This window comes from Choloepus didactylus, chromosome 21 (assembly GCF_015220235.1).
Source record: "Choloepus didactylus isolate mChoDid1 chromosome 21, mChoDid1.pri, whole genome shotgun sequence".
Taxonomy (NCBI): Eukaryota; Metazoa; Chordata; class Mammalia; order Pilosa; family Megalonychidae; genus Choloepus; species Choloepus didactylus.
In genome coordinates this window covers 20,816,836-20,956,461 of record NC_051327.1, presented here as the reverse complement: position 1 = coordinate 20,956,461, position 139,626 = coordinate 20,816,836, and the positions used below count along the sequence as shown (strand labels likewise).

At 44.6% G+C, this 139,626-nt stretch overlaps 3 protein-coding genes, 1 long non-coding RNA gene and 1 pseudogene across 8 annotated transcripts; 3 read left to right on the top strand and 2 right to left on the bottom strand.

Moving 5' to 3' along the window:
* The first annotated feature begins 4,347 nt into the window (after positions 1-4,347).
* LOC119517179 lies at positions 4,348-5,101 on the top strand (annotated as a pseudogene).
* An 8,548-nt stretch (positions 5,102-13,649) lies between these two features.
* ZNF316 (zinc finger protein 316) lies at positions 13,650-30,623 on the top strand. 3 transcript variants are annotated; one of them, XM_037814811.1, is made up of 6 exons: positions 13,650-13,954; positions 17,704-18,092; positions 18,298-18,410; positions 19,052-19,178; positions 19,701-19,814; positions 26,538-30,623. In XM_037814811.1, exons 2-6 carry the CDS (start codon positions 17,732-17,734, stop codon positions 28,811-28,813), a joined length of 2,991 nt encoding a protein of 996 aa, XP_037670739.1. In that variant the 5' UTR covers positions 13,650-13,954; positions 17,704-17,731; the 3' UTR covers positions 28,814-30,623. The 3 variants fall into 3 exon arrangements, with proteins under 3 accessions (XP_037670739.1, XP_037670738.1, XP_037670740.1); XM_037814810.1 differs by lacking the exon at positions 13,650-13,954 and adding an exon at positions 15,813-17,514; XM_037814812.1 differs by lacking the exons at positions 13,650-13,954; positions 17,704-18,092 and having other exon boundaries at positions 18,307-18,410; positions 18,585-19,178.
* Positions 30,624-51,837: 21,214 nt separating this feature from the next.
* Positions 51,838-109,304, top strand: LOC119517855. Of its 2 annotated transcripts, XR_005213641.1 has the most exons (4): positions 51,838-52,253; positions 82,290-82,733; positions 106,526-106,650; positions 108,455-109,304. It is a non-coding gene; the product is annotated as an uncharacterized LOC119517855 (long non-coding RNA). The 2 variants fall into 2 exon arrangements; XR_005213640.1 differs by lacking the exon at positions 82,290-82,733 and having other exon boundaries at positions 51,842-52,253.
* LOC119517847 (protein lin-7 homolog C) lies at positions 92,869-93,707 on the bottom strand. The gene has a single exon (XM_037814910.1). The coding sequence runs from the start codon at positions 93,705-93,707 to the stop codon at positions 93,114-93,116; it is 594 nt and encodes a 197-aa protein (XP_037670838.1). The 3' UTR covers positions 92,869-93,113.
* On the bottom strand, positions 98,380-125,191 carry ZNF12 (zinc finger protein 12). 2 transcript variants are annotated; one of them, XM_037814836.1, is made up of 5 exons: positions 124,800-125,191; positions 123,658-123,721; positions 106,463-106,589; positions 106,102-106,197; positions 98,380-102,135 (listed from the first exon to the last, which is right to left on the bottom strand). In XM_037814836.1, exons 2-5 carry the CDS (start codon positions 123,670-123,672, stop codon positions 100,286-100,288), a joined length of 2,088 nt encoding a protein of 695 aa, XP_037670764.1. In that variant the 5' UTR covers positions 123,673-123,721; positions 124,800-125,191; the 3' UTR covers positions 98,380-100,285. The 2 variants fall into 2 exon arrangements, with proteins under 2 accessions (XP_037670764.1, XP_037670763.1); XM_037814835.1 differs by lacking the exons at positions 123,658-123,721; positions 124,800-125,191 and having other exon boundaries at positions 106,463-107,353.
* Positions 125,192-139,626: the final 14,435 nt, after the last annotated feature.

Sequence of the window (139,626 nt, the reverse complement as noted above, 5' to 3'; positions counted from 1 at the left end):
ACTTGACTGCTCTCCAGCAGTGTTCTATAGGAGGCTCAGTGAGCTGCCTTCTGCACCCAGAGCAAGTTCTGGGACAGTGAGTCCCTCAGGCACCACCAGACATATTGGGCCATACTTACATGCTCCTAAGACGTGCATGAGGGTTACTCTGCTCCCTCTGGAATCAGGACCAGGAATCTGCACTGGGGGTGCAGGGAGGCTCTGCCCCGAGCAATTGAGGGGGTGGAGGAGGGGCCAGCCAGGGCACCATGAGATCCTACCACTTTTAAGTGGCCTTTGACTTGATTTTGCTCTCACCCTGTTACTGCAGTCCTTTTACCATTCTTGGAAGCCAGTTCTTGCTAGTTGTTCAAAGCTTCTGTAGGACATGAAGCCTGAAGCATCTCTCTTCACCATCTTGATTGGGGCAGATTGGATTTAACTTTTCCAGGGACCCCATATTGCTTTCTGCAGTGGCTGCACCATTTTACATTCTCACCAACAATGCCCTAGCATTCCAATTTCTCCACATTCTCTCCAATGTTTATTTCTTTCCATTTTTAAAATAATGGTCACTCTTGTGGGTGTGAAGTGGTAGAAGTGATATCTCATTGAGATTTTAATTTGCATTTCCCTAATGGCTAATGATGTTGAGCAACTTTTCCTGTGCTTATTCATCATTCATATACTTTTTTTTTTTTTTTTTTTTTTTGAGAACTGTCCAGTCAAATTCTTTGCCCAATTTTTGCTGGGTTGTTTGTCTTTTTGTTGTTGACAAAAATTCACATGATGATTACTCATTTCTTTGTATATTCTGGATATTAAACCCTTATTAGATATATGGTTTGAAATTATTTTCTGCCATTCTGTAGGTTATCTTTTCAGTTTCTTGATCATTTCCTTTGAAACATAAAAGTTTTTAATTTTCTAATGAAATCAAATTTGTCTATTGTTTCTTTTGTTGCTCATGCTTTTGGTGTCATATCTAAGAACCTATTGCCAAATCCCAGGTCATGAAGATTTGCTCCTGTGTTATCTTCTAAGAGTTTTATAGTTTTAGCTCTGATATTTAGGTGCTTGATCCATTTTGTGTTGATTTTTGTATTTGGTGTGAGGTAGGGGTCTGACTTCATTCTTCTGCAAGTGACTATCCAGTTATCCTGTGCCAGTTTGAATGTATTATGTCCCCCCAAATACCATTATCTTTGATGCAATCTTGTGTGGGCAGACCTATCAGTGTTAATTAGATTGAAATTCTTTGAGTGTTTCCATGGAGATGTGCCCCACCCAACTGTGTGTGATGACTCTGATTGGATAATTTCCATGGAGCTGTTGGCCTGCCCATTGGATGGGTCTGAATTAAATTACTGGTGCACTATATAAGATCAGATAGAAGGAGCAAGCTTGCTACAGCCAAGAGGGACACTTTGAAGAAAGCACAGGAGCTGCAGATGAGAGACAGTTTGAAGACGGCTGTTGAAAGCAGACTCTTGCTCTGGAGAAGCTGAGAGAGGACAAATATCCCAAGTGCAACTAAGAGTGACATTTTTGAGGAACTGCAGCCTAGAAAGGAACATCCTGGGAGAAAGCCATTTTGAAACCAGAACTTTGGAGCAGACGCCAGCCGCGTGACTTCCCAGCTAACAGATGTTTTCCGGACACCATTGGCCATCCTCCAGTGAAGGTACCAGATTGCTGATGTTTTACCTTGGACACTTTATGGCCTTAAGACTGTAACTGTGTAACCAAATAAACCCCTTTTATAAAAGCCAATCCATTTCTGGTGTTTTGCATTCTGGCAGCAGTAGCAAACTAGAACGTATCCCAACACAATTCGTTGAAGAGACTCTTCTTTCCCCACTACATGTACTTAGCATCCTTGCCAAATATCAATTGGCCATAGATGTGTGAGTCTATTACTGTACTTTAAATTTTGTTCCACTGATCTATTTGTTTATCTTTGTGTTAGCCCCACATTATTTTGATTACTGTTGCTTTGTAATACAATTTGAAATTGGAACATGTGAGTCCTGCAACCCTGGTCTTCTTTTTCAAGATTATTTTGGCTATTCAGGGCCTTTTGCATTTCCATAAATTTGAGGATCAGTTTTTCTATTTCTGCAAAAAAAGGCTGCTGGAATTTTAATAGGGGTTGCATTGAATTTGTATATTGCTTTGGGTAATATTGACATAATAACGATGTTAACTCTTCCAATCCATGAACATGGGATGTCTTGCCATTTATTTAGGTCTTCTTTAATTTCTTTCAACAGTGTTTTGTAGTTTTCAGCATAGAAGTATTTTGTATCCTTAGTTAAATTTATTCCTATATATTTTATTCTTTTAAATACTATTGTAAATGGAACTGTTTTCTTAATTTCCTTTCCAGATTGTTCATTGCTAGTGTATGAGAACACACTTGTGTTTGTGTATTGATCTTGTATCTGCCACTTTGATGAATTCATTTATGAGCTGTAATAGTTTTCTTGTGGATTCCTTTGGGTTTTCTGTATATAAGATCATATTGCCTGCAAATAGAAGTAGTTTTACTTCTTCCTTTCCAATTTGGATAACTTTTATTTTTTTTTCTTGCATAATTGCTCTGTAATTTCTAGTAAAATATTGAATAGCCATGGTGAAAACCAGCATCCTTGTCTCATTCTTGACCTTAGGAGGAAAGCTTTAATTCTTTCAGCACCGAGTATGATGTTAGCAGTGGGTTTTCCATAAATGAACTTGATCGTGTTGAGATAAAGTCTGAGCACTGCCTTTGCTGAATCTCATAAGTTTTGGTATGTTGTGTCTTTGTTCCCTTTCCTTGCTACTTTTCTGATGTTTTCATCAAGGAAGGGCACTAGATTTTGTCTAATGCCTTTTCTGCATCTATTGAGATAATCACCTGAGTTTTTTCCTTGATTCTGTATTACATTCATTGATTTTCATATGTTGAACCACCCTTGCATTCCTGGGATGAATCTCACTTGGTCATAGTATATAATCCTTTTAATATGACACTGTATTTTGTTTACTAATATTTTGCTAAGGATTTTTGCATCTATGTTCATAAGTGCAATTGATCAGTAAATTTATTTTCTTGTGATGTATTTACCAGGCTTTGGTATCAGAGTAATGTTGGCCTCATGGAATGAATGAGGGAATGTTCCCTCCTCTTGAATTCATTGGAAAGTTTGAGAAGGTTTGGTATTAATTCTTCTTAAATGTTTGGTAGAATTCACATTCACCACTGAAACCATCTGGTCCTATACTTTTCTTTGGTAGAAGGTTTGGATTACTGAATCAATCTCTGTATTTGCTGTAGTGTTGTTGTTGTTTTCTGTTTCTTCTTGAACCAGTTTGGGTAATTGATGTATTTCTAGGAATTTTCCATGATTTCTAGACTATCCAGCTTGTTGGTATACAATTGTTTGTAACATCCTTTTTATAAATCTTTTTATTTCTGTAAGGTCAGTAGTGATATCACCATTTTCCTTTCTGATTTTAGTTATTTGCATCAGAAAATAATGTCAGTCTAGCTAGAGGTTTGTCAGTTTTATTGATATTTTTTCAAAGAGGCAACTTTTTGTTTTGTTTATTCTCTCAATTGTTTTTCTGTTCTCTATTTCATTTACCTCTGCTCTAATCTTTATTTCCTTTCTTGTGCTAACTTTGGATTTCCTTTGCTCTTGTTTTTGTAGTTCCTCAAGATGTGAAGTCAGATTATTGATTTGTGATCTCTCTCCTTTTAAAATACAGACATTTATAGCTATACATTTTCATCCAAGCACTACCTTTTGCTGAATCTCATAAGTTTTGATATGCTGTGTCTTTGTTTTTACCTTTTCCTAACATTTTCTAATTTCCCTTTTAATTTCTTCTTTAATCCATCGGTTGTATAAGAGTGTGCTTTTTATAAAGAAATCCTACAACTCAACAACTATAGTACAAACAGCTGAATTATAAAATGGGCAAAGACATGAAAAGGTATTTTTCTGAACAGGAAATACAAATGGCTAAAAACCCCATGAAAAAAATGTTCATTTCACTAGCTATTAGGGAAATGCAAATCAAAACCACAAGATACCATCTCACACCAAAGAATGGCTACCATTAAACAACAGGAAACAATAAATGCTGGAGAGGATGTGGAGAAATTGGAACTCCCATTCATTGTTGGTGGGACTGGCTTCTGGAGATAGCTGGTCAGTTCTAGAACTGCCAACAGTCAAATGATACAGATTTGTGTGCCCACGTCCATGAAAGACCAGAGATACTTCATGTTCTCCAGGATACAGTGGGTCTGACAAGATTCTATTCATCTTTGAAGCAAAAATTGGAGCTCATGTGTGTGGTCAGCACCATCTAATCAAGATGATGGACACAGAAAGCCTGATTTACCCCCGTCCCCAAGCAAGACTGATCTAGAAATCCCACTATCTGAAGAAATCCTACAAGAAATGGGAAATCCTCAGGAGATTTCTCAATCTGTTGGTGATGCTAGCTCTGGAAGCTTTAGTTATGCAGAATATCAGTATTTAGGAAGCAGTCAGGGATCAGATGGATCTGTTATTGCAGATACCCTTTCTCCACCTTCAAGTCCTTCCCCGGTCACTTACTGATGTCGCCGATGAATCTTGCAGTGCAGCATTAAACACTTAGTGTGGGATCTGTGGGGACAAAGCCTCAGGCTACCATTATGGAGTCCACGTGTATGAGGGCTGCAAGGTATTTCCCTGGCAAACTATCCAACTACAGCCGGTATATGACAAATGTGATCGTAGCTGCAAGATTCAGAAGGAAAAAAAAGCAAAATATGTGCCAATATTTTGGTTTCCATAAGTGCCTTTCAGTTGGGATGTCACATAATACAATTTGTTTTGAACAGATGCCAAGATCTCAAAAAGTAAAACTGAAAGCAGAAATTCTCACATATGAACATGATCTAGAAGATTCCAAAACTGCAGATCTCAAATCCCATGCCAAGAGCATTCATGAGGCATACCTGAAGAACTTCAACATGAACAAGGTCAAAGCCAGAGTCGTCCTTGTAGCAAAAGCCTGCAACAATCCAGGAAGTGAATCGCTGCTGTTTAGTAGTGTCCACAGTGTTCAGATTGCGATATGACAACCAGAGTAGTGGAGAATTATTGAAGAAACACATATTAGCTGCTGAGAAAATCCTATTTATTCCAAAGGTAAATGAAAGAGGGTGAAAGTGGAAACCTTTCATTTTGAGACTCTGGGTTCAAAACTTAACCGCTTCTCCTATCTTCTTGGGTTGATCCATTTCAAAGCAGCCTAATTATTATAATTACTATGCTATTAACGCCCCGCCCCCATAATCTAGTTAATAACCTACTAATGTAAAAGAGTTGTTTCTTCAGTGCGTTTTTAAAAAAATCCCTATTTTAAGGCCAGAAAATGAAACCACTCATTTCCTACTCAAAATGTGGGGAGTGTGAAAGGAAATGAAATAAGCTTCAGTGGCAGAGAGATTCCAAAAGGAGCCGAGAGGTCACTCTGGTGGGCACTCTTACACACAATTTAGACAACCCTTTTTAGGTTCTAAAGAATTGGGGTAGCTGGTGGTGGATACCTGAAACTATCAAACTACAACCCAGAACCCATGAATCTCGAAGACAATTGTATAAAAATGTAGCTTATGAGGGGTGACAATGGGATTGGGAAAGCCATAAGGACCACACTCCACTTTGTCTAGTTTATGGATGGATGAGTAGAAAAATAGGTGAAGGAAACAAACAGACAAAGGTACCCAGTGTTCTTTTTTACTTTAATTGCTCTTTTTCACTTTAATTATTATTCTTGTTATTTTTGTGTGTGTGCTAATGAAGGTGTCAGGGATTGATTTAGGTGATGAATGTACAACTATGTAATGGTACTGTGAACAATCGAATGTATGATTTGTTTTGTATGAACGTGTGGTATGTGAATATATCTCAATAAAATGAAGATTTAAAAAAATAAATGCAAAAAAAAAAATGTGGGGAGAACAACCTTTCTCCTAAACCCTCTCTCCCCCAACCCCTCCTTCTCCTTTCTCTTCAGTGGGGGGCAATGATAGCTCCTGGCTTACCAAGGATCATTTGTTTACAGAAACTTTATTGTCTTTGTTGATAGTTCTGGACCTTTCCAGAGCACCTTCTACTACTTTGTCACCTGCCTGACTTAACATCATCCTGCCCGACCCCCAAGGTTAAATAAATCTGTCTCCTTTATAGAACTAGACTCAGAGCTACCTTCAAAGGGAGGGATGGCCCAAGGTTGGTAAATAAAGATATTTAGCACTTTTCCCCTGGGGAAAAAAAAACCCAAACCCACCAAGACACCCAGCCACGAACAATCTCAGGGCCCACTTCTTTTCCGTCTCCCTGCCGGCTTCTCCTCCGCTCAGCTGCTGAATCTGGATGAGCCCAGGGCCCAGTCCTGCGTCCATTCCTTCCCTGTCCAGTTCCTTACCCCAGATGGCCCTGTCCAGCCTTAAATACCATCCATTTGCCCAAATTCCTGTCTCCAGCCCTGAGCCCTCTCTGGGACATCACACTGGTTTCTCCCAGCCCCTACCTGACTGCTCCACTCCACCAGGCATCTCAGGCTAAAGACCCATCCTCCCCATCTTCACCAGGTCATCGGGTGACACCATCAGCACCCACCCAAAGGTTCAAAGCAAAAGCCCTGGGGCTGGCCACCCTGGGACTGCCACCGTCATCGCTGGCTGGCTCTATTGCAGTCACCTCCTCACCAGGCTCCCCGCTCCCACTGTCACCCCACTCTCCTGTTCATTTCCCAGCAGCAGCCCCCATGCTCTTTTAACAATAGAAGTCGGGTTTTGTCAGTCCTGTGCCTGAAACTTCTCGCGGCCTGTGGGAGCATGGGAGCTGGGCAGCTGTGCCCTCTGATGGCAGCTGGCAGGGGGCTGGACCTGGCTTCCTCCCCATCTCCCCTGCGAGGACCCCTTCACTCCTGCAGCCGTCTGAGACCACCCAGGGAGGCACTCGTTCTTTCCAGGGTTCTCGGTGGAGACTCAGTTAAGCTCCTCTTTAAAATGGGCGTGTTACAGAGTTTGCAGGGCTGCTTTGCCTTGTGGGCCAGCTGTCAATGATGGCTTCTGCCAATTCGCCCTTGACAGCTGCTGTGCGATTATAAAGGGAGTTCCGTCACCCGGTTCTCCTTTCCAGGGAGCGCGACGCTCAGCGCTGCCGGCAGAGGGCACAGGAGGGACAGGGAGGAAGGGGCTTCTGGGGTTCCGGCTGCCCTCCCAACACCGGCACTGCGCACTTCACGTGCCCTGACCCCCTCTGCTTGCCTCCTCCACCCAGATTAGTGTCCCGGGGCCCTCCTGAGGCTGTGGACGCTCTGACATGTTCGAGGTGCACGTTCCAGCTTCCACCTGCCCCAGCAACTTCACACCTTCTACGCACATCTGTGCCCGGCTTAACAGCATCGCCTCAACAGCCCCGTGAGGCTGGAAACTTCTATTCTACCCATCTCACCCATGGAGCAACTGAGGCTCAGAGAGGTTACGTCACCCACCCAAGGTCACACAGCCCGAGAGAGGCTGCTTGCCCGCCCCGTCACTGGGACTCTCCACCAGCCAAACTCTGTCTTGACTAGGCCCGCTTCACCTCTGCTAGCCAAAGCGCACACCCTCAAGGCCAGATGAGAAGGAGGGTCTGCTGTTGGCTCCAGCCCACCCTGAACTGGGCAGAGGTCGGGGCACAGTGCCGCTGTCCCCTCGAAGTCTCCTGAGTCCCAAAGCCCAGCCTGCTTTGGGTCCCTGGATGTCCCTGTCATGAGACAGGTAGTGCCTCGGGGCCCTCCTCACTCCGACACTCCCCCACTCTTGCCTTTGCCACCCAGCCCCACCCAGCCCAGTCCCCAGCCCTCCCAGCCTCCATCTGCAACCTGGGCATGGGGGAAAGGAGCCATGTCCCGAGCAACCTCACCCCGACACCCTTGCCTAGGGAAAATCCTTGTGGGGCCCAGTCCAGTGGCCAGGCCGCCCCATCTCCCTCAGCCAGGGTCCCCCGGGCCTCTGCCTGCTGCCCCCACCCCGACTTCCCTGCATCCTAAGACCCCGTTATGTGGCCTGAAAGCCACAGCCACCCTCAGCTCACCCCCCCAACAGCTCCGTGTCAGGAGTGGGGGCTCCAGGTGTGCCCCAACCTAATCGGGAGGGATTACGGGCTTTATAAAGAGGAGGCAGCGAGTGGGAAGTGCCAGAAGCCGGAAGTCCACAGAAACCAGAAGAGCAGACGCAAGATGTGCTGGGAGGCAGGGAGGCAGGCCAAGGCCCCCCAGGACTGCACCGGCCGACACTGGAACGCAGCAGACCAGACTCTGGGGAGAAGCACAGGCTTGCTGGCGCCTCAATTTGGGACTCCCAGCCTATGAAACCGTGAGCCAGTAAGTTCTTGTTGCCGAAGCCAACCTTTTGTGTGGTCTTTGTCATGGCAGCCTGGGAAACTAAGACGTCGGTTCTGTTATGTTTAATCAGAATTTCCTGCTTCACTTCCTGGCCTTTTGTGACCCATCCTCCACAGCAAGGGCAGGTTCTTGCTCGTAGGGTGCAAATCCGAGGCCGCGCCTTTCCCAAACCAGCACTTTGTGACTTCAGTTGTTTTTGCTGTTTGGACCTACCATTTGTACTATGGTTCACGTAACAATGTTCTTTCAACCCACTCACTTTTGAATTGACGTCAGTTGATTTTAAAAGACAAATTAAATACTGCAAATGGGAAACAGTGTTGCTTGACACAAATGGAAGGTAACTGTAAAAATAAATACGATGGAAGCAACACAGTGTTGTTAAATAATGGGGAGACCCTGTTGCCTGCTGAAAGCTGAGTCCAAAGCCTGTCCTCTCTTGATTCAAAAGGGAGATGACAGGTGTTGGGGTGCTGTCGAAGGCAGGTGAGCTCCCAGGACACTTTGCCTTGGAAGAAGGCAGAAGAAGTGATGAAAAAATAAATGGAACAGCTGCTTCAGAATGGATTCAATGTGATCAAAAGTCCCTTCCCTGCACCTTAAAACCATCTCTGTCCCACGCTTTGAGGCATGTTGACCTTCAAAAGAAAATCTAAATTCTTTATTTCAGTATAAAAGGCTTTTCAGACTCGTGCTGGCTGCTTTCCACTTCTTTCCTGCCGCGTTCTAGCAGGTGCTCTGAACTCTGGCCATGAATCAATTTACTCTCTTAGGAATAAGTAATACAATTGGGGCAATATATGAATATACAGACGTGAACCAATTTTTGATTGACATGATTTAAACTGCCCACCCACTTTCCTTACACAGACTTCACAGTTCTTTCACAATTTCCTGAAATGTCGAAATTTACCAGCCTCTTCCTCCAGCTCTTCCCTGGATGCTACAAGTGTTCCTCTGGACCCCAGAGTCCAAAATAGTTGAGTCAGACAGTTCCCACCAGTTCAGTGTTCGTTTCAGTGGAGGGACTGATTCCTGGAGCTTTCTACTCCTCCGTCTTCCCACAATTCCCCTGGTGATGTGGCTTGACCTCCATCGGACCGCCCCGACCACAGCCCCTCAAGGTCATGGGGTGTCCTCTGTCTACTCTCTGCTCCGCCCTCCACAATGGATGCTGGCAGCAAGGAGGTGTCCTGGGTGTCACCCTTCCTGAAGCTCACTCGTGGGGACCTGAGGGGCATGAGAAGAGACGAGATAACTTGGTGGCCGAGGACACCTCCACTTGAGCACAGCAGCCAGTTCTGCGTCTGCTTGGCCCCACCTGTGGGCGAGTGAGCCCTTCAGGCACCGGCACACTTACCTCCTGGGGCTTGAGTAGGGTGTCCTCCTCCAGGAAGCCCTCCTGGGTTCCTCCCGTGTTCTCCTGCCCCAGGTGGACAGAAGGCAGCCGTGCCACCCACTTTTGCCTCCTCCCCTCCCCAGCAGTCTGGCTTGTTCCTTTCAGCTTCGTTGCAGGGAGCTGGGCTTGATCCCCTGCTCCTGTTTGATGGACCCTTTGTCATCTCTTGCAACCAGTGTGGGAGGGAGCATCTGTGCTCTGGCAACCAGCTCCCCCTCCCTGCTCCCCAGCTGGCTCCTCCCAGCATGCCCTGCAGCTGACGGGAGGGGTGTGTGTGTGTGTGTGTGTGTGTGTGTGTGTGTGTGTGTGTGTGATGGGCAGGGGGCCTGGGAGGAGCTGGGGCCCAGAGGGGCACCCACTGGAAGGGGCACGGGCAGTCCTTCACAGCAGGGTCAACGGCCAGGTCAGATTGCTCCCTGTCCTCAAAGAGATCAGGTCCCTCTGAAACCCCTCTCCCTGTCTCCCCAGCTCCCCTCTGGCCCTCTTGCCTTCCACCTCACTTACCTCTCTGACGTCCAAGGCCCCCATCCACCTTGGTACAACAGGACCTACCCCTGCCTGACGCCCTCCATGGCTCCCTATGGGGTCCCTATGGGGATGAGAGGCTCCAGCCACGGGATACCCCACTCCCCCCCAAACCCCACCTCTAGGTTCTTGCTCGGGCTGGGCCTCGCCTCCCCACTTCTGCCCAGGCTCTGGCCACCCTTGGGGCGTGGCTGGACTGCTGCCTATTCCCCAGGGGAGCCGGGACCTGCCCACCTCTTAGCCCAGTGCCCCAGGCCACCGGCCCCATCAGGACCTCGGGGCTTGCCATACTCCGGGCCCAGGCGTCTGAGGGTGGAAACCTGTCTCCATCACCGCCCTGTACCCAGAGACCAGCCGGGCCAGCCGGTCCTTGCGGCTGGGAGGGCTCCTGCCCCAGCCCACCTCCAACTGACCCAGGGTTGGTCTCTGCCTGGGCTTGGGTCTGTGTTTTCCTTGTTCTTGCTGCCCCCTGCTTTCTCGGGGCTCACAGGCCCACAGGCCCTGCCCCAGGGTGGCTGCCAGCACCTCTCTCCTCCTGTCTTCCAGCTACGGAGCTGCGGGTGGGAGGCAGCCGGCCCTCCGACAGCTACTCAGCTACTGGCCCTGCCTCTCCACCTCCCCCAGCCACTTCATGTTGGCAGAAGGCCCGGAGCCCCGTGTGGTGCGTGCTGTGGGGCCCTGAGCGCTTTTGCAGCTCTTGATGGGGTGGGACTGGGCTCCTGCCCCCGTTCCTCCTGTTTCCAGCCCGCTGGGTCCCCAGTGAGAGGCGGGCGATGGGCAGCCTATTATGTCAAAAAACAGCACCAAATCCCATCCTGATGCCCACTTCCCCATAACAACACCTTGTTTATGTTTATAATTGTTATTGAGGGGCCCTATTGCTCTCAGAAATTCAGACAGCCCCAAACTGCAACTCTGTTGGGGGGGAGCAGCCCCCCGCTGAGCCTGCGTCACATGAGGGTGCCCCAGGCTGCCTTGTGGGTCCCTCCCTGCCGACCTCCCACCTACCCACAGAGCCCTGGGGACACCCACCACCCATGCCCCCAACATCACCCTCTCCCTGCAGCCCTTTTGCCCCACAGCTGTTTGCACACCGTCTGCACATGACTCTTGGAACCTGCCGAGCCACAGCGGCTTCTGTTTGAAGGTTCTGTGCCCCCAGCTCTACCCCCCACAATCTGACAGCCAGGCCTGGGCTGTTTCAAGAACCCCTGGAATGAGCACAGGGAGGGGAGCAGGGCAGGTGTGCGATGCACAGGAGCTGAGTGTAAGCATGTCGTCATGGAGTGCAATCACAAGTCCCTGCTAACAATGAGGGAAAAGCAGTGTGTGTGTGTATGTGTGTGTGTCAGGGGTGTGGAAAGCTGGGAGTCCAGGGACAAGGCTGCTGGCCTTGGAGGGTGTGAGGGGGGCCCCTGAGGACCCCGAGAATCCAAAGGAAGGGGTGGTCAGGGAGGACCAGTGTCCAGGACTTGACTGGGACTGTGAGACTCACAAAACTCAACCTGCAGGATGCTCGGTGCCTTCCAGTACATCACTTCACCAGAACCTCATGGAGAGGTGGTGGAGTCAAGGGCAGGGGGAAGGCAGGACTGGGACCTGGGTCCCCTGGCTCCATCGCACACCATGGAGAGAGGCCAGCCCGGTGGGGGCTCTGCTGTGGTCATGCCCAGGGCTGTGCTCATAGCCAGCCCTGAGCATCCGGGAGGCTCCAGGAGGTGCCTGCAGCCCGAGAGCACTGAGAAGGGACACCTTCGTTGGTGGCCTGGGGGAGTGTTATCTGCCGAGGATCACTCAGCCCCAGGTCATCGGCAAGGCCCACCTGCACGCCCAGCCTCGGCACAGAGGAGAGCAGGCCTGGGTGGAAACGGGTCCCGTGGGGTTGGAGGGTGGGGAGCTTGGATTGATTTGATGGTAAAATAAACGCTGATACTCAAGTCTCAGAGCACGTGGCTCTGGTTGACTTCTCACAGACAGGTGAGTGGTCCACCTGAGCAGGTGAGGGTGTGGGCGAGGGGAGGCACACAGCAAGGTGGGGTGGCAAGCCTGATTTTGGCCTGAGACGTGTAGCCATGGCGGACCAAGGTGGCTTCACAGGGCTGCCTCCCTCGCTCCCTCACTCAGTGCTCAGCCGGCTGGGGGGCTGGAGGAGGGAGAACTTCTGGGAGGCCCTGGGGAGGGGACCCGTGGGGGTGGGGTGAGAGAGGGCGGCAGGACCAGACAGGCCTGAGGTGGCCTGGGGGAGGGTGGCCGGGTGTTGGCCAAGCAGATCCCGAGAGCTCAGTCTCATCCAATGGGGCGATCCCGACTCAGGCCCCACCGAGTGGGGTGAACCGATTTTCCAATGTTCACATGAGCAGGACTCTTGGTTTTTACAGTGTTGGTTATTAATTTGAAAACATCAAGTGCTGAACAATCATTCTGACGGGTCGGCTTTGGCTGGAGGGTGGGCAGCATGGTGCTCTGGGGTGGGGAAGGCAAGGCTGTCAGTGCTGGATGGAGGTGGGCGACTCACCGGGCCTGCGGTTCCCGACGGCAGGGGCCGTTATTCCAGCAGCTGGGAACCTCCCAGCCACGGCTATAAGGTTCAAGGCTTGGGGAGGGGGGGTGTACTACAGAAGAGCAGTAAGGACAATGGTACAAGAGGATGGGATCCGGGACGCAGCCAAGGCCGCACCTTCCCGACGGGGTCTACAGCCAGACCAGAGAGGGGCCCTGGCCCTCGCAGGTGTCAGGACTCGCTTTCACACCCTGGCTGGGTCCCCTAGGGGTGGATGCAGACAGGATGGGGAGGCTACGAGTGGGCCCTGAGACACCCCTCTCGCCGCGATCACACGGCCTCCTATGGCTTCTGCCTCTGCCTGGACGGCCCTGCACCTCCACCCGACGGTCCTGGTCGCGTGTGCCTCCCCCCGCCACAGGCGCTTCATGCCTTCGGCTGCCGTGGCCCGCCGGACCCCCTCCGTCCCCGGCCACAGCCGCCCACGCCCCCGCTCCACCGGCCATTCACCCTGCCTTGACCTTAAAAGCAGAGCCGGGTGGGCTGGCCGAGCGGCGGGCACCGCGATCCCGGCTCCATCGCCCGTCGGGGAGGGCCCCGGGGCCCTGGCCGCCTCCGGGAGGCTTCCCCCAGCCACCGGGGACGGCAGAGCGCACGCGCGCAGACAGGTGTCCCCGCGAGGCCTCCGTCAGGGTCGCCGCCTCGCGCGTCGTGGGCCCGGGGAGGGTCCCCAGGGCGCGCCTGGGGCAGGGCCTGGCACCCGGCGGGCGCTCGCGGCAGCTGGGTCGGACGCCGGAGGCTCGGCCCGCGGCGGGGGCGCCCCCTTTCCCTCCGCGCCCAGCCCTCTCCGCGCGCCGAGAGCCGGGCGGCCACGCTCCCGGACGAAGAGCCCGGGCGACCCCGCGTGACCGGAAATGCCCCCCCGTGGGGCGCGGGCGGGGCGGGGCCGAGCCGGCGGCACTTCCGGTGCCCACGCGCCGCCGCCGCCGCGCCGCTCGCGGGCCGTCACTTTGTGTAACGCGGGGCCCGCAGCGCGCGCCAGGCCCCGGCCCCGGCCCAGGCCCCGGCCCCCGGCGTGCGCACGCGGCTCGGCCGGCCTGGGACGCGCGGTGAGTGGGGCGCGCGGCGAGGGGGCGCGCGGGCGGGCGCGGCAGGTGCGGGCGGCGGGGCCGGCGTGCGGGTCCGCGGCTTGGGCCGCCCCTCGACGCCCGGCGCGAGAAGGCCGCGGGGTCCGGGCGGTGCTCGGCGGCGCCGGCGGGAGCCGCCCACAGGCCGGGCCTTCGGCGTCGGCGCCCACGCCCGGCGCGGCCCGCGGACCCCCAGCCTGGGCCTGTTCGCGGGGTCAGCGCGGGCTCTGGTCGCCCCCAGCCCCGGCCCGGCAGGCCGCGCGGAGAAGGCGGGCGGTGGAGCACACGCGCGACACCTCCGCCGGCGGAGGGGCGGGGGCCGGGCGGCGGCCGCCCCCGCGGACACACCCATCCCGGAGGGGCTGTCACCACCAGGGCCTCGGCGGGAGGTGGCTCGTGGGGAGGCCTGATAAGCCCCCGGGAGGGATGGGGGTGGGTCCCGCCCACCCGCCCGGCTCTCCCATGAGCTTGCATGGTGACCTTGGGGGCCTTGTCTGAGTCGGGTCTGCAAATGGAGGCCCTGGGGGCTGCTTTTTGCTGTCTTTCTCTGTCGGCCTGGGGGGTTGGGGGGCAGGTAGGACCCTATCCCTGGGGTTGGATGGGGTCTGGGCCGCCTCAGGTGGCAGCAGAGGAGAACCGATGGGCATGGTCAAGGGGAGCTGTGCAGGTACCAGGAACATTAGACCCCCAGCAGTGCCTGTATGGAGAGATCTTGACCTTTGGTTTGGTTCAACAAGTTTTGGCAGCTGCTGGCCGGTGTGGTGAGGGGCTGCCCTGGGAGAGCTGGATGGCCCCCCTAGATGGACTTGTGCCAGGCGCTAACCCTGGAGCTGTGGACAGTGAAGACGGGGTGGTCAGGGAAGGACTGCTTAGAGGAGATCATCTGAGGGGCCCAGTGGGACCACCCCAGAGAGAAAGGGGACTAGATACGTGTGCACCCCACACCCCCACACCTCTCTCCTTCTTGTCTGTGAGGGTTTCCCTGGATTTGGGACTTTCGTGGAGAGTTTCCAACAGTTTTCAGACATTGCCTCCTCTCCCTGCGCTTGCCCCCCACCCCCCCACCCCGCCGTGTCCCATTACTGCCAGTTCAAAATGTCTGCAGTGCTATATCCCAGGGTGCAGACCCCAGCAGAAATGAGGGTCCGGGATGACCCAGGGGTTTACACCAGTGAGGCTGACCCGGAATCCGATGCCGAGGGAGAAGTGAGTGAAGTGAGCTTTCAGTGGACTGACGGACTAGAAGGAGGAGGGAGAGTGTCTGGGGAACATGCCTGGGGAGGCAGAAAGAACCTGGTGCTGGAGTCATGTGAACATAAACTCTGACTTCAAAACCACTGTGTTCTAGGACAACACGGGTGTCTGGCTGTGCTAAGCCCCAGTACTGGCTGCTGACCTCCCTGGCGCTAGCCCCTGGTGGATGGACTTCTTGGAAAAAGGGACTTTACTTGGTAGCCCTCTTTGGGGGCAGAGCCGCTCTTTGGGCTCAGAGGACTCCCCACAGCAGCCAGGCCATTCTGGAGCGTGGCTGTGGGGCCAAAGTACCAAGTTTTAAAAAGCTCACGTTGGTCACATCTGCTGCAGGCTTTAACAGCAGTTCTTCAGCAAACACTTGAGGGCTTAATATGCCTCTGACATGGGGGGATCCGCCTCCTGGAGTTGACGCTGTGCTGGGGCGACAGACCACCAGCAGGCAGTTCCATGAGTATATGGTAGAAACCACATGGTGAGCGCTGTGGGGAGGCCTGAGTGGAAGCGGACGCAGGGGACCTGCCCTTAGAGGGTCCGCAAGAAGACGGGAGAGTTCCAGGGAGTGGATGGCACGAACAGAGCCCCCGGGTGGGATGAGCATGGGGCCACTGTATTCCAAAGCCGTGGAGTTTCTTCCTTCGCTGGGTCCCTAGGTGGGGCGGCCTGGCCCCGGGGCGCCTGGGGTTGCCGCCTTGGGTGGTGACCAGGAGGGAGACGGTTTGGCTTGGCAGGCAGCTGGGCTCAGCCTGAATTTGCAGCCTGGGGCCTGGGTGAGAAGACCGTTTTCTGGGCATGAGGAGGTGGGTGGCGGTTGGGAAACCTGTGCCGGGCATTCTTGGTGCCCTGGGTGCTGGGCAGGGCTGTGTCCTCCTGGAGGTGGCCAGGGTGACGAGTGGCACATTTCTACCCTTCCAGCACCGTCACACACCAAAGCGCCGTGGAGCCTGGTGCGTGAGTCTCCTGGAGAGGCTGGGGGGGTGTCGCCCTCCGAGGCACGGTGCTGTGACCTGAGAATCTGGGACGGGGCATGAGGGTCGGACGGAGGTGGCTTCCCGGTGGCCATGTGTCCCAGCCCCTGGCCCTGGGCCCTGGTCTGTGTGGGGGCCTGCACGAATGCTGGGTAATTCCCAGCTGCCGCAGTGTGGGTCTTAAAGCTGAGCCCCAAGAGCAGTTCAGAAGACGGGACCAGCCGTCTTACACCTAGAAGAGTGGGTGTCACGTGTGAGTTAGCGCAACAACCAGTGGCCTCACTTGTTCTTGTGACTCTAGGGTGTCCTTATGTGGGGAGTCTCAGTCCTGTTCTGGGGTTCTGTGCCAGACGGGGTGGGCCCCGTTGCCCCCATGTGGCCTGACATTTCAGGGTCCTGCCAGGCCTTTGCCCTCACCCCCAGGACTGCAGTGTATTTTTGGTGGGAGCTCACTTTTAGCACAGAGAACTCCTGTGGAAATGGCCCAGATCGAGTCTGCGATGCTTGTGGCTTGCTTGGGGACCGACCTGTTGTCAGACTGATACCAGAAAGCAGCCCTAGAAACCAGCTCATCCAAACCAAGACTCTGTCCTGTCCTGGGGAGCTCGCACGGGGCTGGGCCAGGGAGGGCAGGGGAGCAGCAGGCCTCAGCCCTGGGCTCGGGGCTCCAGACAGTGCTGCAGTGAGGCTGTGCTCCCCCCAAAATACTGTGATGACTGCATGAGAGCAGCAGCCTGAGAGCCGGGACTCTGACACCCCCCTGACCCTCTAAAGTTTTCGACTTGAAGTGTCTTAGGGAGTTCTTCTGCGTGAAGCAGACCTCTGGGATCCGCTGAGCTTTTTCCAGGTGCCTCACGCTCCCGGCCTTCTCCCCACCTGTCCTGTAGGAAGGAGCCGGGCTCACTGCCTTCCTGGAACAGGCCCTGCTGGGCAGTGGGAACGAGGCACCGTCTTGTTTTTCGACAAGAACCCCGGGGAGCCGTACTGGCCCTCTTTCCCCGCCCTGTCATGCTGTGCAGGTGCTCTCCTCTCGCCCTGCTTGGAGCTACCTTCCCACACTCCCCGCAGCATCTTCCATGTGGGCTGCTGATGGGGCAGACGGCTGTCCCTTGCAGGTTCCATTCCCCCCTTTCTGCTACACATGGGCCCCCCAGCTTTGCTGCCTGGACTTGATGGTCTTCACGGTGCTTGAGGAGAACTCGGGGACATGCCTGACCTGCTCCATGTCTTTCCACACCAGGCTTGGGGTTGCCAGCAAGAGGAAGCCGAGAATGCCCTAACTGGGGGTCATGGAGAGAGGCGCCCTTTGGGCAGGCCTTCTAGGTACAGCATATCTTGGTTATGCAATAGAATATCTCAGAAAGGGCCCCAGTTCTCCTGTAGCTTCTGTGTCTTGTCTGTATAATGGGGGGAACACCACCCACCTCCCACAGAGGCCGGGGCGAGGCCCCTGGGGCACCTGTGTCCATGGGGTGTCACAGGCTCATCATGTGCGCCTCATCTGTGTTTCAGGCTGAGCTGAGGATTGCCTCCCGAGGAGATGGCAGCCCTCCACACGGCTCCTGACGCCCCTGCCACCCAGCTGGAGAGGGCGGAGGACAGGGTAGAATGTGCTCCCCACCAGGAAGAGGAGGAGGAGGAGGAAGAAAAGGAGGATGCAGTGGAGGAGGTGGAGGAGGAGGAGGAGGAGATAGTGGTGGAAGAGGACGAGGACCTGGCGGAGGTGGTGGAGGAGGCAGAGGCGGAGGAGCAGGTGCAGGAGGTGGCGGAGGTGGAGGCAGAGTTGGAAGAGGAGGAGGACGTGGAAGAGGTGGTGGCAGAGGAGCCGAGGCCCGTGTCGGGGACCCAGGAGCGGCTTGGCTGTGGTGGTGGTGCCGAGCCCCTGGTTCTTCAGGAGGAGGGTAAGAAGGAGGAGCCACTCGGGGAGCAAAGGGCTTGGGGGCTGGGTCCTCTCTGGCCTAGTGGGAAGTGGCTAGAGCCGGAGCACCTGGGCCCAGGTTTTGAATCAGAGAGTTGCTCGGCGCTCCCAGGCCTGTTTGCTGGGTGAGAGGTCGGCCAAAGTCAGATGCTGAGGGGAGGTGGTTGCTAAGAGATCTTTCCCCTCAGCCCTGCAGACCTCCTGGGTTCCAGCCAGGGATGAGGACCTTGAGGAGGAGGAAGAAGAGGAGGAGGAGGAGGAGGAGGAGGCTGAGGATGATTTCGTAGCAGCAGGGTCTCAGGTGAGCTGCCCTCCCTGGGTTGGAGCTTAGTTGGCGGCTGCTTTGGTACGGTCACCTTCAGACTCAGGACCACAGCTGGGGCTGCAGGAGGATGTGGGGGGCTCCAGCTCCAAGCTGATGGGATATGCCGGTTCCCCTTTCCTGATGGCCACCCCCTCACCTGTACCCCCACAGTCACTTCAGAGGCTGGCTGTCCCCAGGGCCTGGTTTCCTGCTCAGCCCACATTCAGTCCAGTTGGTGCCACTTGCCCACCGCGGATGGGCCTTCAGGCTGCTGATATGACTATACTGCTTGCTCGAGCCAGGCTGCGTGAAGTGGGAGGAGGTGGCCACGGGGCCTCGGACCTCAGGGTGAATCCTGGCCATGCCCAGCGGGGTGTGTGGCCCTGGCCATCTGAACTTGAGTTCTGATCTCTGAAATGGGAGCTGAGTCCCTGCCTCCCAGGACTGCGGCAAGGCCTGAAAAAGCCGTTGGGGGCATGCTGGGCTTTTGTTCATGCCCTGCGAGAGTGGGGTGTGGGAGTGCCCCCGGAGGGCCGTGTGCTAGGGCTGACCCCCTCTTCCATCGCTCTCTTTGTAGAGGCCCCTCACCTCTTGCCCGGGGCAGTGTCGGGCAGTGTCCAGGGCTCTCTGTTTTCCAGGGGCTGGTGACCTTTGAAGATGTGGCCGTGTACTTCTCCTTGGAGGAGTGGGAAAGGCTGGATGCTGGCCAGCGGGATCTCTACCAGGATGTCATGCAGGAGAACTATGGGATCCTGGTGTCCCTGGGTAAGGAGGTGGCCTTTTGTCCCCAGGAAGCATTCCATCCCATGGCTGCCAGGGCCTTAGCTGCCTGAGAGGGAGGCTTCCTGAGCTTGGAGAAGAGGGCACTGCAGCCAGCCCACCTCCCTGGATAGTCCTAGGGACTCATTGGTTTTTGGGATATTCTGGGGCCCCGCCGTGGTCTAGGAGTGCCCTGAGCCAGGAGGGCCGTCTGTGGAGCTGCCAGTCCAGCTCTTGTCCCTGCTGTGCGTCTCCAGAAGCCACGAGGGCAGAGGAGTCAGGTGGAGAAGGTGGGAGGTGGGCCCCGCAGGTGGAGGTGTGTGTGGAGGGGCTGCAGGACGGAAGCTGAGGGCCACCCGGGCAAGGCTTGGAGAGAGAAAGGGGTGTGGGAGCCCAGAGCAGGTCCTGGAGGGGATGGGGAAGGCAGTGAGGACACCGAGGAGCAGATGGCGGCAGCGGTCCGCGGGGCGAGGGCTGGGGCGCCGGTGGGAGCAGCCCTCAGCTGCCCTCTGTCTCTTCCCTGGGCAGGATACCCGATCCCCAAGCCCGATCTGATCTTCCGGCTGGAACAAGGGGAAGAGCCGTGGGTCCCAGATAGCCCCCGTCCCGAGGAGGGGGACATTGTCACTGGCGTCTACACAGGTGAGCGTGCAAGGGAACCTCATGGGGTTGCTGCTCGCCCGGCCCTGGCTCTCAGGCCTCGGTGCCGTGGCTCCCCGGCTGGGCTCTGGAGACAGGTGGGCGCAGTGCCCCCCGTGGTTCCTGCCCCCTGGACCCCGAGGGCTGGGAGGGCCTTGGAGGCCTTTAGTCCGGTGCCCTTGGGACCCTTTAAAAATGACTCTGCGGCCCCACCTTGATCCCATGGGTTGAGATTTTTTCTGTTAGCGAGGGATGCATTGTTGAATTTTGGCCTGGAGCTGAGGCTGGTCCAGGAGGTTGCCTGGGTGCATCGGGGTGTTGGGTGCTTGGGCTACACCCCCATCAGATTCGGAGGCTCTCACCAGTCTTCTGGCCTCCCTGAGCGTCTCCTCAGGCTCGCCCTCCGTAGAAGGCCAAGGCAGGCCCGTGCCGGAGGTTGTGGCTCTGGCCCTGAGCGGGCACTCAGCCTCCCAGAGAGCAGATTTTGGAGAAATGTGTGTGAAAGCCTTCGTGTTGGTGGAGCCTTCGTTTGGGTGGTGGCCTTGGGTCTGGCTCTGGCCTGGTGCCTTCTGCTCTCCCAGCCTCACTTGAGTCGCCTGGAGAGTGAAGAATGCAAACCATTCGCCTCTGGGCTGAAGCTGGGGGACTCTGGGCTCTATCGAGGTGCTTTGTGAGGGGCTGTGGGTATTCTCAATGTTCCAGAGAGTTCTGTGGAGGGCCCCTCCCCTGCAGTGTTTTTGGGTTTGAGCTGGAATGACACCAACCTGACAAGGGTTCCATGGAGGTCAGGAGATTGCATGCTGATCGCACGCCTGTGTGGACTCAGAGCAGTCATTGGGGGGAGGGTTAAGGTGAAAACACGGGCCACGCACAACCAGTAACTTGCCTCCACATGTGCTCTTTAGAGTACCCCCGCACCCCTGTGCTGCAGCAGGGCCCTGTCACCTCCCCTGGCGGGTGAGGAAATGGACGCTAAAGTAGCTGTGGGACCTGCCCGAGGCGGGGTCGGGTGCGGGTCTCTGCTTTCCTCACTTTCGCTGTAATGCGGGGTGGGGGCTTCCCAGAGTCGGAGTTGGGAGGGCCCTGGCTGGTGAGAAATTGCGCTGTAGCCGCCAGGCCAAGGCTGGGCTGTTGGGGACACTTCCTCAGAGGTTCTCAATGTGCCCTGTTTACAGAGGGGAAAGGGACACGGGTCGCCACCGACCAGCCTCAGGGCACGTGGTCTGACTGTGCCCCCGTCTCCGGGCTTCTCAGAGGGAGCTGGGGTAGAGTTGTTGGCAGGCTCGGGCCTGATTGCACCCCCTTTTGTCTGGGTGCCACGTGGTCCGAGTTTGGCTGGGGGTTGAGAGCTCCCTGAAAGGCTGCCTGCTGGACCCTGCCCTCGGCTTGCCCTGGGGCCCGTCAGGCCGGGAGTCTCTGGGCCCAGGACGCCCCCTGCCCTGACCGTGGGTCCAGGCGTAGCCTCTGATGTGGCCCGGGCGGCTCGGGCTGGCTGCACTAGCCCAGGTGTGGGTCAGCTTGGGCAGAGAGCACCGTCGAGGGCTCCCTTCCTGACTGGGGCTGGACTTGCTTGCCAAATGCCTCCCTCCCGCTCTCCCTGCATCCGTGTCTGTTCAGCTGAGCCAGGCGAGAGCTGGGAATTGCCGATCTGGACAGGATAGGTGCCAACTGTCCTGAGCCTGACAGTCCGAGTTTCTGTCTTGGAAGACACGAGCGTGTTCTGAAGGCTCTTGTGTTTCTTGACAAGTTGAGCCACCCGTAAAGTGTGGACCCTGGCCACGTTCTCCCTCTCGTGTGGCCGCCACCTCCCCGGTGCTGCTGTGCAGCCTCCCACTCGGCCCTTCACGCCCTTGCCCCAGTGCCCCCTGGTAGCACACGGGCAGCCTGCAGCACAGGCCCGCGCAGGGAGGCCTTGGCACTCCTCACCACTTCCACCTTCTCCCTCCTCACCGGGCTGAGATTGCGGGTCCCTCATGGCAGTCACCTGGCAAAACCCTGCCCCGGGGTGAACCCCACTTCCTGTCTGCTCCAGATCTGCATTGGACAGAGGGTGCAGCAGGAGAACAGCATGCAGGGGGGCAGCCCTCAGACCCACGAGGCCGCTGTCTCTGCCTTGGCTGGGGTCTCTGACCTCGTGTCCTTGTGGGGTTGGCTTCTCTGCTCCCTGAGCTGAGTTCCACAGCCCCAGGACACCACATACCCTGGTTTCCCAGGCTGTCCCACCAGCCTTCTCCACCTGCCTTCTTGCCGGCCCAGGGTCCACTCCTAGGTCCTCTCCTTTCCTGCCGTGGGTGTGTATGCTGGCCAATCCCAGACTGCCCCCTCCTGACATCTCTGTGTGGGCATCTAGTGGGCGGCTCACACTAGAACTGCCCCCCCCCACCTCAGTCCCCCTCCTGCAGCCGCCCTGGCACCTGGGGGGCCCAGCCTCAGGACCCTGCTCCTTGTGCCGCTGCCTTCCTCAGCCCACCCCTGCCTGCCTTATTTTTGAGCCTGCAGCCACAAGTCCCACCCTCCAGGCCCATGCTGCACATCTGTAATTCCTTGGGGTTCCAGCCCTTGCCCACCTCAGGGCCTTGTCCCTGCTGTCCCTTCTGCCTGGAATGCTCTCCGGGGCTGCTCGGGACTCTGTCCCACTCGAGTCACTGCTTGCTGAGCTGCGCTCAGAGGCCCCCATGTTCTCTGGAGCACCCTGCTCAGAGGTCTGCTGCCTGGTTTCCCGTCTGCTGCCCCCGGTGGACTCAGGATCCACGCTGGCCATTCTGGGCTGTCCCCAGCGCCCAGTGCAGGCCTGGCATGCTGGGGGCTTAGGGTGCTGGGTGGGTAAGGAGCAGCCCTGGGAGGTGCCAGCGGGGGGCTGTGAGGTCAGCTCCTGATGGCTGTCCCTCCTCAGAAAGTGAAAAGTGGAAGGGAAAGAAAGCCCAGGACCGAATCAACTTAGAAATCGCACAGGACAAGATGAAGGTAAAATAAAGCCCAAGCTAAAAACAGAAGCAGGATGAGGTGGACACACACCCTAGGTGAAGGGAGACGATGGTCAGCAGGTGCAGCCAGTGGTCCCGGGGAGAAGCTTGAGGAGCAGCTGTGCAGGGCAGCCACCCTCTGTGTCCCCGCCCAGCCAGATGCTCCTGAGCGTGTGTGCGTGTGTGTGTTCTGGGTAGCCCTGTGACTCTTGTTCATGAGGGTCCACCTCCCCCCTGACCTTCCCCTCCTGTTGGGGACACGGCCTCAGAGGGATGGACCGGCTGGCTCCGGACACAGAGCTGGTTGGTGATCTCCTGGGGTTAGAGACGGGTTCAGCCTCAGAGAGAAGGGAAGGTGGGCCTTGGTGGGGTCTGTGATCGTGGTGCACCTGACAGCAGGCAGGGGGCTGAGCTGCAGACTTGAGGGGCAGCTGGAGTGACTGTAAACAAGGACAGCAAAGGACAGTCTGTAGGGACCCTGGGGAGTCTGCAGTGAAACATGGCCATGGGGTGCCTAAGGTAATGCACTAATGCTTCTGTAGCACTGTTGCAAGTGTTTTACAGCTGTTAATCCTGACAACAATCCCACGAGGTAGGTGCCATCATAAACCCATTTTACAGATGGAGAAACTGAAGTTAAATGACTTGCCCAAGGCCCATGGCCACAAAGTGGTAGAACTAGGATGCAGAACCAGCAGAGTCCACACACTTAAGGTAAAGCTGAGGGAAGGCGAGATGGCAGTTGGGTTCTGGTCTTGTCAAATGAAGCAGATTCAGGGCTCAGGAGTAAGGAAAACCTGGCAGCTACAGCTTGTGGCAGAAGTTTACCTCCTAGGGAGCACAGAGGAATAGTGGGCCCAGATGTAAAAACTCACCTTTAGATTGAAGGGGACCAATAAAGGCCGTCAGCACCAGCACACATGCTCGCTCCAGGAAGGCCGCGGTGGTCAGATGATGGCACCTGGTGAGGAAACGTGGAAGAAGCTGCTAATGGTGGCAGCCGGGGTCCTGGGTTTTTAATCTGTCCCTTGTCACCGGCCTGGTGAGGCCATCTTCCTTGTTTGAGTCCCCCTCTGCCATCTCCCATCATCTGCTCCATCATGGAAGGCCAGAAACCAACACTGAAAGGGTCTTACCCTGTCCCCAGTTCAGGACACGAGCTGTGATGGTGTCCCCGTGGCCCTGTCTGGGTCTCCCCAGAAACAGCCGACTCTGAGCCCCTGATGGAGAGCACCTGTCTGGCCTGGGCACCCAGTTCTCCTAAACCCCTCATGGTCGCTCAGCATTTTTCCAAGGCCGGAATCCCAAGGAGCAAATGACCTGAGGGAGGTGCCATGCTAGCTCCCCACCCCACCAGGGGCCATTCCTCTTCCCCTCTCCCCTTGGAGGCAGGTCCCCCCATGGGGTGTGGTCCTCTGGGCCATGTCTTGTCCCCCACCTGCACCCCACACTGCTCCTTGTCAGACTGTCTGTCCACCCCTGGCTGGGGGTTTTCTAGTGATACTCACGGGGACCCAGAGCAGGGCTTTGGCTGGAGATCCAGGAGCCCTGCCCTTCCCCACTGCACCCCCGGGCAGCACCTCTAGATCCTGGGCTGCTTTGGGCAGAAGAAAAGGGAATGAAGGCCATTGTCAAGCACAGCTGGCCCTCCTCTGGGTTCCTGTCGGGTCCCCTCCACATGGCCCAGTGGCCCGGCTACTGCCCAAGAGCCCCGACTCGGGGCCCAGCCATGTCAGACTTCCCAGGGACTCCCCTGTCCCTTGGCATTCAGTGCGGGCGTCCATACCTTACCAGCTGTTTTGGCACTGCCCCTGCTTGTCCCTGTTCTTGGATGAGCAGTGGTGCCAGCTCTGGAGCTTGCCAAATGCCCAAGTCTCCTCAGGATTGGCTCTGTCCTCACCCCCCAAGCCAGACGGCTTTCTGAGTGCCTCAGACGCCAGGGAAAAGGCTTGTGGACTGGCTCTCTGGGACCTGCTCCCCCAGGCCCTGTTCTTGGTAACTGAGATGCCTGCTGGAGGGCACCCACCTGGCCTGGGCACCCAGTTTTCAGAGGCTTATTTATCCAGGAGATGGTTATTGTTTCTGGCAAGGTCCTGAGGTGTCAGGCACACCGCACTGGGACATCCTACTTGTTCCCCAGCTTGAATTTCCTGCCTTCGGGGTTTCTCGTTAACCACTCAAGGAACCCTCATCAGAGGCTGAAGGTAAAATCATTTTGGAGACTCAAACCCCAACTGATCTATGCCTCCACCCAAACTGCCCCATCTGCCTCTCCCTCCACCAACTCCTCCCTGCCCCTTAGAGGTGCGCCAGCCTTCACAGATTTGGGGTGAATTACTACTCAAGAGGGCCCGGCCACTTCATGCCATTCATGGGGAAAGTTGGAGGGAACTCAGCTTAATAAGAAAATGTTTAATTTAAAGCTTATTTTTACGCATACTGTTACTAATTAGAGAAAACTTGAAATTGCAAAGCATGAAAAAATAAACCCGTTTTCTTGTCCTTTTCTCTGAGACATGTCTTCCCGGCTGAGGAGCCTGTGGCTCTGTGAGGTGTCTCACTCATCCCTGGGTGGGTGGATGGGGGGTCCCCACGGGACACAGGACAAGGGCTGTGCTGGGGCTGGGCGGCCTGGCTGGGATCAGCCTTGAGGGAGGGACTCGGGGTCGAGGCTCACCCAGCTGGTGGCCGATGCCAGCCAGAGCCTTGATGGCAGGGGAGGGGACCCATCCAGGAGCTCAGCCTCCATGGACACAGCGCAGAGTCCACCTGGGATCAGGTGTGCAGGTGCCTGGAAACACCTGGAGCTGCCCTGGGCCAGGCATCTCCCCCCCAGGTTCCCTGGGTGACTTGGTTGGTTCCCTGCCAGGTGTGTCAGGATGGCAGGCAGGTCAGCACCCCTGTTGTCATGTGAGGAAACACTGGACCTGACTCCATATCTGCTCTGTGCTGCCTGCACAGTCCCCCTGGGGGTAGGCCTGGGGTGAAGCCTGGTGGAGGCACAGAATGGGGGAAACCTGAGGTGATCCTTGGCCTGCCATGGAGGGCGCTCATGGTTCACCTGCGGCCTTAGCAGATGTGGGACTGGTTCCCCAAGGCAGCCAAGCCAACAGCACTGCTTAGCCCAGGAGCCTGGGTTCTAGTAGGGAAAGGGATTCAAAGTCTGTACAGGCTGCCCCTGGGGCCTCTGAGGGTGACACAGAGCCGTCTGCCATCGCCTCCGGGTCTCCTGCCTCGGCCCTCGGCAGCCTCTCCTGGGCCTGCAGTGAGAGCAGGAGGGAGACCCCTGGCCACTGGCAGCCTGAGGCTGGTGGGGAAAACCCCGGGGGAGAGGGAGGGGTGCTTGGGAAGGGCCTCTGCCCTTGGGCCAGGCAGGCCAGCCCTGTGAGGTTCTCCAGGGGACAAGGAGCTTTTGGGGAGAATGGTCCCTGGCTCTCATTCTGCTTCTGGGCACAGGGACTTGCAAACAAGCTCCCCTGCTTTGTAGTGTCCCCATAAAGGCAACTTAGAGGAAGCTGTTGTAGGGCAGCCTCAAAGGAAAGGAACCCCAGCCTTTGTGGGGCACCCACCCGCATATGCCTACAAATTCCCAACTCCAGGGCGAGGGGAGGGTGCCAGGTTGGGGCTTTACTGTCCCAGCGGCCGTTCAGGGCTGGTGGTGCGGCATGGACAACCTCCGAAGCGTGGGTTCTCGGGGCAGCGGCCGGCAGAGGACTCCTGTCCCGCCTTCCCCTCACTTCTCTCCTGGCCTCCTTCCCCTCAGGGGCCTGGTTCTGGGCCGACGACATGGAGGACCACGAGGAGGAGGACGACGAGGACTTTTTGGCGGAGGTGGCCGAGGAGGAGAACGAGCCCCCCGGACTGTGGTCGGCGGCCTACGGCGTGGGGGATGTGCCTGGCACGTGGGGCCCCGACGACTCGGACTCGGCGCAGACCTCGGAGGGGTGGGGGCCCGACCCGGGTGGCCTGGAGGTCCTGGCCGACGGCTCCGACACGAAGCCTTTCCTGGCCAGCCGAGAGCCGGGGGCGAACCTGCTGGCCCCTTGGGCGTTCCCGGCCGCTGTGGCCGCCCCGGCCGGCCGGCCCGAGACCACCTGTGACGTGTGCGGCAAAGTGTTCCCGCACCGGTCACGGCTGGCCAAGCACCAGCGCTACCACGCCGCGGTCAAGCCCTTCGGGTGCGACGAGTGCGGCAAGGGCTTCGTGTACCGCTCGCACCTGGCCATCCACCAGCGCACGCACACCGGCGAGAAGCCCTTCCCGTGCCCCGACTGCGGCAAGCGCTTCGTCTACAAGTCGCACCTGGTGACGCACCGGCGCATCCACACCGGCGAGCGGCCTTACCGCTGCGCCTTCTGCGGCGCGGGCTTCGGCCGCCGCTCCTACCTCGTGACGCACCAGCGCACGCACACGGGTGAGCGGCCCTACCCGTGCCCGCACTGCGGCCGCAGCTTCAGCCAGAGCTCGGCGCTCGCGCGGCACCAGGCCGTGCACACCGCCGACCGGCCGCACTGCTGCCCCGACTGCGGCCAGGCCTTCCGCCTGCGCGCCGACTTCCAGCGCCACCGGCGCGGCGGTGGTTGCGCGGAGCCTGGTGGCAACGGCCCGCGGCAGGAGCCCGGCGACACGGCCGGGCCCGAGGAGACCGAGGCGGAACCCGAGGGGCCTGAGGCGGGCGAGGCCGACGTGGAAGGCGAGGCAGGCGAGGCAGGCGAGGCGGCGGCGGCCGAGGAGCAGCCCAGCCCCGCGCACAAGGAGCCCGAGCCGGCCCGGCGGCCCCCAGAGCTGGGGAACGGCCTGAGCGAGGGCCCGGGCCCGTCCTCCCACCCGCTCGGCTTCCATTTCCCCATGCACCCCAAGGCTTGGCTGCACCCGGACACTTTCCCGCTGCTGGGCCTGCCGGACTTTGGGGAGCGCTTGCCGCCCGACGGGCGCCCCCTGCCGGGAGCCCTGGGGGGCCCGCTCTCCCTGGTGGAGGGCGCGGGGCTGGCCTGCGACCCTTTCAGCGGCGGCGGCGGCCTGCGGCCTTCGTTCGGGCCCGCCGTCGGGGGGCTGCTGGCCGAGCCGGTGCCCGCCGCGCTGGCCGAGGAGGAGAGCCCGTGGATCTGCTCCGACTGCGGCAAGACGTTCGGGCGCCGCGCGGCGCTGGCCAAGCACCAGCGCTACCACGCGGGCGAGCGGCCGCACCGCTGCGCCGACTGCGGCAAGAGCTTCGTCTACGGCTCGCACTTGGCGCGCCACCGGCGCACGCACACGGGCGAGCGTCCCTTCCCGTGCCCCGAGTGCGGCGCGCGCTTTGCCCGCGGCTCGCACCTGGCAGCGCACGTGCGCGGCCACACCGGCGAGAAGCCCTTCGTGTGCGGCGTGTGCGGCGCGGGCTTCAGCCGGCGCGCGCACCTGACGGCGCATGGGCGCGCGCACACGGGCGAGCGGCCCTACGCGTGCGGCGAGTGCGGCCGCCGCTTCGGGCAGAGCGCGGCGCTGACGCGGCACCAGTGGGCGCACGCCGAGGAGAAGCCGCACCGCTGCCCCGACTGCGGCAAGGGCTTCGGCCACAGCTCGGACTTCAAGCGGCATCGGCGCACGCACACCGGCGAGAAGCCCTTCCGCTGTGCCGACTGCGGCCGCGGCTTCGCGCAGCGCTCCAACCTGGCCAAGCACCGGCGCGGCCACACCGGCGAGCGGCCCTTCCCGTGCCCCGAGTGCGGCAAGCGCTTCTCGCAGCGCTCGGTGCTGGTGACGCACCAGCGCACGCACACGGGCGAGCGGCCCTACGCCTGCGCCAACTGCGGCCGCCGTTTCTCGCAGAGCTCGCATCTGCTCACCCACATGAAGACGCATCGCGGGGCGGCGGCGGCCCCCGCGCCCAAGGCCGAGGCGCACGCCAAGGGGCCGGGGCCGGCGGGCCCGAGCGCGGGCGCCGGGGCGGGGGACCGCGGCAGCACCCTGCTGGAGTTCGCGGGCGGCACGAGCTTCGGCTCCGAGCGGTCGGCCGCCTTCCCGGGGCCCTCGGGCGCCTTCGAGGAACCCATTATGTAAGGGAGGTGCAGCCCGCGGGCCGACCGGCCTCTCCCCTGGGTGGCCTGGGCGCAGGCCGCTGGGTGAGGGCCCCTGCTCCCTTGGCCTCGGGGGTCTGAAGCGCTCGGTCCTGGGTGCGGTGCCTTCCCTTCGGTCTCCCGGCCCCCGTTCTCGGCCTTACCCCTGTTCCGGGCGTAGAGAGGGGGCCGGCGTGCCCGGGGCCGGACGGCGAGTGGGGCCGGCTTGGGAGCCCAGGTTGAGGAAAGCGGAAGCGGGTCGGGCCGGGCGGTGGTCCCCCGACGACCTGCACCGCCCGTCCCGGTTCGGCGCTGCGAGGCGGAGGCGGCAGGTAGCGTTATTTATTTGACTCCATTCAGATTTGGGTGACCAGGGGCAAAGGTGGCTTGTGAGTTTGTACCCGGGTTTTACGGTGATGGAGGGAAGCCCCCGCGTCCAGGGGAGGGTGGGGCAATCAGGGGAAGATCCCCGGCTCCTCCCCTGCTCAGCACAGGTGCCGGCCTCTGGGGATCAACTTCTTGCCCTTGCGGGGTGGGGTCCCCGGGGGCCGCTGGGGAGGTTGTTTCTCTAAGCCAGGGCGATGGCAATGACCCTGGGGAACCTTTTATTGTGACGATCGGCTGTGGTATTTATTTCCCTCTCTGTATGGCCTGAAGGACCGGGAGGAGGAGGGGGGAAAAGCCAGAAACCAAATCCGTGGCCCGGGCGGGTGGGTCGCAGGAGTTCGCGGGGTTCCGAGGAGTGTGACGCCTTATCCTCGGGAGTCGTTGGCTCCCCGCCCCTACCTGAACCCCGAGGCCCGCGAGCGCTAGTTGGGTACGCCGGATCCGCCCCAGGCTCGGCCTCCTCCTCCCGTTCTCTGGCAATTTTACCTCTGGGGGCTGGAGGTCGCACACTCGGAGATCCAGGCTCCCGGGACCTGCATCCCAGCTTTCTGTTCCCTGGGTTGCCTGCTCCCCTGCAGCAGGTGGGCGCGCCTAGCCCCGTCCTCCTTAGATTTAGTAACTAAGCTTAACGTGGCTGGGATTGGTCGCTGGGTCTTTCCCCACATCCCGTAATTAGGGCCCCGCGACCTCTACCGGTCCCTTTTTAACCCTGCTTCTGTGACTCCTACACCAGAAGCGAGTCGCGATTCAGTTTGGACCATTTCACCGGGAGCGGGACATTTGCGCAGAGTCAGGGTCCACCTGGGGGACTGTGGGCCTGAGCCCTTGGCCCAGCAACAGACAAACCGAGCACCCACCTATGCAAGGCCCCACCTGGCCGGTCCCCTTCCCCTGGGCTGGGCCGTTGGGGGCCGGGCAGGCAGCTGAGGCATGGCTCCGGCTAGACTCCTGCCCTGGTGCTTTTGGGGCCAGCACGAGTGGGGCCAGAAATCTGAGATTTTGAAGCACCTGCATTCCTTTTTAGACCTAGTTCCTTCCATTTTAGTGTAGACATGGCCTTGGAGGCTGAGTGCCAGCAGCCTTGGGGCTGGGGCTGGGGGCGGGTTCGAGGCGTGTTGTCGGTGGGTGGGAAGTGGGTCTGGGTGGTGGTGAGAATTGGCCTGGCTAGGTGCACAGGAGGGCAGGGGGCCGGGGAGGCACTGGGAACGTGGAGATTCCTGATCAGTCCCTGGTGCCGCCAGCTCTGGTTCTGATGCCAGTTTCTCTCTTTGAGGGGTGGGAGCCTCAGAAAGGGCCAAGGGGAAGGTGGGCAGGAGGCCGCGGAGTTCGCCCCTCCAGTGCTTGCCTTCGTGCCCCTCCTGGCCCCCTGCTCCTGCCCTGCCGCTGTGGGCAGGAGAAGCTAGCTTTAATAAAGAGTGGAGAAACGAGCCTTCGACTGCCGTCCGTGTTGTTGCTGCCCGGGCATCAGGGAGGCGCTGTCTCAGGCCCTGGTCTCTCTTTTGTGCAAACGTTTTGTGGGAGCTGCTCTTGGAGGAAACCATGGTTGGTCCCAGGACTGATCCCTACTGCCTGCACCCCCCAAGTCTTACTGGAGGTCCCCCAAGGCCCCCCCCCCCCACACACACACTGCTATATGCTCACTGTGATTCGTGCAGCTGCCTTGGAATATGATTGTGTTTAGGATTGTTTGGGCCCCAGATCTCACCCAGAGGCCCCACCCCACGTGGCTTTATCCAGAGGCAGGCGAAGCTGCACCCCCAGGGCCTCAAAACACCTCCCTGTAAGAGGATTTATTGGCTTTTTATTCTCACCACATAGTAGCCCTCGTGATCAAGTCTGACCCTCCCATCTTTTCCCATGGGTTTGAAAAATATGAACTGTGAAGTAAATTTATTTTCAAATGTGATTTGGCATCATAACAGAACAACCCAATATTTCAATTAAAAAAGGGGAAGGGACTTTAAAGTCTATTGAAAAGCTAAATTATTCCCTGATAGAGCTTAACAGTTGTCCAGCCAAATACTTTATTATTACTATTTTAGGATAAGTAAAACAAAACCTGACAGTTGTAGAATAAAAGTAGATGTCCTTGGTAGTTTTGAGGGGGCTCTGGGATTCCCGGAGCCCTGTCTGATTCTGCAGGTGCCAGGGAGACACAAAGGGCCCTGTGACCCCGAAAGTGGGACCTGGAGAGTCTCGTGGCTTTCAGTCTGGTTCTCACCTCTGCTTTCTGGTCATTTTCCTGTTTCTTGTCCCATTTCCCCAGACTTCTGCCTTTTCTGACTCCTTTTTCTCAACCTTACCATGCTCTCTTTTCGAACATTTCTTTTCTGTCTGTTTCTTTCTCGAATTGGCTATATATGGAATGAAATACTTTGAAATTTTTGGTTGTATTTATTAAAGTTTTATGTTCCTTGTCAATTTTTTTCCTGGTTATAAAAACATGCTAGCTGTAAAAATTCCAACAGTACCAAAACGTGCCAAGTAAGAGTCACACCACACCCAACCATTGGGCACCCCCTTGGTACAGAAAGTGTGGGGGCACAGTTTTTTCAATGTGTGTTTAAAAGTAGGAACCTCCTTTACACAGTACTGTGCAACTTGTTTTTTTTTTCATTTAACAATAGCTCATGGATGTTACCTATCTGACGGAGGGCTTCCTTGTTTTAACTGCTACTGCACAGCTTTCCCTTCCATAGCTAAATTGTAATTCATGGAGCCATTCCTTAGGGGTATTTGGTCATTTCCAACTTTTCACTACTACAGATAATGCTGTAACAAAGATTCCTGTACACTTATCTTTGTGCAGTCGTTATCTGTTCATAGGAGATAAAGTGCCGTTGGGTGAGGCTATTTTGCGACCGAGAAAGGTGAACTCAGAATGTGCTCCCGGAGCAGAGAGAGCTGGCACCCCCGGCCTCGCCAGCGCCGGGCAACCGCCATTTTAATCTTTCCTTGGTTCTTCAGATTAATCACTGCAATCTTCGCAAGGACTACAGAGCAGCTGATGGCCTCTGTTTCTCTCTCTTTAACACATAAATAGGTGTTTTTAAAAGCTCGTGGTCTTTCCTTAGGTATTTCTGTGGCTGCAGATGCAAAATATCCCCACCAGGTTCAAGTTCGCTCCTCTCGGGTTTTGGTCTCTGGCTGCTCTCTGTGCTTCTCACCACAGCCAAAGGGAGGGCCTAATCAGACAGAGTGCCAACAGGAGGGCTGTTCATTTATTCGTTCATTGATTCACTCAACAAAACCCATGGACGCTTCCTGGGGGCCCTGTGGGGGACCCCCTCTGGCCGGGCTAGAACATGTTTAGAGCCCAGCCGCAATACAACTGTCTGACTCTCTTAGTGACTTGGCAGACTTTTGGTTGGTGATCCAGAGAGAAACCCATTTCACTTTAATCGTGAGCTGGTATGTGTGTGTGCATGTATGGCACGCACACACACTTCATGAACCGATATTCTTGCCACGTTTTTTATTCTACTTAATCTATTTCACTAATTTAAAAAATGCTAAATTTAAAAATAAAAATGAAAAGAAAAGTGCTGATCCCAGTCCACAATGAGTCACCACCTGCAGGTTGAAAACCAGTTTGAATTGCTCCAAGTGCTAGCTCGCCAAACTCCCTTCTGAGTGGGACCCACTCCACTCTGGGGAAGGGGCTCTCCCAGGGCTCAGCAAGGCAAACCCAGACGCTGGGCTGGGACCCCGCAGCAGGAAAGTCTTCTGTCCCAGTGCAGCTGTGTCCGAGCTGCCCGTGTGGAAGCAGGCGGGGCAGGCCTCGGTCACCAGAGCCCCTCTTTCTCCAGGGCCTGGGCGTGGGTTGGCAGCTGCCTTTGGGAACCCAGAACTCCAGGCGGGCCCTTCACCTTTTATGCTTTGCCTACTCCGTGCCCTCTCCGAGAGGGAAGAGATGCTGGGGACAGGTAACATCTGTACGTGTGTTCTAGCGCTGTCCAGGGGCTTTGTGTGAATTAGCTCATTTAATCCTCACAACAAGTTGTTCTTATTATTCCCATTTTGCAGGTGAGGAAAGAGACACAGAGAGGTTCAGTCACCTGCCCAAGCTTTTGCCTCAATTCAAGCTCAGGCAGACTGGCTCTCGAGTGTGTGCTTAACTCCTTCAGCGGTTGGAGTTGATGGACAGAAGAGAGGACTCCGTCTATAGCAGAATACCTTACTCTTGGGGGGAACCTATTCCACTCCATGTGGGTGGGGCTGACCCAGCCTTGCCCACAGAAAATGGTGTGCACATGGCCACACCTGGCCAAGGCACCCCAGTGATTGGCCAAGGTATGAGCCCATGAGCTAAGAAGAGTAATTAAGGTAATTCCTGACATTTTTATTCAGGGTTATAGAGGAAGATATCTTTCTGGTGGGGTGGGGTTTGCTAAGTTAGTAGAACGTCCTTTCACGGCCAGTAGGTGGTGTGTTGGCCATGTGGAGAAAGCCTGTCTGAGCTATGCAGAGAGAAGAGAAATCTTGATGACATCACTTAAGTGCCTTGATGCAGCTGTGCCTGAAGCACCTCACAAAGAACACTTTGTTCTTAGGTCAGCTGGAACTGGGTTTCTGTTTCCTTACAGCCCAGGCGTATCTGGGATCTTTCATGATGAAAGTCAAGGTTAAGCAGAGCTTAAATGCCCACGTTCCTGCCATTCCAGGTTTGGAGGATCAAGTTTCCAGGTAAGTGTGGGGCCCTGAGGAGAACGCCCAGCCTGCCTGAACGGCACGGTGCGTGGTCCCAGTGTGCCTGGGTGCACTGCTGAAGGTGCAGTGCCCAGGAGGCAGCTGCGCAAAGACCAGCCCATTGCGCACACACGGGGTTGTGCAGTAAGACTGCTGCAGAGTGAGTGGCTGTGGGAGGGGATGGAGTGGGGTGGACAAAGGAGGTTAGAAGCCATCTCTTGTCCATCGTTGCAAGCTACCCCCAAACTTCATGGTTTAAAACAACAGCTTATTTTATAAGCCCCTAGATTCTGTGGGTCAGGGATTCAGGCAGGGCACAGTGGGGACGACTTTGGGATGACGGCTGGGAGGGAGCTCAGCTGAGAAGACGTGATGGCTGGAATCACACACTGGAACTTGGGCTGGAATAACTGGACAACCAGCACTGTCACCTGGCACGCCCACAGGTGGGCCTCTCCAGGTGACCTCGGAGGGGTTGGTCTTCTTACGTGGAGGTTCCGGGATTCAAGCATCTTCCACAAACAAGGCAGAAACGGCACGGTCCTGTGTGACCTCCACTTAGAAGTCCTCCAGTGCCACTTCCACTGTGCTCTGTTGGTGGAAGCAGATTCAAGGGGAGGGGACCTAGACCCCAACTCTCAATGGGAGCAATATGAAGGACTTTTGCAGTAATTTTCCTTTTTGACAAGTAGGTGTTAGCTCCTGCACTGCGTTGAGTAGCGTCTCCCTATCCACGTCCACCCGGAATCTCAGAACGTGAACTTATTTGGAAATAAAGTCTTTGCAAGTGAAATTAGTTATGTTCAGATGAGGATATACTGGATTGGGGTGAGCCCTAAATCCAGTGACTGGTGTCCTTATCAGAGGAATGAGGACGTTAGACACAGAGGAAGATGGCTGAGTGACAACAGCGGCAGAGATTGGAGTGATGTGTCTATACACCAAGGAGCGCCAAGGATGGCGGGCCCACCCAAACCAGGAGCAAAGCCTGGGGCAGATCTTCCCTTGGAGCCTCCAGAAGGAAGCAACCCTGCTGTGCCGGTTTGTATATATTATGCCCCCCCCCCAAAAGCCATATTCTTTGATGCCATCTTATGGGGACAGACGTATTAGTGTTGATTAGATTGTAATTCTTGGATTGAGTGTTTCCATGGAGATGGGACCCACCCAACTGTAGGTGATAACTCTGATTAGATAATTTCCATACAAGTGTGGCCCCACCCACTCAGTGTGGGCCCTGATTAGTTTACTAGAGCCCAATATAAGCTCAGACAGAAGGAGCAAGCTTGCTACAGCCAAGAGGGACACTTTGAAGAACGCACAGGAGCTGAGAGAGGAGCTGCAACTTAGAGGCATTTTGAAGATGGCCATTGAAAGCAGAGTTTTGTTGACACTTGAGGTACTAGCCCAGAGTTTGCCCTGAGAAGTTGCAGCCTAGAGAGGAACGTCTTGGGGGAAAGCCATTTTGAAACCAGAACTCCGGAGCAGGTGCAAGCCATGTGCCTTCCCAACTAACAGGTTTTCTGGATGCCATTGGCCATCCTCCAGTGAAGGTACCTGATTGTTAATGCCTTACCTTGGACACTTTATGGCCAGAAGACTGTAACTGTGTAACCAAATAAACCCCCTTTATAAAAGCCAATCCATCTCTGGTATTTTGCTTAATGGCAGCATTAGTAAACTGGAATACTTGCCAAAGCCTCATTTTTGGACTTCTACCTTCCAGGACCATGAGATGATACTTTCTGTTGTTTTAATGCACCAAGGTTTTGGTAAGTTATGGCAACTCTAGGACACCAGTAGAGCTCCCTAGTGAGTAAAGTCCTCCCCATTTAGGCTTTTAGGGGACCCTCGACAGAATGACTACCTCCCTGTCTGCCATCTGCCACGCATATACACATTTCCAGGCAACTTTTCTGTTGCTCAACCAAGGACAGTCAACCGTGGACCAGCAAACATTTAAAGGAAGCCTGAGGTATAAAACCAAACCATCCAAAACAAAAAATAATAAAAATAAAAAAATCAAACTGCCCAAAATGAGAAAATGAGGCGAGAGGAAACAGGTAATTCAGGAAACAGAACTTTAGAGATTTAAAAATTAGTATCTCCAGAGATCCATGAAGACATTATATGTATAAAATAGAACTGGATGTTAGGAAAAAGGAAATTCTGAGAACAAGAAAAAATCTTGGAAAGTAAACATAATGGCCCAAAAGGAAAACACGTTGGAAGAAAGATTAGAAGATAAAAAAAGGTGGAAATAATGAGAGATGCAAAGGGTTGATTGAAGAGTCTCAGTACTCAGCCAATTCCAGTAGGAAAGGAGACAAAAATGGAGGGAGAAGAAGTTGACAGAAGTACCAGAAGATGATTGCCCGGCGGTGACGGACAAAAGAGTCCAGCGCATCCTGGCAGGATAAGTGAAGATCCACACCGGACACATTCTCTTCAAAATCGAAAACAACAAAAAGACATTTTAAGAGCTTCAAGAGAGGATGAAATTAGCCACCTGTGGGGGCACAAAGATGAGCTGGTGTCAGACTTCTCGTTAGCAGAACTAGAGTGAGGCCTCCAACTTTCTTTGGGAAATTCATTTTCCTTTTATTTTGAGTTCTTATTATGAAAAATTTCAAGTATGCACAGAATATGAAGGAGCAGCATTCTGAATCCGTTACATCTATCACCTGTCTATACAAATTATCAACTCATGGCTAAATTTGTTTCACCTGTACCCCTACCAATTCCCTCTGTCCCAGTGCCAGGACTATTTTGAGGCAAATTCCAGACATTGTAACATTTCATCTGTTAGCTATATGAGTTTATATCTCTAGGAGGTAGGGATTCTTAAAGAAACATAAACCACAATATCATTTTCACATCCAAAATTATGATAATTGTTTAATATAACCAAATAATTTTCAGGTTCTCTTGTCTCAAAAATTTGTGTGTGTGTGTTCAGTAGACTAAATCATGATCCAAATAAGGTCTACCCATTGCAATTCATTGATATGTCTCTTAAGTGTCTTTCGTCTATAGGTTCCACTGATTTTTTTTTCCTTAATGTTTATTTGTTGGAGAGACTGGGTTCTTTGTCCTTAGTTTCCCACAGTTTGCATTTTGCTGAGTGTAGTCTTGTGTTGTCATTAACGTAGTCATTTGTTCCCATGTTTTCTGAAGATCGATAGAGTTGATCAAATACAAGTTCCCTTTTTTTTTTTTTTTTTTTGCCAAAGCTGATTCCTGGCCCCTTGTACACTTGCATCAAGGGGGGTGGGGGGTGGGGCTGGATGTCTCTCTTGCTGTGACACGGGCGTCATTGATGACTATTGCACAGATCCAGTAATTCACTGGGGATTGGTAAATGCTGATATCCTGTCACTCCTTTCTCATTTATTAGCTGGATTACTTCCGAAAATAGAAACCTCTTCTCATCATCTATTTGGTTCCTTGAGCTTGTACGTGAAAGACAGGGATAACGTGTGCTGCTTTTTCTTTACATAACAGTTTTCAAAATAATGAGTTGGTTTTCTAGCGTCCTCCAAAGGCATTCAAAAAGTTTATTTTTTGAGGATTGTTTAAATCTATTGTAGTTGCTATTTCCATTAATGCACAACTTGTCCCATCTTTGGCTAATGGGAGCCTCTTTGAATTGGCCCCCAGGCTCTTTTGCTGAATGCTAATAAGCTTTCATAGCTTCGTTACTTTCTGGTACAAGATGGTCCAGGCTTCCCTTGCAAATCCCCCCCTCCCCACCCCCCACCAAACCTGTAATAATCCAGTTCTCCAAGGAGCCCTCATTCCTTTCGTAGGAAATGATACTAAAGGACCACAGTTTGGGCACTAAGTGCTCATTGCTACCGGGCTGACTATTTTTTCCTAAGGAGAAAATATTTTCAATTTAGAATTTATATCCAGCCAAGCTATTACTCAAGTTATAGGGACAACTAGTGATTTTTAAACGTGAAAATTCATAAATTTTACCTCATTAATCACTGGGGGAAGGCACGTCAGAAAATGAAGGAATTAACCAAGAAAGAGGGACATTTAGGGTGTGGGAAATAGTGGAGCCAGTCCAGGAGAAAGAGCGGTCCAAGATGATGGCTGTGCAGAGGCCTGGGGGAAGGCGGTCAGATCCGAGCAGGGGGATGGGGAGCTCCGGGAAGTGGGTCTCTGTAGCTCAGGGAGGTGGTGGAGGTGAACCTGCAGGGTGGGACTATGGTGAAAAGCAGGTGTGAAGGCACAAAGGCTTAAAACAGCAGACGGTGATTGTCTTACAGTTCCCGAGGCCAGAAGTCTGGACTCAGGGTGTTGGCAGGGCTCCCTGGAAAGGCTCTGGGGAAGAGCCCTTCCTGGTCTCTTCCCAGCTTCTGGCGTTGCCGGCCACCGGCCATCCTTGTCCTTAGCTTCTAGGTGCATCGCTCCGTCTCTGCCTCTGTTGCCACATGGCCATCTTCCCTCTGCTTCTCTCCTTCAGGGACACCAGCCATTGGATTTAGGGTCCACCCTAATCCCCAGCACCTCATCTTAATTTGGGTGCATCAGCAAAGACCCTATTTCCAAATAAGGCCAGTCACAGGGACCAGGGGTTAGCACTTCAACACATCTTCTTGGGGGACCCAGTTCACCCCTCTGCAGCTGGGAGCAGCTGTCCCCTCTGCCCTCCGCAACGGGGGGTCTCGCAGGGCCGACAGGCGAGCTCCTCCTAGGGTCAGGGAGCAACCAGGGTCTTGGCCCCACCTTGAGACGCCCCCCATCTCACCCCATCCCACTTCATCCCCCACCCCACTTCATCCCCACTCCCACCTCCATCCTCACCCCTCACCCCCCCACTCTGGCACCGTGAAGCGCTTGGCAGTTTTTGCTTTGTAATTTCCCTGTGTTTGAACTTTGAAGTTATACCTTCATTTATATCTCTGAACATCCTAAACATACTCTTCTTAAAGTTCCTGCCATAGTGTTCCATAAAATTAATTTCTTTCTACAGTGAATTCCTGCGTTGATTAATAATTCCTTTGATTGCTTTTCTTAGCAATAGATTGTTTCAGGCATTGGAGATTTACTTTGCAGGCTCATTGTGAGTAGGAGGTGTTTGGGGTCAGTGTTTGGGTTTCATTCTCTCTCCTGCTGTCCAGCCGTCTTTGGTTAAATGATTTTGTAACTAAGAAGTTAGGAATTAACAAATGATTATGGTTACTGAATCATGATACAGCTATTTCTTTTTTACTTTCTAGTATACTAGAATAGCCAGAGGGAAATACCTGAAATTACTGAACCGATCTCTGATAATGATCTTAGAACTATATAATCTTTAGCTTGTGATTGTAAAAATCTCATGACTGGCCTCACTTGTGCCCCCTTATCCAGTTTTTCAGCTTTAGAGTCTTATGCACAAAAGACAGCCCCTAATGTTAATGAAGGAACTTGAGTCAGCCCAGAACTAACTCACCCCAATTCCTAAACTACTTTGCTAGATGAAGCTGGATCTAACAAACATTGGCTCATGTGACAGACATAGTAGCTTAGACTTTAACCTACAAGTGATCTATACCTAATTATAATACTAAAAATCATGCCCATCATCATATGAAGGCCACCATTTTCTTACATACGTTCTGTGCCTAAGCATGTCATTAGTCTGCACATCCTCGATAATTAGATCATCTAATCTGTTCATCTAGAGCCATTGTGCTCATTATCCTAAAACCTGCTCATCTTTTGATACTATAAACTATCAGAATTTCTGCAGTTTGGGGAGACAGATTTTAGGCTGATAGACCATCTGCTCTCCCAGTTAGCAATAAACCCTTCCTGTCTTTGAAACCCTGGTGTCTCAGGAATTGGTCATTTGAGCACATCAGGCAGAGAACCCACTACCTTGATCGATACCAATTCGATATCGGGCTCTGAGCCTGCTGCTCTCTGAGGACACTGGGGGTTTTGCTGACCTGAGCAAGGAGAACCACCATGTGTCTGAGCTTGATCCCTGCTCAGCTGGCTGATGCTCAGTCACCTGTGGCCCCCAGACCCACAGCTCCCTGTAAAGCATAGGCCAAGCAGCCTGGCTGGGTCCTCATCTCACCAGGAGCCCTTTCCCCCCCAGAACTGAGCCCTAGAGTCCAGGGGGCTTTGACTTTACCCACTCCCATTGTTTTCGTCCATTTCTGGTCCATGGAGATGCCTTGCTTTTTTGAGCCTGGCTCTGCCTTTTTATTGATCTATTTAACAATTTTAATCTTTCACTGCTATATGATTGGGGCAGAGGGGATTTGTTGAGTGCAAACTTACTATGCCATGTTGCCCAGACCCAAGTCATTTAAATTATTTTCCCTCTATCCTTTTTCCCTCCCTAGTTGCCCACTTGATATCCATTCTCCCTTTCTTTTTCTCTAACGTAGTCCCTGGGGGTGCTGATGTGCCCCAATGGCCTTTCTCAGCCTCCCTGGCAGAAATGGCCAATGAGATGTAAGCAAAAATCATGTCATGGGGCTCCCAGGAAAGTTCTTTGAAAGCAGCTGATTTAGCTGGGAGCTTTGCCCACTTGCCCCTTGACTCTTTTTTTTTATGCCTGGAACACAGATGTGATGACTAGAGGTCAGCTGCCATTTTCATATAATGAGGTAAGTTAAAATATGGAGGCCACATGCTGAGAATGGGTGAGCAGAAAAATGGAGCTGTGGTATAAACCACAGACTGATTAGCTCCACTCCTCTTCCTTAATTCATCGAGCTGCTGGGGTCATATCGCTTACTAGCACACAAAGCCAATTCCTAACTGATACACACCCCCAAACACCTCAAACAGAGCCTCGAGACCCTGAGATCATGACTTAGGATTGGGTGATCTTCCACAAACTGAAGCACACCTTTGGGTTTGAGCAGAACTTTCCTATATGGATCATGGTCACCTTTCTAGAACACACCAAATGTTACCCTGGGCTGCTGAGAAGATGCGTATAGAGGCAGCAGTGACACAGTGACAGGGGAGTGGGGGTTTATGTTCCTTTAGGCAGTCATTTGCCTGAATCAGTCTTGAGTTTTGAATGCAAACAAGAAAACCAAATGTGGGCTAACGAATAGAAAAGGAATTGGAAGGATATGGGGTTGCTTGCAGAATCAATTTGAAGTACAGAAAAACTCCTTTTGATTGGGGAGTGGGGACCTAACCAAGATCCTGCCACAGGAACTGCCCACTATGAAGACAACTGGGTGCCTGGCACCACTTCTGCCGCCGGATTCCAGCTGCTGCTGCCAGGAGTAACTTGCAACTGCTGCTCTGGATCTGCATCATTCCCTTGACATTCAGAGTCCCAGGTAGAAGCATCTGATTGGCAGAGCTTGGGTCACAGGCACATTTCTCAGCTGCTCGGCGGTGGGGGGATGCCTGGCCCTTTTGACATCTGTGGTGGGACATGATCCTGCCACCCACTAAGCCTCATGACAAGGGACTCCCCCCCCAGAGAGTCAAAAGCCAGGGAAATACCCATTTACTCCTGCAGTTCCTGGACATACTCTTGGTCTGGAATCCCTCCCCTGGCCAGGTGAGCCGAGGCTCACACTTGGGGATGGGCTCTGGTCTTGGGAGCATCCCTGTCTTTCCAGGCGTTTCTTATTCCCTGTCATCCAGATTTGCTCTCTCGTGCAAATCCTGGGTGGCCTCTGTCTTTGATCCCGGCTATCTGGCATCATGGGCTTCCTCTTCTTCTGCCCTCAGCATCTCTTCCCAGTCCCCACATCCTGCATCCAGCCTTTTCCAACATCAGATGCATATGGGCTTCCAGGAATTCCACTCCGATGATCTGCCTCTTCTTGGAGGATCTGGGCCAGGTGCCCCTCCATGTGGGCAGGTGAGAATCATCTTTGGGGACCAGCCGTGCCTCCCTGACCCACTGTGCCAGGGTGCAGATTCTCGGGCCCTGTCACCTCTAAGTTTCCTCCCAGGCTGAGATGGCAACATGCAGGGGAGGTGCCAAAATGTGGAATCAGGAGTCCTTGATTTATTCACACTCCCAAGTCCATCTGTGGAGCTGGTGACCAGACACTGGACAGTGTGCTCACGGGCAGCAAAGCTCCAGCAGCAGGAGGATGTGCTCTTCTTTCCTCCAAACACCAAATATTACATATGTGCATCAAGACCGAATCTGAATCCAGAACCCTTAGCTGCAAGGGCATCTGGGGGATTCTGTGTTCAGCTTTCTAGCCTCAGCAGACTAGGAGGAAGTGGGAACGAGTACGTGGCACACTCACCACGTCCTTCCCCCCAAAATGAGGTTCCCCCATAAGAAGCCCGCTTATGGCCACCGGGATCTGTGAGCTGTGCGGCCAGGTACAGAACATCCCTGCAGCCGCCTGCCGGTGAGCAGCCAGCACTGCGATTTCCACACACAGGAGGCCGTTCTGGGTCTGCTCGCGTCCATCGTCTCAAACAGACTTGAGGCGCCCCGTCCATCAGGCCATCGCTGTCTGCCAGGGGCCGCTGGAAGCACTTCCCGGCAGGAATCCCCTCGGTGACGTGTTCATCCCCCTTTACAGGTGGGGAAACTGAGGCACGGAGCCACCAAGGAGCCACCCAAGGCCTCACAGCCTGTGTGTTCGTTCCCTAGGGCTGCTGTAACAAGTCACCGCAAGCTGGGTGGCTTAAAACCACAGGAACGTACTGTCCCGCAGCTCCGGAGTCTAGAAGTCCGAAATAGAGGCGTCGGCGGGGCCCGCTCCCTCCTAGGGACCCGGGGAGGCGCCTTCTGCCCCTTCCGGCCCCTTGGCGTTCCTTGGCTCCTGGACACATCACTTCAGTCTCCTCGTCCGTTTCTGCCTTCTTCTCTGGGTCTCCGTGGGTCCTTTTCTGTCTCATAAGGCCACTGTCAGTGGATAGACATTTAATTGCCTGGGGGCTGTGATTCCCCGTAGTTCGGTTAGCAGTTCGCAGCTCTATCCCCAAATCTCTCCTCGCTTGGCGGCTGCGCGGACCCCGAGTTTCTCACCAGAGCCGGCGGGGTTAGGGTGGGGAGGGGTGGGGTCCCGGCCAGGCCCCGCCCCCAGGCGTGTGCGCGTGCGCGTCTGTTCCGGGTTGGGGGTCGCCCGCCGCCTCCTGGGCTGTGTTCCCGGCGGGCTCCGACGGCGCGGCCTGGGGCCGGGGGCTCTCGGGCTCCGCGCGGCCCGCGGTGTTCGGCCTCGTGGGGAAGGAGCGGATCGCCGAGGGCCCCGTGGGGGTGACCGTGATCCCGGGCGGAGACGGCAGTGTTCCCCGGGGAACCCCTCCGTCCTGGGGCTGAGCCCGCCGCCGGCTGCGTAGGAGCGCGCCGGGCCGGGTCCTCGGCGGGCCTGGTTTGCGCTCGTCGAGGCGGCAGCGCCAGGTTTCCCAGACCAGGGAGGCAGATTTGCGGCCCCTGAGTTAGCCTCCAGCTGAAGGCGCTGCTGAGGCGAAGAGGGGCCTCAGGACCCGGCATCACCCGGGACCACCCCGGGCTCCCCGCCCCGTCAGCCCGGAGACCTGTCGGAGCTTCAGAGAAGCAGCAGAGGGGACCCAGAAAAGGAGCCCGCTGTCCAGAGGGACCAAGGCTTGGGCGATGTCGCCACATCCCGAAGCCGTGGAGATGGTGAGGCACTCTGCAGAAGAGGGGAGGGGACGGTCTGGGTGACAAATGTCACTTAATTGGCGGGATTCTGAGGGGTGCCTGCAGCTGGGAAACTGTTATCTCCACCCCACCCTAAACGGCAACCCTAGTCCTCCCTTCACTCGCCACGAATTCTTTCCACCCGCTGCGCGGCGTTCTAACCACCTCCATCACCACGACTGGCCTCGGGAGACGTCCTGAGGTGGCTTTTCCTGATCTTACACGGGAGTAGCGGTACAGAAAACTTTGCCAGGGTTATCTTCTTTTTTTAATTTTTAACTTTTAAATAAATTTATTGTGCTTATATATATATATATATATATATATATATAATAAAAGTTGCATTTTAACCATTTTTTAAGCCTACAATACAGTGGCATTAATTAAATTCACAAGGTTGTGCTACCATCACCACCATCCATTACTAAGCCTTCCTCATCGCTCCTGGAAACAGACCCTCTGTCCCCCTTAAGCTCTGACTCCCCATTTCCTCCTCCCCCAGCCCCTGGGAACTTCTAACTACTTTCTGTCTCTCTGAATTTACCTATTCTAGATATTTCAAATAAGTGTAATCATACACAATGTTTGTCCTGTTGTGTCTGGCTTATTTCACTTAGCGTAAGGTTTCAGAATTCACTCATGTTGTAACACAGGTCAGAACTGCATTCCTTTTCAGGGCTGATTAATAATGCCATAGTAAGTGTAGACCACATTTTGTTTATCTGTTTATCTGTTGTTGAACACCTGGGTTTTCACCTTTTGGCTATTGTGAAGGATGCTGCTAGGAATGCTGGAGTACAAGGATCTGTCTGAGACCCTGCTTTCAATTCTTTGGGGGGAATTGCCAGGTCATTTGGTAATTCTGTGTTTAACCTTCCCAGGAGCCACCAAACGTTTTTCACAGCAGCTGCACCATTTTACAATTCTGCCAACAATGCATGAGATGTCCAATTTTCTCCTCATCTTCACCAACCCTTGTTATTTTGGGCTTTTTTTTTTTATATTGACTATTTAATGTTTATTTACTAATAACTTGGATAAAATCATGGGAGTTCAGTACATTCAGTTAGGCTAAAAGGGATACTTCCTCTAACAGAGGATAGAGGCATAATTCAAAATGATTTTAACAAGATGGGCTGAAACTAGTAAGGTGAAATTTTTTTTTATTAAATTCAGTTTTATTGAAATACATTCACACACCATACAATCATCCATGATATACAATCCACTGTCCACAGTATGATCACATAGTTATGCGTTCATCACCACAATCTATCTCTGAACATTTTCCTTACATCAGAAAGAACCAGAACAAGAATAAAGAATAAAAGTGAAAAAAGAACACCCAAATCATCCCCCCCATCCCACCCCATTTGTCCTTTAGTTTTTATCCCCATTCCTCCACTCATCCATACACTAGATAAAGGGGGTGTGATCCACAAGGTCTTCACAATCACACTGTCACCCCTTGTAATCTACATTATTATATAATTGTCTTCAGGAGTCCAGACGGCTGGGTTGGAGTTTGGTAGTTTCAGGTATTTACTTCTAGCTATTCCAATACATTAAAGCCTAAGAGGTGTTATCTATATAGTGCATAAGAATGTCCACCAGAGTGACCTCTCGACTCCATTTGGAATCTCCCAGCCACTGAAACTATTTCGTCTCATTTTGCATCCCCCTTTTGGTCAAGAAGATACTCTCAGTCCCACGATGCCGGGTCCACATTCATCCCCGGGAGTCATACTCTGCGTTGCCAGGGAGATTTACACCCCTGGGAGTCCGGTCCCACATAGGGGGGAGGGCAGCGAGTTCACCTGTCGAGATGGCTCAGTTAGAGAGAGAGAGAGGGCCACATCTGAGCAACAAAGAGGTACTCAGGGGGAGACTCTTAGGCACCATTACATGTAAGTTTAAACTCTCCTTTGTGGTAATGAGCTTCATAAGGGCAAGTCCCATGCTCGAGGGCTCAGCACATCAAACTGCCAGTTTGAGCTTTTTTTTTTTTTTTTTTTTTGGTAATAGCCACCCTAGTGGGTAGGAAGTGGTATTTCAATGTGGATTTTAGTTTGAATTTCTCTAATGGCTAATGATATTGAACATCTTTTCATGTGCTTATTGGACATTTGCATATCTTCTTTGGAAAAAAGGTCTATTTAAGTCTTTGCCCTTTTTAAAAATTGGGTTGTTTGTCTTTTTGCTGTTGAGTTGTAGGAATTTTTTATATATTCTGGATTTTAAAAACTTATATATGATTTGCAACTATTTTCTCACATTCTATAGGTTGTCTTTTCACTTTCTTGATTAATGTTTTTTGATGCACAAATGTTTTAAATTTTGATGAAGTCCAATTCTTTTTCTTTTGTTCCTCTGCCAATTACAAGGTCCTAAAGATTTTCCCCTATGTTCCCATCTATGAGTTTTTTAGTTTTAGCTCTTATATTTAGGTCTTTGATCCAGGTTAAGTTATTTTTTATATTTTGTGTGAGAGAGGGGTCCAATTTGATTCCTCTGCATGTGGATATCCAGTTTTCCCAGCACCATTTGTTGAGGAGAATATTCCTTTCCCAGTGAGTGGACTTGGCACCCTTATTGAAAATCAGCTGGCCTGTGAGGGTTTCAAATGATTCATAGCATTATATAATATATAGTGTCAAGACATTACAGCAATGGTCTTCCATTACTCCCTGCTCTTCTTTATGCAATTGTTATAGATTTAACCTTTCTGTATACTGTAAGACCTACAACATATTGCTATTTTGTAAAATTTGAACAACCATTATCTTCTGAAGAAATTTAAGAGACAAAAATATCCTTTATATTTACCCACATATTTACCATTTCCAGCATTTTTCATTTCTTTCTTTGGATCCAAGTTTCCTTCTAGTATAACTTTCCCTTCAGGTGCACAACTTTCTTGAACATTTCTTAAATGAAATTCTCCTGGGGTTGGGTCTTCTTAGTTTTTGTTGGCCTGAAAGTGTCTTTTTCACCTTTATTTTTGAAACATTTGATTCAGGTTTAGAACTCTAAGTTGATAATTTTTATCTTTCACTTCTTTAATGTTGTCACTCCATTGTCTCCTGGTTTCCATAGTCTCTTATAAGATGTCTTATTCTTACCTTCACTTCTGTGTATTTAACATATTTTCCCCTCTCTGGCTGTTTAAAATTCTTTTCTTTATCATAGGTTTTCAGAAGTTTGATTAAGATGTGTCCTGGTATGATTTTCTTTGTTTATCCTCATTGAGCTTTTTGCATTGGTGGTTTTATTGTTTTCGTCAGATTTGTAATCTTTTCAGTCATTATTTCTTCAAGTATTTTTTGTTTGTTTGTTTTTGTTTTTATTCTCCTTCCCCTTCCTGGGACCTATTCACCATCTTATATACTTGATTTTGTCTTACAAGTCACTTTTTTCCCTGTTTTGTTTTTACTCTGTGCTTCATTTTGGATAGTTTCTATTGCTATTCGGTAGGTTCTCTGAACTTTTATTCTGTAATGTCTAATCTGCTATTGATTTCATCCAGTGGATTTTTTTATTTCTGATTCTGATTTGATCCAACCTCATGAGTAAGATTTGGAGTTACTATAGAACAACTGATGAAATGAAGCAAAGGTAGCACAACCAACATAGAGGAGTGAATCTCATTCTTCTGAAGAAGAGCTTACTGTCTCATTAATTTTGTGCTTCCTCTTGGACATCTATGTTCCTGTGAATCATAGTCAGAAAAGGATTTAGAACTCAGGCTATAGGACTGTCTGCATGTGAGGAAACTGGTGCTTTCAGAAATGTAATTTTGATGTTGATATGTAGAATGGAAAAAAAGGGGAATGAGAGTTGAGGCATGTAGACTTCTTAGTATCTTACCTTGGAAGTCTGGGTAGGAGAAAGTAATCTGTTTTATCCCACATATAAGCTTCCCTGTGATATTTCTCCTGAATCTCCATGTCTGCTGATATTCTTTATAACTCTACTTCCTGCTTATGATTTTTATTGGGCTCATCCCATTATTTGTGAATTTCTGTATCACTGGATGAAACACTTCCAAGATGCTTTGTCCCCAGTTCACTTATCCTTGTATTTAGCTTCATCTTCTCTTTTCATTTTTAAAGGTCATTTTTAAAATAGCAAATATATGTATGCTGATTGCTAGTTTTTCTCTCTCTTCTCCCACTACAGCAGGTGTTTTTTATTTCTATTTTTTCTAAACCAAGGGGAAATATATGCTTGGGATAACTTTCATCCCAGGAGCCTAGTCCTGAAAATAGAGAATCAGTGATACAATAATTTATCTGTATAGGAAACGTGCTAACATTTGTAAGGTATGTGTGCCGGTTTGGATATATTATGTCCCCCACGAAGTCATGATCTTTTATCCCAGTCTTGTTGGGTGGAGCATTATGATTGAGTGTTTCCATGGAGATGACACACCCAACTGTGGGTGAGACTTCTGATTAAATTATTTCCATGGGGATGTGACCCTGTCCATTCAGGGTGGGTCTAGATTAGTTCGCTGGAGCCTTATAAGAGAGCTCACAGACAGAAGGAGCTCAGAGAAGCTGAGAGGGACTTTTGGAGAGATGCTTGGGAGCTGACAGAGATGCTCAGAGATGCTTGAAGTTGCAGACAGAAAGACATTTGGAGATGCTAAGCTATGGATGCACAGGAGCTGAGAGGGGAACTGAAACACAACCCGGGACTAGCAGATGCCAGCCATGTGCCTTCCCAGGTAACAGACGTGTTCTGGATGCCATCGGCCATTCTTCAGTGAAGGTATCCTATTGCTGATGCCTTAGTCTGGACACTTTTATGGCTGTAGAACTGTAAATTTGTAGCCAAATAAACCCCCTTTATACAAGGCAATCCGTTTCTGGTATTTTGCATAATGGCAGCATTTACAAACTGGAACAGTGTGCTTAAATTTCTCATTTCTAGAAGTCTGGAAATCTGATGACCTGATAAAGAAGCCAGGAAAACTAAGATAAATGTTTGTGGAATTTTTTTTCATCAACAAAACAGTGACTAAGAAGAGACATAATGTTTTAAGAGAAATATTTTATCTGGACACAAATCCTATCTCTTAAAAAATGTTCCTTGTAATCATGCCTTGTAATTGTGGAACAAAATGTAAATATGTTTCAGAATCAATTATTAATGATAAGAATTATTCAGGTAAGAAGCCTGATTAAATTAATGTGTGTGGGAAGTTGTTTCTTAATAATAAGCAAGAAAACATTCATTTTGGGAAGAAATCTGATGAATATTATCAAAATGGGAAATCAAATAATAATGAAGACCTTACCGAGCAACAGAAGAGTCAAACTTGAGCTAATTTGAGAACAAAAAGAATGACTGTAACTGACTAAATAAAAATCTGTGCATTCACGATGATACACACACAAAAGAGAGAGGGGGTAAAACTCATTTGCCACTATTGGAGATGAATTTTACACCAGTTCTTTACTTCGTGATCAGGGATAGAATTAGGTTTTCACCCTGTCCTTTTAGTGGGAACTATTGTTCATCTCCAGTTGTGGAAAAGCTCTTTGTTGTAGTGTAATATTGGCTAACAAGTGTAGAAGGAATGAGGGAATTTGAAAAATTTCTAATTCATACCTCTTAGTATATCTAGGTAAAGGTAATCAATGGATGCTAAAATCATTAATGAGAAGGAAATTGGATATTTGCATAGTGCCAGAGTATCATCCAAAGATAACTTGCTCATTGAAAATGTGAAAATGTACTTTTACAATGGAATCATTGACAACCCCACTTTAACCAAATGATCAAATATAGCATTATTAGCAGTAGTGATATTATGTGTCTCTTGATGAGATGCAATTTGAAGTCCTTATTGCACTGTGAAGTATTATTGTCAGAATATTTATTGTGCATCTCATCAAGTGTTTAGACTAAGCTTTTAGTTTACAGGAAATATGGGAGATAGGGGAACAAGTTCATTGACACTATGAGGAAACAATCAGATAAATGCAAATTGTGGGGCATTCCATGAGATAACTGGCCTGGTCTCTTCAAAAAGTCAAGGTTAATAAAAAAAAAAAAAAGGACAGAAAAAGCAGGGGAACTGTTCTAGATTAAAAGAGACTAAAAGACAATCAAATATGGTACATGAATCTTTATTGGATCTTGGTTCAAAAACAGGTCTATTTTGGAGGCAGTTTGAGGATTCAAATGTGGAATGGGTATTAGATGATACTAGGATTAGATTAATAAGAATTAACTTTCTAAGGTCCATTTGTGGTTGCAAATGTTAATATCTATTTCTAGGACATGCATGCTGAACCTTTAGGTATGAACTCTGATGTTGGCTGTAACTTTGAAGTGGCTCAGGAAGAATGCAAACCTATATAGATGAAGCAAAGAGCCAAATTCCAGCAAGTGTTGAACTTAGCGGTAGATACATGGGCATTTATTGTATTTTTCTTAGAAGAGTTCTGTTTGATAATTTTTTATAATAAAAAGTTTTTTTTTTTTTTAAGTATCACACCACTTATCTTTTTCTTACTATTTTTCTGGCGTATATGAGAAGGTATGACCATTGTTATTGATCTTTTCAATAAAGAAGCCAAATTATGCCTTTAATTTTAAAAGGTTCAACTGCCTTGGATTTAGCCAGTTTAATAAAAACATGTTCATGGATAAATAAAATGTGGTATATCTGTACAATGGAAAGGAATGAAGTGCTGATACCCTCTAAAATGAAGATGAACCTTGAAAAAATTACACTAAGTGAAGCCAGGCACAAAAGGATGATTATCGTATGAGTTGATTTATGTGAAATATCTAGAATAAGCAAACTCATAGAGACAGAAAGTAGATTAGAGGTTACCGAGGTTACACAACTCTGTCGTGTTTATATACCACATTTTGTTTATCCATTCAGCTAACTGTGAACACTTGGGTTGTTTCACCTGTTCCTTTGCTTTTAAATTTGGTTTACCCACGCTGAAACACTGAAGTTTAAAAAACATGAGTAAAATTTGTCACTCATTTCCTTTATGATTTCTCTTTTCCCATCCAAAGACTATATTAAAAGAAAAACATACATTGTTTAGAATTTCTCTATATGCTTGGAATTTACTTTTTAAATGTTAAATGTTGAATTCATATGAAATTTATTTTTTGTAATGTGTGAGTTATGGATATATTTTATATTTTTCAGATGTTTTATTAGTTGTTTTGTTTTATTGAATACTTAATTCTTTTCTCAGTGCTTCGCCACCTTTGTCATAACTGTATCTTTTATTTTGTTTTCTTGGAACTGTACCTTTTCCATATTTTGAATATTATAGCAACACCGTACATACAAATAATTGGGAGACATTTCTCTGCTTCTTTAATAATTTTGTGGCTGTTTTCCAAGCTTTTTTTTCTTTCAGGTGATATTAATAAGTGTCTCTTTAAGTAAACAAAACAAAGCAATGAACAAAGAAAATCCATGCACAGAACTTTTTTCTGAGAATATTGAGCCTTACCATCTAAGGAACTGTTTTATCTCTGTTTATTCAAGTCTTTTAAAAATGTCCTTCAGTAAAGTTTTGTAATTTTCTACATACACTTTTCTTCCCATTTCTTGTTATCTTTTATCAGGAATATTATTCATATACACACATACCCATAAATATTTTAGCTGTTGTGAAAAGGAACTTACTTCTCTATCATTTATAAATATATTTATATATAAATTATATAAATTAATTGAACAAGAATAAATTTTGTGTATTGTTTCATAAACCTAAAACCATAATCAGGAAATCTATAATCCTAATTTTTGAAAGACATCAGAAGGGAGTACACCTATCCCTAAGCATCATTCTCTGTAAGGGCTAAAATTACGGTTATTTGTTGATTTCTTTCCGTTGTATATTTCAAACCTTTCTACAGTTTATAGAAATAGCATAATTTAGAGCCACTCTATTTTTTATTTTATTTCTTCCTAACTGGGAGAAGTTAGCCTGCATTTCTTGCATCATTAGGCTTTACTTCTAATATTTCAGGTAGCTGAGGATGATACGCCCCTTTCCTTTCCATGGTTGAAGGAGACTCTTGGTCCTAACCCAAGTTTAAAGCCGAGGAAGGGCGAGGGCGCCGCGCGAGGCCGGGGCCTTCCGACGGTCCTTTCGGGCTGGCGTCGGGATCCCGGACTCCTCGCCCGCGACGTGGAGATCTACGGGACTTCGAGCCCGGAATCCCGGCGAACCCGAAAGCCCAGAGTCGGCTCGAGTCGCCGGGTGGGGCGGAGACTTTTCAGAAGGTCCCTAAAGGGCTGGCGCGGAGGCTCACGGGAGTGCGGTCCCGCCTGGGCGGCTCAGCGCGGAGGCTTCTGGGAGGCCCACGTGACCCGCCGCCGCCTCCCGTCGCACCTGTGGCTCCCGGGCTGGAGCCCTCGCTCTGGAGTCGGGCCTCTGGGGTCGACGCCCCCGGACCCTGGCGCTCAGTGGGCGACTCCCCTCACTCCGGGGCCTGCTGAGTGGACGTGAGCGCCCGGCCGGGCCGCAGGTTGCATCCAGGGGGCGGGACCCGGCGCTTGCCGGGCGCCAGGTGGACTCTGAGCCTGAGAAGGCGTTTTCTGGGCTTCCTGCCGCACGTAGCTCCAGCCTCAGCGGGCTCGATGGAAACCAGAATGTCCGCGTCCTCAGCGAGTCTGCTTTGAGACCCTCCTTCCACGTGAGATTGAGGGCATTGAATGAAGTTTAAAGCTTTCAGAGAAAAAAGTACACGGGACAACGTCGAACAGGTGAGGATTCAGGGGTGTTACAACAGGGGACTCAGACTGGAAAAGCGCTGGGATATCTTTTTTTTTTTTTGGCTTTTATAAAGGGGGTTTATTTGGTTACATAGTTACAGTCTTAAGGCCATAAAGTGTCCAAGATAACACATCAACAATTGTACCTTCACTGCAAGATGGCAAATGGCATCCAGAAAACCTCTGTTAGCTGGTAAGGCATGTGGCTGGTATCTGTTCCAGAGTTCTGGTTTCAAAATGCCTTTCTCCCAGGACATTCCTCCTTAGGCTTCAGCTCCCCAAAATGTCACTGTTAGTTGCTCTTGGGGTGTTTGTCCTCTTTTAGCTTCTCCAGAGCAAAAGTCTGCTTTCAAAGGCCATCTCCAAAATGTCTCTGTTGCGCTGGGATATCTTAAGGGAGGATGATCCCTGGGATGGGTGCGTGATTTACTAAGATTATCATTAGGACCACTTGGCTCAGAATGTTTGTTTTCCTTTGCGGTGATGAGACCACCTGGAGTGTGTAAGGGCTGGGAGAGCCTGGGAGGGAGGTAAGAACTGCCTAACTAGGAGCCTAAGGGCTGGTGTGAGAGGGAAAAGGAAGGGGGTGGGAGGGGAAGAGACTGGAGTTGAGTCTGAAGTTGTCTTTTTCCCCGGTCCGAGTTGTTTTTCTCCGCAGGCCCACAGTGAAGATTGGTTTCAAGGTGGTGGGGATGGGGAGGGGGTGGGGAGGGGCTGGTGGAGGAGTGAGACTGGCAGCTTGGTCAAGAGCAAGAACGGTCTTGGTCACAGCTGAAGTAGATTCCTCAGGAAGTTCTTATGATTAAAATGTTTCCAGAGTTATTTCAAGTAGATAATGGTTAGTATGAAGTTAGATATAAAGAATTTGTCATGTATTCTTTTCCTGAGTATCTTACATGTGTTACTCCAGTGTCTTCTGTCATAAAAAAAGAAGTCGTCTGATGACAAGCTGAGATTTTTTTTTTTTTTTGGTCTTTTTTTGTTTGTCCAGAAAAATTTTTAATAGTTAATAATTCTACTAAAATATGTCACAGAGTTGAATGGGGAAGGTCAGTTTTCTTACATATGTAATAGGTGCTTTCAAGCCTTCTTTTATTTAATGAAGATTTTCTTGAATTTTAGTTTTAATAATTGTTCTGTTCTCTGGCTTTCCCAGTCCCCCCCCCCCTTTTTTTTTGCATACTCCTGTTATATGTATATTGGGTCTTTGCATATTCTATATATTTATTATTTTCTCTTGCAGTTTCTTTATATCTCCATTTCTTCCTTTCTTTTGATAAATTTCTGGACTTGCTGCTCTTTTGCATTCATCTATTTGCCTGTCGTTTTGCCAGTACTGCCCTAATTTGATTACTCACTTTTTAGTACAGTTTGAAATTGTAAAGTGCAATCTTCCACCTCTCTCATTTTTAAAGATTGTTTTGGCAATTTGGCGCCTCTTGAGTTCCGTATGAATTTGAGGATCGGTTTTTCCATTTTTGCCAAAAAAGAAGCTGCTTAAATTTTGATAGGAATTGCATTGGATTTGTGTATTGCTTTGGGTAATATTGACATCTTAGCAGAATTAACTCTTCTAATCCGAGAACATGGAATGTCTTGCCATTTATTTAGGTCTTTAATATCTTTCAGCAGTGTTGTGTAGTTTGCAGTATAAAAGTCTTTTGTATCCTTGGTTGAATTTATTCCTTGATATTTTCCTTTTTAAAGATGCTATCATAAGTGGAATGGTTTTCTTAATTTCCTTTTAAGATTGTTCATGACTAGTGTATAGAATCACCACTGATTTTTTGTGTTGATCTTTTACTTTGGCACTTTGCTGAATTTGTTTATTTGCTTTAATAGTTTTCTTGTGATTCATTTGTATTTTCTGTATACTTACACAGTAATGTCATCTGCAAATATAGTTTTCTTCTTCCTTATTTGGATATTGTTATTTATTTTCCTTCTCTAATTGCTCTGGCAAGAACTTCTAGTAAAATATTGAACAGCAATGGTGAAAGCAGGTATCTGCCTCATTCCTGATCTTAGCAGAAAGATTTAAGTCACCATTGAATATGATGTTAGCTGTGGGTGTTTCATAAATGGCCTTTATCATGTTGAGAAAGTTCCTTTTTCTTCCTACATTTATGAGTATTTTTATCAAGAAAGGGTGCTGGATTCTGTTGGATGACATTTCTGCATCTATTAAGATAATGTGGTTTATTTCCTTCCTTCTATATATGTACCATATTATATTGACATTTGTTTTATGATCCATCCTTGCATTCCTAGGATAGATTCCACTTGATCATGGTGTTTAGTCTTTTTAATATGCTGTTGGATATGGTGTGCTAATATTTTGTTAAGGATTTTTGTGTATATATTCATAAGGGAAATTGCCTATAATTTTGTTTTCTTGTATTGTCTTTCCAGACTTTGGTTTAAAAGTAATGGTGGCCTCATAGATTGAATTAGGAACTATTCCTTCCACCTGAAATCTTTGGAATAGTTTGAGAAAGATTGGTGTTAATTCTTCTTTAAATCTTTGGTAGAATTCACCAGTGAAGCCATCTCATCCCAGACTAGGTTTTTGATTATTGAGTCTACCTCTGTACTTATAATAGGTTTGTTGAGTTGTTCTATTGCTTCTTCAGTCAGTTTGGATAATTGGTATGTTTCTAGGGGCTTTTCCATTTCTTCTAGATTGTTTAATTTGTTCGTGTAAAATTGTTAATAATATTCTTTTATAATCACTAGATTACAAGATTATAGTTTATAAGGTCATTAGTGATATCACCATTTTCTTTTCTGCTTTATTTTTCCTTTGTCAGTCTAGCTAAAGGTTGTGAGGTTTATTGATATTTCCCCAAAGAACCAACTCTTTGTTTTGCTTTTTTCACTCAGTGTTTTTCCATTCTGTGTCATCAATTTCTACTCTTACTTTAATTACTTCCTTTCTTCTCACTTTCTGTTTTCTTTTCTTTTCTAGTCTCTCAAGATGCAAACTTCAGATCTTTCTTTTTCAGTGTAGATATTCATAGCTATAAATTTCCCTCTGAGCACTGCCTTCACTGCATCCCATAAATTTTGGTTTGTTGTGTCTTTTCATTCATGTCTATGTATTTTTAAATTTTCCTTGTCATTTATTCCTTAATCCATTGGTTGTTTAAGAGTGTGCTATTTAATTTACACATATTTGTAAATTTTATGGTTTGCCCTCTTAATGATATCTAGCTTCATTCCAGTGTATTCAGAGAAGTTACCCTGTAGAGTTTCAATATTTAAAAATTTTTTGAGACTTCTCTTGTGCCTCAACTTATGGTCTATCCTAGAGAATGATCTGTGTGTAATTGAAAAGAACGTGTAGTATGCTACTGTTGGTGAAGTTATCTTTATGTGTGTTAGAGGTAGTTGGCTTGTAGTCCTATTCAGGTCCTACATTCCTTTATTGATCTTCTGTATAGATACTCTTTCCAGTATTGAAACTGGTATATTGAAATTTCCAACTCTTATTGTCCATCTCTTCAAGTCTTTCAATATTTGCTTCAAATATTTTGGTGCTCTATTGTTGGGTGCCTATATGTTTGTAGTGCTAAATTTTGTGAATTGATCTTTCAATATATAATGTCTTTTTTTGCCCCTCATAATTGTTTTTGACTTAAAGTCTATATTTTATCTGATATTAGAATAACCACCTCAGCTGTCTTTTGGTTACTTCTTGTGTGATACTTATTTTTCCATCCTTTCACTTTCTACCTGTTTGTATCTGTGGATCAAAGGTGGGATCATGTTTCTTTATCCATTCTAATCTGTGGCTTTTGATTGGAGAGTTTGATCCATACACATTTAGGGTAATTACTGATAAGGCAAGATTTACTTCTGCCATTTTGCTAATTCTTTTTGTAAGCAATATACCTTTTTATTTGTTTCCTCCATTAATGCCTTTCTTCTGGTTTAGATCACCTTCTATAGTGAGTCATTTTGAATGACTTATCCTTTCCTTTTGTGTATACTTTTTAGACATTTCCTTTGTAGGTACCATGGGGATTAAATTTAGCATCATAAATCTGTTACAGTTTAGTTTGTGTTGATTACATCTTGAGTTAGCCTACACATACATTAAACCTATATCTCTCTATCCCTACCTTTTATGTTGTTCTCATCACAAATTACGTATTCATACATTGTGCTTCTAGTAATAAAGATTTACACTTCTATTTTATGCTTTTGAATCTTAAGCCAAATAGGAAATAAAAGATAGTATTACAAATAAAAAGTGTGTTCTGGTTTGCTAATGCTGCCGTTTGCAAAACACTAGAGATGGATTGGCTTTTATAAAGGGGGTTTATTTGGTTACAGAATTACAGTCTTAAGGCCATAAAGTGTCCAAGGTAAGGCATCAGTAATAGGGTACCTTCACTGGAGAAAGGCCATTGGCATCCAGAAAACTTATGTTAGCTGAGAAGGCACGTGCCTGGTGTCTGCTTGCTCCCAGGTTTCGTTTCAAAATGATGTTCTCCAAAATGTTGCTCTTGGGGCATTTTGTCCTCTCTTAGCTGCAGCTCCTCTTTAAAGTGTCACTCTCAGTTGCTCTCTGGTCCTTCTGTCTGTGAACTCCTTTATACGACTCCAGTGATTCAGTTAACACCCCTGAATGGGCAGGATAACACCTCCATGGAAATTATCTGATCAAACATTTCACTCACAGTTGAGTCACATCTCCATGGAAACACTCAATCAAAGGATTCCAATCTAATCAACACATCTGCCCCCACAAGACTGTATCAAAGATAATGGGGTTTTGGGGGACATGATACATCCAAACTGGCACACACTGTGTCTTTATTTCTTCATGCAACCGTAAGTTACAATTTAGTGTTCTTTCCTTTCAACATGAAGGTCTCCTTTTAGCAGTTCCTGTAAGTCAGCACCAGTAGTAATGAACTTCAGTTTATCTCCAAAAATGTCTTAATTTTGCCCCATATTTGAAGGGTTGCTTTGCCAGGTATATTCTTGGGTAACAATTTTTTTCTTTCAGTATTTTCAATATGTTGTCCTACTTCCTCCTGGCCTACATGGTTTCTATCGAGAAATTGGATGTTAATCTTATCAAGGATTCCTTATATGTGATGTGTTGTTTCTTTCTTGCTGTTTTTAAGATTCTATCTATATTTGGCATTTGACAGTTTGATTATAATGTGTCTTGATGTAGATCTGTTTGGGTTCATCCTGCTTTGTGTTTCTTGAGCATCTTGGATTTGTTATTTTTATCTTTAATTAGATTTGGGAAATTTTCAGCCACTATTTCTTCATGTATATATTTTTTTTCTGTTTTCTTCTGCTTCTGGAACTCCTATGATAGTATATTGGTTCCTCAGGTTCTGTTCTTTTTTTTTTTTTTTCATTCTTTTATCTTTCTGCTCCTTTCTGCTCCAAGAAGATACTTTGTATAATTTCAGAATTTTAGAATTCATTATGATTTGATTTGTGCCCTAACATATGATCTATCCCAGAGAATGTTCCATGTGCACTTGAGAAGAATGTGTATTTTGCTGTTTTGGGGTGGAGTGTTCTATATAAATCCATTAAGTTTAATTGCTTAATAGTATTGCTAAAGTTCTCTATTTCCTTATCAAACTTCTGCTTAGATGTTCTATCAATGATTTAAAGTGGTGTACAGAAGTCTCCAACTATTATTGTAGAACTATCTATTTCTCCCTTCATTTTTCTCAACTTGTGCTTCATATATTTTGGGGCTCTGTTATGAGGTGCATAGGTTTATAACTGTCATAGCTTCTTGCTGGAATGAACTGTTTATCATATATAATATCCTTTATCTCTTTAATTGTTTTGACTTTTGTCTGTTTTGTCTGAGAGTAATATTGTCACTTTAGCTCACTTTTAATTCTTTTTTTATTGTGGAATATAACATAGATACATACATAAAAGTGGTAACTTTCAAAGTACAATTTTTTTAAAAAATTCAGTTTTATTGAAATATATTCACATACCACATAATCATCCATGGTATACAATCAACTGTTCACAGTACAATCATATAGTTATGCATTCATCACCACAATCTATTTCTGAACATTTTCCTTATATCAGAAAGAATCAGCATAAGAATAAAAAATAAAAGTAAAAAAAGAACACCCAAACCATCCCCCCCCCACCCTATTTGTCATTTAGTTTTTGTCCCCACTTTTCTACCCATCCATCCACACACTCGACAAAGGGAGTGTAATCCATAAGGCCTTCACAATCACACTGTCACCCCTTGTAATCTATGTTATTATACAGTCGTCTTCAGAAGTCCAGCCTACTGGGTTGGAGTTTGGTAGTTTCAGGTATTTACTTCTAGCTATTCCAATACATTAAAACCTAAGAGGTGTTATCTATATAGTGCATAAGAATGTCCACCAGAGTGACCTCTCGACTCCACTTGAAATCTCTCAGCCACTGAAAGTATTTTGTCTCATTTTGCATCCCCCTTTTGGTCAAGAAGATATTCTCAATCCCATGATGCCGGGTCCAGATTCATCCCTGGGAGTCATATCCTGCGTTGCCAGGGAGATTTACACCCCTGGGAGTCAGTCCCACATAGGGGGGAGGGCAGTGAGTTCACCTGCTGCAGTGGGTCAGAGAGAGAGAGAGAGAGAGAGAGAGAGAGGGCTACATCTGAGCAACAAAGAGGTACTCGGGGAGACTCTTAGGCACAATTATATGCAAGTTTAGCCTCTCCTTTGCAGTAACGAGCCCCACAAGGGCAAGTCCCATGATAGAGGGCTCGGCACATCAAACCGCCAATCCCAGTGTTTGTGACAACATCAGCATCAGTCCAGGTGAGGCAGTCCAACACTTCTGCACCTTCCCGCAGCTCCTCAGGTTGGGGGGGGGGAGGCTGTAAATATATTTTTTAGTCTCTGCCCAAATTACTTTAGGGTGTGTCACTATTTCACTCTAACCTATACCAACCCACCATATCTCACTTCCTATTCAAAGCTCTGTGCAATCGTGGTGTTTGAACAAACTGACTATAGAGTTATACTGTTTAGAGAATATAGATCCTGCACCACATAGACGTCTCTTCCCTTGGTCTCACATGGAAGTTGAAGTTTTAAAACACAGTCAGTTTCAACCTTTAGCCTTTGGCCCAGTTTGCCCTAGTCTTAACCAGATCTGCTTCATTCATATCACTAATTGAAATCTGGGCTCTTTTTCAGCTTTTTTTTAACAGTTGCAGTATGCACTAATACTGACATTCATATCTGCCGAGCTCTAGCTCCGAGTTTCTCAAAGTACAATTTAACAAGTAGGTAGAGAGCAAATTTCAAAGAATGTTATGGGTTACTGTTCCAGAGTTTCAGTTATTTCCTTATTGTGAAATATAACATATATACAGAAAGGTGATAACTTTCAACGTACAATTTAATGAGTAGCTATAGAGCAATTTTCAAAGAATATTGTTCCAGTTTGTTAATGCTGCCATTATGCAAAGTATCAGAAATGAATTGGCTTTTATAAAGGGGGTTTATTTGGTTACAAATTTAGTCCCAAGGCCATGAAAGTGTCCAAATTAAGGTATCAGCAAGAGGATACCTTCACTGAAGAATGGTCGATGATGTCCTGAATGCCTCTGTTAGCTGGGAGGACACGTAGCTGGCATCTGCTGGTCCTTTGCTCCCAGGTTGTGTTGCTTTTAGCTTCTGATTCCAGTGGCTTTCTTGCTAAGCATCTGGGAGTCCTCTCTTAGCTTCTCCAGGGCAAACTCTGAGCTTCATCTCTTAGGTTAGCGTCTCCAAACGTCCTTCTGTCTGCATCTCCAAACATCTTTAAGTGTCAGCAAGCAACTGCGACTGTGTCGGCTCTTAGCTTCTCTCTTAAATACTCCAGTGAACTAATCAAGAGCCACCCTGAATGGGTGGGGCCACATCTTTATAGAAATAATCTAATTAGAAGTACCACCCACAGTTGGGGGAGTCACATCTCCATGGAAAAACTCAATCAAAGGTTCTACCCTAATCAAAAGACTAATAAATCTGCCCCCACAAGATTGCATTAAAGAACATGGCTTTTTGGGGGACATAATATATCCAAACAGGCACAAAATCGATTATAGTTTCACAATTTCAGTTATTTCCTTATTGTGAAATATAACATATATGCAGAAAGATGATAACTTTCAAAGTACAATTTAACAAGTAGTTATGTAGGAAATAAAAAAAAATGTTATGGGTTACAGTTCCACCATTTCAGTTCTTTCCTTCTAGCTATTCTAGTGTTTTAGAAACTAATATATACATACATACATACATACATACATATATATATATATATATATATATATATATATATTTAAGATTCAGTATTCATAATCCTTTGTTAAATCCAACCTTGTCTGTTGCTACCCCTCTTTCTTATTTGATCACTTTCCCATTGTTCAGGGATGTTTAGGCAGTGACCAACCTAACTTGTTCATGTTGAACAGGGGTGTCAACATTATGGGAAAGGGGGACACTTTTGGTTGTTGTTCTTGAAGAGGCTATTGTCTCTGGGTTTTGGGACTTATCTGGCATTGGAACACTTGGGAGGATTTAAGTTTCTGAAAAATAAACTTAGCGAGTGAAACTTTTATAGTCTCAGATAGGGACCAAGGTATTCTTTACGGTTTTTAGGACTACTGTTTATTAGAGCTTGTCATACCGTGGCCATTTGGCATCTCTAGCTGAAGGTTGCATAGGAGTAACCTCCAGGACAGTCTCTTGACTATTTGAAATCTCTTAGCCACTGAAACCTTATTTTGTTGCCTTTCTTTTCCCCCTTTTGGTCAAGAAGTCATTCTCAGTCCCTCGATGCCGGGGGTCAGACTCATTCCTATGATCCCTGTCCCATGTTGCCAGGGAGACTCACTTACCTGGGAATCCTGTCCCACATTGGGGAAAGGGTGATGAATTTGCATAGTTGGTCTGATAGAGAGAAAGGCACATCTGATCAACAAAAATGTTCTCTGGTGGTGATGCTTAGGCATAATTATAGGTGGGCTTAGCCACACCTTTACAACCATACATTTCACTAGAGCAGGCTTCAAGATCGAAGTCTTGACTTATTACGTAGGGGACTCCTGATTTCACACGGCATATATTCTGTCCAAGGTAAACAATCAGTGTCTCACATTGTTTTCATTTAGTTGTATAGTCATCATCATTCTCAATTTTAAACAATTATCATAATCCAAAACACCCCAAAGCTCTTATCAGCCCCAAATTATTCATCCCTAGTATTAGTGTGGTACTGGTAAGGTATTCCTATTAAATGTAGTCTATAATATGCAATAGGTAGTTTTTCCCCATATACTACTCTGTTGTTAACTCTTTGTACCAATGTCATACCTTAGAAGTAGATCATGCAAGCACATGTTTATATTTGTGGTGCTATTCTGTGGGATACATGCCTTTAAACAACCCCTTCAGTCACATTCGCCTTTTGTGCAGCACTGATACTTATAATCCCAGTAACGAACTATCATCACCCCTGTCCATTCCCATAACTTTAAGTTCACCCTCATTAACATGTCTCTACCTATTAAGTAATCATTCCCCCTTCACTATCTTCTATCTCTAGGTAGACACTACATTATAAGACACTGATTTACATAGCTCAGGGAGTTCATATTAGTGATAACATACAATCTCTCCTCTGGCTTATTTCACTCAGCATTATGTCTTCAAGGTTCATCCATGTTGTCATGTTTCACGACCTCATTCCTTCTTATTGCTGCATAGTATTCTATCATGTATGTACCACATTTTGTTTATCCACTTGTCTGTTGAAGGACACTTGGGTTGTTTCTGTCTCTTGGCAGTTGTGAACAATGCCACTATGAGTATCGGTATACAACTATCTGCTCGTGTCACTGCTTTCAGATCTTCTGGGTATATATACTGAGAAGTGGAATTGCTGGATCATAAGGTAATTTGATACATAGTTTTCTGAGGAACCGCCAAACTCTTCCATGGAGACTGTATCATTATACATTCCCACCAGCAATGAATATGAGTTCAAATTTCTCCACTTCCTCTCCAACATTTGTTGTTTCATGTTTGTTTAATGGCAGCCATTCTTATTGGGGTGAGATGGTATCTTATTGTGGTTTTGATTTGCATTTCCCTAATAGCTTGTGAAGACGAACATATTTTCATGTGTTTTTTGGCCATTTGTATTTCTTCTTCAGAAAAATGTCTTCATATCTTTTGCCCATTTTATAATTGGGCTTTTTGTATTATTGTCATTGAGTTGTAGCATTTCTTTATATATATGTCTCTTATCAGATATATGGTTTCCAAATATTTTCTCCCATTGCGTTGGCTGCCTTTTCACCTTTTTGACAAAATCCTTTGAGGCACAGAAGCCTTTGGTTTTGAGGAGTTTCCATTTATCTATTTTTTCTTTCATTGCTTGTGCTTTGGGTGTAAAGTCTAAGAAGCTATCTCCTAATACTAGGTCTTGAAGATGTTTTCCCATAGTATCTTCTAGGAATTTCATGGTATTGTCTCATATTGAGGTCTTTGATCCACTTTAAGTTAATTTTTGTATAGGATGTGAAGTAGGGGTCCTCTTTCATTCCTTTGGATATGGATATCTAGTTCTCCCAGCCCCATTTCTTGGAGAGGCTAGTCTGTCCCGGTTCAGTGGATTTGGGGGCCTTATCAAAAATCATTTGATCATAGATCTGAGGGTCTGTTTTTGAACTCTTGTTTCAATTCCATTGATCAATATGTCTATTTTGTGCAGTACCATGCTGTTTTTTTTTTTTTTTTTTTTTTTTGTTGTTGGAATTTTGATTGGGATTGCATTGAATCTGTAGATGAGTTTGGGTAGAATTGACATCTTAATGACATTTAGCCTTCCTATCCATGAACATGGAATATTTTTCCATCTTTTAAGGTCCCCTTCTATTTCTTTTAGTAGAGTTATGTAGTTTTCTTTGTATAGGTCTTTTACATCTTTGGTTAAGTTGATTCCTAGGTACTTGATTTTTTTAGTTGCTATTGAAAACGGTATCTTTTTCTTGAGTGTCTCTTCAGTTTGTTCATTTCTAGCATATAGAAACATTACTGACTTATGTGCATTAATCTTGTATCCCGCTACTTTGCTAAATTTGTTTATTAGCTCTAGTAGGTGTATCGTTGATTTCTCAGGGTTTTCTAGATATAAGATCATATCATCTGCAAACAATGACAGTTTTACTTCTTCTTTTCCAATTTGGATGCCTTTTATTTCTTTGTCTTGCCGGATTGCCCTGGCTAGCACTTCCAGCACAATGTTGAATAACAGTGGTGACAGCGGGCATCCTTGTCTTGTTCCTGATCTTAGAGGGAAGGCTTTCAGTCTCTCACCATTGAGTACTATGCTGGCTGTGGGTTTTTCATATATGCTCTTTATCATGTTGAGGAAGTTTCCTTCAATTCCTACCTTTTGAAGTGTTTTTATCAAAAAGGGATGTTGGATTTTGTCAAATGCTTTTTCAGCATCTATTGAGATGATCAATTGATTTTTCCCTTTCGAGTTTTTAATGTGTTGTAATACATTGATTGTTTTTCTGATGTTGAACCATCCTTGCATGCCTGGAATGAACCCCACTTGGTCATGGTGTATGATTTTTTTAATGTGTCTTTGGATTCGATTTGCAAGTATTTTGTTGAGGATTTTTGCATCTATATTCATTAGGGAGATTGGCCGGTAGTTTTCCTTTTTTGTAGCATCTTTGCCTGGTTTTGGTATTAGATTGATGTTAGCTTCATAAAATGAGTTAGGTAGTGTTCCATTTTTTTCAATGTTTTGAAAGAGTTTGAGTAAGATTGGTGTCAGTTCTTTCTGGAAAGTTTGGTAGAATTCCCCTGTGAAGCCATCTGGCCCTGGGCATTTATTTGTGGGAAGATTTTTGATGACTGATTGGATCTCTTTGCTTGTGATGGGTTGGTTGAGGTCTTCTATTTCTTCTCTGGTCAGTCTAGGTTGTTCATATGTTTCCAGGAAATTGTCCATTTCTTCTACATTATCCAGTTTGTTGCCATACAGTTGTTCATAATATCCTCTTATAATTTTTTTAATTTCTTCAGGATCTGCAGTTATGTCACCTTTTTCATTCATTATTTTGTTTATATGGGTCTTCTCTCTTTCTGATTTTGTCAGTCTAGCTAGGGGCTTGTCAATCTTGTTGATCTTCTCAAAGAACCAACTTTTGGTGATATTTATCCTTTCTATTGTTTTTTTGTTCTCTATGTCATTTATTTCTGCTTTAATCCTTGTTATTTCTTTTCTTCTACTTGGTTTAGGATTGGTTTGCTGTTCATTTTCTAGCTTCTTCAGTTGATCCATTAGTTCTTTGATTTTGGCTCTTTCTTCCTTTTTAATATATGCGTTTAGTGCTATAAATTTCCCCCTTAGCACTGCTTTTGCTGCATCCCATAGGTTTTGGTATGTTGTGTTCTCATTTTCATTCGTCTCTATATATTTAGCAATTTCTCTTGCTATTTCTTCTTTAACCCACTGATTGTTTAGGAGTGTGTTGTTTAACCTCCAGGTATTTGTGAATTTTCTAAGTCTCTGATGGTTATTGACTTCTAATTGTATTCCATTGTGGTCAGAGAATGTGCTTTGAATGATTTCAATCTTTTTAAATTTATTGAGGCTTGTTTTATGTCCCAGCATATGATCTATTCTGGAGAAAGTTCCGTGAGCACTAGAAAAGTATGTGTATCCTGGTGATTTGGGATGTAATGTCCTGTAGATGTCTGTTAAATCTAATTCATTTATCAGATTGTTTAGGTTTTCACTTTCCTTATTGGTCTTCTGTCTGGTTGATCTATCTATAGGAGAGAGTGATGTGTTGAAGTCTCCCACAATTATTGTGGAAACATCAATTGCTTCCTTTAGTTTTGCCAATGTTTCTCTCATGTATTTTGTGGCACCTTGATTGGGTGCATAGACATTTACGATTGTTATTTCTTCTTGCTGAATTGCCCCTTTTATTAGTATGTAGTGGCCTTCTTTGTCTCTCAAAACATCCCTGCATTTGAAGTCTATTTTATCTGAGATTAATATTGCTACACCTGCTTTCTTTTGGCTGTAGCTTGCATGAAATATTTTTTTCCATCCTTTCACTTTCAATTTCTTTGTGTCCCTGTGTCTAAGATGAGTCTCTTGTATGCAACATATTGATGGTTCATTTTTTTTGATCCATTCTGCGAATCTATATCTTTTAATTGGGGAGTTTAATCCATTTACATTCAACGTTAAAACCGTGAAGGCATTTCTTGAATCGGCCATCTTATCCTTTGGATTATGTTTGCCATATTTTTCCCTCTCTCTATTAATATCCTTTATTGTACCCATACCGAATCTCTTTAGTACTGAACCTTTCTCCAAGTCTCTCTGTCCTGTCTTTGTTTCTCTGTCTGTAGGGCTCCCTTTAGTATCTCCAGTAGGGCAGGTCTCTTGTTAGCAAATTCTCTCAGCATTTCTTTGTCTGTGAAAAATTTAAGCTCTCCCTCAAATTTGAAGGAGAGCTTTGCTGGATAAAGTATTCTTGGCTGGAAATTCCTCTCTCTCAGAATTTTAAATATATCGTGCCATTGCCTTCTCGCCTCCATGGTGGCTGCTGAGTAGTCACTACTTAGTCTTATGCTGTTTCCTTTGTATGTGGTGAATTGCTTTTCTCTTGCTGCTTTCAGAACTTGCTCCTTCTCTTCTATGTTTGACAGTGTGATCAGTATATGTCTCGGAGTGGGTTTTTTTGGATTTATTCTATTTGGAGTTCGCTGAGCATTTATGATTTGTGTATTTATGTTGTTTAGAAGATTTGGGAAGTTTTCCCCAACAATTTCTTTGAATACTCTTCCTAGACCTTTACCCTTTTCTTCCCCTTCTGGGACACCAATGAGTCTTATATTCGGACGCTTCATATTATCTATCATATCCCTGAGGTCCATTTCGAGTTTTTTCAATTTTTTTCCCCATTCTTTCTTTTATGCTTTCATTTTCCATTCTGTCATCTTCCAGGTCACTGATTCGTTGTTCAACTTCCTCTAGTCTTGTACTATGAGTGTCCAGAATCTTTTTAATTTGGTCAACAGTTTCTTTAATTTCCATAAGATCATCCATTTTTTTATTTAGTCTTGCAATGTCTTCTTTATGCTCTTCTAGGGTCTTCTTGATTTCCTTCATGTCCCGTACTAGGGTCTCATTGTTCATCTTTAGTTCTTTGAGTAGCTGCTCTAGGTGTGTCTCTTCTGGTCTTTTGATTTGGGTGCTTGGGCTTGGGTTATCCATATCGTCTGGTTTTTTCATATGCTTTATAATTTTCTGTTGTTTTTGGCCTCGTGGCATTTGCTGTCCTTGATAGGGTTCTTTTAGGGTTTGTAGACCAGTTGAAGTCCTTATCTCTAATTTATCAGATCTACAGCTTCGTGGAGTACACTTTCTCTAACTAACCAGCAGGTGGCGTCCACGAGCCACCTGTTCTCCACAAGCCAGATCTCCCCTGCTTAGCCTTTTTGGTGAGTGGGGGAGTGAGTCTTGTGGGGCCCAATTGGTGTCCCAAGCTTGCGTGTGTAGTTGGTGTTGCCTGCCCTGTATGTGGGGCGTGTTTCTGGGCAGTCGGGGTGGGGGGGGTGGCCCTAACAATCAAATCTCCCTGATGATCCTAGAGTTTTAAAGCTACTGCAATAGTCTAATCCTTCAGTTCAGTCCTGCCACAGTTTGTCTCTGCCACTGACCCACAAGTCTTTGGTATTGGCGTATGGCTCCTGAGACTTGCAAGTGGGCCCCTCTTCCAGGCTGTGCACCCCGGGTCCTCTGTTGAGGGATGACTGTGCTATGTCACAGGTGAGTGCCGTCCCCCCAGGGCAGTTCTGGGCTGCTGGGCTGTGTTGGGAGGCTCCCAGTCTGCTCAAATGATGGCTGAATGGGGCTCTGTTAATTCACACTGCTCCCCCTTCCCAGCTCTGGGACATTCAGCTGAGGTTGCAGGGAAGGCTAATGTCCACGCCCAGTTTTGTGGTGTGTGCCTGTTATTTGGAGCACTTCCGTCACACTGGGTTGTCTGGGGCAGCTCTGGGCTATGGGGCTGGCGATGGGCAGGAGTGTTTCCTGTCCACCAGGATGGTGGCTGTGAGCGGACCCCCCCCTTTTCTTGGGAAGTTGTGTTGTTTAGTGAATTTTCTCAGCCACTGGATTATTGCCTTTTGTCTCAGAGCTCTCTTAGTTCTGCTCTTGACTTGACGTGCCCAAATTTCAATTCTTTGAAGCTTTCTGTATTGAGCTTCTTAGAGTAATTGTTTTAGAAAAAGCAAAAAGGATTTAAAAAAAAAAAAAACAAAAAAAAAACGGCCCTCCTCAGAGATCTAATGGGTTATTGAAATGCTAATAGACAAAGCAACCAGGGCCATTAAGGAAAGGTGCCCTGGGCAGAGAGATCAGCCTTGCTTCGGGATTTGCATATGCGCCTCAAGGCCTGATCTCCGCCCTTCCCCTTTCTGTGTTCACCAGAACTCCAAAAATCCTCTGCTTTTACTTTGGAGCTTCTCGTGTTGTTTTCCTTCTATGCCCGTCTCCTCTCTGCTGGGCTGGCTGCTCTCAGAGTCTCTGGTGTCTGGCCTCAGTCTATCTATGGTTGGAGTTTGAATCAGTAGAATGAGTTTCCGATGAGAGCAGCCACTGCAATTCTCCCTTCTCCTTCCTGGAGCTGACAGCCCCTCCTCCCCCGGGACTGAGCCTGGCAGGGAGGGGCGCGGGTCCCCTGGCCGCAAAAACTTACAGATTTTGGTGATCTCAGCAGTTCCACGTTTTCATGAGTGTTGTATGAAGTATGCCCAAAGACAGATTGCTCTGTGGTGTCCAGTCCACGCAGTTCCTGGCTTTTTACCTACTTTCCTGGAGGAGTAACTATACAAACAACAGGGGGTAGTTAAAATGATTCCAGGAAACACAACCTTCACTGGAGGATGGCCAATGGTGTCCAGATAACCTCTGTTAGCTGGGAAGGCACATGGCTGGCATCTGCTCCAAGTTCTGGTTTCAAAATGGCTTTCTCTCTAGGCTGCAGCTCCTCAAAAATGTCACTTTTAGTTGCTCTTGGGGTGCTTGTCCTCTCTGCTTCTCTGGAGCAAAAGTCTGCTTTCAATGGCCATCTTCAAACTGTCTCTCATCTGCAGCTACTCTCTCAGCTTCTGTGCATTCTTCAAAGTGTCCCTCTTGGCTGTAGCCACCATGCTGTTTTGACCACTGTGGGTTTATAGTAGGCTTTAAAGTCAGAATGTTTACGTCTTCCTACTTCATTCTTTTTTAGAATGTTTTTGGCAATTCAAGGCCCTTTCCAAATCAATTTGATAAAATTGGTTTTTCAAAGGCTGCAAAGTAGGTTTCTGGAATTTTGATTGAAATTGCATTGAATCCGTAGATCAATTTGGGCAGAATTGACATCTTAACGACATTTAGGCTTCCTATCCATGAACACAGAATATCTTTCCAGCTGTTTAGGTCCTTTTTGATTTCTTTCAGTGAAGTTTTGTTATTTTCTGTGTAGAGGTCTTTTACATCTTTGGTTAAGTTCATTCCTAGGTACTTGATTTTTCTAAGTTGCTATTGTGAATGGAATTTTTTTCTCAAGTGTCTCTTCAGTTAAGTCATTACTAGAATATAGGGACATTACTAACTTTAGGACATTAATTTTGCATCTCGCCACTCTGCTGAATTTGTTTATTAGCTCAAGTAGTTTTGTCATTGATTTCTCAGGATTTTCCAAAAATAAGATCTTATCATCTGCAAATAATGACAGTTTTACTTCTTTCCAATTTGGATGTCTTTTATTTCTTTTCTTGTTGGATTGCTCTGGATAGAACTTCTAGCACAATGTTGAATAATAGTGGTGACAGCGGGCATCTTCATCTTGTTCCCGATCTTAGGGGGAAGGTTTTCAGTCTCTCACTGTTGAGTACTATGCTGGTTGTGGGTTTTTCATATATTCCCTTTATCATATTGAGGAAGTCTCCTTCAATTCCTACCTTTTGAAGTTTTGTTTTTTTTTTTAATCAAAAAAGGATGCTGAATTTTGTCAAATGTTTTTTCAGCATCTATTGAGATGATCATTTAATTTTTCCCTTTCAATTTGTTAATGTGTTGTATTATTTTGATTGATTTTCTTATGTTGAACCACCCTTGCATGCCTGGAATGAACCCACCTGGTCATGATGTATGATTCTTTCAATGTGTCTTTGGATTTGATTTGCAGATATTTTGTTGAGAATTTTTGTGACTATATTCATTAGGGAGGAGGTTGGCCTGTAGTTTTCCTTTCTTGTAGTATCTTTGTCTGATTTTGGTATTCAAGTGACGTTAACTTCATAAAATGAAGTAGTGTTCCTTTTTCTTCAATTTTCTGAAAGAATTTGAATGGAATGGTGTCAGTTCTTTTTGGAAAGTTTAGTAAAATTCCCCTGTGAAACCATCTGGCTCTGGGCTTTTATTTATAGGAAGCTTTTTGGTGACTGATTGGCTCTCCTTACTTGTGGTTGGTTTGCTGAGGTCTTCTGTATCCTCCCTGGTCATTCTAGGTTGTTCATGTGTTTCTAGGAAATTACCCATTTCCTCTAATTCATCTGGTTTGTTGTTGTACAGTTGTTCATAGTATCCTCTTAGGATTTTTCAAATTTTGTCAAGATCCAGAGTAATGTCCCCCCTCTTATTTCTTATTTTGTTTATTTGGGTCTTCTTTCTTTTTGACTTTGTCAGTCTGGCTAAGTGTCAATCTTCTTGATCTTCTCAAAGAACTAACTTGTGTTTTTGTTTATTCTCTCTGTTGTTTCTTTGTTCTCCAGATCATTTATTTCTGCTTTAATCTTTGTTATTTCTTTTCTTCTACTTACTTTAGGGTTAGTTTGCTGATCATTCTTCCACTTCTTCAGTTGTTCAGTTAGGTCTTTGGTTTTAGCTTTTTCTTCCTTTTTAAAATATACGTTTAAAGCTATAAATTTCCCTATCAGCACCACCTTCACTGTATCCCATAGGTTTTGATATGTTGTGTTCTTGTTTTTGTTAGTCTCTAGATAGTTAGCAATTTCTCTTGAAATTTCTTCTTTGACCCAATGATTGTTTAGGAGTGTGTTGTTTAACCTCTACATATTTGTGGATGATCTGGTTCCCTGGTGGTTGTTGATTTCTAGTTGGATTCCACTGTGTTCAGAGAATATGCTTTGAATAATTTCAATCTTTTAAAATTTATTGAAACTTCTTTTGTGCCTCAGCATATGATTTATCCTGGAGAACATTCCATGGGTGCTACAGAATAGTGTGTATCCTGGTAATTTGGGATGTAACACTCTATATATGTCTGTTAAGTCTAATTTGTTTATCACATTGTTTAGGTTCTCAGTTTCCTTACTGGTCCTCTGTCTAATTCTCTCTATATAAGCGAGTGGTGCATTCAAGTCCCTCACTATTATTGTTGAAATGTCTGTTGCTTCCTTCAGTTTTGCCAGTGTTTGTCTCATGTACTTTGGAGCTCCTTGATTGGTTGCATACACATTTATGATTGTTATTTCTTCTTAGTGAATTGTCCCTCTTATTAATATATAGTGTCCTTCTTTGTCTCCTAGGACATCTTTGCATTTAAAGTCTGTTTTGTCTGGTATTACTATAGCTACCCCTGCTTTCTTTTGCTGCAGCTTATGTGTAATATTTTCTTCTATCCTTTCACTTTCAATCTCTTTGTGTTACTGGGTCTAAGATGAGTCTTTTGTAAACAGCATATTGTTGGGTCATATTTTTTAATCCATTCTACCAGTCTGTATCTTTTAATTGGGGGGTTTAACCCATTCACTTTCAAAGTTATTACTGTGAAGGCAGTTCTTGAACCATCTTATTCTTTGATTTTTGTCAGATGTATTCCCTCCCCTCTCTTTTTTCCTTTTAAATTACCCTTACTAATACTCTCCTTTTTTTCCTCAGTGGTAGAACTCCCTTTAGTATTTCTTGCAGGGCAGGTCTCTTGTTAACAGATTCTCTCAGCATTTGTTTGTCTGTGAAAATTTTAAACTCTCCCTCAATTTTGAAGTAAAGAATTCTTGGCTGACAATTTTTCTCTTTCTGGATCTTAAATATGTCATACCACTGCCTTCTCACCTCCATGGTGCCTGCTGGGTGGTCAGTACTTGGTCTTTTTTTTTTTTTTTTTCCTTTGGACAAACCATATAATTCACATATACAATTCTCATGAACAAGAACATTCTTTTATGCAATCTCATTAAGTGCAGCTAAGAAGTTCAAGAAATTCAACATTGATACAAAGCTTATATTCTATATTTCCTTTTTTTTTTTTTTGTCTTCTTATGTCCCAACTGTATCCCTTTGAGTCTCCTCTCCTCCATCTTCAGATCCCACCCAGGCTCATCTTTGGCATTTAATTGTCATTGCCTATTTAGACCGTGACCGTCTTTTTCTTTTTTCTTTTTTTTTTCTTTTTCAATTGTGGAAACATATATATGGCCTAAATCTTCCCATTCCAACCCCTCTCTAGCATTCCATTAGTGAGATTAATCACATTTAGAATGTTGTAATGCTATCACCTTCCCACCATCTATTACTAGAAATTTCCCTTCACCCCAAACAGCAACCCTACACTCATTTCTTAACTCCCCATTGCCCCTTCCCCCACTTCTCGTAACCTATACTCTACTTTTCATCTCTGTGGTTGTATTCTCTGATAATTTCTTTGTGTTTACTGTGGGGCTTAAATTTAACCTCTTAAATCCATAACAATCTTGTTTTTCTTTGATACCAACTTAACTTCAATAGGGCACATGTAAACTATATTCCTATATTCCTCCATTCCCCCACCTTTATATAGTTCTTGTCAAAAATTACATATTTTACATTGAGTCCAAAACCACTGATTTGTCATTAGAGTTTATGTATTTTATATCCTGTAGGAAGTAAATAGTGGAGTTACAAATCAAAAATTATTGACTTCTATTTGTATTCCATTGTGGTCAGAGAATGCTTTGCATATATTCAGTTTTTTTTTTTTAATTTATTGAGGCTTGTTTTATGTCCCAGCATATGGTCTATTCTGGAGAAAGATCCGTGATCACTAGAGAAAAATGTGTGTCCTGGTGATTTGGGACGTAATGTTCTATATATGTCTGTTAAAATTGTCTCTCTCTCTCTCTCTCTCTCTCCTTTCTTTGTTTTGCTGTCAGTAGGGCTCTCTTTAGTATCTGAAGTAGGGCAGGTCTTTTATTAGCAAAATATCTCAGCATTTGTTTCTCTGTGAAAAATTTAAGCTCTCCCTCAAATTTGAAGGAGAGTTTTGCTGGATAAAGTATTCTTGGTTGGAAATATGTCATGCCACTGCCTTCTTGCCTCTATGGTGGCCGCTGAGTAGTCACTACTTAGTCTTATGTTGTTTCCTTTGTATGTGGTGAATTTCTTTTCTCTTGCTGCTTTCAGAACTTGCTCCTTCTCTTCAGTATTTGAGAGTCTGATCAGAATATGTCTTGGAGTGGGTTTATTTGGATTTATTCTATTTGGAGTTCGCTGGGCATTTATGCTTTGTGTATTTATATTGTGTAGAAGGTTTGGGGAGTTTTCCCTAACAATTTCTTTGAATACTCTTTCTAGACCTTCACCCTTCTGTTCCCCTTCTCGGACACCAATGAGTCTTAAGTTTGGACATTTTATTTTATCTATCGTATCCCCGAGATCCATTTCGATTTTTCAATTTTTTCCCCATTCTTTCTTTTGTTCTTTCATTTTCCATTTTGTGGTCATTGAGGATGCTGAGTTGTTGTTCAGCTTCCTCTAATCTTGTATTATGAGTATCCAGAGTCTTTTTAATTTGGCCAACAGTTTCTTTTATTTCCATAAGATCTTCTATTTTTTTATTTACTCTTGCAGTTTCTTCTTTATGCTCTTCTAGGGTCTTCTTCATGTCCTTTACATCCTGTGCCATGCTCTTCTTCATGTCCTTTATGTCCTGTGCCATGCTCTCATTGTTTGATTTTATGTCTTTGATTAATTGCGCCAAGTACTGTGTCTCTTCTGATCTTTTGATTTGGGTGTTTGGATTTGGGTTCTCCATATTGTTTGGTTTTGTCATATGCTTTAAGATTTTCTGTTGGTTTTGGCCTCTAGGCATTTGCTTTACTTGATAGGGTTCTTTCTGGATATAAAAAAATACCGATCTCTAAACTTTCTCTAACTAGCCAGCAGATGGCATCTGTGAGTTACCTATTCCCCTCAAGTCAGTTCTCCCCAACTTTGTCTTTGTGGTGTGTGGGGTTCTGATTCTTGTGGGGTTCATTTGGTGCACTAAGTTTGGGTGTGGTGTTGGTGCTGTCTGCCCTGAATGTGGAGCGTGTGTCTGGGTGGTTAGGGAGGCAGGGCAGCTTTAATAATCAAACCTCTCAGGTGTTCCCGGAGATTTAAGGGTGTTACAAGAGTCTAAGCCTTCATTTCAGTCTTGCCACAGATTGTCTCTGCCGCTGACCCACAAGTCCTTGGTATTGGTGTAGGGTTCCTGGGTTTTCTGAGCAGGTTCCCTACCCCTGCCATGCTCTTCCAGGACCTCTGCTGAGGGAAGGCTGTGCCACGTCACAAGTGCGTGCCGGCCTCCAGGGAAGCCCTGGGCTACTGGGCTGTGCAGGGGCATTCCCAGCCTGCTTTAAAGAAGGTTGAATGGGGCGTATTAATTTCCTCCTTTTCGCACAGCTCCACCTTCCTAGCTCTGGGACAATTAGCTGTGGGTGCACTAAAGGCATACACGGCCGATATTTGTGGCATGTGCGTGGTGCTGCAGGAAAGACTCCCTGTCAGATTGGGTTTCTTGGTGCGGCTCTGGGCTGTGGGTCCGGCCCTGGGCGGGAGCGTCCCCAGGCCACCGGAGGGATGTCTGCAAAGGGCGCAGTTTCTTTCTCCTTTTGGCTCTCCTCTGTCCCACTGTCCCTGAGATAATCAGCAGCGGGTGTGGGGAGGGCTATCCTCCACGCCAGACACTGAGGCATTGGCTACAGTCTGCTCCTGCAGTGCTTCACTGCACAGTTCTCAAGGCTGCATCTGCAGCTGCTCCCGGTTTTTTTTTTTTTTTTAAAAGAACTAGTTCGTCTCCAAATGCCAGCCCGCGGTTTCGCCACACTGCAGCATGGCTGTGGGACTTTCAGCTGGCTTAGTCACTTGTTTCAGAATGCAGACTCCCAGTTTCACCAAATGCACGCTCCCTGTTGGATTTAGCAGACCTTGTCCAGCTGGTGCATCGCTGGAACTGGTGTTCTGGGTCACTTTCTGGCTTTTATCTAGTATTTTTCACGGAGGTGTTTTGTTTGCCCTGTCTTACTTAGCTGCCATCTTAGGTTCCTCCAGTACTTAGTCTTATGTCGTTTCCCTTGTATGTTTGTGGTGAATCACTTCTCTCTTGCTGCTTTCAGGACTTTCTCTTTCTCTTTAGCATTTGACAACCTGATTAATATGTGTCTTGGAGTGGGTCTATTTGGATTTATTCTATTTGGAGTCATTGGGCTTCTTTAGTTTGCATATTTATGTCTTTTATAAGGGTTGGGAAGTTATCCCCAATGATTTCCTCAAATATGCTCCCTAGCTCTTTACTCTTCACTTCTCCTTCTGGGACACCAGTTGTTCTTATATTTGTACACCTCATGTTGTCCATCATTTGTATATTACTTCTTTGATTAATTGCTCCAAGTTCTGTGTCTCCTTCGACTTTTACATTTGCTCGTTTGGCTTGTCCATATCTTCTTGGGTCTTCATGTGCTTTGTGATTTTCTGTTGTCTTCAGGGCATTTGCTTATCTTGATAAGGTTATTTTGATAAATACAGAATTATTTGAATATTTATATAGAATTTGGCAGAGCCACAGATTATGGAGTGTACTTTCCCTGTCTTCCCAGCAGAGGTGCTCCTGAGCCACCTCTCACCCTCAAGCCAGCTTCTCCCCAAGCATGCCTGCACACTGGGCGGGGTCCAAACCATGTGAACATCCAGTCAATGCACCTGTTGTCCGCGTGCACTGGGGACTGCTATCCCTGGGGGTGAGGGGTGGGCTCTGTGCAGTTTGGCAGGGCATCTGCTTAAGGGCACCGTGGGTATGGTGATTCCCAGGCCTCTGAGTGGATCACTCTCGAGCTGAGGGGCTGCGCGTCTCACCCTTCAGCTCCATCGTGCCCCGCTCCCTACCTGCCGTGCGCCTGTGAGCCTCTGGGGTGGGGGACGGGCTGCTGGTGCTTCCATGTGATGCCCTTGCCTGTCCCTGCCTCTTCGCTCATGCACAGTGTGGGCTTCCGTGGAGGAAGAGTAAATGCGGTCAACACAGGTCTGCTGTTTCCCGAGTTCCCTAACGGGAGCTCCCGTATGCAGGGCTGAGGAGGATTATCTCTCCAGCTAATTGCTGAGATGGGTGTGCAGGAGTGGAGAGCTGCTCCCTCTGCTCCGTGGCCAGTTTGCAGCTGCCAACCCCTGGCGGCGGTCCTGGCTGAATAAACTTACCCCGTCCTTTCAGACACAGTTTCTCTGCTTTTTCATCCAAGTCCCCACCATGTATTGTACAGGTCCCTCTCTGGCCTCTTGTACCCTGGAACTGCTGTCCCAGGCGTTTTCTGCCTTTTCTGTAGTTTCTTTCATGGAGAAGTTTTCTCTGTCTCATCTACTCCACCATCTTCCTGGAAGTCCCAAGACTATGTCCTTTTAAATCCACTCTTGTGGGGCAGACCTGTTGTAGTTGGGATCTTTCGATTAGGCTGTTTCCATGGAGATGTGACCCACCCAATTTTGAGTGGGACCTTTGGTTAGATTATTTCCATGGAGATGTGACCCCACCCATTCAACATGGATCTTAATTAGTTTACTGGCATCCTCTATGAGAGGATAAAAGGCAGAGACATTTTCCACCAAGCTCAGAGATGCTCAGAAATTGCCCAGAGATGTTTTGGAGACAGCCATTTGCCCCCGGGTAGCTAAGAGAGGACCCCCACATGCTTAGAGATAAAAGCCCTGGGAGAAAGAAGCAAGGACCAACAGGAGCTGAGAGAGAGAAGTTAAGACAGAAGCCCAGAGACATTTTTGAGAAAGCAGCAGAAACCAGAAGCTAACCCTGGGAGAGGCCCAGCAGACTCTGGCCATGTGGCTTCCCATGTGACAGAGAAACCCCAGATGCATGTGGCCTTTCTTCAGGTAAGGTAGCATCCTATTGATGCCTTGATTGGGACATTTTAATGGTCTTAGAACTGTAAATTTGTGAACTAATAAACCCCCATTGTAAAAGCCAGTCCATTTCTGGTATATTGCATTTTGGTAGCTTAGCAAACCAAAACACTAGTTCATATGGTAGTTCTATACTTAGCTTTCTGAGGAACTGCCAAACTCTTCCAAAGTGTGGCTGTACCATTTTACATTGCCACCAACAGTGAATGAGTGTTCCTGTTTTCTGCATCCTCTCCAAAATTTGTTTTCCATTTTATTAATAGCAGTGTTCCAATCCAGATTAACCCCAAGACCAAAGAATATTAGGGACTTCCAAAACAGGAGATGATTTTTTCTGATGGTGGCTGGTCGGGGGAGTGAAGTCAGTTCTCCATTATTCTGCAGAGAGAGAGAGGAGTGCCAAGGTGAGGGGGCTCCTAAAAGTTTGTGACAGTGGAGTTTCTCATAAGATTTGGTTACAACAAGGTCTTGTGAGATTTGGTTACTAACAGTAAGTAGGGGAGGGGACTTTTAATCCTTCCCCCTCCCCAGGCGTGGGGGCTGTTGCCTTGTCATGTCAGCAGCTGCATGTATCTCATAATAGAGGAGGGGATGGGGTCCCGGGCCCAGGTCCTCACAGCCCACCCCCATGCAGCAGGCAATGTTGACTATAGGACAGACATGCCGGATGAGAGACAACAGAACACTAGGATCACTCCACACAGAAATAACCCCACCAAGAGATGCTACTGACATTTGATAAAATCTGTGCTTATTTCCTGATGCATTGAATTCTGCCGGGCCAGCAGGGTGTCCCATGCAGTCCAATTCATAGGGGTTACAGTCCAAGAAAGGCTGGTAGCACCTCAAGGTGGCAAGTCTGTGCAAACTCAACATTGGGTTCAATTGTGGGAATGAGTTACTGCTGAGGCCCCTGGGGTATTATGGGTGAAAAGAAAGATGTTTGTGGGGAAAAATAGGGGTAGTTCCTGCTGATATACAGGCTAAGTTTCCATTAGTGGACCGAAGAGTTCCTGGAGAAGAGGTGCTATAAGGGGGGTTTAGATATCACACTATTTCCCCCTCCAATTGCAAGGAGTCTTCTGGGGTTAAATCTATGGTTAGCTTAGGTATAATAAGTGCCCACAAAGTCATACATACATACAGAACCTTGAGGTATTGGTGGTCCCGGGTTGGTTATATATACATCTTAAATCTTATGTGACCCCAATACTCCATGGGCTTAGGATTCCCAACTAGTGCAGGTGCATTGGCCAGGACAATGGCCAAATGACCTTATTTTCCCCACTTTCTAATGCTTGTGGCACAGGTGAGAGCAACTTATTTTCATTACCTTGTTGTGGTTGTAATGTTGCTGGTCCTTTCACCTGGATTCGCAGCACTTGCCTGGGTCCTGCAGTTACCAGTTCAGGGGAGCAGAAGCGGCTGCTCGAGGCTGTGAATTGAGGTTGGTGGGGGCTGCATCTAACTGATGGGTCCCCTGCTGCAAGGATTGTTTGTTGTCTTTTAGCTGCTCTTTCAAATGCCCATTCTTTCAGTCAGCCCCGCTGCTGTGGGGTTGTGTGGTAGTGTGGCAGATGAAATGTCCATAGACATTATGTTCAGTAATCCAGGCTTGCATTAACTGTAAAGGGGGTCCCTCTGTCACTGTCCACGTGTGTGGGGACCCCAGTGAAAGCCCTTGATTTCTCTAGGCTACCTATTGCAGCCCTCTGGTTGGCTTTTCCTACTGGGAGGGCCAGTAACAGCCCAGGAGCTGTGTCTACAGCTGTAAAGGCATATTTTGTACCCTCAGATAAGGGAAGCAGCCTAATGTGGTCTATTTGCCATCTGGTGACTGGGATCTGCTCACGGCCGATGTGACTGAGTTGGTGAGAAGCATTCTTGGTTGTTGCAGCAAGCAGGAGGGGCCGGCATCTACAGCCTTCAGTTGTTCCCTCACGATAGGCAACTGGAATTGCTGTGCCAGCCTCTGCAGAGTCTGGTTTCCTCAGTGTCCTGTTTTCCTGTGTAGCCATTCAGCAGCCTCATATGATGTTGTCTCCAAGCTATGAAGTTTTGCTGAAGCATCTGCTTCGATATTGCCTGGTAGAGTCAATGTTATGGGCAGAAACCTGAAACCTGAAACTTGCGCCTGTGGCAGGCAGCCCAGATGTCTTCCCACATTTCCTTCCCCCATAAAGGGCAGCCAATGGTGGTCCGTTGCCCTTGCTTCCATGTGGCCATCCACACTGTTAGGCCCTGGTACACTGCCCAGTTGGCTGTACAAATAGTGCATATCCTGGTTTGTGAACAATCACCATCCATATGGCCCTTAAGTCAGCCCATTGACTGCTTTGCCATAGTCCCAGTTTCCTACCATATGGTGTCCGATACAGCGACTGCTGTCCAGGTGGCCGGCTGCCCATGTGCTGATCCATCAGTATACCAGGCAGACTCCGGTATACTGCCACATCTCTGAATGGTGGGCACAGAAGCAGCCACCTCAGGAGGATCAGCAGGAAGGGGCAAGTGTTGTTCTCCCACATAGGAAACTGTTCCTAGACTATCAAGCATTTCTGCAATTAAGGGGCTATTGTTAAAGACACTGGGTTGTAGCAGATGGGCATTCCATTTTGTCAGAATGCTCAGCTGAGCACTCCCTGAATGGGGTTCATTTGCTGTGTCTTTTAGCCACTCCTCTGTGGGGATGGCAGTGCGCAATGACATAGGACATTTTTGGGTACGTCTTTCACCTAGGAGCAGGGTGTCATAGGCAGTGCATAATTGTTTTTCTAAGGGACTGTACTGAAGTTTGGCTCCTTTTCAGAGCTGAGACCAAAAGCCAGTGGAACTTGCTCTGCCTGTTCCCTTTGCCACAAGCCCCACCCAAAGCCAATATTGGTTCTGACCACGTCTAATTCGCAAGGCTCACCTGGGTCCACCCCTCTAAAGCCTGACCCTGTGCAGTAGCCTGTTTGACTTTTTCAAAAGCAGCTTATTCTGGAACATTCCATTGTCATGTGTTTCCTGACTTAACTAGGACATAACAGGTTTTAGAATCTGCACTAAATGGGGTATAAATGGTCTCTGATAACATAACAAACCAAGGGAAGCCAGGAACTGTTTAGATGTATGTGGAGTGGGGGTGATTTTGCACTTGATCTCTGGCAGAGGGAATAGCCTTAGCAGTGGGTTCCAATACTGCAAGAGAGTTATCTGTCAACAATACATCATCAATATAATGAAAGAGAGTGACCTCTGCTGGAGGTTTCCACATTTTAAAATCTTGAGCTACTAAACCATGGCAGGAGCGGGACCATGAAGATATTCTTCTGGTAGCACGGCAAATGTCCATGGTTGTCTTTCCCACATGAAGGCAGACAGGCTGGCTGGAGGGGTCTAAGGAGATACAAAAAAAAGTGTTAGCAAGGCCTAACACAGAATGAAACTGGCCTAATTGAGTACTTATGTCCTGTAACAGAGTAGTTATATTTGGTACAGCTGTAAACAAAAGAGGAGATACTTTGTTAAGCTTTCTATAATCAATAGTCATTTACCGGGTTCCACTGGTTTTTCTTACTGGCCAGACTGGACTGTTAAATGGCCTGTGAACAGGGATTATAATGCCCACTCTCTCTAATTCTAGATGGTAGCAGTAATTTCTTGATGACCCCCTCGCAATTTATATCGACACACTGCTACTGTGCATCTGGGGGAGGGTATCTTTACTGGTGACCACATAGCATGTCCTCTTTGGACAGTTTGACCACTCGGCACCAGAGACGGAATTAACCTTTAGTAGTTTGTACAATGATACTCTGCAAAATGTCAATTTCTAATATATATTCTGGAATGGGAGATATGTACACTGTGTACTTTCGAGTGGTAGTTGGCCAGTCTACATTAGTAATTGTTGTGTTGCTGTAATACTTTGGCCTCTGTACCTGGTGATAGCTAATGTAGGCCCTCCGGGCCATGGCTGTTTTTCATATATTGGGGTGCATTTTGCTCCAGTATTCACTAGTGCTAAAACTTTATGTTCATTATAGGGGACCAGAAAATAGTTAACTCAGTAGGCAGCCTCCAATCCCTCATTTATAGCTTTTATTTGTGGATCTTGACCTGTCCCATGTGCAAGGGCAAAAGGGGCTTGCCATGCTTCCTTGGCAGGGGAAGTGGGGGGCTCTTTATACTGTAAGGGCTGTTTTTCAACCAGAGATTGTTTCTCCCTCTGGTGATCTGGTTATAAATTCAGTATCTCTCTGCCCTTTTGGTAACTTACTCCATAACCTTACTAGCACAGGGTTTGGTTATCAGTCTCTTCAATTTTAGTGCCAGTGGCTGTTAGGTCAGCCCACATCTGTCTGCATGACACACGGTTTGGACCATCATGTCTTTTTGTGGCACAGCCCATAGCTCTGACTCTAGCCCCTTTTTGCCTTAGGTGTTCAGATTCTCCGAGATCTGCTACTACTTGGGTGGCCTTGGAGATGGGTTGCCCCACCAGTGTGCTAAGAATGGGCACCAGTGTCCCATACCGTTGATGTGGGGCTCTTTGTAAGATTGTTTTTTTATGCCCATGGTGAAAGTTTCATTATCTGGTCCCACAAATTTAGCATAAACTGCATGTTTCGTTCCTAGCCCCCCTGTGCCAGTTTGAATGTATTATGTTCCCCCAAATGCCATTATCTTTGATGCAGTCTTGTGTGGGCAGGAAACGTATTGGTGTTGATTGGGTTGGAAATCTTTGATTGGATGTTTCTGTGGAGATGTGATCACTCAATTGAGGGTGAGACCTTTCATTGGATGATTTCCATGGAGGTGTGGCCCTGCCCATTCAGCATGGGCCTTGATTAGTTTACTGGAGCACTATATAAGCTCAGACAGAACAAGTGAGCTTGCTACAGCCAAGAGGGACACTTTGAAGAATGTACAGGAGCTGAGAGAGGAGCTGCAGATGAGAAACAGTTTGAAGATGGCCGTTGAAAGCAGACTCTTGCTCTAGAGAAGCTAAGAGAGGACAAACACCCCAAGAGCAACTAAGAGTGACATTTTTGAGGAACTGCAGCCTAGAGAGGAATGTCCTGGGAGAAAGCCATTTTGAAACCAGAACTTGGAGCAGACGCCAGCCATGTGCCTTTCCAGCTTACAGAGGTTTTCTGGACGCCATTGGCCATCCTCCAGTAAGGTATCCGATTGTTGATGCATTACCTTGGACACTGTATGGCCTTAAGACTGTAACTGTGTAACCAAATAAACCCCCTTTAGAAAAGCCAATCCATTTCTGGTGTTTTGCCATCTGGCAGCATTAGCAAACTAGAACACCCCCTTAGTATATCTTGTAATTCATCAAGCGTGCTCCAGTGGGGGGTGACCTGGGGCATGTCTCTCACTTTGGGCCAAGTTTCTTTACACTGAGTCACTAGCTAGTTTAATGGGGAGCTGGACTTGGTTGGGTGGCTAAGGAATATAGACGTTGGCAGAGGGAAGGGTGAACGGCAGTAGAGGGCAATTTGCTTATTTCATGTCCTGAAAGCAGTGTTCCCTCTGTGCCAGTGTCTCATGGGTGCAGAAGCCAACTTGGTAAAATTTTTTTCTATATTGATTCCCAATTTCCTGTAACTCAGTGGCAGTATAATCCTGCATTGTAACCAGCGCCTTTTGATCAGGAGGTGCTGCTAGGGCAGTGGCAGCCGCAGCACCATCACCCCCCTCCCTGGGGATCAGGGTGTTGTATTTGCTCTGTTTTGATCCTTTGGACCAGAGGATGAACATGCTCACTTTCCTTAATTTCAGGTTCCCAGTCAGATGGGAGATCATCCTCATCTGAAGAAAGATCAACGGGGTCCCCACAGTTTGGGATTCCAGCCAGGAGAAATCAGGATATGCCTGACTTTCCCTTTGGGCAGCTTGTACCCTCTCACTCTATCATACCAGCATGCTAATGCCTCTAAACTTTTATCTACATGGCACAGCCTCTCATTTAATGCATCCTTCAAATCTGCTTGGGCTTTCTGCATGTCTCTTTCTATCATAAGAACCTCAGCTTTGACTGCCAGAGCCTCTTCTATGGCTGAGTCACAGCTCCTAATAGAGGCTGTGCAACAGCCATGGAGGCCTGACAGCTCTTCCTTTTCTTATGGATTCCTAACTGTCCTGTGACTTTTTGCAGGAGAACCAGCAATCAGCTGGGGAGTTCTGGGTGTCACCATACTCCCTCAGCAGTCCCCACCCATCCAGGTGAGCTGCCACCCCTCCCCACGTGGGCATTTCAGGCCATCCCGGGATTACCTCTGGAGAGTCTCCTTTCCCAGGACTCATCATGCCCATTATAGTCAGCAGTTCCTTGGTCTCCTGGCTGGCATGCCAAATGTTTCAACACAGATTAGCCCCAAGACCAAAGAACACACCTGGCATGCAGTTACCCATGAGTTTAATTAGGGACTTACAAAACAGGAGATGACTTCCCCCTGTGGCAGCAGGTCGGGAGAGGGAATTGAGCGTTCTGCCATTCCTCAGAGAGAGGAATGCCGAGAGGGGGTGGTGCTTGTGCCAGTTTGAATTTATTATGTCCCCCCAAACGCCATTATCTTTGATGTAATCTTGTGTGGGCAGACCTATCAGTGTTAATTAGATTGTAATTCTTTGAGTGTTTCCATGGAGATGCGCCCCACTCAACTGTGGGTGATGACTCTGATTGGATAATTTCCATGGAGGTGTTGGTCCACCCATTGGGTGGGTCTGAATTAAATTACTGGAGCACTATATAATATCAGACAGAAGGAGGGAGCTTGCCACAGCCAAGAGGGACACTTTGAAGAAAGCATAGGAGGTGCAAATTAGAGGTATTTTGAAGACGTCCGTTGAAAGCAAACTCTTGCTCCGGAGAAGCTAAGAGAGGACAAATATCCCAAGTGCAACTAAGAGTGACATTTTTGAGGAACTGTAGCCTAGAGAGGAACGTCCTGGGAGAAAGCCATTTTGAAACCAGAACTTTGGAGCAGACACTGGCCACATGCCTTCCCAGCTGACAGAGGTTTTCTGGATGCCATCGGCCAACCTCCCATGAAGGTACCTGATTGTTGATGCGTTACCTTGGACACTTTATGGCCTTAAGACTGTAACTGAATAACCAAATAAACCCCCTTTTATAAAAGCCAATCCATCTCTGGTGTTTTGCATTCTGGCAGCATTAGCAAACTAGAACAGTGCTCATAAAGGTTTGTGACTAGGGGAGGAAAGTTTTAATGCTTTCCCCCCGGAGGAGGGGCCTGTTGCCTGGTCATGTATCTGCATGTGTCTCATAATGGAGGAGGGGTTGGGGTCCAAGGCCCTGGGGTCCTCACAGGTAGTCTAGATATTCTAATGGGTGTAAAATGGTGTCTTATTGTGGTTTTGATTTGCATTTTCCTCATGGCGTATGATGTTGATGCATCTTTTCATGTGCTTTTTGGTCATTTGTGTATCTTCTCTGGAGAGATGTCTGTTCAAGTATGTTGCCCATTTTTAAATTGGAGTTTGTCTTTTTGTTGTAAAGTTGAAGAATTTCAGTATATAGTCTGGATATTAATCCTTTCTTGAATATATGGTTTCTAAATATTTTCTCCCATTGTGTAGGTTGTCATTTTACTTTGATGATAAAGTCCTTTAAGGAACAAAAGTGTTTAATTTTGATGAGGTCCCATTTATCTGTTTTTTCTTTTGTGGCTTGTGCTTTGGGTGTACAGTCTAAGAAACCATTGCCTAACACAGGGTCTTGAAGATGCCTCCCTACATTTTCTTCTAGGAGTTGGATAGTTCTAGCTCTTATGTTTAGGTCTTTGATCCATTTTGAGTTTGATTTTGTATATGGTGTGAGGTACGGGTCTGTTCCAGTTTGCTAGGGCTGCTGTTATACAAAATACCAGAAATGGATAGGCTTTTATAAATGGGATTCATTAGGTTACAAGTTTAGAGTTCTAAGGCCATAAAAGTGTCCAAATTAAGGTATCATCAAGAGGAAAAGGCCAATGGTGTCCGGAACTCCTCTGTCATCTGGGAAGGCACATGGCTGGCATCTCCTGATCCTTTCCTCAGGTTATGTTTCAAAATGGCTTTCTCCAAAATGTCTCTGGGCTTCTGTCTTTCTCTTAGCTTCTCTCAGCTCTCTGCTTGGTTCTCCTGGGATGTTTCTCTCTAAGCATCTGGAAGTCCTCTCTTAGCTTCCCCAGGGCAAACTCTGGGCTTCATCTGTTAGCTTAGTATCTCCAGACGTCTTTCTGTCTGCATCTCCAAGCATCTGGGTCTGTGTAAGCTCTTAGCGTCTCCCGCAGGCGTACTCTGGATTACATACCTTAACTTCTCTCCAGAATGTTTCTCTCAGCTTCTCGGAGCTCCTTCTCTCCATGACCGCTCTTAAAGGACTCCAGCAAACTAATCAAGACCCACCTTGATTGGGCAGGGTCATTCCTCCATGGAAATAATCTAATCAAAAGGCATCGCCCACAGTTGGGTGGGTCATATCTCCATGGTAAAAACCTAATCAAAAGATCCCACCATAATGAGTTTGCCCCCACAAGATTGTATTAAAGAACATAGTCTTTCCTGGGGTACATAACAGTTTCAAGCCGGCACATATGGTAAAGATTATGTTTAACTTTGTAAGAAACTGCCAAATATTCTTCCAAAGTTAACAAACCACTTTATGTTGTCACCAGCAATAAATTAGAGTTTCTCCTGCTCCATATTCTTGCCAGCATTTGTTGGTATATCATTGTTATTTTAATCTGTAACTACCTAATATCATATGATGTTGAGCTTCTTTTCGTATGTCTAGTTGCCATCTTTGTATCTTCATTGGTGTAGTGTCTGTTCATATCTTTTGCCCATTTTTAAAATTGAATTGTTTTATTGTTGAGTTTTAAGAGTTCTTTGTATATTTTGGATACAAGCCCTTTATTGGATATGTTTTACAAATATTTCCTCCCAGTCTATGGAATGTCTTTTTGTTCTCCTCACAGCGTCTTTCAGAGAAAAGTTTTAAAATTTTAATGAAGTCCAACTTATCAAGTGTTTCTTTCATGATCATGCTTTTGGTGTTATATCTAAAAAGTCATTGCCAAACCCAAGATCACCTACATTTTCTCCTGTTAAATTCTAGAAATTCTATAGGTTTGAATTTTACATTTAGGTTCTGTGATCCATTTTGAGTTAATTTTTATTAAAGGTATAATGTAAAGTCTGTATCAAAACTTTCATTTTTTTGGATGTGGTTCCAGTTGTCCCAGAACCATTTAGTGAAACAACTATCCTTTTTCCATTGAATTGTCTTTGCTTCTTTGTCAAAGATCAGTTGACTATATTTGTGTGAGTCTATTTCTGAGCTTTATTTTATTTCATTGATCTATATTTCTATTCTTTTGCAAGTACCACACTGTCTTAATTACTGAAGCTTTATAGAAAGCCTTGAAGTCAGGTGCTGTCTCTCCTTTTCATGTTATGTTCTTTTTCAATAGTGTTGACTATTCTGGCCTTTCCATATACACATTTATCTCTGCTTTAATCGTTATTATTTCCTTCCCTCTGCTAATTTAGTTTTAGTTTGCTCTTTTTCTACATGCTAAAGATGTGAAGTTAGATTATTGATAGAATCTTTTTTTAAATTTTAATGTAAGCATTTACAGCTATAAATTTCCCTCTGAGTCCTGTTTTGCTGCACCCCATAGGTTTTGCTATGTTGTTTTCATTTTCATTAATCTTAAGGTTCTTTCTAATTTCCCTTCTCATTTCTTCTTTGACCCAGTGGTTGTTCAAGAGTGTGGTGTTGAATTTCTACACATTTGTGAGTTTTTCCATTTTGCTTGTTACTGATTTCTATATTCATTCCATTGTGGTTGAATAAGTTACCTGATATGATTTCAGTCTTTTTAAATTTATTGAGACTTATTTTGTGGCCTAATATATGGTCTATCTCTGAGAATGTTCCATGTGAACTTGAGAGAAATGTGCATTCTGCTATTGTTGGGTGGAATGCTCTATATAAGTCTTATGTCTAGTTGGTTTATAGTGTTGTTCAAATTCTCTGTTCCCACATTGGTCTTCCATTTAGCCAGTCTATGTATTATTTAAAGTTGGGTATTGAATTCTCCAACTATTACTATAGAATTGTTACTTCCTTCAACTTTATAAGTTTTTGCTTCATATATTTTGGGACTCTATTGTTAGGCTTATATGTTTTTGTATGTTTATGTCTTCTTGATGAATTGATCCTTTTATCAATATATGTCCCCCTTTGTCTCTTGTAAAAATCTGTTTTGTCTGCTATAACTATAGCCATACCAGCTCTCTTTTGGTTAGTGTTTGCATGAAATATCTTTTTCCATCCTTTCACTTTCAACCTATTTGTATCTTTGGTTCTAAACTAAGTTTCTTGTAGGCAGCATATAGTTGGATCATGCATTTTAAAAATCCATTCTGTCAATTTCTGATTTATAATTGGAGAGTTTAATCTATTTTCTTTTAAAATAGTTACTGATAAGGTAGGATTTAGTTCTTAATTTTGCTTTTTTTTTTTGCCTTTTTTTGTGATTAACTGATGGTCTTTAGTGAACCATTTTGATTACTTTGATGTTTGTTTTTCTTTGCATTTTTTAGTTTTTCTCTTAGTGATTGCACCAGGATTGCAATTAACTTCTTAAATTTATAACTCATTTTAATTAATACAAAGTTAATTTCAATAGTATATACTAACTCTGCCCCTTTACAGTTCCATATCCCCCTTTTATGTTATAATCACAAAGTACATCTCTAGTTATTGTCTACCCATGAACATTTATTTATAACTGATGTTTTATGCATATGCAATACAACTAGCTTTTATATTTTTTGTATTTACCTTTGTAACTACCTTTACCACTGCTCTTTATGTCTTGTCATGGCTTGGAGTTATTTGGTTTCATGTTATTGTATTGTTTCATTTCAACCTGAAAGACTCCCTTTAGCATTACTTGTAGGAAAGGGCTGTTAGTAATGAACACTCTGTTTTTGTTTATCTGGGAATGCCTTAATTTCTCCACTATATTTGAAGAATAGTTTTGCTGGATATAGAATTCTTGATTGACTTTTATTCTTTCAGTACTTTAAATATATCATCCCACTACCCCCTGGTCTCCATGGTTGCTGATGAGAAACCAGCGGTTAATCTTATTGAGGGTCCCTTGTATGTGATGAGTCACTTCTCTCTTCCTGCTTTCAAGATTCTGCTTTTTGACACTTTGACTACTATGTGTCTCTTATGGATATCTTTGAGTGACTCCTTCTTGGAGTTTGTTCAGCTTCTTGGAAGTATAGGTTCATGTCTATCATCAAATTGGAATGTTTTCAGCCATTATTCAAATATTCTTTCTGCCCCTTTCTCCATTTTCATGATGTCCCACAGGTATCTAGTCTCTTCGTGCACCTCAGACTGGATAATTTCAATTGACCTATCTTTGAGTTCACTGATTTTTTTCTTCTGACCACTCAAATCTATTATTGAACCCCTCTAGTGACTTTTTCATTTAATTTATTGTACTTTTCAGCCCCAGAATTTCTGTATGGTTCCTTTTATAATTTGTTTCTTTATATATATTCTCAATATGGTGAGACATAATTCTCCTGGTTCCCATTATTTCTTTCTATATGGTTTCCTTTTGCTTTTGAGTATATTTAAGGCAGTTGACTTAGTCTATCAAGTAAGTCCAGTGCCTCAGCTTCCTGAGGGACAATTTCCATTCATTTCATTTTTTCCCTTGTGTATGGGCCATATTTTGTCTCTTTGCATGTTTTGTAATCTTTTTGTTGTGAAAAACTGAACATGTTGAGTATTATAACTCTATAGGTCAGATTATTTAATTCCTGAAATCAGATTCTTCCCCCTTCCCAAGATATGTTTTTGTTGCTTTTTGTGGATTGTTTGCTTGGTTAATGGATTTTCTAAACTACTTTTGTAAAGTCTGGATTTGCCAAAGCTGATATATTTTCCCTCATATATCGTTGGACACACCTAGCTAAAAAGAAAGCTTGGAAATTAAGTCTCCAATTTTGTGCCCAGCTGAAACTTGAGGGGCAGGGGAGTCTTTTACCAAAGTAAAGAGAGGGAGCATTAGAGTACCATCAGCAGTCTGTTATGCTAAATGCATTCTATGAGGTGATATAGAAGCTCATAAGCGGGAGGTGGTATTCTTTCAACATAAGAAGGATATTTAAGTGTAGATGACCAACAGATTGAGCAATTACAACCGTTTCACTGAAAATTCGCTTAGGTTGAAGCTGCCAAAAAAGGCAGATACCACTTAAGCACCTGAGTCATAAAATTCTGACTAAAGTGGAAGAGAATAAGACATTATTGATAAGGATTTAAATTTTTCTGTGTATTGGTGCTTCTGAAGGAGTTCTGGGGTACAGTGTTGAGTTAATAATGAAACTCTGGTCAGAGTATATTTATTTAGCAAAGTTGGTTTCTGCAAGATCCTGTTTTACTTGATTTTTTTCCCTTCATTCCAAGCCCCATTCCCATTCCACCTCCGCTGGCATTTACACTAGTCTGTCTATGTCCTTAAGCACATATCATTGTAACCTTAGTTTGCCAAAGATGCTATGACAAATACACACACTGGATTGGCTTAAACAACAAGCATTTATTGTGTCACAGTTTTGAAGGCTAGAAGTCCAAAATCAAGATGTCGATAAGACCATGCTTCCCACCAGGGTTGCTAGCATTCTGGTGATAGAAATCCTCCATCACATGGTGATCGCTCTCTCCTCTCTGGCATTTTCTGTCTTCTTCTGACTAACTTTGCCCAAATTTCTTTATAAGGCCTCCAGTCATAGGGATTAAGACCAACTCTGAATAATAATGTCTTCAAAAACTCTTACATAAAAATGGGTTTACATGCACAGGAACATGGATGAAGATTTGAACACGTCTTTGGTGGGATAAATGATTCAGTACACCTGCTTGACCCCCAAAAGGCATGTTCTTGTCACTTGCAAAATACTCATCCATACCAACATCCCCAAAGCCTTAAGTGATTTCAGAAACAACTCTAAGCCCAAAGTCTCAACAGAATCAGTATGGGTGTAATCGGTCCTAGGGCAAAATTCCTCCCCATCTGTGAACCTGGAAAACCTAGAAAACAAGTTATCTGCTTCCAAAATACAATGGTGGGACAGGCATAGGATAGACATTACCACTCCGGAAAGGAGAAATTGGAAGAGAAACGGGTCATGGGTCTCAAGGAAGCCTGAAACATTGCAGGGCAAATTCCATTAGATTTTTTTTTTTTTTTTTTTTTTTTAGAAAACTCCTAAACATACATTTATTCAGGAAATACAATTACCAAGTCCTTGATATTTCAATGATCTTTCCACATCATAAAATATTCACATGTATTCTCTTAAATCTACACCAAGTCATGCAGACATTCTTTTCAAGGAAATCATAACCATTTCTTCTATTAAATGCTATGGTATCCATTTTAATTGTAAACAAAGTACTTGGGCAAAATGACTTAAAAATTTAAAGGAGAAGGAAAATTATTTTTTAAAAAGCACGTCTGAATCATCAAACCCCAAAGAACTAGGCCACTATATTCTAGTATTATACTAACAGTTGCAATGGCCATATAAGAAAGTAGGTTATTACCTATGATATGATTTCTCACCTGCATTTTTAACTTTTTCAAATAATATTTATTTTTGTAAGTTTTAAAGGTGAGGGGAGCAGAAAGGTGCCAGACATTAAAATTTTACATTTAAGCTACTGGCAGATTTTTTTTTTTTAATAAACAAGGAAGGTAGACTGTAATTATTCCCAGGTTAAGGAACATCTGTACCTTTCATTCCTAAAGAAATTATTAAGAAATGTAATCACTCATTACATAGCTGCAAATTGAATTACTCTGATACTTTTAAACAGAGTCCAGTGTAATTAGAATATTTTATAAAAGGGGAAAATAGAGGTTTTCAACCCTAGATATCCACTAGAACCACCTGGAAAGACGAATAATAATAAATGTCAGGGCTCCACTCCCAGATATTTTCATTTAGTTGGTGTGGAATGGGACCCAGGTATCAATAATTTTTAACGCTCTGCAGGGTGTTCTATTATCTATCCAAGTTTGAAAACCACTGAGTCACCTCATTTTGAAATATCAAAAAAATAAAAGGAAACTGAGAAGGGGGGAAAATTTATATTTGAAACTTTATAAATCAAACACCTATTATATACTTGCTATATGCCTAGTTATGTTCATGAATCATACATTTCTAAGACCAAAACTGCCTTCATTTTCTCCCTATACTAGCCCACTACTGTACATCTTTGCCACTGAATAACTGAATTTTTCTATGATCAAGACTTAAAATTCTGGGATACACTGTGAAAACTGCATTAATTAAAAGTACTGCTACTCATGCTTAGCAGTAGCAAGTAGCAAGTACTGCTACTCATGCTCAGCAGTAGCAAGTATTTGGCTCCTTTAAGCTATCCTAATTTCAAGAATTATAAATAGATGCCAACCTACACAAAGAAGAGATTGTGGATTACTGTAGAAGGAAAAAAAACAGCTTACTCAATTTACTAAATTTCAACACCAAAAAAGATTTAATTTGGCTGAAAGTTCCAAAACTGCTGAGCTACTGAACCAGGAAGCTATAATTTATAATGAAATGTTGACACGCCCTTAAAAACTATGGCAGCTGTAGCTATACTAAATAAAGATTTCTTTAGGGCTTCATCACCCTGTAAATGCAAGAATACAAGCTTAACAATGATATTACTGTTTTTATATGTACCAATACCTCTCTTTAATATATACAAATCTCCACAGCAAATACCTTTAATAATTTTACAATTAAATAAAATAAGTCCATAATTCTTCTACACTACTTTGGTCTCAACATTTTAAAAACATCAATTAATTTTGAAAATATACAATTTACAACATGATCCTATCAATAACAAGCACATTTTGTAGTGGACTAAAGATGCATTCAGCCATGCAATCCAGTGTTCAATACCTAAATGATAAATAACAATGCTGACTGACTTCTTACTCCGAAAATCTCTGAAAACTGGAATAACCTTTTAAGACTCACAGTGCTCACAAACATGCAGAAAAGGTATATATTTCTAGTCTTCCTGAAGGAATGTTACAAAATGCCCACTTTTTATACAGGGTAGATAATTATGTCAAATTCCATTTTCCATTATCTTCCAATCCATTATCTTCTTTTCAGGATCTGTCACTTGCTAAATTTTTTTTTTTTAATGTACAAATTCTCCTTTAAGTTCTGAAAGATCTGACTAAAAATGAACCTTAACTCTAATTTCAGCCTTGAAAAAGGAGTTCAGTCACAGTCATACACTAATAGCTGCCTTTCGATAAAACAGTGACATCCAGTGGACAAGTGAAATAAAGAAACCTTTCAAAATTCCTTTCATAATTTGAATTGTAAACAAAGATGACATTTTCTAAATCCAGTAATTTTAACATGAATTAGTTCCTGCGCATTTTGACAAGGAGTCTGCAGATTCTTCTGAATACATCAACCTCAAACTTTCTATACATCTCGAATATATCCTTCTCTCTTCTTCCTATTTAAAATCGCACCTTTAAATTGAACTGGTGAAGAGTGTGTAACTCCCGAGGCTAGGGAGGTTCAAGGTATAATCTTCGCTTCTGCTATTTCCCACTACAAACTAACTGGCTCATCTCTAGGAATGAAAGAAACAAAATATAAGATATATATTTAAATAAAAATGAATAGCATTAAAAAAAATTGTAAAAGATGAAAATTGAACCTGTTTTTGCATTTGTAATTTATGACATACTAATATAAATAGAAAAGGATGTAATCAGGAATGCTAACAATCAAATTACATCCTCTTGCATCACTGCTCAAATATTATGAAAGAACACATATTTTAGCAATGATTGTTCAGTGTTTAAAAACTTACTTTTATAAATCAGTACGAATGAATATTTATTATACATTATGTTTAAATAAAAGTAAAAAACTTCCACTGTGCTAGGTTATGATTTACCATTCATGAGATATATTACGTGCTTTCAAAACTACAAAATGCAGCAGTGATGTTAACACTGACAGTGTAATGAACTTCTGTAGCTGAGACTGTATGTTTAATTTCTCAGAGAACTGTAAAGGAATCTCACAGGTAAAAAAAAAAAAAAAACAAAAAAGAGTAAGCAAAAAAAGAAATTGGAGAATTGTCATTTTTAAATAAGCAGCCAAATGAAAGCTTTTTTAAAAAAAGATTAAGAATGTAAAAGTACATTTTAATATTAAAAAAGTATTTTTAAAAATCTATAACAATTTTATGACAAAATCTGCATTTCAAAAAGGCCTGTAAAAACAGCAGGACAGAATTGCCCTCATCACCTTTTACTTAATTTTGTCAGAAAAAAGTGATGTCTCTCTGGAGCCATACATGATGTTAAAATAGGTATTTATAAAATAGAATGGAGAATTTCAAGGGAAGTTTTTGCTTTTTACAATCATTGACATTGCAGCTATGGTAGGTCACAAGTAAACCTTCTCTAGCTAAAAGCAAAATGGAATATAAAGTTTTGAACTGCATTAGGTCTGTTGCCTGCGTTTTGCTGATCTCATTTTTTCAAATCGTGACTCCATTTCTTCCAAGACTTTGGGTGTATATCGTACTACTAATTTAACCTTTCCTTGAGCTGCTTTCAGCAGCTCTACAGCTTTTTCGTGATGTTCTCCTTCAACGCTCACTCCATTAACAGAAAGGAGTTGGTCTCCTCGTTTGAGGCCCCCATGCCTATCAGCAATACCACCTGGAATTATTCGAGATATATAGATTGGAGAGTTTTGTTCTTTCCCTCCCATAATATTGAATCCAAGGCCCTCTTCTGTTTTTGGTAGCTCAACCACTCGAGGATGAGAATGTCCTTCACTGGCAGCAAACGCAGCGACTGTAGCCTTTGCAGTTGCATTAGCTCTCACTTCAGGACTGCTACTGATGTCCACAGTTTCATAGACGTGTTCATATACCTCTCTTACAGCATTGCAGAACTCACTCTGAAGGACTCTTTGTAAAGCCTGAAGTTTTTGTGGTGGTACCTCTCCACTCCTTTGCAGTTTTTCCAACAGTTCAATTGCTCTACAAATATCTCTCTCCAGCCGCACAGGTTCCCCCAAAGCCGCCATCTTCTCCTTTTCAGATTTTAAGGTCTGAGAGTTACTTATGGATGGATGCTTTGTCCTTCGGGCCTACTGGAGTGGCATCCCTGTCCTTTCTGGGCACTAGAGCCCTGGCCATGTCTTTTGGAACACCTCTGCAAGCACCAGACTGGTGACTGGACTCTCCCTGAATGCCAGGGCATAGGCTTCACCCTCTCCAAGCACTGGGGTGGCAGCCACACTCTCCCTGAACATTGGGGCAGAAGGCCCACCTGCTCTAAGCCCTCAAAAACAAGGCCTAGGTAGGGGTGGAAGCCCTTTTCTTGGCCTGCAGAGGTCTCTTCATTCAAGACCTCTGCTTCCATGATTTTGTCCTTGAAGTCTTTTTTCCTTCATTTTTTCCCATCTCTGTCTCTATGTCCAAGTTTGCATTGCTTCTGCTCATACAAAATTCTCAAAAGCCATGTTGGTTTTACATGCAGTTCAAGGAGGTCCAAGCCATCAGACAAAAGAATCTTCCTCAGATCTTCCTAGATAAATGCATTACCAATCCTGACTGACTTTGAGATTTATGACTGGGCCCATGAGTCCTGTGCCTAATCTTAGTAAAGGGTACTTCACCTACACCCTTGTGTGGAGCCCCATTCTCTGGGGACTCACTTCTAGCAGCTCAGCGAGGGTCCTCATATAGCTGCTGCTGGCCCTTGTCTCAGAGTGCACTGTCTGGTTAGAATTTTCTGAATCATTAGTTGCTGGTTCCTTTGTATTTAACAATTCAGGCATCAGTTTATCTCTTTTCTCTCTCATCACTAAAGCAGCAAGAAAAACCAGGCTGTGCCTTTCACACTTTGCTTGGAAACCTCCTCAGCTAAATATCCAAGTTCACTGCTTATTAGTTTGGCCTTCCATCCAATGTCAGAACACGTTTTCTGCCACTTTCTAACAAGGATTGCCTTTGGTCCAATTTCCAGTAATAAATTCATTTCCTTCTAAAGCCTCATCTGAAGCACTTTCACATCCACATTTCTGCCAACATTCTGTTCATGATGACATATGTATTCTCCAAGATAGAAACTCTCTACAGTTCTCTTCACTTTTCTGAGCCCTTACCAGAAAAGCTTTTAATACCCATATCTCTACCAACAATCTCTTCAAGGCGATCTAGGCTTTTCTGTTATCTGAAAATTCTTCTAGCCTCTAACCATTACCCAGTTCAAAAGCCATTTCCCACTTTTTAGAAATTTGCAGTAGCAGCACCCCACTTTCCAGTGCCAAAATCTATTGTAGTTTTCCAGGGATGCTGGGACAAAAACCACACAGTGGATTGGCTTAAACAATAAGTAGTTATGTCTCATGGTTTTGAAGGACAGAAGTCTAAAATCAAGATGTTGGCAAAACCATGCTTGCCCCTGGCGGGGGGAGGGTTAGTGTTCTGGTGATGCAAGTCCTCCGTCACATGGCACACACTCTTCTCTGGCTGCTTCTGATGAGACCGTGTGAAATTTCCTCTTTATCAGGCCTCTAGCTTAGGGATTTAGACCCACTCTGATTCAGTTTGGCCATACCTTAACTCTTCAAAAAGGCCTATTGACAAATAAATCACAACCATAGGAATGAGGATTGATATTTGAACATGTTTTCTGTGGGGTTCATGATCAATCCCCAGCACCTCTGTAGGTGTGTGTTTGTGTGTGGCTTCAAGTCACACAAGCACTGTTTATATTAAATCCTCATTCCATCCATTTTTCTATCGCGTATACTTATGTGTATCATTTTGTTTCCAACTGCTGCACAGCAGTCCATTGCTTGCATCCACCACATTTTACTTATCTATTCAAGCGATAGTCACTTAAGATGTCTCAATGTCTTATGAAATTGTGTATACACCCTTGTGTGTATAGAATTTCTCTGGAATATATAAAAAAGTAGGCCATTATTGCATCATAGGGGATACACATTATTAACTTTTAAAAAGTGTTGCTAGGTTAATTTTCCAGAATGGCAATAACACTTTACATACTTCTAGAGTACACAAACATTCCAATTAACATTCACACGCTTACCAGTAGTTATTCTACATCCTTGTACTTTTTGCCGTTATGACAGATGTAAAGGGGTATTTTGTTTTTTTCAACTTGCATTTTCTAATTACTAATGATTTGAAGTTCTGTCCTATCTTTTCTCTTTGAATTTCCTTTCCTTGCTACTTTGCTGGATTACCCTTATATATTCTAGATATGGGTCTTGTTTTGGATTAAACTAAAATTTTTCATTATAGACTGGTGTTTTCTGTCTTTCCACTTGGCACCACATGAACTCCTTTGAACCTGGGGACTTCTTTTTTAACTCCAAGAACATTTTAATTCACACATTCTCTTCACATTTGCCTCGTTTATTCAAGAACCCCTCTGTATGGATGTTATCTTTACTATCCTTCATATCATGCTTTTATTCTTTCTGGTGTCCTGAGAAAATTCTTTGCCATTACTACCAAGCTTACTAATTGATTCTTTGACTGTATGAATTCTATCACAATTACCCATTGAATTCTTTACTTCATTCTAATTACCCATGCCCAATCCCCTATCCTCCTCCCTTCTTGGGAACTATCCCTGTGTCACATCACCAATACACTTTTCTTCAAGCATGTTTATTGAGAACATTTTGAGATCTTGATCTCCAATTTCATTTAGCTAGCCCCCGTTTTGTAGGTGGAATGACTTGCTGTCTCTTAGTAAACCTCTCATATGTCTATTTTTTCCTGAATGAATTTTCCCTGGTTATAGATGCACATCTTGATTGCTAATGAGTAGCAAGAAGGACTAATCCTCTAGGTTCCTGCTTCTTGGGGTGTGTTTAAGTAGAAGTGTGTTTCACAGAAGAGAATGCCTGTGTGCTCAGTTTGGAATGCCCTGCTTGCTGACTGACCCTCCCCTCAGGACACCAGTTTCCACTCTCAGTGTACGCACCTCCCCTTTCCAGTAAAGGTCAGCAGTTACTGTGAGGACTTGGCTTTCGGAGCATGGAGAGGATGCTCCAGGTGACCACTCTTCCTGTACCTGTTGTGTCCATTGCTTGTCCCATCCTGGCTCAGGGCTGTTCTAACGTAACCTGGGCTGCCCCTGGGATGCTGAGATGGGTGCTTCTCTTTCCACAATAGGCAGCTACCTGCTTGGGAAGCCAGAGTGGAGAGAAAAGGTGCTGTAGAAAGATCACAGTTCAGAGTTTTCCTCAGCACCATCCCCACTGTGTCTGCCATTACCTCCCTCACAAAAAAGCCAAAAATCTGCCCTGTATTCCCCCAAGAATCCCCCTCACTCATTTCTTTAGTTCTCTGGATCTGTAAACTGCTCTTACTCCTATGGCCTCTCTAGGGCTGGGTTGTGGAAACGGCTGCAGCTCACGCTAGCTTGGACGTGGCAAGAACCCCGCAGACTCTTAGCAATGTATTTTTTATGTTATCTCTGATAGAAAAAGGTAAAATAGTTTAGAAAATGTATTCCCTTGTGGGCTTCATTTTGTTTAATTTGAGGCATTCTATAAAGCTGGCAATTATTTGGGCTGCACAGCTATGTGGCTTATTTTGTAACTTTCTTTGGGGAGCCTGACTGGACAGCAGAGAAGCACACTGAGATGGAGTAAAGAATTGAGGGTGAATCTTTGGCCTTGGGTCTAGTATGTCCTTGGTGTTAAGATCATGCCTTTGTTCTGTCCTGTTTGCAAGACTACAATGAAACCATCCTAGAATGATTTTTTAAAATGAGGGCAACCTCACCTCCACCTGCCAGAAGGGTCTACCTACTGTTTAGCCCTTGAAAATCCCTCTTACACCTCCTAATCTGCTCACAGGCCAGGTCATGAGGTCACTGTGCACACAAAGCAGGTCCTCATACTCTGCCCCATCAACTCCTTGTTCACACCTTGCTGCAGGACAGGTGAGCGGAGCCAGCCCCCATAGTGCTCTCTTCTCACCTGCCTAGGCCTGTGTATCTTACACTTCTGCCAAGAATAGCTAAAAACTTTGCAAATACCACATTTCATCAAGTCTAAAACAAACCATTATTTTAACTATCTCTTAAGGAAGAATAAAAACAATGACAAATTAGAACATGCTATTGATCCTAATTTTACAGATATAATATGAAAACTGAAACTATAAAGTATAGTTCATGTATAGACTGACTACACTGTTAAAGATTCAGTTGAGAAGTACTTATTTGTACCAGATCCTTTAATATGCAGTCTGAAGGAGGAAAAGAATGTGGTAAACCTTTTAAACTTTTCTAGTATTTTACTTACAATGCATACTGTTGTAACTAAGCTATAAGGACACACAAATATGGGGAATCTTTATAGACATTATTCGAACAAATATACCATGAATATATAGTTCCTACATAAAACTTTGCATTCTACCAGACAATTAATTCCTGTAATTCCTGTTCTGTAGCATACTCACAATCATCTAGAGGAATACGGAGAAAAAGCACAGAGCAACAAAGATAGGAGCTATGTGTGATTTTAATACATGAAGAATATGACATTTTATCTCAGTGATAAAAGTGAGTTATTCCAATAATATAGGCTATCAGGCTAGTTACTTAATAGCAAACAAAATTAGATCCTTCCCTCAGCATATATTCTTCCTCAGCATATATCATCAACTGACATTATAGCAGTGACCAATGAACAATATAAGTTAAATTAACTCAAAACTTTATTTCATGTTTTATAAAAAGGGAGGCTACCTGACATGTCAGGTTCCAAACGTTAATTTCTTAGGCCAATGATATGACAGTTCGAGGAGCATACACATTTCATTATTTCAAGCTGATTTCTAATGTTCAAACTATTTACATCAAAATTTACAGAAAATAAGACAGATCTTTATATCAACAGCCAAAATAAATGATTTGCCCAAAGTCCTCTTCTGAATTGCATAATTCCTACAAAAGTGTAACTTTGTGTCAGTTATAATGTCTTCAGGGATTACTAAGAGAGCACCCTAAATGAACTGGTAAAAAATAAGTTTAGTCTCTCACGAAATAGTCCAGAGGCTGAGTGGCTACAAGGCTGGTTGGTTTGGTGGCTCAGTGACATCCTTCAGGTCCAGATTCTTCTGATCTTTCTGTTCTGCCATGCTGAAACTACTATAATTCATTGTTGAAAGACACAACCAGGCATCAGTCACATCTAGACCAGGAAATGTTCACCAGAAGGTAAGAGCCCACTCATCTTGCATGATTCCTTGAATCTTTGAGGACACTGTTTCCAGAAATTACCTATCAGATATTCCTTTGCTTATCTGGTTAGAATTGGGTACTAGGACCACCTCAATCACTGGCAATGAGGATGGAGTTATCATTATAGATTGAAACTAAAAAGGATTTATCCAGAGTCCTGTCAGGAGGAGCAGATACCAAACCCTCCCAGTACACAATAAGGAGGGAGTGACAAGGGAGAGACGTCACTGAGCAGTGTCTGCCACAAACCCACCTTAATGGATTCTTGATTAATTCAGGAATGGAAAGGAGTAATGCACAATGTTTAAAAGCACTATCATATCAAGTAAAAATAGAAGTAATTCCTATGTTACACAGTATTTGTATGCTACCCACTTACACTTAGGTATGTATCCAAATAAAAATATGATAAATGAAAGACAATAGATAAACATGAATATTTGAGAACTATAGCTGGTTTCCATTCATGGCATTTCACTTCTGACATTACCAATTTACAGTGCTTGATGAAAATATATATGCATATCTATTTTATGCACATATATCTGTATTTCTTTTGCTGACTTACAGTTGAAAACAAAAAACACAGGGATTCTTTACGAAGGTCCAGTTCATTAATAACAGCCAAACACATATATTATAAAATATAGGATTTGACCTTATACCTGTCAAATATTATTTCAATGACAATGTACATTAGGTATTACCATGGGGTACTATTAAATTTACAGTATAATCTTAACATATGAATTACAAATTACTCCAGTAAGGACACACTGCCTTTTCCAAAGTAGTTCACACTGAACAAACAATTCTGTAATGTGATACACTAATAAAAAACAAGTCATAGTCCTATATACCTTAGGAAATGCTTGTATATGAATTTAATGTTGCTGTTTTAATTATCCTGATCTCAGTGTCTATATACAAAATAGGAACATGTCTAGTCACAGCAGAGATGATCTGTTTTAATTATAAAACTTGATTTTACATCTGAAATACATCTTGTAGTATTAACAATATCCAGAGGAATATGTTTTTTATATTCCTTAAATTGATAATCTCCTTGGTAAGAATCAAAATGCTTAACATTTTGAATCCATAGTGAAAATGTATGTACATTCTAAGCATATATCCAATTTTGCTCCTGTATAGTCTGCTATCCAATTAGTTGTGTGGTCTTGCTGAAGGTTTTACTACACTTGTCATTTCTAAGCTCTGAGTTTTCAGATTACAAATCTGACTAATGCACAAAGGCATTGCCACATTCACCTGTGTGAACTCTGAAGTACAATGGTGTTAATTCCAGTGGATTTTCTTATTATTTTGTGAAGGTTCTCTGACATGAAATGAGGTCTGACCTCACAGAAGGCTTCCCACATCAAGTACATTGATATTTCCTCTTCTGTGAATTCTCTGGTGGCTATTGAAGGCTGATTTGTGGTAGAATTTTTTCCCACATTCATTACATTCATAGGGTTTCTCTCCTGAATGAGTTCTATAATGTACAGTGAGGTACGACATCCGAGAAAAGGCTTTTCCACATTCATTACATTCAAAAGGTTTCTCTCCTGAATGAATTCGATGATGTATAGTGAGATATGACATCTGAGAAAAAAATTTTCCACATTCGTAACATTCATAGGCTTTCTCTCCTGTATGGGTTCTCTGATGTCTACTAAGGGCTGAACTCTGGCAGAAAGTCTTCCCACATTCATTACATTCATAGGGTTTCTCTCCTGAATGAATTCTATGATGTATAGTTAGGTAAGACATCTGAGAGAAGAACTTTCCACATATGTAACATTCATAGGGCTTCTCTCCTTTATGTATTCTCCGATGTCTACACAGAGCTGAATTCTGGTAGAAGCTTTTTCCACATTCATTACATTCATAGGGTTTCACTTCTGAATGAGTTCTGTGATGTATGTTGAGATATGACAACTGGGAGAATACTTTTCCACATTCATTACATTCATAGGGTTTCTCCCCTGTGTGTACTCTCTGATGTCTTATAAGGGCTGAATTCAGGTAGAAGGTTTTTCCACAGTCATTACATTCATAGGGCTTCTCTCCTGAATGAGTTCTGTAATGTACAGTGAGATATGATAACCGAGAGAAAGATTTTCCACATTCATTACATTCATAGGGCTTCTCTCCTGTGTGTGTCCTCTGATGTGTAGTTAGAGTAGACTTGCGGCAGAAGCATTTCCCACATTCGTTACACTTGTGGAGTTTCACACCTGTGTGAATTTTCTGATGGTCATTGAGGGCTGACTTCTGGGAAAACGATTTCCCACATTCATTACATGGATAGGGTCTCTCTCCTGAATGTGTTCTCTGGTGTTGTGTGAGGTGTGTCTTCTGGCAAAAGGATTTTCCACAATAGCTACATTCATAGGGCTTCTCTCCTGAGTGAATTCTCAGATGTTGAATGAGGTGTAACTTCTGGTAGAAGGTTTTCCCACATTCGTTACATTCATATGGCTTCTCCCCAGTATGTGTCCTCTGATGTACAGTGAGGGTTCCCTTCTGGCAGAAGGATTTTCCACATACATTACATTTATAAGGTTTCTCTCCTGTGTGAGTCCTCTGATGAATAATAAATTTTGACTTTTTACAGAAGGATTTCCCACATTCATTGCAATCGTAGGACTTCATTTCTATATGAGATCTCTGGTGTACACTGAGGTTTGACATTTGGAGGAAGGCTATTTCGGATTCATTCCACTTATAAGGTTTCTCTTCCATGTGATTAACAAAAACTGTATTGTTTTGGAATGCTTTCTGGCATTCAATATAGTCAAAGGGTTTCTCCAAAATATGAATTTTCTGATAACTATTTTCTTCATTTAGAGAATAAGTTTCCCCATTTTGAGTAAATTCATAAGCTTTATCTCCTGGATGAGTCTCCTCAAGCTTAATATGGAGAAGTGATTTCCCACATCCACTACATTCATCAGGTTTTATTCTTGCATAGCTTCCATCACTAGTGATGTATTCTGAAATAGATTTTAAACTTGTTCCACATGAGTCACACTTAGAGGATATTTTTCTTGGAGAAACAGGGTTTGTTTCCACCTCAAAAGTTTTACCAAGAGCATTACCTCTTTCCTCAGTCAAGGTTTTGTTGCTGAAGAACGCAGTTTGCCTTGAATGTTTGTCTTCACTTTCCTGGACTCTCTCTATCAGGTCATCAACTTTTAAGACTTCTAAAAAGAGACAAAAATTAATCAAATTTTATATATCTACCTATTAAGACATGGAATGAAACTTGTACATTAGTTTTATCTCTCTGTGGGGTAGATGCTGGCTTCATGGAGAAATGGAAATAATTCCAAGTATACTTTTTCCTTTTCTTAGTTTGGAATAACACATGCAGGCATATTCTCTCACTCTCTCACTCTTTCTTTCCAATGATGGGGAAAGGGAGGAAGAAAACTGACAAAGAATACAAGCACCTTTGAACTATGTTACTATAAAATTTTGTTCAAAACTGGATGTAGGTGAGACAGAAACAAGGAACAGTGATCAGAAGACAAAGATGCTGGATGAATGGCTGACAAGATAGACAGGAAAGGACTCACAGCAAATGGGGCAAAGTGATAGGGTGGCAAAAAGTGCTACTGGACGAGGATGGCCATAGAAATATTCAGGTAGGGATTAGCTCTGGAGAAGGTGGATCAGCACTCCACACTTGATGATTCACATCAAGATAGGAGAGAGAGAGTACAGTCTAAGGCATTACCCTTATACTAAGATTTTTGTGTAACACCTCCATAACTAGTCTAGATCCTTCCACACTCTTGCTCCACCCCCCTAATTCCACAGTTGTGCCAAATAGATTTGCACTCAAATTTTCTATGTTTAGATGACTACCTCTGTAACTGGGCTCTAATTCTCTGTAATTCAACTTCACTTGGAAGAAGAGTCCCACAAACATAGATAGCCAACAGGAAATATGTAACAGACCGCTGAACATGCTATCCTTTTAAAGGTTTCAGGCTTCTTAAATATTCTAATGATGTTAAAATTTAATACTGTACTCATTCTGACCATAAAATTCTAATGGCTCCTGGATGGGATCTAGCAAGGGAGAAAAGGCTAAGAGAGACATTATTGGGACATATGAAAAAACTGGAATATAGAGACTGTAAGCTTTATACTAATGTTAAATTTCTTGAACTTATAACTGTACTTAAGGTGGTTACTGCCCTTGTTCTTAGGAAATGTACAAGGCAGTATTATGTGTTCATGATTTGTGTGACCTACTTTCAAACGTTCAAAAAATAGAATGATGTGGCAAAGGTGGCAAAATGTTAAAACTGGTGAATCTGGGTATCCGTAGTAGGGGTGCAAGGGTTGGAGGGCATGTTGGAGTTCTTGGTATGGGGTTTATATTATTTTTGCAACTGTCCTGTAAATTTCATTCCATTTGTTCCTATTTGAACAACATAACATGACATCTTACTAGGTGACCTTGGGTAAGTTACTTAACACACCCCTGTGACCCAGTTTCATTCACTTGCAAAATGGAGATAATGGTACCTACCTCATAGGGTTGTTGTAGAATTATAAATTATAAATTAGTAAATATAAAGTGCCCAGTATATGACACTATACATGCCAAGTTTAGCAATTATTTTTCCCATTTTCAATCTCCTGACAATTTCTTTAAGCCAGTCCTGTCCCTGACTTATTGTACCTCAGTTGTGAGTATGAATTTGCCTCCCCACTCCTCTGATCCTCTGTGTTTCATTTAGTATAGAAACTTCAGAATGAGAATCCTCAAACTTTTCCCCACTTTTATTTATCTTACACATTTCCATTGTCCACACTGAGTGAAGCCATCATGAGCCTTGTCCTCCACAACTTGTAACTTCCCTGAGCCCACTGCCAAAATATCAAAGATAAAAGGGGGGTGGGGATTCTGATAAATAATACTTTTCACCACTGGAATTCACAACATGATTCCAAACTGGCATCATACTGGCCTACCAAAAATAATTTCTGCTCCAGGAAAACCAAGCTATTGGTATCCAACAAACGTGTAGATCCGTTCAGCAAGTCTGTATACACGATGGTTTACTCAGTTTGCTTGATTTCCAGCCTCGATCTACTCAAAACCTGTTTTTCTGGGGGAACTATATTGTTTATGCTCTTGGAAAATAATTCTTCTCAAATCCTTTCCCACCTCTGTTAGTTCCATTTCCCCTCAAAGTTGAAAATAATTACTACCCATACAGTCATTTTAGCACATAAACACATCAATCATGCTGAATTTTAAAATACATCCTGTAGTTCTCTTCTCTTTTCTTAACAAAAACCTATCCGAAGAAATGTGACTTCACTTTCTATTTCCTTTGAACCCCTAAGTAGAAATTGAAGTTCTTAATCTGAATCATATATTTTAGTATCTATAGAATATATAGGTATGTGACCTAGTCATGTACACTTAGAATTGCCTGATATTTCTGAATGGATGGATAATAAGTTCTGTCACATATGTGACAGATAATCACCTATCCTCAGATAATCACAGAAATAAATGTCCACTATATGCTACATATGCCAGCAAGGGAGGAAAACATGTCCTTCTCTTTGTAGGATTACAATCCAGGAGAGTTAAAGAAGCTCAAGCAAAAAATATCAAATAACATATTACATGATCAGACCTAACTTTTAAGACACCATCATTATGGAGATTTGGAAGTTGAGAGAAGAAAGAGACTGGAGTCATGACAGAGTAGGAAAGAAAAAACTTGAAGGAAGTTGAAAATTTGAGCTCAGAAACTTACAAGGATGTGCTATCTGGACAGGTAAAGCACACTAATGAAAACGCAAGGCTGTAGGGAAAATAATCACACAAACAGAAGACATTTAGAGTCTGGATCAAATGGAGTTTAGTGATTTTTGGAAACAGAAAATTATTTTAGTCAGGCAATACAGAGCCATATTGTGGTGTTTCTTAAAGGATGAGGAATTTAAAATTCCTTTTGGGAAGTAATAGGGAATAGCTTTGGGCTTATCTTAAGAGGCTAGTGAGAAGATCAATTGGAAACTTCAGATGAACACGTCTTGCAATTCCAATTAGGATTCATAGCAACCCAGGCATGAGAGAATGCAGTTCCTGGTTACATTAAGGCATAGGAAATAATATACAGAAAATGAATTAAGACATTTTACAAAGGAAAAATACCAATAACCATAGAGAGTGGTAATACCTGATGAGAAGTAGGTATTTTTAGGTGATTTCATAGCAGTCACTATTGGAAAAGAGAATAGTGTAATTGAGTGGGAAAGGTGGTTAGTAGTTATAATTTGGAAGCGTTTGTGATTGAATTTCAGACAGGATGAGAGTGAAGGAAGTGCTGTACCTGCCATTACAGAAAACACCAGATTAGAGTACAGATTGGGCAATGGTGTTAGTGTTAGTGATACTACTTGCAGTGTGAGCAGCAAAAACCCAAATGCATACCCTTCAGGCTCGAGCCCTTTCAGGAACTCAAGAAACAAGGAAAACCATAGAAGGTAGAAACGGATCCTTTAGAGACATTCCTGGAGGGAGTGGGGCTGGGGGAATAAATGAGTCAAAATTCATTTGTGTGATAATGGAAACCAGACCAGTAAGGAAGAGAGCCAAGATGAAAATGAGCACTGGGGGAAAGTGGTGTGTCACCAAACTGGGCTGGATTTCAGGAATCACGATCAGCACTGTCAAATGAAGCACAAGTGCACACAACAACAAAGGCAAACTGAATTTATCAGGGATTTTGAAACCTGACAAAGAGAAGTGAAAGGTGAAGCTGGGGAGAGAAACAGATTTGAGGCATTTCACAGTAAAAGAGGAAGGGGAAAAATGGAAGGTAGGAACACAAGAATCGCATAAGTTATTTGTTAATGACAGACTTATGAATGTCTGAAAACAAAAGAAATTTATGATAATGGGTTGTTGAAAGTACTAGAGAGCAAGTGTGCTGAGACCCAAGGTTTAAGAGGCAGAAGGAAGTGATGTAAGAATGGAAAAGCTCTATAAACACAAGTCTTTGGGGGTGAGATTTAGGTATCTAAGGCATACAAGTATCTATCTTCAGGCACTTCTGAAGGTTTAGGACCATTAAAAAACCCTGAGAAACACTTCCAAGTTGCCAATCCCCTCACTGCCTCCACTAACACACCTGGGTAACTCTGAAGTAGGAATTCTCCTTCTACTATCCATGGCTCTTCTCCTTGCTCCAACTTGATGATAACATCCGGTTTGATAATGTGATACCCTGTTAATGAGAAATGAAAGAGAACTTGAGCCCAGCTGCTTGGCTTCAGGATCTCTATCATATGGGGAATGTGCTGCCTTACAAGCTGCACAGTCTGTGTGTCTATTTGTGCTTTATTCCATTGGGGAGGTCAAGCCAAAAAAGCCCTGCCTGGTGCCCAAACTTAGATAAATCACATTTGTCCCATCAAATTCAAAGTTTAAAGTCATTAAATTTGAGAGAAATTCCATATATTTTAGGAACTCAGAAAGCAAGCTATCCTCACCCACTGAAATTAGGTTGCTGTAGTTCTCCAGCATCACATCCCTGTATGTCTTCTTCTGAGCAGGGTCCAGCTGCTGCCACTCCTCCTGGGTGAAGTCCACAGCCACATCCGTGAATGACACTGACCCCTGTAATGGCACCGTGATCGGAGTTGGGTGACGTGGAAGAGACATGGGGACATGCTCACTGGTAAAGTTAACTATGAACATTATATACCTTATTTTATGTTACAGATTTTAGGAAGAAAATAAACACACTAGAAATATACTGCCATGGGGCTCACTCTAGGGTAAATTAAAAACAAAACAAAACAAAAACAAGAAAATACTGAAACTCCACTGTAACCCAGGACAACCCTTGCTTTTAAGGATGCTAAGACAAGTATACTCAGCTCCTGCTCCCGAGGAGTACAGGCCTGGGAGGGGAGGGGGCAGACCTGTAAATCCAGTGTGCACTTTGCTCCTCTGGACACTCTCTAAATGAAGGACACTTGCTTCTAGATCATTAACAGCATTCCTCTCCTCTTACTCCCTGAAGGCTCCTTTTCTCAGTCTCCTTCGCTGCTTCCTGCTCTCCTCCAAGCCACTCCCAAAGTTGCAGTGCCTTGGGGCTCAGTCTTTGGTCTGTTTCTGTATCCACACTCACTGCCCTGATGCTGACCCCACCCCAGCCACATGGCTTTAATGACCATCTCTATACCAACATTTCCCAAATTTGTATCACACCCAGGCCTCTCTGCCAGATCTCAAACTCAACAGGCCTGAAATTAAACCACTGTTCCTGCTCAAACCTGTTCCTCCTACACCACCTCTACCTTTCCAGTTTGACCTGGAGCCCAGGGCACTGTCTGACCCCCTCCTCATCACTGCTATAGGGCCTCACTCCAACTCAGTCAGCAGGACACATGCCCTGTGCCTTGTCCTTTGACACCCAAATAAAGCTAGGAACTGGACACAGGGACAGTAGCTAAGAAAGAGTCAAGCACTTCCATGAGAGTGCTTGCCTGACACATTAAGTTGAAGCCGGAAAACACAGTCTCCTTATCACAGCTAGAATCCTAGCAGCAAGGGAGTCTGGGAAATGCCATTTTTAACTATCTTGTCTCTGAAGAGCAAAGTAAGGGAATGCCACAAGGAAAGCAGAACCAAACTACGTTATATCCATAATTATCAACTGAAAAGGCAAGCTAGGCAACATACATTCTAGTTTTGTATTTTCAGCAAGTCTGAACATGGCTGCCACATGAACAAATGGTAATAGTTTGAGATTAGGTTACCCCTAATTTCCAGCTGGGAATGTGAATTCCGAATGTGAATTCCCCTTCTTTCCATTTACACATTCCAGGACAGGAGGAGCACATTCTTGAAGAGGGGCAGATAGTTTACAATAGACCTGAAACCAAACAGTAAAACTATCCAAGGCATATCTAAAAATTTGCATTTTTATAGTAAATTGTCCCATTCACAACTACTCAGGCAAGTTACTAGAACTGTTTTCTTCAGTATCATCACCTCTAAAGTGAAAATCATAATGGTGCTTATCACAAATATCAGTATTAAATGGGCTAATACATGTAAAGCACTTAACACAGTTCTTGGAATATAAATATTTAATAAATGGTATCTACTATTACTGTTGGCTATCAACTGCGTATCTTATCACTTTCCAAATTAGGACAGAAAACCAGAAAATATAAAAGTTTAAAAAATTAAAGTTAAAGTGACTGTTAAGTTTTAAGTAGTAGTCAAAAAAGGATTATAAAATATTATCTGTATGTTTAAAAACAAAAAGGTTCAGGTGATTTCAACAAAACATGGAGGCAGCAGTGTGGTGTGGGAGGCGGGGGAAAGGAAGGGTCGTGTCACGCTCAGGGCCATCTGAGATGGTGAGGGACTCCTGAGGCCTGTGCGAGGCGATTTAAGAGTGCAGAATGGGTCTTGTGGGCAGGAGGCCCTGAGATCCAGGCTAACTGACCCTCATTGTTCTCCCGCAGCTTTAGGTTCAGCATTGCCCATGGCCCAGGCTTTTCCGGCCTGGGGAGCTGGAGAGGACCCAACTGCTGAAGAGACATCCAGGGTGGCAGAAGTGGTTCCTGCCCAATCCGGACTAATCTATGAGCAAAACTTCTCCAGCCCATGACACCTGAGACCAATCTCAAAGAGGAACAGTAGAAGTCTCCCAGAAGCTCAGCCCACAGTTCATTCAAGCATCACCAGCCACAACCTGGGTTGCCCTGATAGAGTCCTAGGAGTACAGAAATCCATACCCTTCATCACTCTGCCTTGCTGAATGATAGTAACTTCCTGTTTATGTCTTAGAAAAGCAAGCCTAGTTTCATTTACTTCTGAGGTATCCCTGTTTACTTTGTCAATACAGTGATTGTAAAATGGGTAAAAACACAACAAATGACTTTCAAGTCACTCCCCTAAGAAGAGGATGAGAAAGTGGAGAAAGAAGTCATGAATTTGGGAAAATTCAGAAAAGAAAAGCAAACAAATAATATGAGTGTATTATAAATAAAAACACAAAAATAATGAGAACACAGGTAACTTTAAAATAGGATAAATGTGAAGTTTTGTAAAAGCTCTATTTTAAACCAGAATATCCCTTGTGTTGAAAGTACATGCTGTTTACCAAAAACATAGTTTTTCTAAATACTATTATTTATTCACCCTTCTATTTTATTGCTGTTATAAAATGTTATGCATTTTTAAAATTTGTGCTTTCCCACTGTTCTAAGAGAGCTTCTTGAGAAGGAATATTTAATTCTGTTTGGAATCCCAGTGCCTAGGAGAATGCTGTTATTTGTGAATGAATAAATGAAAAATTAATAAGAAGCCTAACATTTTGGGGTCAAAAAATTCAACTGGATCAATTAATTACAATCTTACATATTAAAAGTCATTACCAAATGCAAGAGAGTGACATAACAGAGCATGAAGAAGTAGTCTAATTTTATACACAAATAGAAGAATGTGCAAATATTAATTCTGCATTTCTAACTTCACAAAATGTGCAATTTGTTGGGGCTTTTAAATTGCTTATAACTTTGCCTTAGGAAAAAAATGGTTTTTGTTATATTTGGAATGCACCTAAAAGACATGCATTGTTGCTGCTTTAAAAAGAGCACTATCCTCATGAATGTTCCAAGCTGATTTTTCATTTGATGATGGGCTTAAGTAGCTTGCCCAATTCAGGCATGCATAAAGGAAGGAGAAAATTAATTACATTGCTTTTCCTCTGGCTTAAAAAAAAAGAAAAGCAGCTAACAAGCATTTTAATAACTTTGAGAGAATGGGTTTCAGAAAACCTGAATAACAAAATTAAGACAATCAGAATTGCAGATACCAGAGATTTTAGGTTAGCGTCACGAGACAAGGGAACAATCCACAATCACTAGGTACAGGTACAGACAATATTCCAAGACTCTTATAGTAACAGAACTGGAGTAAATACTTTCATCCAGAACACTGGAGATCAGGCTGAGATTTCTTTGGTTAAGTGTCTCTATGGACCACTTTGTCAAAGGTGGCTTTATGATGCAGGTAGTGCCTGCTTTTCCTGAGGATTCCTTTCGTGAGTGCTCGGGGAGGACTTAACAGATGGGCCCTCTGCATCAGGGTTGCATCTTTGAGTCAGATGTCTCACAGGCACTGCTGGAAGCCAAACAACCAGAGCTGCTGGATCAAAAGACTGAAATCTGAGAATCCTCTTCCTAGCCAACAAGATAAACTTCCTGCATATCAGGAAAAAGCAAGGCGTTCTCAGATATACAAAGACTTGAGAGTCAATAAGTTAATAAAACACTTATGTGGCCCATCCAAGGAAAACAACTTGCAAAGTATTCTAGTGGGAGGGGAATATTAAAAATCCCACAGAAATGAAAGAGAACCACAAAACAAACTAATTCCTCCCGTGTCGCTACCACTGATGTTCTCTAAAGCTGCACATGAGCCTCCTGACTGAAGAGGGTGCTCCTGCACCAGGAATCCCCCCATGCAAACCTCTCAAGAACAGCATGTGAAGCAAAGCAGTAACAGAGCAACATTTTGAAGAAACTAAGGAGAGGAAGTGAGAAGTAAGGACTCTGTATCCATTCAAACTGGTTTTCCAGAATTCAGGGGATAGAAAAAAGTGTTTTTTTTTTTTCATGGAAGCACTCAGGCATATTGTACTTTCAAAAACCCTTCCGGAGGAATTTATTAGGGCAGAGGTCAGGAAATAGTAAGTATTTTTGGCTTGGCAGGTCATAATGTCTCTACTGCAACTACTTAACTGCTCAAAGTAGACAATATGTAAACAAATGGACATGGCTTTGTTCCAATAACACTTGGTTTACAAAAATAGCTTGCTGACCCCCATGCTAGAGGATGAGCTTCAGCCAACCATGAGAAAACTGGGGAAACAGGCAAAATGAGTGATAGAAAGTACTTAATATTTAATTATAGACTTAAGACAAAAACAACGGTCAAAGAATAGTACATGAATGTTAAATGTTCTCAAAAATTGGGGAAAAGAAGGAAGGGAGACAAGAGGCAAGGATGACAGATGATAATTGGGTGTCAATAGGTTCCATCTAAAACTGATACATCCAGAGAACAAAAGTAAAAACAAGGAATTAAGGTCACTATAAATCGGGGTGAGGCATGGAAGCTGGAGTTGGGCAAAGGATAATTACAAAGGTAGCCAACAGACCAAAAATACAGAGCTTTCTAAATACCACTCAAAAACAAGTAAGAAAAAAGCCAAGAAGATAAACAAGGTAGAAAAAGAAACAAGGTAAACATTGTTTGCCCACAGTAATTATAAAGTAAAATGTTAAGAAAGATTTACAACTATGCAGCAGTAAAAAAACAAAACAAAACAAAAAAACCCAACGTCTCTGTACTGATAGGCGTAATTTCCAAGATAAACTGTTAGGTAAAGAATCCAAAGTGCAAAAATACAGCGGGGAACAGTATGGAGGGGATGATATCTCTCTGAACTCACCATCTTGTACAGTTAGGACTTTTGGAATCATTACATTCTACATATTCAAAAAATAAGAAAGAATGGGTGGGTGAGGAGAACCTGAATGCAATATCATCAGAAATAAATTAACTAAAGTATATTTCAATTGAATAACCACCCTAAAAAGAAAAAAATAAAGAACATAAGTTATTTCAATGACTTATTCTCAATATAAAGAGCATCCATAAAAACATTTAAAAAGCAAAATCAATCAGATCCAAGATGGAGGAGTAGGAGCGACAGAGCAAAATTCTCTTCCACAAAAAACACTACATAGAAGATAGAAAGTGCTCCAGCGGTTCCAGGGTTCCACCAGCTGGGCAGGGACTTCTACACCCACAGTGAGTGTGCACTTGGAGAAGCCGAGAGACTGTTCGGAGTCGTGGGAGGGCTTGGTCCGGAGGCCAGTGAGATAAATGGCAGCCAGAGCCGTGCCACAGTGGGGAGAAACAGAGAGACTGTGTTGAGAAGTGGCTTAGTATTAAGTCTGGAGAGTTGCTGGGGAACCAGCAGCAGGACCTGCAGTCGAGCGCTCACCTGCAGCTAAGAACCCCCAAGCCAGGGATGGGCTGCTGCAGCAGGCGGACGATCGTGGAAGTGGGTAGTTTCCACACCCTGAGCAGCCATCTTTGCAGTGGGCTAGGAGATGCCCCTAAGCAGCGCCATGGCTGAGAGCTTCCTTGAGGGAATTCGGGATTTGTCTGGCTTGTGTTGGCGCACACTCCTCCACAGAGCCCACAGTGTGCAAAGCCTAGAGGCAGGGGTGCCAGGAGCCCAACACCAAGCCCAGGGACTTGGGGGCCCATGGAAGAGAGAGACTGTGGGGAATCTAAGATCAATGGTTAGACGCATTCTGCAGCCCCAGGGTATTCCAGCTGCAGCCCAGGGAATAACTGGGAGTACTAGGCCTTAAAACTGTCTTCTCTGCCAAACTGCACAGGGCACGACCCCACCCACAGGGCTGGCGGTCCCCACTGCACACGGAAAACTGGTGTCCTGACTGGACCCCCACATGATTTGGAGCCCCACTCAGTGCATAGACGAAATTGGGGAAAACTGGCTTGAGGGTAACAGGTGGCTTGGGAGCACCATCTGCTGGTATGTCAGGGAAAGTACACTCTACCAATGTAGCTCTGTCAAATGACAGATAATTGTTCAAATAAGCCTGTGTATCCTAAAAGAACCGTATCAAGCAAATGCCAAGAGGCCAAAAACAACAAAAAGTAATAAAGCATATGAAGAAACCAGAAGATATGGATAACCCGAACAGCCAAATTAAAAAACCAGGAGATACAGAATTTGGAGAAATTAATCAAAGAAGTAATCACAAACACCAATACCATGGCTCAGGATATAGGACATCAAGAAGGCCCTAGAAGAGGATAAAGAATTTGCAAGAGTAAATAAAAAATCGTGGCTCTTAAATGGAAATAAAATAAACCTAATCAAATTTAAAAGATGCTTGAAGCACATAACACCAGAATTGAAGAAATAGAGGAAACAATAAGTGAACTTGAAAATGTGTTGGAAAGTGAAAGCGCCAAATAACAAATGGTGAAAAAAACTGAAAAATTTGAAATGGATCTCAGGGAAATGATTGACAACGTGAAGCACACAAATAGAAGAATCATTGGTGTTCCAGAAGGGGAAGAGAAGGGTAAAGGATGAAGAAGAATACTCAAAGACATTGTTGAGGAAACTGCCCAACCCTTCTAAATGACATAAATACACAAATCATAGATGCCCAACGAACTCCAAATAGAATAAATCCAAATAAACCTGCTTGGAGACATCCTGATAAGATTGTCAAATGTTGAAGAGAAGGTGCAAGTTCTGAAAGCAGCAAGAGAGAAGCGATTCACCACATACAAGGGAAACAACATAAGACTAAGTAGTGACTACTCAGCGGCCACTATGGAGGCAAGAAGGCAGGGGTGTGACATATTTAAATTGCCAACCAAGAATTCTTTATCCAGCAAAGCTCTCCTTCAAATTTGAGGGAGAGCATAAAGTCTTAACAGACAAATGCAAAGAGAATTTGCTAATGAGAGAGGTGCCCTAGAAATACTAAAGGGAGCCCTACTGGCTGAGAAAAAAAGAAAGGAGAGAGAGGTATGGAGAAGAGCACAGAACTAGAGTTACAGTAAGGGTACATTAAAGGAAGTAGAGGGGAAAAAATACACCTGACAAATAAAAACCAATGGATATGATGGATGATTCAAGAACAGTCTTCAAAGTAATAACATTGAATGTGAATGGATTAAACTCCCCAATTAAAAGATACAGATTAGCAGAATGGATTAAAAAATACGAACCATCAATATATTGCTTACAAGAGACTCATCTTAGACCTAGAGACACAAAGAAATTTAAAGTGAAATAATGGAAAAAAATATTCCATGCAAGCTACAGTCAAAAGAAAGCAGGAGTAGCAATATTAATCTCAGATAAAACAGACTTTAAATGCAAGAATGTTGTAAGAGACAAAGAAGGTCACTATATACTAATACAAAGGACAATTCAACAAGAAGAAATAACAATCATAAATGTCTATGCACCCAATCAAGGTGCCTAATAGTACATGAGACAAACACTGGCAAAGCTGAAGGAAGCAATAGATGTTTCCACAATAATTGTGGGAGACTTCAATACATCAGTCTCTCCCATAGATAGATCAACCAGAGAGAGGACCAATAAGGAAACTGAAAACGAAACAATGTGATAAATGAATTTGACTTAACAGACATATACAGGACATTACATCCCAAATCACCAGTATACACATTCTTCTCTAGTGCTCATGGAACTTTCTACAGGGTAGATCATATGCTGGGGCATGAAACAAGCCTCAATAAATTTAAAAAGATTGAAATTATTCAAAGCACATTCTCTGATCACAATGGAATACAACTACAAGTCAATAACCTTCAAAGATCTAGAATGTTTGCAAATATGTGGAGGTTAAACAACACACTCCTAAACAATCAGTGGGTTAAAGAAGAAACAGCAAGAGAAATTGCTAAATATCTAGAGAAGAATGAAAACTAGAGAACAACATATCAAAACTTATGTGATACAGCGAAGGCAGTATTAAGGGGGAAATTTATAGCTCTAAATGCATACACTAAAAAGGAAGAAAGAGCTAAAATCAAATAACTAATGGAACAACTGAAGAGTCTAGAAATGAACAGTATATTAATCCTAAACTAAGTAGAAGAAAAGAAATAAGGATTAAAGCAGAAATAAATGAGCTGGAGAACAACAACAAAAAAACACAATAGAATAAATAAAACAAAAAGTTGGTTCTTTGAGAGGATCAACAAGATTGAAAGACCCTTAGCAGACTGACAAAAGTCAAAAAGAGAGAAGACCCAAATAAACAGAATCAGAAATGAGAAGGGGATAATTACTACAGATCCCAAAGAAATAAAAAAAATCAAAAGAGGATACTATGAACAAATGTATGCCAACAAGCTAGACAACTTAGAAGAAATGGACAATTTACTGGAAAAATATGAACAACCTAGACTGATCAGAGAAGAATTAGAAGACCTCAACAAACCAATCACAGGCAAAGAGATCCAACTGGTCATCAAAAAGCTTCCCACACATAAAAGCCCAGGGCCAGATGGCATCACAGAGGAACTCTACCAAATGTTCCAAAAAGAACTGACACCAATGTTACTTCAACTCTTTCAAAAAACTGAAGAAAATGGAACACTACCTAACTCTTTTTATGAAGCTAACATCACTCTAATACCAAAACCAAGTGAAGGTGCTACTTTCAGGCCAATCTCCCTCATGAATACAGATGCAAAAATTTTCAAGAAAATACTTGCAAATCAAATCCAAAGACAAATATAAGAAAAAAAATCATACACCATGACCAAGTGGGGTTCATTCCAGGCATGCAAGGATGGTTCAACATAAGAAAATCAATGCAATACAACACATTAACAAACCAAAAGGGAAAAATCAAATGATCATCTCAAAAGATGTGGAAAATGCATTCGACAAAATCCAGCATCCTTTTTTGATAAAAACACTTCAAAAGGTAGGAATTGAAGGAAACTTCCACAATATAATAAAAGGCATATATGGAAAACACACAGTCAGCATAGTACTCAATGGTAAGAGACTGAAAACCTTCCGTTTAAGATCAGGAACAAGGCAAAGTTGCTTGCTGTCACCAGTTCTTCAACACTGTGCTAGAATTGCTAGCCAGAGCAATCTGGCAAGACAAAGAAATAAAAGGCATCTAAATTTGAAAGGAAGAAGTAAAACTGTCATTATTAGCAGATGATATGATCTTATATTTGGAAAACCCTGAGACATCAACAACACAGCTACTTGAGCTAAAAAATCTGCAAGGTAGCGGGATATAAGATTAATGCACATACGCCAGTAATGTTCCTATATGCTAGAAAGGACCTAAATGAAGAGACACTAAAGAAAAAAATTCTGTTCTCAATAGCAACTAAAAAAATCAAGTATCTAGGAATATCCTGAACCAAGGATGTAAAAGACCTTTACATAGAAAATTACATAACTTTACTAAAAGAAATAGAAGGGGACCTAAAAAGATGGAAAAATATTCCATATTCACAGATAGGAAGGCCAAATGTTATTGAGATGTCAATTCTACGCAAACTCACCTATAGATTCAATGCAATTCCAATCAAAATTCCAACAACCTACTTTGCAAACTTGGAAAAGTTAGTTATCAGATTTATTTGGAAGGGAAAGATAACTCAAATTGCTAAAAACTTCCTTAAAAAAACAAAACAAAACAAAAAAAACCAAGTGGGAGGACTTACATTTCCTGACTTTGAAGCTTACTTTGAAGCCACAGTAGTCAAAATAGCATGGTATTGGCACAAAGATAGATATATTGATCAATGGAATTGAATTGAGGATTCAGAAATAGATCTCCAGATCTATGGCTGACTGCTCTTTGATAAGGCCCCCAAACCAACTGAACTGGGACATAACAGTCTTTTCAACAAATGGGGCTGGGAGAACTGGAAATCCATATCCAAAAGAATGAAAGAGGACCCCCTACCTCACACCCTACACAAAAATTAACTCAAAGTGGATCAAAGACCTGAGTATAAGAAGCAGTACCATAAAACTCCTAGAAGATAAGGTAAGGAAAGATCTGCAAAACCTTGTATTAGGAAGTCGCTTCTTAGACCTTGTACCCAAAGCACAAGCAACGAAAGGAAAAAGAGATAAATGGGAACTCCTCAAAATTAAAAGCTTCTGTACCTCAAAGGTATCTGTCAAAAAGGTGAAGGGTTAGCCAACTCAGTGGGAGAAAATATTTGGAAACCATGTATCTGATAAAAGATTGGTATCTTGCATATACAAAGAAATCCTACAACTCAACAATAGTATAAACAACCCAATTATAAAATGGGCCAAGGATATGAAAAGACATTTCTCTGAAGAGGAAATACAAATGGCTAAAAACATATGAAAAAATGTTCGTCTTCACTAGCTATTAGGGAGATGCAAGTTAAGACCACAATGAGTTATCATCTCACACCAATTAGAATGGCTGCCATTAAACAAACAGGAAACCACAAATGCTGGAAAGGATGTAGAAAAATTGGAACTCTTATTCACTGTTGGTGGGACATATAATGGTACAGCCCCTCTGGAAAAGAGTCTGGCAGCTCCTTAGAAAACTACATATCTAGTTACCCTTCGATCCAGCAATTTCAATTTCACTTCTTGGTATATACCCAGATCTGAAAGCAGTGAAACGAACAGTTATTTGGAGACTGATGTACATAGTGGCATTATTCACAATTGCCAAGAGACGGAAACAATCCAAATTCCTTCAACAGAAGAGGTGAATAAACAAAATGTGGTATATACACACGATGGAATACTATGGCACTAAGAAGGAAGGAGGTCGTGAAACATATGACAACGTGGATGAACCCTGAAGACATAATGCTGAGTGAAATAAACCAAGCACAAAAAGAGAGATATTGTATGTTACCACTAATGTGAACTCTGTGAAAAATGTAAAATAAATGTTTTAAATTGTAGAATGTAGGGGCCTGGTGATAGACAGCAACTAGTGAAGGGGGAACGATAATCTAATAGATAAGTTATGGAGGGTAATCTTAATGTTATGGGAATGCTCAGGAACAAGTGGTTTATTAATTTTTGGGAGGTATGGTAGGAACATGTTGGAAGCAATGTAGTTATTTTAGGTTATTTGTTTTTCTTATTCCTTTGGTTATGGTTTGTTAATTTTCTGGGGGTTTGGTAGGAACGTGTTGGAAGGAATGTAGGTATTTTAGGTTGTTTTTCTTATTCCTTTGTTTTGCTTGAAACGTTTGTTTTTTATTTTTTGATAAAGTTAAAAACACAAAACAAACAAAACAAAATCTATTGTAAAATTTTCTTGGGTACTTCTTAAAAATCATATATGAAAAAATCCATGTAGGGACTCATATCCAGAATGTATAAAGAATTCCTACCAGTTATTTAAAAAGTCAGGCAGTAGGACAATGGGCACAATACTTAAACAGGCACTTCACAAAAGATGATATCCAAACGGTTAATAACCACAAAAACTCAACTTCATTAGGCATCAGGGAAATGCAGAGTAAAACTGTAACACCTGCACACTTGGCAGCATGGCTTGAAGGCAGACAGCACCGAGTGTTGGTGAGGATGGGGAACAATTGCCACACATAATCCCTCCTCCTCTGGGAAAAGCCCTACACAGCTGACACACGTGCACCCACAGGACCAGCAATCCTCCTGTAGCTAGACACCCACAGAATCCGAAAGTAGACACCCAAAGGTTTGGCCAAGAATGTTCACAGCAGCCCAATCACAGGAAGAAATGAAATCACCCAAATGTCCATCAACAGCATAATAGATAAATTGTGTTACATTCATATAATGGAATACCTAAGTTGCAATGAAAATAAACAAAATATGACTACACAATATGAAAGACTGTCACAATGTCGAATAAAAGAAGCCTGACACAGGAGGACATCAGGCAAAGGCCTGTTGCAAGTCAGGAGGGGCTTCCTCTAGAAGGCAGTGCCTGGAAGGGGGGGGGCAGGGGGCTGCTGGGCTGGTGCGCTTATTTCTCACTCTGGGTGCTAGTTTCTTGGATGTCTTTACTTTATGAAAATTCGAGCTGTATACACTTAGGATATGTACACTTTGATACATGAATTAAAACATTTGTTAAAGAATACATGATAATAAACAGTAAAAATAAACTGGAAGTTTCTTTAGTCCTGTTTACAGTGTCTTCAATCTGAAAATCATCCAGCTGCACTTCTAGGAGCACTTTCTGAAGTATATTTTGCTTGATAAAAATTTACAAAATAAATTATAAGCAAATAAATTTTTAGCAGTTGCTAATTCTGGGAGGTGGGAATACAGTTGTGCTGTTTAATTTTTAAATCTGATGAAATGTAACTGAAAATGAAATGAAAATATTTAAGAATTATATGGTAAAACTGGAAAATAAAGTAAAAAGACAAATCAACTGGGGAGAAATGTTTATTAATATGACCAAAACTGGAAAATTTTATAAATATTTAATAAGAGTACTTATAAGTTGATAAGAAAAAAACCCCAGCCCACCGTGGCATAAGGACTGGCAGTGGGGGTAAGGGGGAATTACTGCTTAATGCTGATGTTTGTGACGTGATGACAAAAGTGTGGGTAATGGATGTTGGTGACGGTGGCAAAATATCGTGACTAATTAATGCCACTGAATTGTACACTTGAAAGTGGCTAAAATGGGAAATTTTTGTGTTATGTATGTTGCACAACGTATCTATGTTGTGCACAATACAAAGAGTGCGATAAGAAGTAAAAAAAAAAAAAAAAGATTGGCAAGTGGACATGAACATGCAGTTCGAATAAAAATAGAAATGGCTTCTAAATATGTGAAAAATACTCTATCTTGCTCATGATCAAGAAAAAATGAAGTCTACCAACATACTGTGAAACCCCCAAGTCAGAGAGTCCTTTTCCGTGGGCATCTCAGCTAGAGCCTGAGTAACTCTGACTCCCATGACCCCTCCCCACTGCAGCCTGTCACCTGTCATCAACATCTACTATGACACCTTTTATCAGATGACTCACTTCCCAATTAAACGCAAATTCTCACAGGACAGCAACTAAAGAGTCAATGACAATTAAATATTATTTTATTGTATTTAGTATTAGTTGTACTGTATTTAGTATTTAAATAATACTATCATATTTAGTGCTGGATTAGACCTAATAATGGAGAAGGCCCAAATGGACATAATTGGGACATATGAAAAAACTGGGAAATAGACTGTAAGGTTTATATCAATGTTAAAGTTCTTGAACTTGATAATTGTACTTAAGGTGAATACATAAATGAGTATCTTTAATCTTAGGAAATGTACATGGAAGTTTATATTCAAGGAGCATGATGTATGCAACCTGCTTCCCAATGTTTAGAAAATGGATTGATAGGTAGATAGTTAAATGATATGGCCAATGTGGAAAATGTTAAAACTGGTGGATCTGGGTACCTGGGAGGTAAGGGTATGTTGGGGGTCTCTGTATGGAGTTTGTACTATTTTTCTAAAAACAATAAACAAATGAGCTATCAAGACACGAAAAGCACGGGGGAACTTTAAATGCAGACTACTGGGTGAAAGAAGCCAGTATGCAAGGCTACATACTGTATGATTCCAACTAGATGACATTCTGGAAAAGGCAAAACTACAGGGACAGTAAAAAGACCAGCCAGGGGTTCAGGGGGAGAGGGGAAGAATGAATAGGGGGAGCACAGGGCATTTTTAGGGCAGTGAAACTATTCTATATAACACTGTAATGGTGGGTACACAACAATATGCTTTTGTCAAAACTCCCAGAACTGCACAATACAAAGAGTGCACCCTAATGTGAACTATGGACCTTAGTTAATAATAATGTACCAATATTGGCTCATCAATTGTAACATCCTACAATTGTAACACTAATACAGGATGCTAATAATAGGTGGAACTGTGTGTGTGTGTTGTGTGTGTGTGTGGGGGGGTATATGTAAACTCTACTTTCTGCATAATCTTTCCATAAACCTAAAAGTGCTCTAAAAAAAAATAGTCTATTAAAAAAAAAATCTTCACAGCACGAAATCGAAATTCAGTATGGCATTCAAGGCTCTTATCACCATTTGTTTGTCACCATTCATATCTCTTACTGTTCTGTAACAAGCAGCCCAAATTCTAAGGAAGCAGAATTCTTATTGGGCACTTCGGGAGCCTTATTCTTTTAAGTGCCTTTATCAACCTTTGCAACTACTCAAATCCTAATAATTTCAGGGCTGTCACAAACTATCTCATCCAAGTATCTTCAGTGCCCCCAAACTACATCTTTCTCTCCTCTGACTGACCAAGCCACAATACTTTCACAATAAATTTAAAATCAGACTTTTGCTTCATCACTTCAAAGTTTCCCATGTATTGACAAGGATTCTCGTTATCTCCCATGAATTCCCTCCTGTAAGGAGTTATGATATAATCTACTTGAGAAAAAGAAGTGCTTCTTAAACTCACGGTCAAAACCTGAAGACACACGACATTAATGACTAAAAATAGGAGACAAAATATCAAAAGATGCAACGGGCAGGGCAAGTAGGACGCTTCCTCAGGGGAATCCTTCAATCACTAGAACAAAAGTCTCCACAACTGGTGCTCAAATCCCTTTGAACTAGGCAGCACCAATGCAATTACATAGGCTCCAAGGAGACTAAATTTTGTCCATGTTTGATGAAATGACAGAGAAAATGCCAGTCCTTCTAGCTGGCTGAGCCGTGTGCGCTGATGGTCAGAATGGAGCTGGTCCCCAAAATCTGCTCTCTCCTCGAACCCCCAAGCTCATCCTCACTCCAGACTGATGAGCCGGACTCCATTCCCCTGAGAAGAGATCATAAGAGAACGCCGCGTATCCTGCCCCACCTCCAAACACCTACCAGTGCACATCCAAGCCCTGTGCTCTGCTGTCCCTCTCGCCTGCTCGAGGACCCACTCAGCAGTTCTTCCTCTCTCACGTGCGCCATCTACTTCTCATTCTCTACCAGATGTTTCTCACAGTGATTTCTCACATTAAAACAACGCAATAAAGATCCACTCTTGACCTCAACTCCCACTCCAGCTACTGGCTAACTTCTCTTTTCCCCTGCAGGGTGAAACTTCACAAAAGTGACCAGGAGACCAAATCTGATTCTTCTACCACTCTCTCCTAAACCTTTTTACCCTACAAATCTGCCCAAGCAAACCATCAAGGACCGAGTCCCAGCCTCAATGGTTTACTCTCGGTCCTCATTTTACCTGCTGCTTAACAGTATATGGCACAACTGGTCGACCCTCTCCTTGAAACTTTCCATCCCCTCAGCTTCTGAAACTTCACTCTCCTGATTTTCCCTCTTACCTACTGGCAGCCCCTTCTCAGTTCTTTCTCTACCAGATCTCACGGGAGATGTCCTGAGCTCACTCCCTCACCTGCTTCATCAAGGTGACTTTCAATACATGGACAAGCTCTTGACTCCCAGCCCAGACTCATCTCCCAAACCCCAGACATACACATGTGCCTTCCTCATAGCTCTGCAGGCATGACGTATGGACAGTTAAAATTTAACAGTCTAAAACCTCATTTTTGCCTAGTCTCAAACTTGCTTTCCCTACAATCTTGCCCATGTCATTTTATTGGCATCCTCATTTTTCTAGTCATTCATGGAGCCTTGAAAGTGCTTTCTACATGGAGGCAACGCACTACAATTGATTAACATTTTAGAAGAACTACTCGATGTGGATAATACACTTAGCCTAGTGGGAGAAAGGAAGTAGCAGTGTAGAAAAGAAACTTCTGCAATAGTCCAGGGGTGAAAAATGAAACTATTTTAAAGGCAACAAGGATGGGGTGAAGAGGAAATTAAAACCATTTAGAAAACATTTTAAAAAAATACACTCAATCAAATGTGGTAACGTGATGGAAAAGAGTTTAGAATGAATCCCGTTTTTCTGGGTACGTTGACAGGCTGGATAATGAATAATGAACTGACAGGGACAAGAGGAGAGGGCACAGGTGGGGGTGCAAACAATTATTTCTACTTTGGATCTATCAACTTCAGGTGTCCTTTGGACATACTCTATGGAGATGCTGAGCAGTTGGCAGCACAGAAGGCTCTGATCCACAGGAGAGAACCAACACAGAGCAGGTGGTTAGAGCACAGGGGTGAGAGCAGACAAGAATAAGGAGAGCAGTGAGCCAGGGATGGACGAACACAGAAGAAGGCAAAAGAGATGATCAACTTCAGGAAGACAGCGAGGCGTGACGTCACAGAAACTGACAAAGGAGACCGTACAGAAGGAGAAAGTAGCAGAATGGCCTAAGAAAACAGAGAATGTCTACTGGGTTTGCACAATAGATCACTGCTGGCCTTTAGGAGAACAGGGTTGGGGGATAGCAGGGTGAGAACCAACACTGTAAGCTACAGGTTAAAATGTGAATGGAAACAAGGAAACCTTTGCCAGGGAAAGCACTGAACTTTCTTCTGTGTAATGCAAACAGACTGAGAGAAATATCTACGGAGACTTTTTGAAGGGTTCTTAAAGGCCATTCCTCAAACAATGCACATTTTATTCCTAAATCAAGCAGTAAAAACAATGTATCTACAATGTGTTAGTCATCAGGAAAATAACATACACCAAGCCACCCTTGGACCGTATGCTCTCTGCTCCCATGAGTGGTTATGGATTAAGATTTGTTATTTAGGGAAGCTGTTCACAATCACATCAAGGTAGTCCAAGAAATTTTTTCCAAATTCCTGGAAATCTTCCAAACCCACAAGACAACAGAAACTGTTTCAGCTTGTGGTCATTGGAAGTTAACTGATGGAAGGTATCTGCCACTTTTTGCAATGAATGTCAACAACACCAGACATATTTGTAGCTCTGCTTTTACAGCTCTGAAGGATCATACTATCTACACAGGTGAACACAGAAAAAAAAAAAAACTTGGTGATGATGTGCCACATGCTTTTTTTGACCATGTTTTCTGTTTCCACTTTTCCACTGCAAAATCTGGACTCTTACACACCTCCTAAAATAGACTGTAAAATGAAGTAAGAATAAATACATGAATAGAAAAACTCACCAGGGATTTATTCATTTTCTGCTGCTCTTGTAAAAATGCGGAGCACTGTGAAGCAAAAGCAGACCTGGGGAAGGAAAACACAGTAATGAAGTAATGAGTGATCTGGCTCACCCAGGCAGGAATCTCCTGCATAAGAACTTCCCCAGAAAGTTCCATGAAAGACACTCTATGGGACAAATGTCCCTTTAAACCCTCAGAAGGCACTGGAAAAATGATAAGGATGGTGCATCTACCTGTATGTTTGTAATCCCTACATGTTTATGCAGAGACTAAGTGGATAACTTTCTCACTGATCAACATGAACACTGAATTCTACTGAAATAAACTGCCATCATTAAACGCAAGATTAAAAGAAGAAACTCTGCTATAGTCGTTTATTTTTTTGCTAACTCTCACCTACTTACAACAGGATGCTGTGAAGAACCGGATGAGAGTAAGCTCAGGCCTGGTTCAGTCTTTAAATCATTTGCAAAAACTTGGGTATCCTTGCTCAAGAGAATCTTTTATTAAGAAATTTACTTTGACTTAACTGTAATAAGGGGGACAGAACACAGGCCTGGGTCCTACCTACAAACCCTGTGACCTTGGGCAAATCAAAGCAAACGAGGCAGCAACAGAAAAACCGTTGCAGACTTTTCATGCACTTCACTGTGTGATTCGACAGGATCAGAACTGCGACGGAATCAGAAAATACCTAGACAGCAAAGGTGCCGACGCACATTGAGAGACGCTTTTGGGATCTGGAACAGACGAGTGAAGGAGGAAGGGGCGCTGGGGTGTGGAGGGAGGTGTGGAAATAGACCGCCTTCAGCCGTGGGTGGGGGTCCCTCCTCCCCCCGTAAACCCTGTCCTCACAAATCTTCCAACCGAGGGCCCTTCCCGGAGCGGCCTGCCCCGCGCCCTCTCTTCTGGAAGCGGCCCAAGCCCTCCGCTCACGCGCTCCGCAATGTCCTCGGCCCGGGGTGACTTCACCCAAAAGAACTGCCTCGCGCCCCCAGATCCACGACCTACCCCCTCGGGGGGCTCCGGGGAGAGGTCGGGGCTCCTTTCCACCTCACGAAAGCCGTTCTTTCCCGAGGAGCTGGGTCTGAGCCCTCAAAACAAAGTCACTGCAACCGAAACGTCCCTCTCGAGGCACTTACCTTCCCCTGAAGCCTCCGCCCGGCCGCCGGTAAACTCAAACCAGGGCCGCTGAGGATGCCGACGGGCCTGGCCAGGAGCGTCCGCGGAGCCCGGACTCGGCCGGGGCCAAGGGAGGGCCGCCTGCCGCGCGCCACCTCGGCCCGGCGCCTCCGGCCGCAGCGCCGCGGGCTCCGGGGCCCGCACCCCGGGTCCCCACTCGAGCTTCCGCCCCGCCTGCGCGAAGCCCTGCGCGCACAGCCCCGCGCCCGCCTGGCTGCCGTCCCCGGAGGACGGCCCCCGCAGGACGGCGTCCGCAGCCGCAGGCTCCCGGAACCTCCACCACCGGAGGCCAAAGCCTGGAAACTACGGCGAAACGAAACCTGCCGACGGACAGGAAGAGCGCGGCGTGGCGGCTGTGCGCAAGCGCGAACACGCACGCAGGGCAAAGTGCGCATGCACCAGGAGCCACCGGAAGCCCACCTCCCAGGGCCCGTCACCGGTTACAGGAGAAACACCACGACTCTATTTCCCATGGGCCAACGCACCACCACTTGGAGGGAACGTCTAAAAACTCTCCACTTCATCTAGCGGTTAAGAGGCGCTGTTCTAGAGGGTTGGCTGCCTAGAACCTCGGACGCAATTTCCCGTAAGTCTCCACGCCTAGGGGTCGTGGACACGACTTTCCTCACAGAGCTGCGTGTTGCTGTCGCCCTGGAGCCCCACACCCTGTGGGCGGGAAGGAGATTTCCTCACAACCAGGGGAAGGAAGGAGACGGTGCATCACGTCCACTGACCTCAACTACTAGCAGTTTCACCAGAATGCTGGGATGCGATAAATGCCCGGCGATGCAATGAAAGAACATTGCTCAAGGGCAACTTGTTTCTCAGAGGAACTAAAAGAAAGTAGAAATTGTAGCTCTTTTAGAGGACGCAATGCATAAAAAGTGTAGAAAAATCAGAAAATACAAATGAAAAGAAGAAAACATATCTGGGATCTTACCTCTTAAAGACGATCGTGTTTATGATTAGGTAAAAGCGTTATTTTTCAAAAGTAGGATAAGGGCAATGATTTCTTCCCCGTGTGTGTGTGTGTGTGTGTGTGTGTGTGTGTGTGTGTGTGTGAGAGAGAGAGAGAGAGAGAGAGAGAGAGAGAGAGAGAGAAGCAACACAATGAGACAATGAATGAATGACTATCTCCTGCCATCCCAGAAAATCTCTCCACAAATGTAGAAAAGCGAACGGTTTCATTATTGCATAAGCACTAAACCAGACTGCGATTCGCATCTCAAGGGAACTGCTAATGAGATTGCAAAGAGAGAAATCAGCCTCGCCTCCGTATGTAGCCTGGAAGACACCATCCATTAACATACATGTTCTCAAGAATAAATGTAACACTTCATAAGGTTTTGCTGAGTGAAGAATGAATGAATGAATGAATGAAAGCTTAATCTTATAGCCGAGTGCCATACTGATTACCTCATAGATTCAATATAACTTGTGTGCTTGCAAAATGGACAGTGTTGTGCTGAGTATTTTAAGAATGTATTGATATTTGATATATAATTGATATTATGACAAGACTCTGCCTTTAACAGGTGTCTAGTCTAATGTGGGTACGGGGAAGGGAGAGATTGAAAATTAACTGTAACCCCAAATAGCATATTATCATAGCTTTTTAAACAAAAGTGCTGGTTGGAGGCATAAAGCTGGGAATGTCAAGGAAGGTGATTTGTGTTTTAACTGCCTTTAAGAACAGTAATTTTCCTCAGATACATATGTGTGAAAGACCGACAAAAAATATGTATATATAAAAAGAGAAGGAAGGAAGTTGCAGGGCATTTGGGAGAACAGTGAGAGGAAGGAGTGAAATATCGAGATGATAAACAAGTTTGATGGTTATTATAGATAGGGTTGAATTCAAATTGAGAAGCTTGAGCTTGAGTAAGAAAGTAATTGGCCAGGAGGCGGGGCAAGATGGTGGACTGGTGAGCTGTATGTTTTAGTTACTCCTCCAGGAAAGTAGGTAGAAAGCCAGGAACTGCGTGGACTGGACACCACAGAGCAATCTGACTTTGGGCATACTTCATACAACACTCATGAAAACGTGGAACTGCTGAGATCAGCGAAATCTGTAAGTTTTTGCGGCCAGGGGACCCGCGCCCCTCCCTGCCAGGCTCAGTCCCGTGGGAGGAGGGGCTGTCAGCTCCGGGAAGGAGAAGGGAGAACTGCAGTGGCAGCCCTTATCGGAAACTCATTCTACTGATCTAAACTCCAACCATAGATAGACTGAGACCAGACACCAGAGAATCTGAGAGCAGCCAGCCCAGCAGAGAGGAGACAGGCATAGAAAAAAACAGCACGAAAAACTCCAAAATAAAAGCGGAGGATTTTTGGAGTTCTGGTGAACATAGAAAGGGGAAGGGCAGAGCTCAGGCCCTGAGGCTCATATGCAAATCCCGAAGAAAAGCTGATCTCTCTGCCCTGTGGACCTTTCCTTAATGGCCCTGGTTGCTTTGTCTCTTAGCATTTCAATAACCCATTAGATCTGTGAGAAGGGCCCTTTTTTTTTTAAATCCTTTTTTCTTTTTCTAAAACAATTACTCTAAGAAGCCCAGTACAGAAAGCTTCAAAGACTTGCAATTTGGGCAGGTCAAGACAAGAGCAGAACTAAGAGAGCTCTGAGACAAAAGGCAATAATCCAGTGGCTCAGAAAATTCACTAAACACCACAACTTCCCAAGAAAAGGGGGGTGTCCGCTCACAGCCATCATCCTGGTGGACAGGAAACACTCCTGCCCATTGCCAGCCCCATAGCCCAGAGCTGCCCCACACAACCCAGTGTGATGGAAGTGCTTCAAATAACAGGTACACTCCACAAAACTGGGCATGGACATTAGCCTTCCCTGCAACCTCAGCTGATTGTCCCAGAGCTGGGAAAGTGGACCAGTGTGAATTAACAAAGCCCCATTCAGCCATCATTTCAGCAGACTGGGAGCCTGCATACACAGCCCAGCAGCCCAGAACCGCCCTGGGGGGACGGCACTCAGCTGTGACATAGCACAGACATCCCTCAACAGAGGACCAGGGGGTGCACGGCCTGGAAGAGGGACCCACTTGCAAGTCTCAGGAGCCATATGCCAATACCAAGGACTTGTGGGTCAGCGGCAGAGACAAACTGTGGCAGGACTGAACTGAAGGCTTAGACTATTGCAGCAGCTTTAAAACTCCAGGATCACCAGGGAGATTTGATTGTTAGAGCCACCCCCCACTCCCTGACTGCCCAGAAACACGCCCCATATACAGGGCGGGCAACACCAACTACACACGCAAGCTTGGTACACCAATTGGACCCCACAAGACTCACTCCCCCACTCACCACAAAGGCACAGCAGGGGAGAACTGGCTTGTGGAGAACAGGTGGCTTGTGGACACCACCTGCTGGTTAGTTAGAGAAAGTGTACTCCACGAAGCTGTAGATCTGATAAATTAGAGATAAGGACTTCAATTGGTCTACACATCCTAAAAGAACCCTATCAAGCTCAGCAAATGCCAAGAGGCCAAAAACAACAGAAAATTATAAAGCATATGAAAGAACTAGACGATATGGATAACCCAAGCCCAAGTACCCAAATCAAAAGATCAGAAAAGACACAGCACCTAGAGCAGCTACTCAAAGAACTAAAGATGAACAATGAGACCATAGTACAGAATACAAAGGATATCAAGAAGACCCTAGAAGAGCATAACGAAGATACTGCAAGACTAAATAAAAAAATAGATGATCTTATGGAAATTAAAGAAACTGTTGACCAAATTAAAAAGATTCTGGACACTCATAGTAAAGACTAGAGGAAGCTGAACAACGAATCAGTGACCTGGAAGATGACAGAATGGAAAATGAAAGCATAAAAGAAAGAATGGGGAAAAAAATTGAAAAAATCGAAACGGACCTCAGGGATATGATAGATAATATAAAACGTCCGAACATAAGACTCATTGGTGTTCCAGAAGGGGAAGAAAAGGGTAAAGGTCTAGGAAGAGTATTCAAAGAAATTGTTGGGGAAAACTTCCCAAATCTTCTAAACAACATAAATACACAAATCATAAATGCTCAGCGAACTCCAAATAGAATAAATCCAAATAAACCGACTCCGAGACATATTCTGATCACACTGTCAAACACGGAAGAGAAGGAGCAAGTTCTGAAAGCAGCAAGAGAAAAGCAATTCACCTCATACAAAGGAAACAGCATAAGACTAAGTAGTGACTACTCAGCAGCCACCATGGAGGCGAGAAGGCAGTGGCACGATATATTTAAAATTCTGAGTGAGAAAAATTTCCAACCAAGAATAGTTTCTCCAGCAAAGCTCTCCTTCAAATTTGAGGGAGAGCTTAAATTTTTCACAGACAAACAAATGCTGAGAGAATTTGCTAACCAGAGACCTGCCCTGCTGGAGATACTAAAGGGAGCCCTACAGACAGAGAAACAAAGAAAGGAAAGAGAGACTTGGAGAAAGGTTCAGTACTAAAGAGATTCGGTATGGTTACAATAAAGTATATTAATAGAGAGGGGGAAAAATATATATGACAAACATAAACCTAAGGATAAGATGGCTGATTCAAGAAATGCCTTTATGGTTATAAAGTTGAATGTAAATGGATTAAACTCCCCAATTAAAAGATATAGATTCGCAGAATGGATCATAAAAAACGAACCATCAATATGTTGCATACAAGAGACTCATCTTAGACACAGGGACACAAAGAAATTGAAAGTGAAAGGATGGAAAAAAATATTTCATGCAAGCGACAGCCAAAAGAAAGCAGGTGTAGTAATATCAATCTCAGATAAAATAGACTTTAAATGCAGGGATGTTTTGAGAGACAAAGTAGGCCACTACATACTAAGAAAAGGGGCAATTCAACAAGAAGAAATAACAATCATAAATGTCTATGCACCCAATCAAGGTGCCACAAAATACATGAGAGAAACACTGGCAAAACTAAAGGAAGCAATTGATGTTTCCACAATAATTGTGGGAGACTTCAACACATCACTCTCTCCTATAGATAGATCAACCAGACAGAAGACCAAGAAGGAAATTGAAAACCTATACAATCTGATAAATGAATTAGATTTAACAGACATATACAGAACATTACATCCCAAATCACCAGGATACACATACTTTTCTAGTGCTCACGGAACTTTCTCCAGAATAGATCATATGCTAGGACATAAAACAAGCCTCAATAAATTTAAAAAGATTGAAATTATTCAAAGCACATTCTCTGACCACAATGGAATACAATTAGAAGTCAATAACCATCAGAGACTAAGAAACTTCACAAATACCTGGAGGTTAAACAACACACTCCTAAACAATCAGAGGGTTAAAGAAGAAATAGCAAGAGAAATTGCTAAATATATAGAGACGAATGAAAATGAGAACACAACATACCAAAACCTATGCGATGCCGCAAAAGCAGTACTGAGGGGGAAATTTACAGCACTAAACGCATATATTAAAAAGGAAGAAAGAACCAAAATCAAAGAATTAATGGATCAACTGAAGAAGCCAGAAAATGAACAGCAAACCAATCCTAAACCAAGTAGAAGAAAAGAAATAACAAGGATTAAAGCAGAAATAAATGACATGGAGAACAAAAAAGCAATAGAGAGGATAAATATCACCAAAAGTTGGTTCTTTGAGAAGATCAACAAGATTGACAAGCCCCTGGCTAGACTGACAAAATCAAAAAGAGAGAAGACCCATATAAACAAAATAATGAATGAAAAAGGTGACATAACTGCAGATCCTGAAGAAATTAAAAAAATTATAAGAGGATACTATGAACAACTTTATGGCAACAAACTGGATAATGTAGAGGAAATGGACAATTTCCTGGAAACATATGAACAACCTAGACTGACCAGAGAAGAAATAGAAGACCTCAATCAACCCATCACAAGCAAAGAGATCCAATCAGTCATCAAAAATCTTCCCACAAATAAATGCCCAGGGCCAGATGGCTTCACAGGGGAATTCTACCAAACTTTCCAGAAAGAACTGACACCAATCTTACTCAAACTCTTTCAAAACATTGAAGAAAATGGAACACTACCTAACTCATTTTATGAAGCTAACATTGATCTAACACCAAAACCAGGCAAAGATGCTACAAAAAAGGAAAACTACCGGCCAATCTCCCTAATGAATATAGATGCCAAAAACCTCAACAAAATACTTGCAAATCGAATCCAAAGACACATTAAAAAAATCATACACCATGACCAAGTGGGGTTCATTCCAGGCATGCAAGGATGGTTCAACATAAGAAAATCAATCAATGTATTACAACGTATTAACAATTCGAAAGGGAAAAATCAAATGATCATCTCAATAGATGCTGAAAAAGCATTTGACAAAATCCAACATCCGTTTTTGATAAAAACATTTCAAAAGGTAGGAATTGAAGGAAACTTCCTCAATATGATAAAGAGTATATATGAAAAACCCACAGACAGCATAGTGCTCAATGGGGAGAGACTGAAAGCCTTCCCTCTAAGATCGGGAACAAGACAAGGATGCCCGCTGTCACCACTGTTATTCAACATTGTGCTGGAAGTGCTAGCCAGGGCAATCCAGCAAGACAAAGAAATAAAAGGCATCCAAATTGGAAGAGAAGAAGTAAAACTGTCATTGTTTGCAGATGATATGATCTTATATCTGGAAAACCCTGAGAAATCGACAATACAGCTACTAGAGCTAATAAACAAATTTAGCAAAGTAGCGGGATACAAGATTAATGCACATAAGTCAGTAATGTTTCTATATGCTAGAAATGAACAAACTGAAGAGACACTCAAGAAAAAGATGCCATTTTCAATTGCAACTATAAAAATCAAGTACCTAGGAATAAACTTAACCAAAGATGTAAAAGACCTATACAAAGAAAACTACATAACTCTACTAAAAGAAATAGAAGGGGACCTTAAAAGATGGAAAAATATTCCATGTTCATGGATAGGAAGGCTAAATGTCATTAAGATGTCAATTCTACCCAAACTCATCTACAGATTCAATGCAATCCCAATCAAAATTCCAACAACCTACTTGGCAGACTTGGAAAAGCTAGTTATCAAATTTATTTGGAAAGGGAAGATGCCTCGAATTGCTAAAGACACTCTAACAAAGGAAAACGAAGTGGGAGGACTTACACTCCCTGACTTTGAAGCTTATTATAAAGCCACAGTTGTCAAAACAGCATGGTACTGGCACAAAGATAGACATATAGATCAATGGAATCGAACTGAGAATTCAGAGATAGACCCTCAGATCTATGGCCGACTGATCTTTGATAGGGCCCCCAAAGTCACTGAACTGAGTCATAATGGTCTTTTCAACAAATGGGGCTGGGAGAGTTGGATATCCATATCCAGAAGAATGAAAGAGGACCCCTACCTCACACCCTACACAAAAATTAACTCAAAATGGACCAAAGATCTCAATATAAAAGAAAGTACCATAAAACTCCTAGAAGATAATGTAGGGAAACATCTTCAAGATCTTGTATTAGGCGGCCACTTCCTTGACTTTACACCCAAAGCACAAGCAACAAAAGAAAAAATAGATAAATGGGAACTCCTCAAGCTTAGAAGTTTCTGCACCTCAAAGGAATTTCTCAAAAAGGTAAACAGGCAGCCAACTCAATGGGAAAAAATTTTTGGAAACCATGTATCTGACAAAAGACTGATATCTTGCTTATACAAAGAAATCCTACAACTCAATGACAATAGTACAGACAGCCCAATTATAAAATGGGCAAAAGATATGAAAAGACAGTTCTCTGAAGAGGAAATATAAATGGCCAAGAAACACATGAAAAAATGTTCAGCTTCACTAGCTATTAGAGAGATGCAAATTAAGACCACAATGAGATACCATCTCACAGCAGTTAGAATGGCTGCCATTAAACAAACAGGAAACTACAAATGCTGGAGGGGATGTGGAGAAATTGGAATTCTTATTCATTGTTGGTGGGACTGTATAATGGTTCAGCCCCTCTCTAAGTCAGTCTGGCAGTTCCTTAGAAAACTAGATATAGAGTTACCATTCGATCCAGCGATTGCACTTCTCGGTATATACCCGGAAGATCGGAAAGCAGTGACACGAACAGATATCTGCACGCCAATGTCCACAGCAGCATTATTCACAATTGCCAAGAGATGGAAACAACCCAAATGTCCTTCAACAGATGAGTGGATAAATAAAATGTGGTATATACGCACGATGGAATACTACGCGGCAGTAAGAAGGAACGATCTCATGAAACATATGACAACATGGATGAACCCTGAAGACGTAATGCTGAGCGAAATAAGCCAGGCACAAAAAGAGAAATGTTATATGCTACCACTAATGTGAACTTTGAAAAATGTAAAACAAATGGTTTATAATGTAGAATGTAGGAGAACTAGCAATAGAGAGCAATTAAAGAAGGGGGAACAATAATCCAAGAAGAACAGATAAGCTATTTAACGTTCTGGGGATGCCCAGGAATGACTATGGTCTGTTAATTTCTGATGGATATAGTAGGAACAAGTTCACAGAAATGTTGCTATAGTAAGTAACTTTCTTGGGGTAAAGTAGGAACAGGTTGGAAGTAAAGCAGTTATCTTAGGTTAGTTGTCTTTTTCTTACTCCCTTGTTACTGTCTCTTGGAAATGTTCTTTTATTATATGTTGGTTTTTTTTTTAATTTTTTTTTCATACAGTTGATTTAAAAAAGAAAAAAGTTAAAAAAAAAAAAACAAACACAAGGAAAAAAATATCTAGTGCCCCCTTGTGGAACCTGTGGAGAATGCAGGGGTATTGGCCTACCCCACCTCGATGGTTGCTAACATGACCACAGACATAGGGGACTGGTGGTTTGATGGGTTGAGCCCTCTACCATAGGTTTTACCCTAGGGAAGATGGTTGCTGTAAATGAGAGGCTAGGCCTCCCTATAATTGTGCCTAAGAGCCTCCTCCCGAATGCCTCTTTGTTGCTCAGATGTGGCCCTCTCTCTCTACCTAAGCCAACTTGAAAGGTGAAATCACTGCCCTCCCCCCTACGTGGGATCAGACAACCAGGGGAGTGAATCTCCCTGGCAATGTGGAATATGACTTCCGGGGAGGAATGTAGACCTGGCATCGTGGGACGGAGAACATCTTCTTGACCAAAAGGGGGATGTGAAAGGAAGTGAAATAAGCTTCAGTGGCAGAGAGATTCCAAAAGGAGCCGAGAGGTCACTCTGGTGGGCACTCTTACGCACAATTTAGACAACCCTTTTCAGGTTCTAAAGAATTGGGGTAGCTGGTGGTGGATACCTCAAACTATCAAACTACAACCCAGAACCCATGAATCTCGAAGACAATTCTATAAAAATGTAGCTTATGAGGGGTGACAATGGGATTGGGAAAGCCATAAGGACCACATTCCACTTTGTCTAGTTTATGGATGGATGAGTAGAAAAATAGGGGAAGGAAACAAACAAACAAACAGACAAAGGTACCCAGTGTTCTTTTTTACTTCAATTGCTCTTTTTCACTTTAATTATTATTCTTGTTATTTTTGTGTGTGTGCTAATGAAGGTGTCAGGGATTGATTTAGGTGATGAATATACAACTATGTAATGGTACTGTGAACAATCGAATGTACGATTTGTTTTTTATGACTGCGTGGTATGTGAATATATCTCAATAAAATGAAGATTAAAAAAATTAAAATGACTCATGCTATTTTCTACGTGGTCTTCTTATGCTTTATATGCAATTCATTTAAGCGTCACAGAAATTTGGCAGGTAGATATTACTGTCATTCCCATTTTAAAGATGAGGAAACCAAGGTCTTGGAAAGAATCAAATAATCTGACTATGGACACATAGGTTTCAGTACAGCAAGTCTTCTCCCAGAGGTGAAGGCACATCTGGCCACTGAGCTTAATTAAATCCCTCCCTCCTTTGGTTCCAGGTTTTAGTCAATCAACCAAAACAAATAACCAGCTTCCCTCTCTCCTGAAGGATGTAGCACTTTGTAATTAGAATCTCTGGCCACTGCCCCCATACTCATAACTGTATTCTGACTTGAAATTCAATTCTTTCCTTTTTGGTCAAGTGTCTTCAGAATCTATCCTTACGTAGATTCTATGAAAAAAAATTACAAGTTAGTCAAGTTCTTCAATTCTTTTGAAGTGTAACATTTCTCATTCTGGCTTAGTTGATTAATTAACCCCCTCCCGCAATCCTTCCCTTACTCCCCCAGGCTGGGATCTGATTTGGTTATATTTTCATAGACCATGTAGAGGAGACATAGTTCAAAATAGGAAAACCCCAGGGACTGCAGTGTTGAAATCTGCCGGCAAGGCAAGATCAACCCCAATCAGGAAAAAAATCAGAGGCTAATCATTTGGTTAGAGAGGATCAATAATCTAATGAAATCCTGTGACTATGTTCTCATATTCTCTTTCTATATTATTGAGATAACTGGTTTACTAATAAATGCTCCAAATTATACACAAATTACCACAAAGTTTCTGTTTAATTTAGCCTCATCCTTGCCTGCTCAGTACTATAGCCGAGGTAAAAAACAGATTATTTTAGTACACAGGGTCTTAGATGATGCTTCAGTTGAGAATCTGGGGGTTTTCTCCATATGCTGTTCTATGCCACTATGGGATACCCTCATGACAGTAATCTTTAATTCCCCACAACCTACCTATGGTTCTAAAACAGTAGCAAAGCCCTGAATTAAACAGCTATACCATTCAAGATAATTACACGGAGAATTCAACTATGTATTTTGCTACTGTGTGCCATGGAGGTCTAGGTATCCTACCCAAATAACACACAGAGATTCACAGATTCATCCAGGTGAACAGACACGTAACCCATTCCAGATTTCCATTGATTCCCCCAGCTGATTTGCTGCTAACACACTGAAGATACAAATGAACCATAACCGCGAAACTCTGCCCCGCTACCTGTAATGATCAGTCCAGGAAGCCGGCCACAAGCTATTGCAATCAGCTCCGGAAGTCAAACCCTAATCCCTGTAAAAATGACCCAGAATAGCCAGGACATGATCAATAACTGACAGCTTCCCCACTTTCTGCCCCCACTTCCAACGTAGGACCAACTGGAGAAAGCCAAACCAAACCACATAAAATGTCCTGCTTCTAGATAACCGACCTCCAGCTTTCCCGTGACAACGGTCTCCCATCAGGGCACACCGGAAGTCTTCCCTTCGTTCCACCCTGAACTTGCCCACTCCTGTGCCTGCTTTTGAGTCTCTGCTAAACTCTAACATGGTGGCTGACTCCCTTCTTATAGCAGGTACTGAATACTAGCCTTGGTTCTCATTTGGGTGCTCTTCATTTATTTCCACGTTGCATTAAACCAATCTCACACAACATTTGTGCTTCTCTAAAGCTGCTGCTTGGAAGTGGCTCCACATGTACAGTTTTCTATGGTTTTAGATGCTCAAAATGTGTCTTGGACTCAAAGGTGCCTGGCAGGAGTATGTGTTTCCCCCAACACAGAATCCTGAACACAGGGTAGGTAAATATTGAACAGAAGAGTTTTGCAAAACTGAGTGTTTTGACAAACCTTGAGGACTACCAATTTAGTAGGCTGAACCTTCGATCTGAGGGCTTTCCCTTATGAGGCTTGTTACTGCAAAGGAGCCAAGTAGCTGCAGCTTATAGAGACATTCTGAAGACGGCCGTTGAAAGCAGAGTTTTGCTCCGGACAAGCTGAGAGAGGACAAATGCCCCAAGAGCAACTGAGAGTGACATTTTTAGGAGCTGAAGCCTAGAGAGGAACCTCCTGGGAGAAAGCCATTTTGAAACCAGAACCCTGGAGCAGACGCCGGCCATGTGCCTTCCCAGCTAACAGAGGTTTTCCAGACACCATTGGCCATCCTCCAGTGAAGGTACCCGATTGTTGATGTTTTACCTTGGACACTTTACAGCCTTAAGACTGTAACTGTGCAACCAAATAAACCCCCTTTAGAAAAGCCAGTTCATCTCTGGTGTTTTGCAAAAAGGCAGCATAAGCAAACCACAACAGACATCCTCAGGGAAACCTGATACTGAATATTGCCTCCTAGACTTGAGCCCGTTCTGATCTAGGAAAATCTCATTGGGATAACCAAGGAAACCAGATGCCTAGACAACTGTGATGGTTGGGTTCATATGTCAACGTGGCTAGGTGACCCAGCTGTCTGGTCAAGCGGGCACTGGCCTGATGATTGCTGTGAGGATATTTGAGGCTGGTTAATAATTCAAAGGGCTGGTTTGTCGGATCATCAGTCAATTGACTGCAGCTGACTGATGACTCATCAAGGGGCGTGCTTCCACAGTGAGAGAATGCAATTGGCTGGATTTGGTCCGGGTGATCAGTTGGAGGCTTATAAGCTGGATGGTTAGAGAACCTTCATTTCTTTCTTCAGCTGCTCAGTGAAGCATTTCCTGGGGAGCTTGTCAAAGTTGCCAGTTCATTTCCTGAGGAGTTCATCAAAGTTATTGGTTCGTTTCCCGAGGAGTTCGTCAAAGTTGTCGGTTCGTTTCCTGAGGAATTCATCAGACATCTTCCTTGGAGTTGACAGCTTGTTGACGGCTCTGCAGAATTTGGACTCGTGCGCTCCCGCAGTTGCGTGAGTCACTTTTACAATTTGATAATCAGAGACATCTCTCATTGATTCTGTTTCCAAGGAGAACCCTAACTAATACAACTTGGTACCGAGAGTGGTTCTTGAGAAACGGAATCTTAAATTAGGCTTTTATAATTTGTTTTCTACTCTGATTAGATTCAGAGGCACTAATGACTCTATTTCCAATAATCAAGAGGGTACTAATACTCCATGGCAGGAGTTGGCAAAGGAAATACGCAAAATAGCACCATTTGATTCTCCTAATTGTGCTCTAGTACGAAGCGAGGCTCTGGGTGACAGTGTTCTCACCACGTTCACGGAGTTTTGCAGTATTAAGAAGTATAATGATGTTGGCTGGTTGTTCTTAGATACTTTGGATACAGTTGTAAGAGAAAGGGATGAGCTAAAGGCTTCAAATTCAAAACTTGAACGCCGTATGACAGATGTAAAGGGTTCCTTCTGTGCCCTGAAAGAAAATCTTATTTCCTGCGCCCGCAGACTGGAGGTTTCTGGAAATCAGACGCAGTCTCTTATTGTGCGAGTAGCACATTTACAGCGTAAACTAAAATCTCAACCTCTCAGGGTGTCTGCTGTTAAAGTAAAGGCATTGATTGGAAAAGAATGGGATCCAGAAACTTGGGATGGGGACATATGGATTGATAATAATGACATTGAGGACATTGGAACCCTGGATTCTGCTGGGTCATTGTTAGATTTACCTGTAGAGGGCTGTCCTGGGGAAACAGCTTCTCTGCCTCCAGTCTGCCCTAAGGAGCCTGCCACCCAACCTGCACCTAAGGAGATTAACCCTTCAATGCCTGCTAATCTTGTAATCACCTCCCCTGAGGAAGCAGCCCTCACTCGTTTGTCTGGAGAGATTAATCCTGTTTTAAGAGATGAAAATGCAACAGAGTGTCCTGAGGTGAATGGCTTGAGAGATAATTCTAACTCTTTTCATGACCCACCCCCACCACCAGTTTTTGCTTCAAGACCTATAACTAGGCTCAAATCCCAACAAGCCCCAAAGGGTGAGGTACAAAGTGTGACCCATGAGGAGGTACGCTATACTCCAAGGGAACTCTATGAGTTTTCCAATTTATATAGACAGAAACCAGGGGAATACGTGTGGGAATGGATATTGAGAGTGTGGGATAATGGTGGAAGGAATATAAGGTTGGATCAGGCTGAATTTACTGATATGGGCCCACTAAGCAGAGATTCTGCATTCAATGTTGTAGCTCAAGGGGTTGGAAAGGGTGTTAATAGTTTGTTTGGGTGGCTGGCTGAAACATGGATCAAAAGGTGGCCAGCATTACCAGAGGCTGAAATGCCAGAACTGCCCTGGTATAATGTGGAGGAGGGGATTCAAAGGCTTAGAGAGATTGGAATGTTAGAGTGGATTTATCATGGAAGACCTGCTCACACAGCCCTGGAATGTCCAGAGGGTACACCTTTTACCAGGACTGTAAGGAATAAATTTGTGAAACTAGCTCCATCATCCCTGAAGAGCTCTGTAGTCGCCCTTCTCTGTAGGTCAGATATTACTGTAGGAACTGCTGTCACTGAGCTGGAATCCTTAAACACAATGGGGATAATCGGGTCCCGCTTCAGCAGAAGCCAAGTGGCTGCAGTTAATCGCCACAGACAAGGTGGGCATGGCTACCATAATGGAAAACAGGCTCAAAGCAGCAATCAAAATAATATGACTTGCAGAGACTTATGGCATTGGCTAGTGGATCATGGAGTACCAAGTAGTAAAACAGATGGGCAATCGACTAAATTCTTCTTTGAACTATATAACCAGAAGAATTCTAGGTCACATGAACAAAAGTCTCCCTTGAATTACAAAACCAGAGAGTCACGGCCCATTAATCAATTCCCAGACTTGAGACAGTTTTCAGATCCAGAGCCCCTTGAATGAAGGGAAGGCCGGGTACCCTTGGAGAAGGACCCTGTTACACTGCCAAAAATTTATACTGTTAATCTTCCTCCCAGCCTTCCCCAGGGGGACCTACGGCCTTTTACTAGGGTGACTGTGCATTGAGGAAAAGGAAATGATCAGATATTTCGTGGATTATTAGACACTGGGTCAGAAGTGACATTAATTCCCGGAGACCCAAAACGTCATTCTGGTCCACCAGTCAGAGTTGGGG

Coding starts and splice junctions, on each gene's coding strand:
- ZNF12 (XM_037814835.1), bottom strand. CDS start 106,670: ATGTTCATAGTTAACTTTACCAGTGAGCATGTCCCCATGTCTCTTCCA. Junction 106,198..106,462: donor CAGCAACCTAATTTCAGTGG/GTGAGGATAGCT, acceptor TCTCATTAACAG/GGTATCACATTATCAAACCG. Junction 102,136..106,101: donor CCTACTTCAGAGTTACCCAG/GTGTGTTAGTGG, acceptor GTCTCTTTTTAG/AAGTCTTAAAAGTTGATGAC.
- ZNF316 (XM_037814811.1), top strand. CDS start 17,732: ATGGCAGCCCTCCACACGGCTCCTGACGCCCCTGCCACCCAGCTGGAG. Junction 18,093..18,297: donor CCTGGTTCTTCAGGAGGAGG/GTAAGAAGGAGG, acceptor CTTTCCCCTCAG/CCCTGCAGACCTCCTGGGTT. Junction 18,411..19,051: donor TCGTAGCAGCAGGGTCTCAG/GTGAGCTGCCCT, acceptor TCTGTTTTCCAG/GGGCTGGTGACCTTTGAAGA.
- LOC119517847 (XM_037814910.1), bottom strand. CDS start 93,707: ATGGCGGCTTTGGGGGAACCTGTGCGGCTGGAGAGAGATATTTGTAGA.